This window comes from Gigantopelta aegis, chromosome 9 (assembly GCF_016097555.1).
Source record: "Gigantopelta aegis isolate Gae_Host chromosome 9, Gae_host_genome, whole genome shotgun sequence".
NCBI lineage: Eukaryota > Metazoa > Mollusca > Gastropoda > Neomphalida > Peltospiridae > Gigantopelta > Gigantopelta aegis.
Window position 1 is genome coordinate 37327226 of NC_054707.1, and position 144179 is coordinate 37471404.

Here is a 144179-nt window from a genome sequence, read left to right on the forward strand (position 1 = left end):
TCTGGATTAAAAATACCATGCCTCGACTGGGATCCGAACCCAGTACCTACCAGCCTGTAGACCGATGGCCTAACCACGACACCACCGAGGCCGGTCACAATTTATCAGCACTCGGATTTCATACTTTTATCAACTCGTGCTGATAAATTATGATATCACAAGACACTCGGGGACTATCCTCTATAAATACAACATGTATATGATTGAATATAATAAAAAATAAAATAAAATAGCAAACACAAACAACCACACACGAAACAAACTTATAAAATTAGTTAAACTTTACTACCACCTTATAAGTCTGAAGTATATTGACTGCTAATAATAATTTTCAAGAGGATATTTAAAGATTAATGCATCATCGTTCAAGTCAAGAAATATATTATCTTTAATATATTTATTAGTAAAACAGAAAGTTTATTATGACGATATTGGTTCAAAAGTAATCCAAAGAACTGGCGCATGTAGTGCTTAAAAATTCTGACCAGATTGATATTTGACCCTCTTGATTCAGCTATTACACGTCTTTTAAAACTTGATATTCTATAAATTGACAATATAATATCTAGCGTTTTATCCACTCGGCCAGTGGCTTCTACATAAATAGAAGCACCTACACCGGTAGCTAGGTATTTGTACTGTCAAACACTCGGCTCAAAACTAATGTAGCCATTTGGGATTTATATCCACCAGTTGTTAAATACAAATGTACAAACATTAGGGGTGGGTTGGGGTAGGATTTGCCCGAATTATAAGCCACTGTAGTAAAGGCTGATGCCTACCACCAACACATCTGTTTTCTGTGATGTTTTGAAGGAAGAACATGATCAAAGTGAAGTGGCTGTAAAGTCAGTTGAAGATCTTTAAACTCTGACGATAACTATGTCTATTTAAAATAGCTCATGTTCAAATAATATGTAAAGTATGTATAGAGAATAATGCATGAGTGACCGTTAGATACCATTTATCTCACGAATTGTTTTAAAATGTATTTAATGAGCGAAAGCGAGTTTGATACGTTTTTAAACGAGTTTTGAGATAAATGGTATCTAACGGACACGAATGTATTATTCTGTTTCTTACATATCCTCAAAAACCAGGTTTTAAGCAAATTTTAACATCTTTTTCGACTAAAAGTTATATACAGCGGTTGCACTTGTAGGTAACTTACGCGCAGGATTGTCAGGTAAACTATATATTTTATAATATATATATATACGTCACAGTGTAATCTAATTCCACTGTGTTGTTTTTCATTGGATGCATAACACTGGTGACCTGGTAATCACCTAGGATCAGCCAGTCGTATGTCTTGAAATTGTTAACACGTACGTATGTAAACAACCTATGTGTTATCAAAATATTGCATAATTTTCGCACCAACGGGTGTGTAAGAAATGTCAAGTGAAAAGGTGTCATAATATCCACTAAATACAAATTAATTATATTCATTCTTTAAACGATGGATTTTGGAGGTATTTTAAGATGGGGGTTGTACACTCCTAAGACGCTTCCCCAGGAACAGTGGTTCATTATTACTAGTATATGTATTATGTGTATAATGTCTAATAAGATGGTTTTAATCAATCTAGCAAACGTTTCTAAAATGATATAAACGTGTACTTTAAAATTATAATGACAATATAGTGAAAACATTTATAGAGGTTATGCTAATAAAGTTATTTTAACAAAAAATAAGGCTTAAAGTTATCAAATGTTTATTGTGCCTATTGTTTTTAGGTCTTCTGTCAACGGTTATTTTATCTTAATAGAAAAGTTTCAATTTCGGTAATTATATGCCACTTTGTATGTTTCTGTCGTAACTAGGTTAATGTTGGGATGAAATGTTTTCATCTATTAGTAGATATTATTCAAAAAGTTCAAAATTTCTATACTGACAGCTGAAAGATACTCTTTAATTTTGAGCCAGTTTGCTTGGAACTACTTCCACGAGTGCGTGTGTGTGTTGAGAGAGAGAGAGAGAGAGAGAGAGAGAGAGAGAGAAGAGAGAGAGAGAGAGAGAGAGAGAGAGAGAGAGAGAGAGAGAGAGAGAGAGAGAGTGTGTGTGTCGGCGTGTGTGTGTCTGGCTCTGTCTCTCTCTCTCTGTCTCTGTCTCTCTCTCTCTCTCTCTCTCTCTCTGTGTGTGTGTGTGTGTGTGTGTGTGGAAATATGCTGAGAAGGTGTGGAAAGGAGCTACTTTAGTTTTATGTTGCGCACACAGGATGATATGTCCCAAAAGGAATCTATCGGGAAGGGTGAAAGAGGGGCGTGTGTTGAGGGGACAAGTTGTTCAACAGCGGGCGGCGGGTCTTTCTGCGACGTCGAACCCCTAGAAGCCAGCAAAACTAGCCATCCTGGTATTATCACGTCCTCCTACTTCGTTTTTAAAAATGGCCGCCACCGCCAACAGAGGTCGTATTGAGAATGCCTCCAATCTTAAAATTAATAGTGTAGTATGTGTGTGCCAAGTGTCAAGCTTTTATTAAATGCAGGATTCATTCACATATCATCTGGACTATAATAACAATGGATATACGTTTGAAAAAATAGTGTAAACATGTATTAACGCCAAACTCCTTTTTACATTACAACCAAAGTATATGCATGTATTTAATAGTATTTCTTTGATCATGGGTGCATAGGGGTCCGGAGTCGTAGCGTATGCTAATGGTAATTAAATGCGGAATAAAAGTTAATACAGGGTCAATCTGAAATTGTCTTATAGAACACGTAAACTCATAAAAAAGTATCACCTTCAGCCGTAGTTTTCCTGTTATTAGGTGCAGTTAAAAAACACCAACCCCATATATACTCTTCAAAACAAAAAGTAGAGGAACTCTAATAAGAATTTACAATTGGCAAAACTGTAAGGTATATTAGCTGTGGGGAATGGTTATATGATAATGGTGAATTAATTGGGCAAACAATACAACCGGTAGTTCAGTGTTACAGTAGGTTTTATGACCACCAAAGATCTTGAAGGACGATTTGGGTCAGAAGTGAAATTTGAAAGTTGACTTTTTTTTTTATCAGTAAATCGCACATTCAAGCAAAAAAAAAGACTAAAAACAAAACAATAACAACTGTATGATCAACAGAATGAAAAAGATTGACAGAAATAATGTTCCACAGTGATTAATGGACCTTCCTTGAAATGTTCAAACTCGAGAATGACACCCCACGGACGTGTACGGGGCAACTGCGTGATGCATGTGCAGACTATAGAATGTGTTTCGGTGTGTTGATAAACAGACCTGAACGTTCTTTACTAGGATTTCTGTGGTCATCACGTATGTTCGGTCTAATAGTTGATATTAACATTAATATTTCAGGTTCCCCTACTTTTTTTGAAGAGTATATTTTTAATTGATAGTCAAATATTTAAATTCTAAAACCCTTTTCTAGTTATGGTATCTACTTATGAATGTGGCACTAGTAAAATAATTATCAGTATAATTGCAAAACACTGCAGGTAAAATATGTTTTCAGCATCAACAATTTTTTTTTCTGACACCGAACATTGTTCAACAATGACGGATACCAATGAGACTTCCCCTGCGTGTTTATGTACTCTCCAGGGTAGAGTCAAAAGATCTTGTTGGTACATGCTGTGGTCACGGGAATCTGTCTTATATGACCATTTTCTTGGGTATGTTTACAGAACTAGCTAACTCTGCCAATAACGAATGCATCAGTTTTGAAACTCTCCATCTTCACTACACATTGGTGTGCTAGTGCTCATTCTTAATGATTTTTTTATTTTATGAAACAAATAAAATACCACCAGCATGCTGACATCGATTATGCTAAATAAACATACTAAGTCTGGTAAATGAATTACGTATTCCAGCCAATTCAGCAGTGATAATACCACACTTCCCATAAGTGTCTCGTTTGGTTAAACCTAATTGCTGTCTGATAAGGAAGGAAGGAAATGGTTTATTTAACAACGCACTCAACACATTTTATTTACGGTTATATGGCGTCGAACATATGGTTAAGGACCACACAGATATTGAGAGGAAACCCGCTGTCGCCACTTCATGGGCTACTCTTTTCGATTAACAGCAAGGGATCTTTTATATGCACCATCCCACAGACAGGGTAGTACATACCACGGCATTTGATATACCAGTCGTAGTGCACTGGCTGGAACGAGATATAGCCTGGGGTCGATCCCACACCGACCGCGCATCGAGCGAGCGCTTTACCACTGCCCCCTTGATGGAAACACTTAAGTATAAAAATAAATTATTATTTAGAGAGATGTCCTTTATGTGAAAATATCATGGTGTCTAACTGTTTATGAAATTCATTAGATTTCTTTCAGTTGCAGTGGTATTGTCAGTGCAGTTTGCATGAACCAAGAATATATGTTAACGTGCTACATCAAATTAGGGTTCAAGCACGTCCATCATTGAGTCCACGGCAAAAGTGTGGATGTAACTTTGAATGGGTAGAATATGGAATAAGTTTTGTAAGTTCTTAATTGTCAGGCACGGCGGTAGCAAGTAGGGGGGGGGGCGGGGGGTGGGGGGGGGGGAGGGGGGGGGGGGGGGGGGGGGGGGGGGGGGGGGGGGGGGGGGGGGGGGGGGGGGGGGGGGGGGGGGGGGGGGGGGGGGGGGGGGGGCTGACAGATCGAGGGCGCAGTGCAAAATTTCTACAAGTAAAATTCATCTCTGCCTTACGATTTACTATCAATAATCGTTTTGTTTCAGAATTAGTGTCGGGGGGGGGGGGGGGGGGGGGGGCTAAAGCCTCCCCAGCCCCCATGCTCCGCAGTGCCTGATAGTACATAACAGGATGCAAAAATTATGGCCAAACAAAAACTTATACTGCTTTGCCAAAAGGTTTTCAATTATATATTTTTCTTTGTCCCCATATCATTGTGACTGTGACTTACAGGTTGCATAGTACCAAAGAAGAGAGTTCCGTGTCAAAGTTCAATGTACACCGTCTAATATTTACAGAGTAAAAGCAGCTGTTGGTGTGATTGGTAGTAATATGTGACATTGATTATTTGTGCAAATACTATTATCCATTTACAATAAATAAATAAATAAATAAATACACTTTTATTTGTTATACAGTTGTTATGCAGTATACACCAGAGGATGAAACTAAAAATGGAACTGCAATTTTCAGCAAAAATTACGGTTGCTATTAAAAACATTAATTAAATCTCTTAAATGATACGTGACCCCCCATTTTCTTGCAGGTAGATAAGATGTGAGGTGCCACACTTTTTATTGCTGTACTTCCTGGGTGTGTTGATACGCTGCTTATATCAGTTTTATTAGTAAACGTTAACATCGGCAATAGAACCTACAACATATGAAATCAAGATTTCCTGTTAAGGGGAAATAACTCTGTTCAGCACAAATTGACAGAAGACCTTAAAAATTGGCACATTGAACATAAATTTGTTAACTATAAGCCTTATTTGGAGATAAAATACCTTTAATAGCATTAATCCTATAAATTTGTCCACTAATTTTTTATTATAATAAACCCCTATTTTTAAGACGAAAAAGAACCATTTACTTGCATTAAGTATACAAAAGTTTGCTAGATTAATTAAATCAATCTTATTTAACATTATATGCATAATACATATAATAATCAACTGCGGTTCCAGGGCCGTAGCTAGGATTTTTTGTTTCGAAGGAAGAGGGGGCGGGGCAACTGAGTAGTTAATACTCTAAAACTCCTTAAACGGTTAAGAAGATAATTTTCTTTAAATTTCTATGTTTTTCGGATTTGTTTTCTGGGGGGACAAATTCCCCCCCCCCCCCCCCCCCTCCCCGCTAGCTACGGTCTTGGGTTCCACAGCATGTTAGGGGTGCGTAACCCCATTTTCAAAACCCCCCAAAATCCGTCGTTTAACGGATGAAAACAACTAATTGGTTTTTAATGAGGGTATGAGTCCTATAGCTGTCAGCTGGATGTTTTTAGAGACGTTTATAATTATGTTAAAAGAAGAAAGAAGTACGTTTGTTTTGTTTAACGACACCTCTAGAGCACATTGATTTATTAATCATTGGATGTGAACATTTGGTAATTTTGGCATATAATATTAGAAAGGAAACCCGTATATTTCATTATTAGCAAGGGGTCTTTTATATACTGTGACGGTACATGCTCTTCATTTCTTTTTGCCTGTGGCGATATTAATTGTTTTAGCAGGCCGTGTGCAGTTCCAAATGCACTTAGCCCAGGTGGGCAACTTGTTACGTGATACCTCTGCGCGACGGCCGTGTGCAGTTTCTAATACACACCCAGTCAGGGGCGGAGGCCATGTGGCCAGTAGTTACGTAATACCTCCGCGCGACCGTGGAATCTCTAGCGAACTGGCGACATTAAGTCTGACGATCTGAGACTAATATGACATTCCGTTGGTCACGGTGGAAATAGCACTTGTAGGGATTCGGTGCCGCGATGTACCCCCAGGCGATATTCGCTGTCTCTGAGAGTTTTGAATAAATAGCTAGGATTTAGAGATATCGAGGAGAAAACGATAGGAAGGCTCCAGGGGATCGCTGTCCGTCCACTGAACGATCTATATTAGTTCAGACGGGACTTTGGTAAATATATATTTTCTGCTCTGTGTATAACCTTGATGTGATTGATGTGACTTTAAATATTTTAATACTGTATTATACCAATATTATTTAGACGGTGCTGCCGGTCATCTGACGCAGTATTCTGTAGGCTCACCGTTCTGATATATATATATATATATATATATATATATATATATATATATATATATATATATATATATATATAAAGCTTAGCCAGTCATCCTAGAGGACCTAGGTAAACTGTAGGTTATTGTCTTTATTGTGATAGGTACCAGTATTAATTCTGTATTACAAGGTTATTGAATGAGTAGTTAGGGTTAATTAAACATTAACCAGTTAGGAATAGTGTTGTAATTCCTTTATTAATTAAGTTCCTCTGGAAGCGTTTCTCCATTATCACACGTGTGTGTGTTAGCGTTTCTCAATTATCACACGTGTGGGTGTTGTGTCACGGTGAAGTGATTAGCATATTGTGTAAACTAAACACCTAGAGATTAACTAATTAAGTGATCAGTTCTGGGTTGTTATTATTGTTGTTATTAATTAACTACTGCGGCAGTATATTTGTCAGCGTAGGTTAATACAGATTCCAAAGTGTATTGTGTTTTTGTTGTGTTTTCTAATGAACTAAACGTGCTATAATAATATATACTTATATAAGATCGTATCTCTGATCATGCCTAGACGAGCCACATTAGGGTCTAACCGCCCGTTACAGAGAGATCTAATAGATATACAGTCAGGAGAGATATTTGGACAATCGTGTTTATTCAGTTACGGGTATTATAGAATCCCCGTGACATATACACATACCACATCCTTTGATATGCCAGTCGTGGTGCACTGGATGGAGCGAGAAATAGCCCAATGGGTCCATCGACTGGGATCGATCCCAGACTGAATGTGCATCAAGCTACTGGGCTACGTCTTGCCTCCTGTAATTATGTAATACATGCTAATGCAATTTTCACTACGGTAGTTTCCATATTTCTACCTTGCATCTACTATACGAGTACTAGGTCTATAGCTGCCAGTGGTTGAAATACTACTGTAACAACCGATTTTTGCCGGTCAACATCACCACGGGTCGAGAGATATTTCTATCTTTCTCCCGTCGGACTACGGGAATCTATCACCGTTGTGAGATATAGATAAGGCAATTCCAACCCGAGGGACAAAATGTTTTTGTCCCGAGGGTTGGAATTGCCTTATCTATACCCCACAACGGTGATTGATTCTTTTTTTTGCCCATTTAATTACAGTAACAAAACATTAATGTTGTAAGCTACGCTTTGTTTATTGTAGAACGATTCATAAATATTTCACCTACAAACTCCTTTTATCATATGCGGAGAAATATAGTCCACATTATTAGAATTCTGAAAAGCATGAGTTATGACATCAATCGTCGTAAAACATGAGTTATGACGTCACGCGTATGTAGAAATCGTGTAGCCCTCGGGTCGGACAGATTTATCTAGCCCTAGGGTTAGACAGATTTTTCTATCACCGTGCAAAAGCTGGATAACCCTGTCCAGTGGGCAAGAAAGGCAATTATTTTGCTTTTAAATATTTTATGTTCATGTTTGGTCCGGCAGGTTAAATTCGGTCCAGCAGAATTTGAGGCTTGCCGGACCTAAGATCTGGAAATAATTTCAGCCATTTTCGACCCCTGACTATAGCTGCCCCTTTTAAACCTTACGGCCCTCCCCCAAAATACCATACAAAACTGACATTTAATTGAAAACCGTTTAATTAACATACATGATTTCCATCTTATTTGAACACGAGCTATTTGGTATATTGTTTGATTAGTGTTAGGAAGTATAATATTATTTAAAAATATGTGGCATATCTGCCATGTGCACTGAAAATGATGGTTGTGACCAAGGGTAAAAACCGGTGAAATGTCCTAATACCGACCCATATGTGCCTTCCACATCCCAGGGACAGTCATGTTACCATAATCAGATCCAACGGAATGTCATATTAGCCTACAGTTTCACCACAAATAACCTAGCTCCAGCTGCTGTGGTCACAGCGTCGTGTACACTGAAGAAAACATGATCTTTAGGCAGGATGTCATAAACCTGAGCACTGTCCAACACAACCAACATCGAACGGCAACAGTTTGCTAAACATACTTCTGTCCCAGCTCTCCTGTATTGAGTAATGACCATCTTAAGGACATTTACACCAGCCGTGTCAATGTAGGTCATTGCTGAGCAGTCTATAATGATATGATGTATCCAGTTTTTGTCTTCGTTTACACTGTTTGACATTGTTTTGCCATTTGAACCATCAACAATAATACACTTACCCATCTCAAAATGTAATGGATTAAACGTTTTCTGAAAAAGCTGAGATTTAAATCTTTCCACGCTGGCAAAAAACAGCGTTGTGTTGAAATAAAATATTTTTATTCCTTTCAGTTCTTTGATATTTTTGTGACCCTTGAGGTCGAGGTAAATGTCTTCTTGTTCTGAGACTCCAACCAGTCGCCCAGACGAAAACTGACTCTGGACGATGACTGTAAATACGGATGTTCCCACTCCTACGATAATACCAATATCAAGATCAACTAGAATACAAACTATTACTGTTACCAGCCAAATCACAAAATCTGATTTGCAGACCTTCCAAAGATTAGGGAGTTGTCTCACTTGAAGCAGTACATTCTTCACTGCTACGATAATCATTGCTGCCAAAACAGTTACTGGAAGAGAGACGAAGAGTGGACCCGCCACCAGCAACACTACCAGCATAAATATGGCAGTTGGAATCGCATTCAGCGTTGTTTTGGCTCCAAGCGAACTAAGAAGCATGGTTCTTGGTGGTGCCACACACATTGGAAAACACTGAAAAAATGATCCGAGCAGGTTGGTTGCTCCATAGGCTACTAACTCTTGGTTGCTGTCTATTTCGTAGCTATGCAGAGTAGCACAAAGCTTTGCCATGGATATTGACATAGCAAAAGCCAGTATAGCGATTATGAAGCTGTCTTGGCCGATTCTACCTAATGCACTTACATCTGGTAGACGTGGTACAGGCATTCCAGATGGAATATGTGCTACTACAGAAATTCCGAAGCGTCTTTCAAACTCTGCAAAATGTGAAATTATTGTTGCAGTAATAACAATTATGAGATCTATAGGCACAGGCATTTTCATTTTCTTCCCATAACGTTCGTTGATTCCAACCTTCACACCTAACAAAATGGCCATGCTTATCAAGCCAACAATGAGATCCCCAACATTTGTGTTTGCAATGTTCTTAATTATGTCCACATACACGAGAACGATTTTTCCGGGTCCAGTGTGTCCTCCGACCTTTATGCCCAATATTTTGCTGACTTGACTGGTCGCGATGTGAAATGCTGCTGCCGTTGTAAATCCACCAACGAATGAGACGGAAAGATAGCTGGTGATAAAACCGAATCTCAGTAAACCCATCACAAGTAAAATTAGTCCAGACATGAAAGCGGCAGCCATTGCGACACCCACTTTGTACTGCAGTATTTCATTTTCTAAAGCTGGGTCAACCGCACTTAGGTTTGAAGGAATCCCACCACCACCACCACCATATTTTAAATCGGCCTCCCTTTCAACTATAGTGGCAGTTAGAAGAGACAATACAGCATTCGTTCCAAATGACATATGTCGAGATGTGCCAAAGATTGCATAAAAGACAATTCCAAAGAACGTGCTGTACAACCCATAAATAGGTTTAAGTGATGAAAGAATACCCATGGCGAGACCTATTGGTAGCTGCATGAAGGCAACAGAAAGACCAGCCAGTGTATCACTGACCAGGTTCTGTCTCCACTTATACCACCTAATGCAATGGAAAATGGGTAACATTGACAGGATGCCTTTACAAACTGTGTTCTTGGTGCACCGACATGAATTTCCGATGTGTTGTTTCAAGATTTTCGGTGTTGGCGTTTCATTGTAGACCTTGTCCAAGTCCTGTTGAGTGTAGACTCGACGCTTGATGGTAATCGTCTCAAAAACATCGGGAGTTACCGTATCTAAGGATAAGTCCATATTTGACAAAGAGGTCTGAAGAAAAAAAAAGAGAAAAAATAATGGGTTTTCAGGGTTATTGAGAAATGAAAATAATGGTATTAAGCAGAAGTCTGCCTTCACTTAAACATTTTCCTGCACATCTGACATGGTATAAATTTTATATATCTTGTTGGTTGAAAGCTCTAATGTCTCCAGACGTTGTGTCCAGACTATATGATGCTTATTTCTACTAATGGTAAATTTAGCGATAAATCAAAGAAGCTTCTATGAGCGGGTTTATCATTAATAGTAGTAGTAGTAGTAGTAGTAGTACTAATAGCAGTAGTAGTAATAGTAGTAGTAATAATAGCAGTAGTAGTAATAGTAGTAATAGCAATAGTAGTAGTACTAATAGCAGTAGTAGTAATAGTAGTAGTAGTAGTACTAATAGCAGTAGTAGTAGTAGTAGTAGTACTAATAGCAGTAGTAGTAATAGTAGCAGTACTAATAGCAGTAGTAGTACTAATAGCAGTAGTAGTAGTAGTAGTAGTACTAATAGCAGTAGTAGTAGTAGTACTAATAGCAGTAGTAGTAGTAGTAGTAGTAGTTTATGGACTTCATGCCAGGCCCGTAGTGACAGGAATAATGTGAATCAGGATGTGAACATGGGGGCTGTGCCCTTCCAAACACTCACTTGAGGAACAAACCATTTACCTGCTGTCCTACTATATAATTATGTTTCGACAAATAAAATCTGTTTAACGATTAAAATTACATACTAAATACAGTTTCTTGTACTAATAGCAGTAGTAGTAGTAGTACTAATAGCAGTAGTAGTAATAGTAGTACTAATAGCAGTAGTAGTAGTAGTAGTAGTACTAATAGCAGTAGTAGTAATAGTAGCAGTACTAATAGCAGTAGTAGTACTAATAGCAGTAGTAGTAGTAGTAGTAGTAGTAGTACTAATAGCAGTAGTAGTAGTAGTACTAATAGCAGTAGTAGTAGTAGTAGTAGTAGTAGTTTATGGACTTCATGCCAGGCCCGTAGTGACAGGAATAATGTGAATCAGGATGTGAACATGGGGGCTGTGCCCTTCCAAACACTCACTTGAGGAACAAACCATTTACCTGCTGTCCTACTATATAATTATGTTTTGACAAATAAAATCTGTTTAACGATTAAAATTACATACTAAATACAGTTTCTTGTACTAATAGCAGTAGTAGTAGTAGTACTAATAGCAGTAGTAGTAATAGTAGTACTAATAGCAGTAGTAGTAGTAGTAGTAGTACTAATAGCAGTAGTAGTAATAGTAGCAGTACTAATAGCAGTAGTAGTACTAATAGCAGTAGTAGTAGTAGTAGTACTAATAGCAGTAGTAGTAGTAGTACTAATAGCAGTAGTAGTAGTAGTAGTAGTAGCAGTAGTAGTAGTAGTAGTAGTAGTAGTAGTAGTAGTAATAGTAATAGTAGTAGTAGTAGTAGTAGTAGCGGTATTAACAGTAGTTGTAGCAGTAGTATTTTAGATGTTGTGTACAGACTCTATGATGCTTATTTCTGTTGATGGTAAATTAAGCGATAAGTCAAAGAAGCTTCTATCAGAGGGTTTATTATTAATAGTAGCAATAGTACTACTACTAGTAGAAGTAATGATACTACTACTACTACTACTAGTAGTAGTAGTAGTAGTAGTAGTAGTAGTAGTAGTAGTATGTTTCGACAAATAAAATCTGTTTAACGATTAAAATTACATACTAAATACAGTTTCTTGTTTAAAATATCGGTGTTTTTATATTCAATGTGTTTCTGGGCCCATTCTTATAAAACGTTTAGAGTCCAGACTCAATCTCTAATGATGTCACATATATGCAATTTGTATGCCGTTGCCATGACGTTAAACCCTCTGACTCTATTAGAAGGAAATAATTTATTTAACGACGCACTCAACACAGTTTATTTATGGTTATATGGCATCGGACATAATAGTTAAGGACCACACAGTTATTGAGGGAGGAAACCCGCTGTCGCCACTTCATCGGCTACTCTTTTTTATTAGCAGCAAGGGATCTTTTATATGCACCATCCCATAGACAGGATAGCACATACCACGGTCTTTGGTGTACCAGTCGTGGTGCACTGGCTGGAGCGAGAAATAGTCCAATGGACCCACTGACGGGGATCGATCCCAAACCGATCGCACATCAAGTGAGCGCTTTACCACTGGGCTACGTCCCGCCCATAGGTTTTATAAGCACGTAGCCTGGTCGTTCTAATTAAGAAATAAAATGAAGTTTGACCTAGTACAAACAATTAGGACAATCAGAAACATACTCAATATATAACTACTGAGATTTTGCTGAAGAATTTGTTTTTTTTATTAAATGTAATATTTTAATCATTAAAACATCTCCGTTATTCGGCAACATCTTTAAAATGGCAACAATCTCTGGTAGGTAGTAAACCAGTGTATTGTTCAAATCGGTAACATACAAACATCACAATTAACAGGGGCGGGACGAAGCCCAGTGGTAAAGCGCTCGCTTGGTGCGTGGTTGGTTTGGGATCCACCCCTGTCAGTTGGCCCATTGGACTATTTCTCGCTCCAGCCAGTGCACCACGAGTCACTGGTACACCAAAGGCCGTGGTATGTGCTATCCTGTCTGGGATGGTGCATATACAAGTTCCCTTGCTACTAATGGAAAAATTTAGCGGGTTTCCTCTCTAAGACTATATCAAAATTACCAAATCTTTAACATCCAATAGATTAATAAATCAATGTGCTCTAGTGTTGTCGTTAAACAAAACAAACTTCTTCACAATGAACAATTGCATGGAATCATTACACTGAACTGGAATAATTAAAGTTAAAACTTAAAGTTTGTTTTGTTTAACGACACTACAAGAGCACATTGATATATTAATAATCGGCTATTGGAAATCAAATATTTGGTAATTATGATATTTAGTCTTAGAGAGGAAACCCGATACATTTTTCATTAGTAGCAAGGGATCTTTTATAAAGTTTGTTTTGTTTAATGATACCATTAAAACACATTGATATATTAATCATCGGCTACTGGATGTCAAAATTTTATAATTTTGACATATAGTCTTAGAGAGGAAACCCGCTACATTTTTCATTAGTAGCAAGGGATCTTTTATATGCACCATCCCACAGACAGGATAGCACATACCGCGGCCTTTGATATACCAGTCGTGGTGCACTAGCTTTGAACGAGAAATCGACCAATGGGCTCACCGACGGGGATCGATCCCAGACCGACCGCGCATCAAGGGAGCGCTTTACAGCTAAAATTACCAGCCGTCAACTTACGTATCGGTTTATGCCCCTTTAAAGTCGATTTCGGATAATTGACGATCCATTCAAACGATGGAATTATAACTGCAGTACACGTCAAATCCTTACTGCACTAGCGTCACACCATAATTGTACGTTTCTTGGCGTTTCTGGGCACCTCACAACTCAGCTGCTTATCCTTCATGCATTGGTGAACGAGAGAAATCCGAGACGACCTAGCAAAACTAAGCCAAATAAGACGCACAACAGTTACTGTCTTCTGTCCGCAACCGCTTGTTTGTTTGTTGTTGTTTTTGAATAAAGACAACGTTTATCGCTACCCTACTAAGTGTTCAACACATGGTCATACATCACTACAAAAAAGTATTTGACGATATTCACAACAAATGTATGATTGTGCAGACTGCTTCTGTTGTAACATTTGTAGGAAGTCGGTCAATGGGATACATTCCCGGAGTTATGCCCCCTTGGACGGATGGCTATGCTAGAATACATTCTTTGTGTACTTGATAAAAAGAAATATTAGACTTTGACAAGTCTAAAATAAAATAAACGCACAGTTTTAATAAAAGCTTCATAGATATACAGGCTCCCAGTATTGTAGGTGGGCAGGCTTTTTTTTCCGGAATTCATATTAGCATTACTTACGAAACAGCTATATAGGGTTGCAAACGAATTACTACGCATTTTTACATGAGTTACAGTTAATTTTGAGGGTAGAAATACTTGGTAAAAAGGTCTTAGGTTAGCACTTTTGCCCGAATATCTCTATAATTCCCCCCCCCCCCCCGAATTTGAGGTTTTGCGCCAGTACTAGTGGAAAGCAGTTACCCCCCCCCCCCCCCCCTCCCGTCCTTGTATTGTACGCATATAATGGGCGTCGGAAGCAGGTGTCACTGCCCCCAATTCTGAAACAAGGGAAGGGACAAGGGTATGAGTCTCCCCCAACATTTGAAAGTAGATCTAAATATAGATTTCAATGTTTACAAAACTGTAGATCATAACACACAAACACACACACACACACACACAAACACACACACACAGAGAGAGAGAGAGAGAGAGAGAGAGAGAGAGAGAGAGAGAGAGAGAGAGAGAGAGAGAGAGAGAGAGAGAGAGAGAGAGATTAGCTTAATGTATTGAGGTGTTAAACATTCCATTCATTTATTTAGGACAATAATAAGACATATAAGTGTAGTATTATGTTTCGCAGATTGTAGCTACTGTACTCATTATGAGTTCACACACACACACACACACACACACACACACACACACACACACACACACACACACACACCTGTCGCAAAATTTATAGGGGTGGGCTTAGATCCGCCACTGTGATCAGCTGCAATGGGTCTTTGCACCACGTGTTTGTAGACAGAAAAGAACATTATTAATTACCGCTTTTCAAACACCTGTCGTAAAACTCGCACTAGAAATAGCCAAATGTTCCATCGGGGTAATCGAACCTACGACCCATCGCACCTCACGCACTCGAGATAAGTGGCGAAAGTTAGTAATTGTCAAGTTTCCCGGACATGTACAATTAGACAAATAATTCACCTCCGTTAGGTTTGATTGTATTTGTTTTTGTTTCACATGCAACTATTCATCTAGGTATCTTTGTAATGACAGTATGGCACACATTTAACAATATATATTGGCTCGAGGTAAGGGTACAATGTGTAGGATATAGTAATCATAATTGTTTCTTTTTTATCTTCTTGCAAAATCAAAGGCGAATGCAGAAAAGTTTGTGACATGTATTACCTCGAACACTGCTACTCTATCTTTCTCTTTGAAGTTATTTTCGTGAACGCTTCCCAGGGCACACACCTCAGCTATCTGGGATGCCTGTCAAGGAGAGTGAGTTAATTGATAGTGGTCGTATATCAACAGGGGGGAGTGAAGGACGTTTCCACAAAGTCCTGACTGCACCTATTACATACTACCAGGTGCCGCCAACATCGTAAGAGGGTGAAGGACGTTTGCAAAGGTCTTGCACACATACTACCAGGTACCAATATCGTATATCAACACGTCTTTCTCTTTGTCGTGAACGCTTCCCAGGGCACACACCTCGCTCTGGGTGGGGAGAGTGAGTTAATTGATAGTGGTCAGGTGCAAAGGTCTTACCCTACCATTGGGCTCGCTGAACCCAACCCAAAATAGCGTATCCAAAATCGTATATCAACACGAGGGGGTGAAGGCCGTTTGCACAAGGTCCTAACTACACCCATTACATACTACAAAGTGCCACCAAAATCGTATATCAACACGAGACAGAGTGAAGGACGTTTCCACAAGGTCCTGACTGCACCCATTACATACTACCAGGTGCCGCCAAAATCGTATATCAACACGGGGGAGTGAAGGACGTTTGCACAAGGTCCTGACTGCACCCATTACATACTACCAGGTGCCACCAAAATCGTATATCAACAGGGGGGAGTGAAGGACGTTTGCACAAGGTCCTGACTGCACCTATTACATACTACCAGGTGCCACCAAAATCGTATATCAACACGAGACAGAGTGAAGGACGTTTACACAAGGTCCTGACTGCACCCATTACATACTACCAGGTGCCGCCAACATCGTATATCAAACACGAGGGAGTGAAGGACGTTTGCACAAGGTCCTGACTGCACCATTACATACTACCAGGTGCCACCAATATCGTATATCAACACGGGGGAGTGAACGACGTTTGCACACGGTCATGACTGCACCATTACATACTACCAGGTGCCACCAAAATCGTATATCAACACGGGGGAGTGAGGGGCGTTTCCACAAGGTCCTAACTGCACCCATTACATACTACCAGGTGCCACCAAAATCGTATATCAACACGAGACAGAGTGAAGGACGTTTGCACAAGGTCATGACTGCACCCATTACATACTACCAGGTGCCGCCAAAATCGTATATCAACACGAGGGAGTGAAGGACGTTTGCACAAGGTCCTGATTGCACCACTACATACTACCAGGTGCCACCAAAATCGTATATCAACACGAGACAGAGTGAAGGACGCTTGCACAAGGTCCTGACTGCACCCATTACATACTACCAGGTGCCACCAAAATCGTATATCAACACGGGGGAGTGAAGGACGTTTGCACAAGGTCCTGACTGCACCCATTACATACTACCAGGTGCCACCAAAATCGTATATCAACACGGGGGAGTGAAGGACGTTTGCACAAGGTCCTGACTGCACCCATTACATACTACCAGGTGCCACCAAAATCGTATATCAACACGGGGGAGTGAAGGACGTTTGCACACGGTCATGACTGCACCCATTACATATTACAAAATACCACCAAAATCGTATATCAACACGAGACAGAGTGAAGGACGTTTGCACAAGGTCCTGACTGCACCCATTACATACTACCAGGTGCCACCAAAATCGTATATCTACGCGGGGGAGTGAGGGGCGTTTCCACAAGGTCCTAACTGCACCCATTACATACTACCAGGTGCCACCAAAATCGTATATCAACACGAGACAGAGTGAAGGACGTTTGCACAAGGTCATGACTGCACCCATTACATACTACCAGGTGCCGCCAAAATCGTATATCAATACGAGGGAGTGAAGGGCGTTTGCACAAGGTCCTGATTGCACCCACTACATACTACCAGGTGCCACCAAATTGTATATCAACACGAGACAGAGTGAAGGACGCTTGCACAAGGTCCTGCCTGCACCCATTACATACTACCAGGTGCCACCAAAATCGTATATCAACACGGGGGAGTGAGGGACGTTTACACAAGGTCCTAACTGCACCCATTACATACTACCAGGTGCCACCAAAATCGTATATCAACACGAGGGAGTGAAGGACGTTTGCACAAGGTCATGACTGCACCCATAACATACTACCAGGTGCCACCAAAATCGTATATCAACACGAGACAGAGTGAAGGACGTTCGCAGAAGGTCCTGACAGCACCCATTACTTACTACCAGGTGCCACCAAAATCGTATATCAACACGAGACAGAGTTAAGGACGTTTGCACAAGGTCTTGACTGCAGCCATTACATACTACCAGGTGCCACCAAAATCGTATATCAACACGGGGGAGTGAGGGACGTTTGGACAAGGTCCTGACTGCACCCATTACATACTACCAGGTGCCGCCAAAATCGTATATCAACACGAGGGAGTGAAGGACGTTTGCACAAGATCCTGATTGCATCCATTATATACTACCAGGTGCCACCAAAATCGTATATCAACACGGGTGAGTGAAGGACGTTTGGACAAGGTCATGACTGCACCCGTTACACATTACCAGATGCCACCAAAATCGTATATCAACACGAGAGAGAGTGAAGGACGTTTGCACAAGGTCCTGACTGCACCCATTATATACTACTAGGTGCCACAAAAATCGTATATCAACACGGGGGAGTGAAGGACGTTTGCACAAGGTCCTGATTGCACCCATTACATACTACCAGGTGCCACCAAAATCGTATATCAACACGGGGGGAGTGAAGGACGTTTGCACAAGGTCCTGACTGCACCCATTACATACTACCAGGTGCCACCAAAATCGTATATCAACACTGGGGAGTGAAGGACGTTTGCACAAGGTCCTGACTGCACCCATTAGATACTATCAGGTGCCACCAAAATCGTATATCAACACGAGACAGAGTGAAGGACGTTTACACAAGGTCCTGACTGCACCCATTACATACTACCAGGTGCCACCAAAATCGTATATCAACACGAGACAGAGTGAAGGACGTTTGCACAAGGTCCTGACTACACCCATTACATACTTCCAGGTGCCACCAAAATCGTATATCAACACGGGGGAGTGAAGGACGTTTGCACAAGGTCCTGACTGCACCCATTACATACTACCAGGTGCCACCAAAATCGTATATCAACACGGGGGAGTGAAGGACGTTTGCACAAGGTCCTGACTGCACCCATTACATACTTCCAGGTGCCACCAAAATGGTATATCAATACGGGGGAGTGAAGGACGTTTGCACAAGGTCCTGACTGCACCCATTACATACTACCAGACCTGTGCTACGAAAATGCGATTCAGGTGGCTTAATATTTAGAAGAACTTGTTTTTAAAAGGTTATTGTTGCTTTACTGTTATACCTTATAATTAATTAAATACATTCTATTAATTCATTTTGTTATATTTTCATTTGATTTCAACTTATTTTCGTGCTTATATCCAATGAAGTTCACGCACACTGTCCTGGACACACACACACACACACACACACACACACACACACACGTGCGCGCACACACACCTACCTCAGCTATCTGGGCTGTCTGTCCAGGGCAGTGGGTTAGTTGTTAGTGAAGGAGAAGAGGGTGTAGTGGTCTTACCCTTACCTATTGAGTCGTTAAAACTTGCTCTGGGTAGAAGCCGGTACCGAGATTCGAGCCCAGTACCTACCAGTCTTAATATGTCCGATGGCTTAACCACAACACCACCGAGGCCAGTCTTGTTATATTACTTAGTTTCGATTTGGTTGCCTTAATATTTAGATGAACCTTTTTTTAAAAGCTTATTGTTGCCTTATTGTCATACTCTATAATGAATTCAATCCATTCTATTCATCCATTTTGTTATATTACTTAGTCCCATTTTTGTGTTTGAGAGTCTAATTATATTGACAGGTGCTACCAAAATTTAGAAGAACCTGTTTTAAAAACTTATTGATTGATTTATTGTTATTCTATATATCCATCTTACAATATTACTTAGTTGCATTTTTTTCCAATTGAAAATATATGTCAGGGTGTAATGACCCACTCCACACAAACCCTCCAAACTCACGGACTATAATGTTACCATAATCGAGCCTAATAAAACTCCAGTTTAAAATTTCACCACAAATGATCTAGTTCCAGTTATTTTGGTCACAGCGTCGTGTACATTAAAGAAAACATGATCTTTTGGCAGGATGTCATACACCTGAGCACTGTCCAACATATGCAACATATAGCGGCAACAGTTTGCTAAAAATACTTCTGTCCCAGCTCCCTTGAATTGCTTAATGACCATCTTAAGGACATTCACGCCAGCCATGTCAATGTAAGTCATTGCTGAACAGTCTATAATGATGTGATGTATCCGCATTTCGTTTCCGTTTATACCATTTGACAGTTTGTTGTTCTCTGAATGAATTTTAATACTCTGACTCGCCGCTATGGTTAATGGATTAAACGTTTTCTCGAAGAACTGAGATTTAAATCTGTCTGCAGTGGCAAAAAACAGCGTCGTGTTAAAGTATAATATTTTTACTCCTTTCAGTTCTTTGATATTTTTGTGACCCTTGAGGTCAAGGTGAATGTCTTCCTGCTCTGAGATTCCAACCAGTTGCCCAGACGAAAACTGACTCTGGACGATAATGGTGAAGATGGATATTCCCACTCCTACGATAAGGCCGATATCAAGATCAACTAGGATCGAAACCAATACTGTTGCAAGCAAAATCACAAAATCTGCTTTGCTGACCCTCCAAAGATTAGGGAGTTGTCTGACTTGAAGTAGTAAATTCTTCATGGCCACTATAATCATTGCTGCCAGGACTGGTATCGGAAGAGAGACAAAGAGTTGACCCGCCACGAGCAAAACTACCAGAATGAAGATGGCAGATGGAATCGCGTTAAGAGTGAACTTAGGATCATTGTTCTTGGTGGCGCAACACACATTGGAAAACACTGAAAAAATTACCCGAGCAGGTTGGTTGCTCCGTACGCCACCGACTCTTGGTTGCTGTCTATTTCATACCGGCCTCGGTGGCGTCGTGGTTAGGCCATCGGTCTACAGGCTGGTAGGTACTGGGTTCGGATCCCAGTCGAGGCATGGGATTTTTAATCCAGATACCGACTCCAAACCCTGAGTGAGTGCTCCGCAAGGGTCAATGGGTAGGTGTAAACCACTTGCACCGATCAGTGATCCATAACTGGTTCAACAAAGGCCATGGTTTGTGCTATCCTGCCTGTGGGAAGTGCAAATAAAAGATCCCTTGCTGCTAATCGGAAAGAGTAGCCCATGAAGTGGCGACAGCGAGTTTCCTCTCAAAAATCTGTGTGGTCCTTAACCATATGTCTGACGCCATATAACCGTAAATAAAATGTGTTGAGTGCGTCGTTAAATAAAACATTTCTTTCTTTCTTTTTTCTGTCTATTTCATAGTCATGCAAAACGGCACGAAGCTTTGCCATGGATATTGTCATAGCAAAAGCCAGTATATCTATTACGAAGGTACAGGCATTTTCATTTTTTTTTGCGTAACGTTCATTGATTCCAACCTTCACCGCTAATAAGATCGCAATGCTTATCAAGCCAACAATGAGACCCCAACATTTGTGCCTCCAAGGTTATTAATTATGTCCCATTACACGAGAACGATTTTGCCAGCTCCAGAGTGACTTCCGACTTTGAAAGCAAATAATTTGCTGAGTTGACTGGTTGCGATGTGAAATGCTGCTGCCGTTGTAAATACACCGACAAACGAGACTGCTAGGTAGCTGGTGATAAACCCGAATCTCAGTACACCCATCACCAGCAAAATTATCCCAGACACGAAAGCGGCAGCCATTGCAATACCGACTTTGTACTCCAGTATTTCAGTTTCCATAGTTGGATCAACCGCACTTAGGTTTGAAGGAATTCCACCACCACCACCACCACCATATTTTAAATCAACCTCCCTTTCCACTATAGTGGCAGTCAGAAGAGCTAATACAGCGTTCGTTCCAAAATAATCATGTCGAGACGTGCCAAAGATTGCGTAAAAGACAATTCCAAAGAACGTGCTGTACAACCCATAGACGGGTGTATTAAAGGGAAGCGAGGCTGCCGAATGCGATACCTTGCAGTAGGTGCATGAAGGCAACAGAGTGGCCTGCCATTATATCACCCACCAGGTCTCTACTTGTACCACCTGACAAACATAATAACGGGTAACATGGACAGTTTACCGTTACAGACGGTCTGCTTCGAACAACGACATGTATTTCTGATGCGTTCTTTCAAGGTTTTCGGTGTTGGCGTTTTATTGTAGACATTGTCCAAGTCCTGTTGGGTGTAGACTCGTCGTTTGATGGTAATCGTTTCGAATCCATCGTTCGAAGTTTTCACGTCTAAAGGAATTCCCATGTTTGTAGAAGTTGCCAAGTCTGAAAAAAAGGAATGGTTTTTCAGTTATGCTGAAACACACACACACACACACACACACACACACACACACACACACATATATATATATATATATATATATGTATGTGTATGTATGTATGTATGTATGTATGTATGTATTAAGTTTAATTTTGTTTTGAAGATAAATACAAATGCACCTGAACAACTGAACAAGCGGCAAACCATATTAAAATAACCCCTCCCCCAAACCCCCCCCAAAAAACCCAAAACCAACCACCACCCCCCCCCCCCCCCCCCCCACAAAGAAACAAAAACACACAAAAAACAACAACGAAACATAAAGAAAAAAAACATGTAAAAACCAAACAGACCACCTCTCCCCCCAAAAAAAACAACAACCCCCGAAAGAAAACCAAACACAACAAAACAAAACAAAAATCGTTAGTATATTGTTAAATCGTTCACTGATAATACACATTAATATGTTTGTAGAATTAAATCAAACGAAATAACCAGAGAGAGAGAGAGAGAGAGAGAGAGAGAGAGAGAGAGAGAGAGAGAGAGAGAGAGAGAGAGAGAGAGAGAGAGAGAGAGAGAGAGAGAGAGAGAGATGTAATGTAGGTTACAGACATGGGACCTAATTCACTAAACTCTCGCAACACTGCGATCTCGCAGTGCAATGCTAAAAGACTTACAAAGAGGATGCTTTGTTGTCTAGCAGAGCATAAGAGAGCTTTGTGAATTAGACCCATGGTCAGGACATTACACTTTCATCAACCTTTTACTCTCGGATTGTTTGGCCGCCGGTTGAAAGTGAATGAATGAATGAATGAATGATTGTTTAACGACACCCCAGCACAAAAATACATATCGGTTATTGGGTGTCACAAATAGTAAGTATATGGAAGTATTAGCCGGTTGAAAGTGAATGAATGAATAAATGAATGATTGTTTAACGACACCCCAGCACAAAAATACATATCGGCTATTGGGTGTCACAAATAGTAAGTATATGGAAGTATTAGCCGGTTTGAAGTGAATGAATGAATGAATGAATGATTGTTTAACGACACCCCAGCACAAAAATACATATCGGCTATTGGGTGTCACAAATAGTAAGTATATGGAAGTATTAGCCGGTTTGAAGTGAATGAATGGATGAATGAATGATTGTTTAACGACACCCCAGCACAAAAATACATATCGGCTATTGGGTGTCACAAATAGTAAGTATATGGAAGTATTAGCCGGTTGAAAGTGAATGAATGAATGAATGAATGATTGTTTAACGACACCCCTGCACAAAAATACATATCGGCTATTGGGTGTCACAAATAGTAAGTATATGGAAGTATTATCCGGTTGAAAATGAATGAATGAATGAATGAATGAATGATTGTTTAACGACACCCCAGTACAAAAATACATATCGGCTATTGGGTGTCACAAATAGTAAGTATATGGAAGTATTAGCCGGTTGAAAGTGAATGAATGAATGAATGAATGATTGTTTAACGACACCCCAGCACAAAAATACATATCGGCTATTGGGTGTCACAAATAGTAAGTATATGGAAGTATTAGCCGGTTGAAAGTGAATGAATGAATGAATGAATGAATGATTGTTTAACGACACCCCAGCACAAAAATACATATCGGCTATTGGGTATCACAAATAGTAAGTATATGGAAGTATTAGCCAGATGAAAGTGTGTCGCCCGTCTCCGCTCGCAGTGTTCTTGTGGTCCTTAACTTGTTGTGACTAGTATGCGAGTAAGGAACAATGTTTGGAGTGTGCGACTCTCTGCCATAGCGGAGGAGGCGATCTTTGTTTGTTAGTTTGTTTTGTTTAACGACACCACTAGAACACATTGATTTATTAATCATGGGCTATTGGATGTCAACCGTGTAATTTTGACATATAGTCTTAGAGAGGAAACGCGCTACATTTTCCCTATTAGTAGCAAGGGATCTTTTATATGCACCGTCCCATAGACAAGACGGCACATACCACGGCCTTTGATATACCAGTTGTGGTGTTCTGGCTGGAACGAGAGATGGCGTACCCATGACACAAAGTAGCGAGATGTATGCAAGCGAGACGTTCCCAAACACATTATCAGTTTATTTTGTTTTGTTTTTGTTTAACGATATCACTAGAGAATATTGATGTATTAATCATCGGCTATTAGATGTGGCAATTTAGAGAGGAAACCCGATACATTTTTCCATTAGTAGCAAGGGATCTTTTATATGCACCATTCCTCAGACAGGATAGCACATACCACAGCCTTTGATATACCAGTCGTGGTGCACTGGCTGGGACGAGAACTTTGTCAGTTGAATACACAATTAGACAGGCATTTTGTCTCACTACCCTCTAAAATATTTCATGGATACATTGGCAGACAAAAAACAACAACAACAACAAAAAACAACAACAAAAACCAAAACAACAAAAAACAAAACAAATCAGTTTCCAAAATAATTAACAAAATATTAGGACGAAAATTGAGATATCAGAAAAGAAATGTTTCATTTAACGACGCACTCAACACATTTTATTTACGGTTATATGGCGTCAGACATATGGTTAAGGACCATACAGATTTTTAGAGGAAACTCGCTGTCGCCACTTCATGGGCTACTCTTTCCGATTAGCAGCAAGGGATCTTTTATTTGCACTTCCCACAGGCAGGATAGCACAAACCATGGCCTTTGTTGAACCAGTTATGGATCACTGGTCGGTGAAAGTTGTTTACACCTACCCATTGAGCCTTGCGGAGCACTCACTCAGGGTTTGGAGTCGGTATCTGGATTAAAAATCCCATGCCTCGACTGGGATTCGAACCCAGTACCTACCAGCCTGGTGACCGATGGCCTAACCACGACGCCACCGAGGCCGGTAATTTAAAGCAAGGAATGCAGTGTATAATGTCGGCTACTTCTATAGTATATCAGTTAACTATAAAGTTTAAAATTTGTTTTGTTTCACTAGAGCACATTGATTTATTAATCATCGGCTATTAGATGTCAAACATATGACCATTTTGACAGTCATAGAGAGGAAACCCACTACATGTTTCCATTAGTAGCAAGGGATCTTTTATATGCACCATCCCACAAACAGGATAACACATACCACAGCCTTTGATATACCAGTCGTGGTGCACTGGCTGGAACAAAAAATAGCCCAATGGGCCCACCGACGGGGATCGATACCAGACCAACGGCGTATCAAGATAACGCTTACCTCTGGATTCGCGCTCGTCTCTGTCGTGAAACGCGCACTAGAAATAGCCAAATCGACCCTACGACCCATCTATTGACACAGCCAGGATTTTATATTGGGGAGGGGGGAGGGGAAGGGGCAACGCATGTTGGGGGGGGGGGGAAGCCACATCATGCACATATGTATGTATGATTTTATAAAACTGAACAGTAAAACAAAACAAAAAAGGTTTCATTGGGGGAGGGGGATGGATCCCGTTCTTCCCTGCCTTCGCTACGCCACTGGAACCATCGTACCCCACGCACTGAACGATAAGTTAATAAATAATTCACCTCACTCACTGTATGATGAGATCTGTTTGAAATAAAGTGGCGAAAGTTAGTCATTGTAAAGTTTCCTGGACACATATAACTTAGTAAACAAATAATTCAAAAGTAATACTGAAAACAAAGGCTGTTATTTTTTTTATTATTATTATTATAAAAATATTTGTGAATATGATTCATATACATTGTGCATAAGAATATAATGTTTTGGTTTCATATGTAACTATGCATCTATATAAGGTATACTTGTCACAAGAAGTTAAGGGCCACATGAACGCTGCATCTGGAGCGGGACAGCTCATTCGTTCCGCCAGTGCTACAGAAACACTCTTGCAGCTGTTGGATGATGGAATGGCAAAGATGTCTCAGGGATACGTCATCATTCAGCCATGTCACGACTTAGCCACATTCCGGAATGCCCAGTTTACATCTTGATGGCATGGTTATCCCCAAAAAAACCAGATTGCAAAGACATTTATACTCTCCCAACCCTATCAGACGAAGAGTGTTAACATAAAAAAAAGTTTTACGTGCATTATGTTTGTTTTTTTTTTTTTTTTCAGGCAGGTTCCCTCTTGGGGAAAAAGAAAATAATAAAATAAATTAAAAGTAAAAAATTTAAAAAGCCAAACAATTTTGGATTTTTAAAAATGCATTTGCTATTCGCTTTTCTACTGGCAACCAAGCACGCTGGAAATAAATGGCTAGTATATATGAACGCTTGCAACCTACTTTTTATTACCTGTCACCGCCCTTGAATTTTGTTTTTATTTTTGGAAAAGATAAAATGTGATACAGACCCTTAACTTGTTGTGACTAATAAATGTCAATATGGCACGTACATAACAATACATTGGCTTGAGTTATGAGTAGAATATAGAAATGTTGTACATAAAATGGACCTTTCGACCCTAAAAAAATCAGGCGAATACAAAAACGTTTATGACGTTTCAACTGAAACACCGATACTAAATATAGTCAGTTAAAAAAAAGGAGAAAGTTTAACGACACCACTAATGCACATTGATTTATTAATCATCGGCTATTGGATAAGAAACATTTGGAAATTTTGAGCAAGTCGAAGAGAGGAAACCCGCTACATTTTTTTCCAGTAGTAACTTCGATTTTTTATATGCACCATCACACGGACATGATAGCTGTGGTATGTGTTATCCTGTCTGTGGGATGGTGCAGATAAAAGATCCCTTGCTGCTAATCGAAAAGAGTAGCCCATGAAGTGGCGACAGCGGGTTTCCTCTCTTAATATCTGTGTGGTCCTTAACAATATGTCCGACGCCATATAACCGTAAATGAAATGTGTTGAGTGCGTCGTTAAATAAAACATTTCCTTCCTTCCTTCCATACATCGAACAAAATGAAGTTCTAATATTTAGCCCAAGACCATTTCCGAGGTAGTGGTCATGTTTAATTTTGTATTCGCTATGTCGAATAATTTATTAAATCCTATGATTTTACAAGAGGCCCATGGACCTAAACGGTCACCTGCATAAATTATTTATCCCACGTCTACCACACTCATAGTGTGTATAACACATATTTTCCTGTGCAGTCAGAATGACCAAATTCATGTTTGTGTTTCTCAGTGGGTCAAGAGGCTTCCCACCACATTTAGTTAGAAATCAGGGGTTGAATTTTTTTTTTTTTACCACTATCCCAAAGGAATAGTGAATTTCAAAAAACACTATTCCGTCTAAAAATGTACTATCCCTTCAATTATTAATGTACCACTAGTTTTCCTGACTGTGCTACGTCGCCCTGTACAACATTGCGTAACGAACAGTTGTTTATATACCAGTCTATGCATTAACTGCGTACGAGCTGGAATTACAAACGAACTCACTCCAAACATTAGTCTCGATCAAAAAGAGGTTTATTTTTGTACCGATAAGTGCATGAGAAAGGTCTTAGTAGCGCGAGAATTTGTTCTGCAGAAAAATGTAGCTGAAGAAAAAGCGTAAGCGGAATAGTCGCAGGCGATTTTTGGTATTCCTTGCTTTATTTTCACTTTCATGACGGAATATTGGAAGAATTGTTTTACTATTCCGTTTCGAAATTTACTATTTGCGGAATAGCGTAAAATTCGACCCCTGGAAATGGACTTAGACTAGTAGTTGTGAAGGAATTACAGTTTAAATGCAATTTCTCTATAAAACTATAATAAATAGAGGCTATTTCATGGGTTTTTTGGAATACGTTTTTTATGTCAACGAGTGATGTGTGAAAACCATATTTTCACGAATTGCGAAGCAATGAGTGAAAATATGATTTTCACACATCACGAGTTGACATAAAAAATCGTATTCGGAAAAACACCATGAAATGGTCTATTTATTATATACAGATTTCCTAATTTTTGACAATATTTTTCGCTTTTTGGTAATATCTTTCGCTTATCCTATCGAAAACACGTAACGTCATGATATATTTCTTCCTATGGAACTTTGCCAGAATATTTATTTGACCATAGACTTTTAAAAAGAAATTTGAATACAAATTATCTTTATTAACATTTATTTAACAATACTGCGGTGCAAACATACCTGACAATTCGATCCTCTACAAACTCCCACAAAAACAAAACGAGTCGAACGCCGTTAAATTCTTACACTTACACTCGATGACACTACATTGTGTCATCATTATGGTATCAGGTCGTTTCGTAACCATACCGTTTCGTTCCATACCGGTTCGTACCCAAAAGCATATCAGTTCGTACCCAAAGGCATACCAGTTCGTAACCAGAGGAACATCGGCATACCAGTTCGTACCCACATTTGTACATGTTATTTAATGAAAAACAAAACAAGAAAAAAAAAAAAGCCAACTGCATATTAATAATTAGCGATTAGAAATTATCACGAAGAATCATGTCAAGCGAAGTCAGCTTATTTGTTGATATATTTCAAACACATAACATTTTTCTTTTGACATGACAAAAAACATTTTATGTATAAACATAATAATATTTACAAACATAGTAATATTAACATAATTATATAATTATATATAGAGATATTGAAACCCAGTACATTCATAAAATTGTATTTATGGTAAAGGTAAATGTGAAATTAATAAAAACTTATATGTTGCAGGGTTCCAGCTGGAAAATTTTCATTAATAGCCAAAGTTGTAGCCAAATGTTTACTTTTATAGCCACGATATAAATTTTATAGCCAAAAGAGCGGATTGAAAATTTTAATATTTATATTTGTGTAATTTATTCTCAAATTCATGTGGTGTATTTGTCCTAGTGAGCAATACATTTATTTGTACCTGAGATTTCAAATCGCGATCCCGTTTGTACTTGGTTGGTCGCGGCATTGTGTTTTAATCACTGGCGGTCCCGCAACACTTAGCGTCACCACGTGATAACTGTGATTAAAGATCGCATTTGAACGAGCGTTTGATTTAATAGAACAATGTTTTAAAATTAACCTAAACAATGATACAAAATGCAAATTATCTTGGTAGATAAAACATAAGAATATAATTCGGTGTGAAACTTAAATAAAAAATTGTGGACCCGCATATCTGACGTTTTAATAGGTTATACCGAGCTTACGCAAACTGAAATAAATATATTCATACGAATGAAGTACTCGATCGAACAGAGCCCTGTATGTAGATTTTATTCGTGAGGAATCGTTAACGATTTGATTGGTTCACGATTCACTGCATCCACATTTTATTTTATTAAGGAAAAGGGTTTCGCGCGTATATTTTCTTTGGAATGGTGGCGACATTAAATATATATATATATATATTAGGAAAATAAGATAATCCGAATTTCGGGAAACATTGGTTGAAAAAAAAAAATCGCCATTTTGTATCGCCTGATTGACCAGATTATAACAAAATTTGTGATAATTCGCCAATTGGCGACAATGGCGAACAGCAGCTGGAACCCTGTGTTGGTATATTTCTCAAAACTTTCAAAATGTGACTTATTCCCCATTTAGCACCGAGTCCTTCAATTATTGACAGGTGAAAGTAGCATTATGAACTTTTAAATTTGCATATGACATGAAATTTTTTAAGGATCCCTTTTTGGTCAATTGGGAAAAAATAACGTTTCAAATACAAATACAAAATCCCATAATTCCTCCTTGCCTGAGTGCACATTGCGTAATTCTCGAATGGCCCCGTTATTCAGTAAATGTTAATGTTTGACCGGATCAACTTTATTAAGTTTCAATATCTATAATACGCAATCTAATAATCTAATAATCTATACCAAAAATGATTATAAAAAAACATAATAATAATAAAATATTTGACAAAAAAAAGTACGAAACATGTAGGCCTACACACCTTTTTACAAAATAAGATCGTCTGCTTAAAATAGCACGACAAATGGTAGTGCAGGGTGCACATTACTTCCTACGTCCGTTGGGACTAAGCAACAAGTAGATTGGAGGTGTTGCGACAGATACTAAATATGTGTTAAAGCAAATGGATAAATTAAAACAAAAAGTTGTATTCTTCTATCAAAAATGTATTATATCGGACAATGTAGGCATTATTAGACCTAAAAAAGTCCACATTCCAAAAACATGGGATATCAGATCTTATTATATTTTTGTTATATATGCGTGCGTGTGCGTGTATGAATGTTTTTGTTTTGAGCATATATACGTACGAAGAGAGGATCGGTCTTGCGAAATATTCCGATCGATATCTCGGAACGGTTATGCATAACAATAAACATCATTATGCAGCTTCGTATTCAATTCGTTTTATATATTTTGTCGTAATTGCACTTCGTATCCCTATTTTATAGGTACAGTTTAAATTACATTTTTTATTTTTTACATTCGGTCAGATGCATTGGCAATCATCAAATTTAAATACGAAGAAACGAGACAAAGGGAGATAATTTAATCATGCACTTTTACAAAAAAGTAAATACGATTTCTATATTTTCACTGTAACTAAAATACAGTGAAAATATGACTTTTCACCGGATATGACTTTTATGGTTTCCGTAGATCTATATATTTCATTGCTATGTATATAATAAACGTCACCCCTCCATAGGCACAAACGCGAGGCTAACAATAATGAAAGTCAAAACTTTGGTAAATGACTTTTACACATATCAAGACTATTCGGTTATAGCATTTCTTAAAATCGACAATTTTGTAAACTGGTTAAATTTTCCTTTTATGCTCCCCAATATACCTTCTGCTCCAGCTTTTAGTGTCTACATATCACAACGTCTCTGCTGTCTTAGGGCATGCGCATTGTATATAGATTTCAAACAACGCCATATTATTGCGGCATAGAATTGGTTCCATCAGGGTTATGGTTTTCAGGGACTCATGGGGACATCCAAAACGTTTTATGGTATCCATTTGGAGGCTATATCTACTAACTACGATGCATCACTGACCAAAATGATGGCGGATGCTATTCCATATTTTGATTTTGTGCATAGTTTGCACGACTTTGTTTCGTTATATCGTTTTAGCTGGAAGTGGCGGACTTGACAGGTCCTGTTTGTGGCGGTGCGGGAAGAATGTATTGTCTAGTAAAATTATCTTCTTTGGAGTGGCTGACTTCTTATAGATGAGAAACTGAATAGAACAGAATAATAGAATAGATGTTTAACGACACCCCAGTAAAGTTTGTTTGTTTAACGACACTACTAGAGCACATTGATTTTCTAATCATGATCTATTGGATGTTAAACATTATGTAATTTTGACAAATAGTCTTAGAGAGGAAACCCGCTACATTTAAAACAATTAAAAAAAAATGATTAGCAAGGAGTCTTTTATATGCAACGGCCTTTGATACACCACTGACTGGTGGTGCACTGGCTGGAACGGGGATCGACACCAGACCTATCGTGCATCAAGCGAGCTCTTTACAACTGGGCTACGTCCCGCCCACCCCACCCCACCCCACCCCTAGAGAATAATGGAATCAACCACTATTTGCCAAATTCCCATTCAACTCTGCATTGTGCAGAGATATAATCGCGGATAACGGTTTCGTCGTCCAGAAAAGTGTCATTTTAAAACATGGCTTAACAATTTAACATTCTGTCCAAATTACCTTTATTACTATATTGTAAACAAAAATGCCCAAGTCCGACGCAATCATTCTATGTGCATTTGCAGTGCCGGATCCAGAAAAATCCATTTAGGGGGGCCTAAATGACATGAGGCGGAATACCAAGGGAACTTTGGGGGAGGTTTAATACATAATAAAATTATAACTGTCGCAAAATTTAGGTCCGCCAGATCCGCCTCTGGTTTAAGTTTGCAGCTAAAAGTTAAATTTTTTAAAATGATAATAATATTAATAGGTTCAAATTCAACTAAATTATTGTATTGTTCGACCATGCAAAAAGGCATGTATGACTGAGCCCATAATCATCTCCCAAGTAAGGTCACAAATTTCAACATAATGTCCTGCATATTATATTACCATAGCTTGTAACCATTTAATTTCAAACCTAATTGAAAATAGGTTAAAGCAATAGATTTTTGTATTTTTCTACAGTGGACAAAGGCATGTACGAATGAGTCCACACCATATCTAAAGTAATGTTCTTCATACTATAACCATAGCTACTATTTAATAATTAATTTCAAGCCTAATTAATAAGAAAGTTATAAAAAATACTCACTAAAGTCACTAAATTACAAAATAATTGCAAAATATCTTTATAAAAAAATAATAATTTGATACAACTGGCTTTCAAAACAACCTAATTCTGTTTCCATGACATCTCGACTTTCACCCAATAGCCGATGTGTATTTTTGTGCTGGGGTGTCGTTAAACATTCATTCATTCATTTATTTATTCACCTTTTGGACACTACCTCTCAGGCTCATGGGCGTGTGTGTGTGGGGGAAGGGGGGGGGGGGGGGGAGGGAGAGAAGTCAGAATGACCAAATTCGCAAACTTGTTTCTACATGTGGCAAGAAAGCTTCCAGCAAAATTTGGTCAAGTAGTTTTGGAGAAGACTTCAAAGAAAAAAAGAAAAGAAATGTTTTATTTAACGACGCACTCAACACATTGTATTTACGGTTATATAGCGTCAGACATATGGATAAGGACCACACAGATATTGAGAGAGGAAACCCGCTGTCGCCGCTTCATGGGCTACTCTTTTCAATTAGCAGCAAGGGATCTTTTATATGCACCATCCCACAGACAGGGTAGTACATACCACGGCGTTTGATATACCAGTCGTGGCGCACTGGCTAGAACGAGAAATAGCCCAATGGCCCCACCGACGGGGATCGATCCCACACCGACCACGCATCGAGCGAGCGCTGTGCCACTGGGCTACGTCTCTCCCCCAGACTTCAAAGAAGTAACGCTATAACTGTGGTACACTTTACCCCTTCCTCAGGGACAAAATGGGGGCCCAAAATTAAAGGGACATTCCTGAGTTCGCTGCAATGTTTTAAGATGTTATCGACTAATAAAATATTTCTACGATAAAACTTACATATTAAATATATTTTCTTGTTTAGAATATTAGTGGCTGTATATAAACGTGTTTCTGATCGTTCTAATATTTGTACTAGGTTAATTTTCATTTTATTTCCTAAAAAATACTTTTTCGTACGTACGAAGTTATCTGAAGACAAAATCCAGTTTGGGCTTCTTACAAATATTAAGAGGACCAGAAACACATTTAATATACAGACACTGATATTCTAAACAAGAAAATATATTTAATATGTAAGTTTAATCGTAGAAATATTTTATTAGTCGGAAACTTCTTACAATGCAGCAAACTCAGGAATGTCCCTTTAATGGTATTAACAAACTAAATAAACCATATATTGACCTTTATATATATGAAGACTATTCGGTTATAGCATTTCTGAAAGTAGAGTAGAATCATGTTCCACTTCTGGGCCCTGCCACCAAGCCCTTAAGGAGTCCGAATGACCAAATTCACACATTTGTTTTTTTGTGTGTACCAAGGAACCTTCCCACCTTTGGCTGCAATTGGTCATGGAGTTTTGGAGAAGGAGAAAAAAATGTGATAAGTTTACGCACGACGAACGTCGACGGAAGAAAACGGATCGCAATAGGTCACTTGAATGTTTGGCTCAGGTGACCTATAATGCTACCAAGAAAAAGGAAGAAAAAAAAAGTAAAGTTTGTTTTATTTAACGACACCACTAGAGCACATTGATTTTTTTTTATCTTATCATCGGCTATTGGACGTCAAACATATGGTCATTCTGACACTGTTTTGTTTAGAGGAAACCCGCTGTCGCCACATAGGCTACTCTTTTACGACAGGCAGCAAGGGTTCTTTTATTTGCACTTCCCACAGGCAGGATAGCACAAACCATGGCCTTTGTTGAACCAGTTATGGATCACTGGTCGGTGCAAGTGGTTTACACCTACCCAATGAGCCTTGCGGAGCACTCACTCAAGGTTTGGAGTCGGTATCTGGATTTACAATTCCATGCCTTGACTGGGATCCGAACCCAGTACCTACCAGCCTGTTGACCGATGGCCTAACCACGACGGAACCGAGGCCGGTAAAAAGGAAGAAATGTTTTATTTAACGACGTACTCAAATTTGTATTTACGGTTATACGACGTCGAACATATGGCTATTTCTCGTTTCAACCAGTGAATCACGACTGGTATATCAAAGGCCGTGGTATGTGTTATCCTGCCTGTAGCGGGTTTCCCCTCTATGACTGTCAAAATGACCGTATGTTTGACAATCAATTGCCGATGATTAACAAATCAATGTGCTCTAGAGGTGTCGTTAAACAAAACAAACGTTTTTCCCGAACATATGGTTAAAATTAATGAATGAAAACAGAAAAATGCGTCGGCTATTTGGTTGTCAAACTAAGGTAAAGGGGTAAATGAAACGACTACATATGGATAAAGACCACAAAGGTATTGAGAGAGGAAACTCGTCGCTACCACATCATGTCCTAAACTTTTATATATTAGCAGCAAGGGATATTTTACATGCATAATCCTCATGACTGGATAGTACATACCATGACAGTTGTGGAGCACTGGTTGGAACGCGAAACATTGCTCCACGGGTCAGCTAACGGGTATCGATCCTAGATCCTTAAATAAATCGCGCATCAAGCAAGCATTTTACCAAGCTAACCGACTTGACTTTTACAAGCATTATAATTTTAAGAATAAGAGTTTGGTATATTCGGTAGAACATTTTAAAGCATTTGTGGTAGAATATAATGTGTGCCTTGTTCTAAAGCGTTGCACCTTCCCGCATAATTGATAACCAAATCAATAAAATAAAATAAAACGATGTAATAAAAATCATATTTCAGCAGAAGGCAGAGTAAAGGTGGTTTTGACAAGGTTGTAACTTAAGCCATTATAATAAATTATTATAGGGACGAGACAGCCCAGAGGTACAGCGCTAGCCTCATTCTCGGTCAGTCTAGGATCTATCTTCGTCGGTAAGCCCAATGGGCTATTTCTCATTCCAGCCAGTGCTACACAACTGGTTTAGCAAATGCTGTGGTGTATATTATTCCGTCTATGGGATGGTACATATATATATAAATGATCCACTGGTGCTACAACGTTTTTTCTCTCTTATCTCAGTGGTCCATATATCCGTAATTACCATGCGTTAAATAAAACATTACTTCCTTCCTTTCCATTACTATTATTGTACTGTCAGATTCTCACAGAATCTGATTTGGTTGGCTTCATGTTCAGAAGGACATGTTTTTAAAGCTGCCTTAATACTAATACTAATAGTGTATGATGAATGAATTTAATATATTATATTCATCCATTTTATTTTATTTTGTTCCATGTTTGTACTCGATAGTCTGTTTGAAGATCAACTCCATACTAACCCTCGAAACTCGTGGACCACAATGCTACAACGATGGAACCCAATCAAACCCCATGTTATAGTTTCGCCACAAATGATCCACCTCCTGCAGCTTTGATCACAGCATCCTGTACACTGAAGAAAACATGATCTTTTGGCAGGATGTCATATACCTGAGCTCTCTCCATCACAACCAGCATATAGCGGCCACAGTTTGCTAAAAATAGTTCTGTTCCAGCTCCCTTGAATTGCTTAATGACCATCTTGAGGACATTTACGCCAGCCATGTCAATGTAGGTCATTGCTGAACAGTCTATAATGATGTGATGTATCAGCATTTCGCTTGACAGTTTGTTGTCCTCCGGCTCATCAACGTTAATACTCTGACTCGCCGCTATAGTTAATGGGTTAAACGTTTTCTCGAAAAGCTGAGATTTAAATTTTTCTGCACTGGCAAAAAAGAGCATCGTGTTAAAGTAGAATATTTTTATTCCTTTCAGTTCTTTGATATTCTTATGACACTTAAGGTCAAGGTAAATATCTTCTTGGTCTGAGATTCCAACCAGCTGCCCAGTCGAAAACTGACTCTGGACGATAATGGTAAAGATGGACGTTCCAACTCCCACAATAAGGCCGATATCAAGATCAACTAGGATCGACACCAATGCTGTTGCCAGCCAAATTACAAAATCTGCTTTGCTGACCCTCCAAAGATTAGGGAGTTGTCTGACTTGAAGTAGTAAATTCTTCATGGCCACTATAATCATTGCTGCTAGGACTGGTATCGGAAGAGAGACAAAGAGTTGACCCGCCACGAGCAAAACTATCAGAATAAAGATGGCAGATGGAATCGCATTAAGTGTAGATCTGGCACCAAGTGAACTTAGGATCATGGTTCTTGGTGGCGCAACACACATTGGAAAACTCTGAAAAAATGACCCGAGCAGGTTGGTTGCTCCGTAGGCCACCAACTCTTGGTTGCTGTCTATTTCATAGTCATGCAAAGCGGCACAAAGCTTTGCCATGGATATTGTCATAGCAAAGGCCAGTATAGCTATTATGAAGCTGTCCTGACCTATTCTACCCAAGACGCTTAAATTTGGAACACGTGGCACTGGCATCCCAGACGGAATATCCCCGACTACGTGAATTCCGAAGCGTCTTTCGAACTCTGCAAAATGAGAAATTATTGTTGCTATGATAACAAGTATCAGATCTATAGGTACAGGCATTTTCAGTTTTTTCCCATAACGTTCATTGATTCCAACCTTCACCGCTAATAAGATCGCAATGCTTATCAGGCCAACAACGAGATCCCCAACATTTGTGTTTCCAAGATTCTTAATTATGTCCACATACACCAGAATTAGTTTGCCAGCTCCAGAGTGACTTCCGACTTTGAGGCCAAATATTTTGCCGACTTGACTGGTTGCAATGTGAAATGCTGCTGCCGTTGTAAACCCACCGACAAAAGAGACGGCTAGATAGCTGGTAATAAACCCTAATCGCAGTAAACCCATTACAAGCAGAATGATCCCAGACATAAAAGCAGCAGCCATTGCAATACCAACTTTGTACTCCAGTCTTTCATTATCTATAGTTGGGTCAACCGTACTTAGGTTTGAAGAAATGTCTACACCACCATATTTTAAATCCGCCTCCCTTTCCACTATAGTGGCAGTGAGAAGCGCTAATACAGCGTTAGTTCCAAAAGAAACATGTCGAGACGTGCCAAAGATTGCGTAAAAGACTATTCCAAAGAACGTACTGTACAACCCATAAACGGGTGTAAGGGATGCGAGGATGCCGAATGCGATACCTTGCGGTAGGTGCATGAAGGCAACTGAGAGGCCTGCCATTATGTCACCGACCAGGTTCTGTCTCCACTTGTACCATCTGACAAACATAACAATGGGTAACATGGACAGGATACCGTTACAGACTGTCTGCTTCGAACACCGACAGGTATTTCTGATGCGTTCTTTCAAGGTTTTCGGTGTTGGTGTGTCATTGTAGACATTGTCCAAGTCCTGTTGGGTGTAGACTCGCCGTTTAATGATAATCGTTTCAAACACGTCGTCCGACGGCTTCGTTTGTAAAGGAATCTCCATGTTTGTGGAAGATTGCAGAGTCTGAAAAAACAACAAGAAGAAACAGTCAATTAATTAGTGAGACATATGTATTAAGTTTAATTATATCTGGTTTAACAAAAAATACAATCGAACATGCTCAAGCGACCAACGTTATTAAATAAATACCAGCATAAATAATTCAATAATGGTACAAACTGATTAAACTTTTTGTTAAGTCTGAGCAAGCAATATCTTGTATATTGCTTGAAATGATTAGCATATACATGTACTAGTGTATATAGGGTAACAATGAGGTAACAATATTGTCCATGTTGAAAAGCGCGCGCTTATTGCCCCGCCCACATTTGTGGAAGGGGAAGCGGGTCTCTGTTATCTAGAAAACACTTTCAGTCTTAGTTCTCCCAAATAGTCTCATAAATCATCAATAACTGACTCTTCTGTTAGTAAGATCGTTAATATTTTCAGCTCTGAAATAATCATCGTTGATGTGAATACCACATTACATTTGAACAAAAACATAGCTTTTTTGAGAGCGTCACTTTAATTAGATGAAACTGTGCGTGCGTATTTAATTTTATTTCAATAATGCATTTTCGAGTTAACGAACTTTGAAAAGTTTCGCAAAATCATCCAGTATTTACGTACCGTATCCAGAATTGTTTAAATTCACCATCATTTTTTTTTTTAAAGTAACCATTTCTTATTACATTCTATATTGTTGGAATTAAATACCTTATCAGGAATTTTGGATTTGAACGCAAAAATAACGACCTTTTTTTCAAATTCAACATAATTTTTCATTCTATATTGTTGAAATTAAATATTTTTATTTCTCATTTTTTAACGTGAACATGGTATTGTCTACAGAGTTATGTGCCATTACCAAGGCGTGTGTCTATTGGCTGTATTTGTCAATCGACCAATGGACATTTTTCTGACACTCATGTAACTGAAGCCATACATAACATTTTCTTTGTTAAAATAATTGTATACATGTTATTAGTATTATAATCCCTATTTCGTATGATAATCGCAGGCAACGAACGAATTTTCTACTGTGAATACAAGACACCATATATTATATACCAAATTCCCAAATCATCCAAGAGTACAAATTGGCCTACATAGGGTTGGGTGGTCCGTCCTTGAGAGTATGTCATGTAATCAACGGACGAGTCTTTAATGAAACCAGGTTAACACGATCTCTTTCATCAACAAATAAATAGAAAAAGACGCATGGATACTTTTTCATTAAATTCGATAAAAAAAACCCCTCTATCAAATGTTTAAATAATGATAATCTACTCTGACAGTGATACAACCACAACAGGATGTTGTGGAGCTGTTCAAAACCATCCTATTTAGTCTTAAAGAGATTTCTTTTGAACTGTCTGTGCTATATGAATAAATAAGAGGAATACTGACCGATATTTTTTTAAAAAGAAAACTCAGCATCCGCTACGGTGTATGGACACCAATAGATGTGTTCTTTTGAAACTAGCCTTGAAACTGTTGAAAGGTGCTTTCAAACTTATAGAAGAAATTGAAAAATATTTTCTCAAAAGAAAACCGCATCCATCGTAACACACGCGAGCCTGTGCTTATATTTTCTAAACCTTTCTTTGAGTCTATAATGATGTGCTCCGGAGAAGCGGAGAGACATACCTATTGAGTGGATAATGACATGCGTAGCAATTCTGTCTCATTTAGTGTGTATCAATAATGACAATAAATGGTAGGGAAAAGAAAGAATATTTTGAAGTTTTATGTTGCGGAAACATAAAAGAAAATCCAGTAAAACTCCCGCTGGGATATAGCAGGCTTTTTGCGGTTTGTGATGTGAATGAATTAATATCAATATATCACGTTGTCTGAAGGCTAACTTGGCATCCACGCTCGGTGACATTTGTAGGCTTTACTGCACCAATATCAATGCGTTGTCGAGTTGGCTAATCTCAGAAGTAATGGGCCGTTGCGTTTTGGATTAACCCATTTGACCTTTTCTCGTTCCAGTCACGGCTCAACAAATTATACATCAGAACCTGGGGTTTATGTTATCTTTTGACATGTCTGAAATAGATTTAATGTATGTCATGCTTTGATTAGAAAAAAAATAAAATAAAAATGAGTGTGTGTTAAAAGATTAAATTATAATCCTTAAAGGGACATTCCTGAGTTTCCTGCAAGTTTTAAGATGCTATATAGAGTAACAGAGACTTTGTAACGATTGTAATTACATTTTAATTAGGTTTTTTGCGCCTAACGTTAGTTGCATGTGATATGATAGATGACGATGGTACCAGTCAAAGTGTTCGCGAGCGTTCAGCATCCTGAACACGTCACAGGTGTATATTTATGTTTTCAACTTCTGTTCCTATTTTCTTCTTCTTCTAAACTGCGGCTGGCTAACGTATAATAGTTATGTTAAAGGGACATTCCTGAGTTCGCTGCAATTTTAAAGATGTTATCGACTAACAGAGACTTTTTGACGACTGTAATTACATATCAAATATATTTTTCTGCATAAAATATTAGTGGCTGTATATTAAATGTGTTTCTGATCGTTCTACTATTTGTACCAGGTTAAATTTCATTTTATTTCTTAATATATATTTTTTTCGTACGTACGAAATTATTTAAAGACAAAATCCAGTTTGGGCTTTTTACAAATATTAAGACGACCAGAAACACATTGAATATACAGACACTGATATTCTAAACAAGAAAATATATTTAATATGTAAGTTTAATCGTAGAAATATTTTATTAGTCGGAAACATTTAACAATGCAGCAAACTCAGAATAAGACCCTTTCGGGTGTAGGTGGGGTAGGATTTTCCAAAGGGACGATCCTTGATATGTGCTAAACAAGAAAAGATGTTTTCAGTCAATAGTAAACGACACTACTAGAACACACTGATTATTAATCATCGGCTATTGGATGTCAAACATTTGGTAATTTAGTCTAAAGCTATATTCTAACCGGCCGCGAGCGATTATTTTATCTCTCTAATCTCATCTCGCTCTTCCTTCTCTCTCTCGCTCTTCTCTCTCTCTCTCTCTCTCTCTCTCTCTCTGTGTGTGTCAGTCAGTGTGCATCTCTCTACTAGAACACTCGCTGATTATTAATCTCTCGGCTATTGTCTGTCTCTCATTCTCTCTCTCTCTCTCTCTCTCTCTCTCCTAACCGGCTCTCGAGCGATTCTCTGTCTCTCTCTAATCTCATCTCTCTCCTCTCTCTCTCTCTCTCTCTCTCTCTCTCTCTCTCTCTCTCTCTCTCTCTCTCTCTCTCTCTCTCTCTCGGCCTCCAAGAAATAAAAATCGATAGTCTATATAATCTCTAAAGAAACTGGCAAGTGCCAATCACTTATTTATATGTCCCACATATCTTAATACTCGTCGCATCTCTTAATCTTAATTTATAAGATAGTAAGCAGATTAATGAAATTTACCGCATTTTAGTCGATAAACCTAGGGAAATAAACATAAATTCAAATCAACAATACATGTAGCTATATCACTTGCAATCGGGCACATAATATACTTATGGAAATAAGGGATGACAACAACAGTAACAGGAACGAGCGTTTACAACCAAAACCATGGTCCATAATGCCAGGACGTCAAGCGTGTCACCAATATTCAATTTCACATTACTGACATTCAGTCTCACATTACTGACATTCAGTCTCACATTACTGACCATGTTACCGATATTCAATCTCACATTACTGACATACAGTCTCTCATTACTGACATTAAGTCTTACATTACTGACAGTCTCACATTACTGATATTCAGTCTCACATTAATGACATTCATTCTCACATTACTGACATTATTACCGATATTCAATCTCACATTACTGACATTCAGTCTCACATTACTAACATTCAGTCTTACATTACTGACATTGTTACCTATATTCAGTCTTACATTACTGACATTCAGTATCACATTACTGACATTCAATATCACATTACTGACATTCAGTCTCACATTACTGACATTCAGTCCCACATTACATCTTTATACTTCATACGGACATAATATTATGATGCTAATAGTAACTGAAATGTGGTCAATAATCACAAGTGTTCTCACATAAAAATCCATCTTGTCATTGGCGTTGGACCGGCCTCGGTGGCGTCGTGGTTAAGCCAAACGGACATAAGGCTGGTAAGTACAGGGTTCGTAGCCCGGTGCAGGCTCCCACCAAGACCGAGTTTTAACGACTCAATGGGTAGGTGTAAGGCCACTACACCCTCTTCTCTCTCACTAACCACTAACAATTAACAAGTAACCCACTGTCCTGGACATATACAGCCCAGATAGCTGAGGTGTGTGCCCAAGACAACGTGATTGAACCTTAATTGGACATAAGCACGAAAATAAATAAAATTAATGAATTGGCGTTGGACAATGGAAATGCTGAACAGCTGCAAGCGTACAGTTTGTACGATCGTAAAAAGGTTGATTATTGTGGACGACCCCTAAAACGCATTTTTCTTTTCTTCTCCACATAAAACTGGTTTGAAATATCGGTTGTGGTCACGCCACTATATATCAACTGGATCTAGTAGTAGTGACAGCGATAGAATACAATTTGTTTCTTGATTACTGTTTACGATTAGACGGCCACGTGAAAAAAAGGTATAAGTATGTATCGAATTTCAGTCAACCTATTTCTGCCTGACCTCATTAAATTGGTCTGACCTATCTTAGAGGACGGTAACCCTACCTGTTGGGCAGCGTGAAATATGTCACTTACTACTAATTTATTTTTATTTTATCTATTTTGGGCAAATTCAACGTGTTTCTGGTCTCCCTAGTGTTTATAGTATCTCAAAAGGCGTATATTACCGCATTAAACAGGAATTGTAGGTTGCGTACCTGTAGAACTCGGGTAAACTGTCATTAACATAACTATTAGACTTTAGCCAGCCGCAGTGGTCTGGAGACCAAACAATTGGTTTAAAAGAAGAAGAAAATAGGAACAGAAGTTGAAAAAATAAATATACACCTGTGACGTGTTCGGGATGCTGAACGCTCGCGGACACTTTGACTGGTACCATCGTCATCTATCATATCACATGCAACCAACGTTAGGCGCAAAAAACCCAGTCATAACGAACGACCGCTCGTCCTCCTGAACAGGACAGACGGGGGTGGCGGGGGTGTGAAGTGCCCCCCTGCCATGAGGCTTAAAAACGAGCATTATCCCCCAAATCTGTAAAACACAGAAATCAAATGCATGAGCTATTCCTTGAAAGAATAATTCTTTGTCTTGTCAATAAAAATAATGACACGTGTATGATATTTTAGGAAGTAGGCTAATATTTATGTTGGACATTTGAATTTTCTGTGTATTTTTCTTCTTCTTTTTTTCACAAAATTGGTAGGTGATTAAACAATGGAGCTGGAGCGTGCTCTAGGGCCTAGATAGTCGGTAGTTTGAGCTAAAAATGGTGAATGTCAAAAATAACTATATCACTACGAAGCTAGTGAAAATCTACTGTACCAACTGAAAATTATGGCTTAAAGGTACAATATTATTATTATTTTTTTTTTAAATTAATGAAGTACAGCGTTTCGCAAGCTTTGTCTAATTACTCTATATATAAATAAAGATAAACACTATGGCTTAAAGGTACAATATTATTAAAACAATTTTTAAATTAATGAAGTACAGCGTTTCGCAAGCTTTGTCTAATTACTCTCTATATAAATAAAGATAAAAATATGGCTTAAAGGTACAATATTATTTTTTATTTTTTTTAAATTAATGAAGTACAGCGTTTTGCAAGCTTTGTCTAATTACTCTATATATAAATAAAGATTAAAATATGGCTTAACGGTACAATATTATTATTATTATTTTTTAATTAATGAAGTACAGCGTTTCGCAAGCTTTGTCTAATTACTCTATATATAAATAAAGATAAAAATATGGCTTAAAGGTACAATATTATTATTATTTTTTAAATTAATGAAGTACAGCGTTTCGCAAGCTTTGTCTAATTACTCTATATATAAATAAAGATAAAAATATGGCTTAAAGGTACAATATTATTATTATTTTTTTTTAAATTAATGAAGTACAGCGTTTTGCAAGCTTTGTCTAATTACTCTATATATAAATAAATATTAAAATATGGCTTAAAGGTACAATATTATTATTATTATTTTTTAATTAATGAAGTACAGCGTTTCGCAAGCTTTGTCTAATTACTCTATATATGAATAAAGATAAAAATATGGCTTAAAGGTACAATATTATTATTATTATTATTTTTAAATTAATGAAGTACAGCGTTTCGCAAGCTTTGTCTAATTACTCTATATATAAATAAAGATAAAAATATGGCTTGTACCCCCCCCCCCCCCCTCCCCACACACACAAACTAAGGTCGACGATAGTCACTTTTCGGACCCTTGTTTTGGCAGGATATGACTTTTTGACGTCACTAATGTGACGTCACACGCATAGCTACATTACAAAATCGCTCATTTGACATCCAGGTCATCGTACAATGTGGCTGCAATAACAGAAGTATAAATAGCTTTTCCATTTAATATTTATGGTCTGCAGGATAAAGAAAATAACTAGTTAATGACGTCGGATATCTGCTTTATCCTATTTAGGCCGAATGAGAAATTCCGCTGGATTCCGAGCGGAATTTCCCATTCTTACCTTCACTGGATAGGCCTAAAGCAGATAATATTACCCGACGTCATTAACTAGTTATTCTCTATATATCCAACGGTAATTTTTTTATATGATATATTTGACAAAAAGGTACTTTTTAGTTCTTTCATCTTTTAAAACTTAAAATTAATGGTATTTGCAGAATTATGAAACATAAAAAAATACCAACTTGTAAACAGCATTAACTGTTTGTTATAGACAATTAGCAAAGACCAAAGTTGTTGTTTTTGGATATATAAAGGTCGTAGACACCCAGTTTTTAATCTATTCGATAACATACTAGAAGTAACTGATTGTTATCAGTACCTAGGATTGTGTTTTTCAAAGAACTATACATACTCACTAACAAAGAAATGTATTAAAGAACAAGCCACTAAAGCTATGTTTTTACTTAAATGTCAAATAAGTAACCTCAACTTACCAACTGACTGTCAGCTTAAACTTTTCGATCAGACTATTTTACCTATTTTACTTTATAGCTATGAGATATGGGGTTTTGAAAATTGATGCATTATTGAAAGTGTACATATACGATTTTTGCGAAGTATTCTTGGTGTAAAACGTAACACACCACTTTATATGCTTTATGGTGAGCTTGGAAAGTTCCCACTTGTTGTTTGTGTGAAAAGTAGAATGATTAACTATTGGTGTAGGATGTTAAATAGTGATAACAAAAATAAGCTATCCTTTTATCTGATTATGTTTATGGAATACATGTATATAAATGGTTTAATTTTGTAGAAAATATTTTTAATGAAACTGGATTTACTTATGTATGGCTATTTAAATTTTTTTAAATTATGGAAACGTTAGCGATATTATTCTTGAGAGACTTAAAGACCATGACCCATATTCACAAAAAGGTGTAAATTTACGTCTACGACTAGCACTTACGTCTGCCGTAGATTTACGTTTACGTGCAAGAAGCACCTTATTCTCAAAGACGGTCGTAAATATAAACGTAACTTAGTTGGACGTAAATCTACGATTTAACACTCTCACCCGACAAATTAAAAAACAACAACACACATTTGAAACGATGGCTACCGGGTAAATAAAGAATGCGCAAAACGCAATTTCGTTTGTCGTCTGCTAACAATAACATCGCGAACGGCGAACCATGACATTTTAGTATTGATGAGGATCCGCGTTTTGGCACGAACTTGAGAACATTTCTTAAAAAGGAAAAGATAACTCAGGAGAAATTGGTCGAGTCGAAAACATCCGTTCAATCACCAACAAAAATATGTTCAATCCGTGGGCGTTCGCCATCGCAAACTGCTTCAATTATTGAAAATGCTGCCAGTTTCCGTAAATAATAGTAAATAACGGCGATAGTGATTGATTTATAATATATACATGACTTACGTGCAGCGTTAGTTGTAACCGGAGGCACTCTTATATTTACGTCCAACTTTACACGTAACTTACGTGTACGCGGTTTCGTGAACAGCTCTTCAGTTGTAGATTTACGTTTACGTGTGAAACTAGGCTTACGAATTTTTGTGAATATGGGTCCAGTACTTGCAGTTATGGAGAGACAACATTTACCATTCAAGCAAACGTACTGACTATAGGATATTTAAAGAAATCATAAATTGGAACCATATTTATTACTTTTAAATACAAAACATAGGTCTAATTTCACTAATTATCGCACTGCTAATCACAGGCTCCCACAAGAAGTTGCCTTAGTTGGTAGATGGGAAAATATTCCCAGGTGTGAACGGAAATGTTTATGTCACGATGATGTTGTTGCTGATGAATATCACTCTCTATTTGAATACTATTTTTTTCCGAAATGAAAGATGCAAGTACATACCAAAATATTACTATATCAGACCAAATGCTATTAAATATCATGATCTATTCTGTAGCACGAATATTACTTTGTTAAATAATACTTGTAAATTTTTAGATAACATTGTGAGAACATTTATGCCCTCACGTTAATCTTGTATTATTATATTATATATGTAGAACTGCTGTATCATTATATTGCACATACTGTAACTATGTGCTCATGTATCACTTGTTATGTGATCTGAGTGTAAATAAAGATGTGTTCTGTTCTGTTCTGTTCTGTTCTGCTTGTTATAGAAATTTAACAGGGGTCAAGGTTAGTAGGCCAGTTTTTATTTTAATGTGACGAAGCATTGTAATAATTTTACATAATTTTGAATGACGTCAGTATTCCAATGATGTCACTTTGCATCTGCTTACAATAACCATACACTGGGTACAAGACGTTTTCGTTTTAAGAATGCTGGAACAATTCCAATGCAAACATTTTGTTTGAACATTTCTAATGTGTTTGAAGAAAATCTTGTAATTAAAAAGTGTACCTTTTACGAAATATGGATTTCAGTGAAAATACGGTAAGATATGCTATACTAATTGTGTATAATGCCAACACAAGGGTGCGAAAAGGGACTGTCGTCGACCTTATAAAGCCTCTCGCTGCTATTGAGAGAAAAAACCCCACCCCCAAAACATTCCAAATTGTGTCAGAATAATGAAATATTTCACATACAGTAGCCGATTATTTATGAATCAATGAACTCTACAGATGTCATTGAACTTTTAAATACTGAACTTCATGCACGTGGTTCTCATTTCTTATTTATTGCACTCTTATTGTGCGTATAAAGACAGAACTCGACATCTACGCTGTCTCGACAACTTCCGAGTACAATAAATTCAATTGGGCCGAACACAAAAACGTATAAAACAATTTTTTTTCGATTGCGTTTCTAAAACTTTTATTCGCGTTTTCTCAGCAATATATGCAAATAATCGACTCGTTTTGGGTGTTTGAACCAATGAAACTGCAACGAATCGATTATTTGCATATATTGCTCAGAAAACGCTAATAAAAGTTTTAGAAACGCAATCGGAAATTTGTTTTTTTTATACTTTTTTGTTTTCGGCCCAATTGAATTTATAGTTTTTTTCAGCTCTTGGATGAAATTTGTTTTCAAACTCTTCTACTGACTTTTTTGTTGTTGAGTTAATATACTTTTATTTTTTAAAAAGCAAATTTTATCCATGAGCTGAAAAAAAAAGTGAAAAGGAAAGGAAAGTTTGTTTTGTTTACCGACACCTCAGCATATTTTAACCCACGGCTATTTGGTGTCTAATGCTAGGCTCAGACTACCAACTACCAGCACAAAGTTGGCCAACTTTCTGCTGTCACGACTTCTACGACTGTCCAGTGGCTAGTCTGAGTACTCTTACAACTCGACTTTCGTCGTATACAACTCATTCGACCGATTAGTTGTTAATCTGAGCGCACCCAGTGCTACATGGCAGTTGGGGAAAGAAAGAAAGAAATGTTTTATTTAACGACGCACTCAACACATTTTATTTACGGTTATATGGCGTCAGACATATGGTTAAGGACCACACAGATTTCGAGAGGAAACCCGCTGTTGCCACTTCATGGGCTACTCTTTCCGATTAGTAGCAAGGGATCTTTTATTTGCGCTCCCCACAGGCAGGATAGCACAAACCATGGCCTTTGTTGAACCAGTTATGGATCACTGGTCGGTGCAAATGGTTTACTCCTACCCATTGAGCCTTGCGGAGCACTCACTCAGGGTTTGGAGTCGGTATCTGGATTAAAAATCCCATGCCTCGACTGGGATCCAACCCAGTACCTACCAGCCTGTTGACCGATGGCCTAACCACGATGCCACCGAGGCCGGTTGGCAGTTGGGGAAATTACAACGCAATCTAATTAAAATTAGCTCCACTGGTTAATTACTATAACCTGTGGATCTAACAGCACCCCGTTGGAGCTCATGTCCAGTTGACCTTTCATTCGACCAATCAAAACCTTAATTGCAAAATCATGCCAATGATTTAAAATCAATTTGAAAACATTCGGAAATATGCCGAGGGTATTCGAAGTGATTCAGGTGAATTACGAAGTATGCCGGAAACTAATTTCAATATAAAAATTTAATGTTGAACTTTCTTTTCAAGACAAAAAACCAAACAAAAACAACAACCGTGATGGTATCCATCAAATCTATTTATACTAGTATACATTCCAGAGTTTATTACTGCACTCCACCCCTCGTTTATTAATGTTGAAATAGATCAACAAGTTCGCCTATTGCATAAATAGTCTCGCCCGATATTTTTAGAATTTGTAAGCTCCCAAATAACGCTATAAAAGGCGAAGTGTGATTGGTCGATATTTAAATTATTATTTATAGATGAAATGTCACGTGGACATGGGAGTCTACACAATGCTGTTAGATCTACTAACGTCGTGTCGAGATTATCGTATCAAAATAGATGCTGGATAACTAAATGACGTACGTCAAATTTAAGATTCCCAATCGAAACTGGCAGATGGTTTAACGTTCTTAGAGAATATAGAATATGCAAACTTTGATATTGGAGATGAAAACCATTATTTATTCAATTGTCAAAATGATAATATTGAAAACATTAGAAGAAAATATATAAAACAATATTATAGAATTAATCCTAGCGTTTATAAAATGAAAGGCATGCTGTCACTATGCAATGCACTATTATTAAAACCAAAACTAGCTATATTTATTAAAAGATTAATATTATCTAGTCTTGTGAACTGACCTTTCTCCGCACAGTTTAGCTATTTTGTTTGCATAACTTGTGCTCTATGTTAACTATAGATACTTCTATGCTGACGCCAGTTCTTGTCATTTAGGTTAAGCATGTATTTGAATTGTCCTCTTGTTACACATTGTAATTTGTACACATTTGTAAAAAACCCAAACAAAATCCAAACAAAACCCCCCCCAAAACCCCAAACAAACAACAACAACAAAGAAACAAAAAAACAAACAAAAAGGAATTTGATGTTCGCAATAATGTACGTTCAGCATGCCGTCTGTCGCTAACGCTTGGTAGACTAGTTTTCAAGCTACGCATTATACCGAATAACCTCTTAGGGAATCCCAACTGTATTCTGCCGTCGTGGATGAGCTTTACCGAAGGCAATACTTATTATTCAGTGGCATTAAACTATCCCCGACCTACGGCAATTTATGTCGTATCTGGAAAAATTACTATCGATGCTCTCTCGTTAAGTTTAAGCCATCGTCGATATATTCTCTTTTGTCACCTAACTAGGTTTTATTCATCAATTGTACTTAAAATTTATAGCCTGTAAGTTGTACTCAATATTTTATGCAATAAGCAACAATGCAGTCACGGTTCATTGGAAATAAGTCATGTTACGGCACAGAACCTTCAACATTGAATTTAAATTGCTGAACATTTGATTTTCATGGCGGAACACTGAATTGAAATGGCGGAACATTAATTTTAATGGCTGAACATTTAATTTAAATGGCGAAACATTAATTTAAATGACTGAACATTAATATTAATGACTGAATGAATAATTTAAATGGCGGAACATAATTTAAATGGCGGAACATTAATTTAAATGATGGAACATTAATATTAATGACTGGACATTTAATTTAAATGGCGGAACATTCGATTTATATTAAGGGAACTGTTAAAAGTACACGATTCTCTGTAAAATTCGTACTCTATGCACATATAAATGTGTTGACATCCAACAGCAGATGATTAATAAATCAATGTGTTCTAGTGGTGTCATTAAAAAAACCAAACTAAAATATAGATGTGCGCCTTCAAATTTCCCTTTGTTTACGGCAGGGGTTCTAGAATATTTTTAAAATTCACTTGCCATAGGGCCAGTGGATTTGAAAATTCACTGGCCATGGTGAAAAATTCACTTGCCCAATTTTAACTGTTGATAAAACAAAAAAAACTGTAAATTAAAATAATTAACGTTTTAATGTCCATTTTTCATACTGAGATCGTGTTTAATCAATTTGTCAATTTACACAACAGATAGGCTCATTGGGCATGCTTTATGGTTTGTTTAGAAAAATATGCAAATAATTTTCATCAGTTTAGAATAAAGTTACCGTACCTAATAAAATTTTAAAATAATTGTTTCCACTAAAACCACCTAAGTTATAAAAAATAATCCATGTTACTGACATATTACAACAATTAACAGCATTATTCCTTTACTTATGAATGGGAACTTACCCACCCCCTCAAAAAACAAAAAGAGAAAAGAAACAATTAAGAACCTTTATTAGCATAAAGTGTACATGTATTGCAGTTTAAGCCCCCACCCCCACCCCTAACACACACACCATATTAGTAATTTTGCAATTTGGGTACTTTGTTAAATTTATCTATTTCATGATACTGTGTTCTTAAGCTTTTTTTTTTTTTTTTTAAACACCTTTTTTGCAATTTATGTTATATTTTATAAATTAAATTAATAATTTACACATTTTAAGTATTTGTAAATAGTGACGTGCAACCTTTAAAACTAATAAAAGACTGGTTACCGTTTTGCATGTTATTAGTATTAGAGTAACAAATCTTTGGATTTCAGTGTAAAAAAAAACAAAATGGCGGCAAAACAATGAACTTTTGTTTTTCCAATGTTTACACTTTATAACTTTAATAAAGTTATATCAGTAGGTATATTGATGTCATGGATGGGTCAGAGATTACTGGCGGCCAACCATTTGTTAGTGAAATATTGCATGTGATAGTAAATCGAAAGAAGTGACTTGTAGATGTTTCTTTTGTTTCAACTTTTTGTATGATCGTAGGACGTAACGTAGATTTTTTTTTTTTTTTTTTTTTTTTTTTTTTTTTTTTTTTTTTTTTTTTTTTTTTTTTTTTTTTTTTTTTTTTTTTTTTTTTTTTTTTTTTTTTAACCACTTGCCATCGGGATTGCACAAAGTAACTTTTACTGGCCCGAATCCAAAAAACACAGGCCTCGGGCATCGGGCCACCGTATACTTTCGCCAAAAACTTTTCGACAGGTTCCGTAAACTTTACGGAACCTGTCGAAAAGTTTTTGGCGAAAGTACTGGCACTATGTATAGTCCTCCTACAGAAGGAGGTGGAACCACATATCATGGTCAGGTCAGGTCATAGGGTTTTACGTGCACATTCAGAACAAGCTGTTGTAGCGCACGCCTATCATGGTCAGGATCAGCTCTCTTTTGTAGGCAAAACACGCGGCAGTGGGTCATGGTTGCATACCCTCGCGACTCTCTATCATACCTTCTTTTGGCATCAGTCTTGTACAGATATATGGTATTGATTATGCTAATGGTAGGATTTGTAATCGTGTTATATAATACAGCTTGTATTACATTTACTTTTAATTTTGTATATTGTTTTGATGTATTACCGGTGAGTAGATTCACACAGATTATCGTCAAGTTTTCTCGAAAAAAAAAAAAAAATCTCCACAACTACCACCTTTCTGTTAATAGCGAAGTACCTTTAATTTTTCTGGGAATAAGGTTAATTCGTGTCACATATTTGTCAATTTAAGTGCTGAACGAAAAGGACAGCTTGTCTGTGTTCAGCGACGTAAAACGACGCTAACGTTCGCGATCTATTTGACTGCTCTCCGATGTGGTCATTTTGTTTAACGTGAAGCGCATAAACAAAGACGTGTTTGTTTCGCTTGTGCACACTGCACGTGCTTTCGTGTGCTCGACTTGGGGGTCCTTCATTTCGTTGTTTTTGTCAGCGAAATGAAGTTTTCTACTGGGATGTATGCGGCCATTGGAACTGATTGAACGCTGGAACGCTTCTCGTTTCGACAGCCTGCACCACCAGTTTGGATTCTTTTTTAGCGAGATTCCTTGCCTCCACGTCATTTCTCCGTCCGACTGTCGACTTGTTTTTTTCGTGACTCGTATGACGGCCATTCTGCAGAACGCCACGGTTGTTCGCGTTTAGTCTCAACATGTCCGAGCCTGTCCTAGCAGCATTGGAAGATTGACCGCCCCAATCTAAGAAGAAATAGGAAGCGAGGTCGGCCCCTACTACTCTTTTTCTAGACTTTACCTTGCTTTATAGTGATACCATCTCGTATCCTCCGGAGTCGGGCCCGTCCGCACCACTATACCAACCCATGACGACTGGACTATACCCTAGTCTGATACTCTCTCGTTCAGACGGATCCGGCTTCTCAAGATCTGTATTTCAGCACAGCACTACACCTTCAACGTCTATCGACTGTCAATCTAGGGGTTTTCTTGACGGGATGCAACCCATCTCGTCCCTTTAAGCTGCGCACCCAAACGGCCTTAACGAGGCCACTCGCGTGGACATATTGATCGGACTTTAAACTTTTAGATCTGCGTTCAAATTTTATGTCGAAATTACTTTTTTTTTTAATATTATTAAATAGTCCGATCCTCTCTTCTTTCTCTTATTTAATTTTGGACTGTCCTTCTAAAATGCTCCAAATTATATAAATATTCGGCCGAGCAGTCAATTCTTTTTTATTTTTGGCTTGTAAACTTTTTTATTATTTTATTTTATTCTATTAACTTTTTTAGTAATTGCTATTTTCAAAATTCTGCCCATTTTCAACCCCTCCCCCCCCACCCCACCCTCCATCCCGAGTCAGGCCACCGATCTTATCGGAGGTCGGACTCGGGATAGGCGTGTTCGAAACCCTAGTGGTATATGGGCACGTTAAACTAGTTATCATCATCATCATCATCATCATAAACCAGCTGAGTATAGCAAAAGCTTTTCTACTCGGTCTGGCTAAACCCTGTCCAGACTAGTAGGGCAGATATGTGAAAAAGATGTTCACTTCTGGAAGAAAGTATGAAACATTGGAAATAAGAGTTTAAAATAAACACACACACCAAAAAAAAACCCTCCCAAAACGCCCCCCCCTCAAAAAGAAAAAACCCCAAACAAACAAAAAAAACCCCAACAAAAAACAAAACAAAACCGAAGAGTGAAAAATGAATTCATCCCTTTCTAAGTTGCATAATTTCAAAATGGCCGCCATTAAGCGATATTTCTTCATGTAGGTTTCATGCTTTCTGCCAGCTATTTGTATTTTGTTACATATCTGCCCCACTAGACGTTGCGCTACAGGATATTTAACAAAACAAAATCTTCTCTCACCTCAGTCTTATAATTATTAAAAAAACAACAACCCCTCCCCCCACTATTTTAAAATGTTACCTGATAAATCTAAGTAATTAAACGCTTTCTGTTATCAATAAATACATAAATAATTATGTAATTACTGATTAAAAAACTATACAATTGTTTATATCTATACCCAACTACCCACCAACACCATACCCAGTTGACACTTCTCTCAGATATAGTATTATCATATAATATTACAAAGTACGTCAGCTATAATATAATATTATAAAGTAAGATAACTGTTGTATAATATAATATTATAAAGTACGTTAGCTATAATATAATATTATAAAGTAAGATAACTGCAGTATAATATAATATTGTAAAGTACATTAGCTATATTATTAAAATATAATATTATAAAGTACGTTTTCGGGATTTTATATTGGATGGGGGGTGGGGGGTGGGGGATAACCACATTGGCGAGGGGTGCACATACACCGTCTATCACTCGTGTTATAAATATAAAATATAGTGGGGAGGGGGGGGGGGGGGGCAATAGCCTCCACCCCCACCCCAGCTAAGACAGTGCTATTATGCAGACATAATCATTAATGATGAAGAAAACGTAACCTAAAAAAACACAGCTAGATCACACGTACGCATTAGCATGAATATATGCGTTTTATCAATTAACTAACATTGAATTTATTAGTCGGTGTTACAAATCAGAAAAGAAATTATCTTAAATATTTTCTATTGAAGACCTGAAAACAGACGCAATGTTTTACCATAAAATTATCTTAAATATTTACTATTGAGGACTTGAAAACAGACGCAAAGTTTTAACTTAAAATTATCTTAAATATTTGCTATTGAGGACTTGAAAACAGACGCAAAGTTTTAACTTAAAATTATCTTAAATATTTGCTATTGAGGACTTGAAAACAGACGCAAAGTTTTACATTAAAATTATCTTATATATTTACTATTGAGGACTTGAAAACAGACGCAAAGATTTACCTTAAAATTATCTTAAATATTTACTATCGAGGACTTGAAAACAGACGCAAAGTTTTACCTTAAAATTATTTCCAAACACAGCGATGCGCACAGCCTCTGGAAAATACTGGATTACAAAAAGCCTGACTATCTTGATTCCCAATTCAAGTGAACTGAGGTGCTGCTGCGGCGGCTATGATTGTAGAGGTATTGCGCAGCGCCCACTAAACTGGGTCGTATATAATTGTCTGTTATCCATTTAGTTTAAAATACGACCAACTGACATATTGTCAGTGTTTCTATGTTCTTGTTAAACTGACAATCTCTATATGAATTGTGGATCTGAGAGTACGTGAGAGAGAGAGAGAGAGAGAGAGAGAGAGAGAGAGAGAGAGAGAGAGAGAGAGAGAGAGAGAGAGAGAGAGAGAGAGAGAGAGAGAGAGACATGCAGAGAGAGAATGGAATGTGTGTGAGAGAGGGAGGGAGGGAGAGAGAGAAAGAGAGAAAAAAACGAAGAGAGACAGGCAGATAGAGAGATAGAGAGAAAGAGAGACAGGCAGAGAGAGAATGAGAGAGAAAAAATATTGGAAGAAGCCGGATCGTACTACTCGAAACTACATATGTCACAGGAAGAATATTTAATAGATATTGATTTAGATGAGGTTTTTAGAAATACAAATATTCCCAAAGTTGAAAATGTTAGCGAATATGTAGGTCAAATAACAGCAAGTGAGGCACTGTATGTATTAAACAAATATGAAAAATAACAAAACGCCGGGGCCAGATGGGTTCACAGTCGAATTTTTAAAAATTCTTTTGGCAGGACGTTGGAAAATATTTACTTCGAAGCATTAACTATTCGTTTGAAATTGGCGAGCTGTCAATAACTCAAAAACAAGGCATTATTACTCTGTTGCCAAAAGGAAACAAACCCCGTGATGTTCTAAAAAACTGGAGACCAATATCTTTACTAAATACCACTTATAAAATCATTTCTGGCTGTATAGCCAATAGAATAAAACAGTCTATAGATAAATTAATTCATGACAATCAAAAGGGTTTCCTAGTAGGCAGGTGTATAGCCGAAAATACCAGATTATTATATGACCTGATGCATTACACTAGTGAAAACCGGCCTCGGTGGCGTCGTGGCAGGCCATCGGTCTACAGGCTGGTAGGTACTGGGTTCGGATCCCAGTCGAGGCATGGGCTTTTTAATCCAGATACCGACTCCAAACCCTGAGTGAGTGCTCCGCAAGGCTCAATGGGTAGGTGTAAACCACTTGCACCGACCAGTGATCCATAACTGGTTCAACAAAGGCCATGGTTTGTGCTATCCTGCCTGTGGGAAGCGCAAATAAAAGATCCCTTGCTGCTAATCGGAAGAGTAGCCCATGTAATGGCGACAGCGGGTTTCCTCTCAAAATCTGTGTGGTCCTTAACCATATGTCTGACGCCATATAACCGTAAATAAAAAATGTGTTGAGTGCGTCGTTAAATAAAACATTTCTTTCTTTTACACTAGTGAAAATAATATTATTACCCTCCTGGTGAAGATATAGCGGTGTCGTACAAATTTCGTACGCACCACCAGGTGCGTATTACAAACTGTGTTTTGATTTGTCAACAGGGAACAGAGTTAATTTCGATTGGTTGGACAGCGACCTTATTAGCATAACGGGACTATTTTTTTCATTCATAATTAATGTCAAGGTCAGTAACATCCACAACTTTTACTACAAATGTCATTCATTAAAAGTTGATGTAAACTGGACCGCGCGAGAAATATTTTTAAATAAAAAATAAAAATAAAAGAATGAATAGAACAATAATTAAACATATTCATTTTATTTATTATGTGGATTTTTGGTCTACAAATTGTTATTGTCAGTTGTGATTTGTGAATTCATCATTATTAAGGTCTACGACAGTCATTTTTTGGACCCTTATTTTGACTTCGTACACAATAAATGAAACATATCCAACGTTAATTTTTTTCATATGATATATTTGACAAAAGGTAGTTTTTTATTTTTTAAAACTTAATTTAATATTTTTTGTAGAATTATGAAAAAGTAAAATATACCGACCTGTAAACAGCGTTGTTTGCTTGTTGTAGAAATTTAACAGGGGTCAAGGTTAGTAGACCAGTTTTTATTTTAATGTGGCGATGCATTGTAATAATATAGCTAATTTTGAATTTGAATGACGTCAGAATTCCAATGACAAATATGTTCTGGAAACAGGTATTCAATATACTAGCATTATTCAAAAAGAAAGTGGAACTTAACGAAAATGATGTAAGTTCTGAACCACTGTGGTTCAACTCCCTAATTGGTAACAAAACTGTTTATTACCAGAATTGGAATATAATAGGTATAACAAACGTACATGATATGTATGACCCAGATGGCAACTTATTTAAATATGATGAATTTTATGGCTTTCATCCACCATTTACTACATTTGAAGGGCTAAAGACTGCAATATTACATACATGGCCATTTTTATCCACCAAACCACTTTCAGCTGACTTTCTATTTTGGCCAAAGTATATAAATACCATAATACAAAACAAACAGGGGTCAAAACATATATATAACACCTATATAAAGTCGTCTTTTTCTCCACCAAAAAATATATCTAAATGGGAAAGAGAATTAAATTTTGAACAAGAATACAATTGGTGGAAAAGTATCAACAGCAATTTGTTCAGTATATCTAAGGATACCAAATTAAGATGGTTCAAATATAGAATAATCCAAAGAATTCTCCCTACAAACAAGTTTCTCTATAATATTAGAGTGATAAGCAGCCCAAATTGTAGCTTCTGTAATGCGTCTATTGAAACATATACGCATTTATTTTTTGATTGTGTTCACGTCCAAAATTTAATTAAACAAGTCGAGCAATGGATAAAAGAATCGGCAGACATTATAGTTAGCTTCTCTCGTACCAGTTTTCTTCTTGGCCACTCAAAGAACAATATCATAATTGACATTATTGCTCTTTTGACAAAGCAATTTATATATAGTTCAAAATTTCTGAAGAAATCACTAGATATTAAAATATTAAAAATTCATATACATTCTTATTATATATTAGAAAAAAAATGTATTCCAATAAAATCAAATATAATGAATTTATTAAAAGATGGAGTGTATACCACAAGTTATTTGAATAAATATCTCTAGGTCATCCACCACTGCCAGTATCTTAAGTATTTATTACCATATATACTTGTATAATTTTTTTTTGAGTGTTTAGTACTGAGTGAGGTTCAATGACGTGTTGGCAAGAGGTTTGTTGTTTTATTTCATAGTATATTAACTTTGATCTGTGTATGTATGTATAAAACAAATTATATACTGTGTGAAAATGTGACCAAAACTGAAAATAAAATATTCAAAAAACAACAAAAAACACAACAACATTGGACAGTTTTATCATCCTATCTTTAGAATGACACCCTCAATAACCTCGTACTCAAACACTTAACAAGCCTTGAAGGGGAAATTAATAATTAATTTATAATAATGTATATGCCCCAAAAATTGCATCTAATTAATTTTATGAAATGTACATCGACGGACATTTATTTGTTTCAGATGCATTATGGGTAGATTTATTAATGCCAAGCTCACTGGACTAATCCAGTCAGCTTTAAAAAAGTCAGCTTTATCTTTCCTCAAACTGTCTGACAAATAAAACATCAGACAAGTGGATTTTACCCACATAAACTGACTAACGTCTGGGATTTTCCATTCGTTCCAAAATTATATGCCTACATCCTTTTCATTTAAAAGTAGATGGACGCCGCTACAGCGGGAGTTTTAAATACAAGTGGGTCTTTGAGCATTGTAAATTCATCCCGAGATATTTAAAGATACACTTAAGGTTTTGTTTCTCTTTCTCCGATGATAATCAGGAAATTAATTCAGTGTCCGAAAAGGAAAACACGTAACAAGACTTTTGGGTGAACATAGCATTTATTTTTTAAAAGATTTTTGTATACGCGCGGTCGGTCTAGGATCGATACCCGTCGGTGGACCCATTAGGCTATTTCTCGTTCCAGCTAGTACACCACGACTGATATATCAAAAGCCGTGGTATGTACTATCCTGTCTGTGGCATAGCGCATATAAAATGTCCTTTGCTACTAATGAAAAACAATTGTAGAGGTTTTTCCCCATAACTATATATTACCAAATGTTTGTAGTCCAATAACCGATGATTAATCAATCAATATGCTCTAGCGGTGTCAAACAAAATGAAGTACTGCTGGGGATATTATAATGGAACTCTAAGTGAGTTGATCCTCGAGATACTGAATTTTATTATAAATTTTAATTGTACTTATCTGTGATATTTGTATTTTTTTCTCAGTACTTTACACTGTGTTGTAATTGATCTGTTGACTTTGTATACTTATGTAGTTCATCACTTCATGTTTGTATTTATCTTAGTTTGACACCCATTGGCGATGTGTTTTTGTGCTGGGGTGTCGTTAAACATTCATTCATTCATTCATTCATTCAAGTGAGTTGAAGATTCGTTGGGTACAACCGTTATACACTTGATTACAATTACCAGTTTAGATTCTTGTATATGACATATTAATTAAATTAATCCAAATTTAATTTAAAATAGGGTATTTGTTTTTACTCTACTACTCTACATGTGAACACGAACGGTGAAAATAGGTGTCCTACACACTACCCAACTTAAAAGTGAATATGTCCGAGTGACAATCGAATTTTGAAAATGTCATATGAGCGTTTCTGCCAGAATTTTTTTTTGGGGTGTGGCATTATGAAATTGAATATTTACATTGTTGACAGGGGATATGGGGGGGGGGGGGGGGGGGGGGCAATTTTGCAACATATTTCTTTTAATAAAAATGCTATTTATAACAGGGGAAGTCTAATGTCTCCCCCAAGAAAGAAAATGGGTTAGGTTTAGGGTTAGGGTTAAGAAAACCATACAGTAATGATAAGAGTAATTAATTTTGTCAAAAGGTATTTAGGTATGGCGCCATACCGATTTTACCCTATGGCAGAAACCCTGCATATTTTGCAACATATTTCTGTTAATAAAATGCTTATTTATAACAGCATATGCAAAATAAAGTCTAATGAATACCATCTATTGTACAGTAATCGTCTAAAGCATCAAATATAATAGGCGGACATTACAGGAAGAATGAAAAAAGAAGACAAGAAGAAAGAAGAAACATTATTTTATAAACGTGTCAATGTCACATGCTAAATATAAATCATGGAATATAAATATATGCACTCAACACATTTTATTTACGGTTATATGGGGTCAAACATATGGTTAAGGACCACACAGATATTGAGAGAGGAAACCCGCTGTCGCCACTTCATGGGCTACTCTTTTCGATTAGCAGCAAGGGGTATTTTATATGCACCATCCCACAGACAGGATAGTACATACCACAGTACCCGAATATCATACACGTATTTTCAACATTTCCAAACTTCCCGAAAGTACCCAAATTTCAGGTATTAAATTATCATACGTTTCCAGTATTCTCAGTGAAATATTTCTCATTCTGAATATTCCCGAGGATTTTACAACCCTATGTGCTTGTGCTCCCCTTTCCACCCTCCATGGGCCTTGTTTGTGAAATATGTCGGAGCAGTGGCACTACTCCCCCACCTCCAACCCCACTGAACAGTGTATTCACAGAATTTGAGGCAGTAGCGCGATACATTGCACCCGCTGCTTATGCCCGGCGCAGACGAGCGTTTTTTAACGCATGCATCTGCGTTAAAAAAAACAGACTCAACGCAGACGGATGCGTCTCGTGTGCGCCTACCTGCGATGCGTTCCTGCGATCCACTGACGATTTCTTTTATTAATTAATTTATTTATACTTTACTCTAGGAAAAATAACAAAGATTAAATGTAATTTATCAATACATTTTAAAACATAATAAACTTTATTTAAAACATTATGTACAATATACTATTACGATATAAATATTTCTTATTTCACAATTGTTTGTTTTAATTATTATTATTAGGTATAGTACAATGAATGCAATAATTTATATTTTTTAATTTCATCTATTTAGAAATGTCATTAATTACACATGCCTAGTCTTTGTTTCAAAGATGAGCAGTTGGAAATTATTTGTGTTGAAACATTTACATGTTAGTCATTTTTAATGGTCGGGTCTGTTTTCACAGTTCTATTCATCGCTGAAACCAAAAATTGTTAATTTCGTTATATACAGATATACAAACAGATGATTGGTCAATATAAAAATGTGAACGCAACGCAGACGCAAGTAGGCGCACACGTGTGTTTTTAGACGGATGCGTTTGTGCGTCTAAAATCAAACATGTTTGATATTTGAAAAATCGACGCAGCGCTAAAACACGCAACGCAGAGGGGGTCGCACACGATGCATTTTTACTGCGTTCGTACGGATGCGTTTTTTAACGCAAGACGCATGCGGTAAAAAACGCTCGTCTGCGCCGGGCATTAATCATTGCGCCTCGATCGAGGCCAATTTAAAATTAATAGACATCGGAATCGAGAAGATCGGCCTTGGTGGTGTAGTGGTTAACTCATCAGACTTAGGCTGGGATCGAGAAGATCGACCTTGGTGGTGTAGTGGTTAACTCATCGGACTTAGGCTGGGATCGAGAAGATCGGCCTTGGTGGTGTAGTGGTTAACTCATCGGACTTAGGCTGGGATCGAGAAGAAGCCTTGGTGGTGTAGTGGTTAACTCATCGGACTTAGGCTGGGATCGAGAAGATCGGCCTTGGTGGTGTAGTGGTTAACTCATCGGACTTAGGCTGGGATCGAGAAGAAGCCTTGGTGGTGTAGTGGTTAACTCATCGGACTTAGGCTGGGATCGAGAAGATCGGCCTTGGTGGTGTAGTGGTTAACTCATCGGACTTAGGCTGGGATCGAGAAGATCGGCCTTGGTGGTGTAGTGGTTAACTCATCGGACTTAGGCTGGGATCGAGAAGAAGCCTTGGTGGTGTAGTGGTTAACTCATCGGACTTAGGCTGGGATCGAGAAGATCGGCCTTGGTGGTGTAGTGGTTAACTCATCGGACTTAGGCTGGGATCGAGAAGAAGTCTTGGTGGTGTACTGGTTAACTCATCGGACTTAGGCTGGGATCGAGAAGATCGGCCTTGGTGGTGTAGTGGTTAACTAATCGGACTTAGGCTGGGATCGAGAAGATCGGCCTTGGTGGTGTAGTGGTTAACTCATCGGACTTAGGCTGGGATCGAGAAGAAGCCTTGGTGGTGTAGTGGTTAACTCATCGGACTTAGGCTGGGATCGAGAAGATCGGCCTTGGTGGTGTAGTGGTTAACTCATCGGACTTAGGCTGGGATTGAGAAGATCGGCCTTGGTGGTGTAGTGGTTAACTCATCGGACTTAGGCTGGGATCGAGAAGATCGGCCTTGGTGGTGTAGTGGTTAACTCATCGGACTTAGGCTGGGATCGAGAAGAAGCCTTGGTGGTGTAGTGGTTAACTCATCGGACTTAGGCTGGGATCGAGAAGAAGCCTTGGTGGTGTAGTGGTTAACTCATCGGACTTAGGCTGGGATCGAGAAGATCAGCCTTGGTGGTGTAGTGGTTAACTCATCGGACTTAGGCTGGGATCGAGAAGATCAGCCTTGGTGGTGTAGTGGTTAACTCATCGGACTTAGGCTGGGATCGAGAAGAAGCCTTGGTGGTGTAGTGGTTAACTCATCGGACTTAGGCTGGGATCGAGAAGATCAGCCTTGGTGGTGTAGTGGTTAACTCATCGGACTTAGGCTGGGATCGAGAAGATCAGCCTTGGTGGTGTAGTGGTTAACTCATCGGACTTAGGCTGGGATCGAGAAGAAGCCTTGGTGGTGTAGTGGTTAACTCATCGGACTTAGGCTGGGATCGAGAAGATCAGCCTTGGTGGTGTAGTGGTTAACTCATCGGACTTAGGCTGGGATCGAGAAGATCGGCCTTGGTGGTGTAGTGGTTAACTCATCGGACTTAGGCTGGGATCGAGAAGAAGCCTTGGTGGTGTAGTGGTTAACTCATCGGACTTAGGCTGCGATCGAGAAGATCGGCCTTAGTGGTGTAGTGGTTAACTCATCGGACTTAGGCTGGGATCGAGAAGAAGCCTTGGTGGTGTAGTGGTTAACTCATCGGACTTAGGCTGGGATCGAGAAGATCGGCCTTGGTGGTGTAGTGGTTAACTCATCGGACTTAGGCTGGGATCGAGAAGATCGGCCTTGGTGGTGTAGTGGTTAACTCATCGGACTTAGGCTGGGATCGAGAAGATCGGCCTTGGTGGTGTAGTGGTTAACTCATCGGACTTAGGCTGGGAGGTACTGGGATCGCCTCCCGGTACCGGATACCATACAAAACGAGTCAGTGGGGAGGTGCTAGTCTCTCTCAGTTGTAGTTCAGAACTAACTAACCACTAACCCAAACCTGGACAAACAGCTAAACAGTTTAAAAGTTTGTTTTGTTTAACGACACCACTAGAGCACATTGATTTATTAATCATCACCTATTGGATGTCAAACATTTGGTAATTTTGAAATACAGTCATAGATAGGAACCCCGCTACATTTTTCCATTAGTAGCAAGGGATTGTTTTTATATGCACCATCCCACAGACAGGATAGCACATACCACGGCCTATGATATTACCAGTCATAGTGCACTGGCTGGAATGAGAAATAGTCCAATGGGGTCACCGACAGGGATCGATCCTAGACCGGATGCGTTTTACCACTGGTCTACGACTACCCCCCCCCCCCCCCCCCCCTTATCGGGTCGATAGGCACTGCGTTCGCATCTCGGTACCGGATACCACACATAATGACTCAATGGCTAGGTGTAAGAACACTATACCGACTTCTCTCCCACTAACTACTAACAACTAACCACTAACCCACTGTTGTAGACAAACAGCTGAAGTGTCTGTCCAGGACAGCGTGCTTTAACCATAACTGAACGTAAGCACGGAAATAGGTTTAAAAAAAAAAAAAAATCAAGATGGCATTTCTCGTTGGGTGCAGCTCAGCTTCAGCAACTACACTGCCCAGTGAATCCGCAGTGATAGATATCGTTGTGTAAATATGTTTGTTGTTTGTTTTTTTCTCTCCCGCGCAAACACTGCCAATTTATGACGAACAATACCGAAGACAGAATTTTGATTAATTTAGGTTAATATTCCATATGTGACAAACGCCCAGAACAGACGGAAAATGTATCGATACTTACAAGCAACGCGTCCTGTTCGCCCGTCATGTTAAACGTTGGGAAGCAGACGATAGAAAATGCTGATGAACCAAACGACAATTCAGCAGCGCGCGCTCTGGGTGACAAATATGCAGTGTTGAAATAATGGCCGATACCAACAGGCCTGGTCTTGGTTTCTCCACACGTGTTGGTAATATTGGCTATGGCGTTTGTGTCAAGCTAGCTGTATTATCTCTGTCGACGCGACTCGACCCGACTCTGGTCAATACGGGGGAATTTAAACGAGACCTTGTTTCCTAACACGTGGCACACTAGAAACTAAAATGATTGCTGTCTATGTTGACAGATTTCATTTCAATAATATCAGGTATTGTTATAAAGTCTCTCTCTCTGTCTGTTTCTGTCTCTGTCTGTCTCTGTCTCTGTCTGTCTGTCTGTCTGTCTGTCAGGTATTGTTATAAAGTATCTCTCTCTGTCTATCTCTCTCTGTCTGTCTCTGTCTCTGTCTGTCTGTCTGTCTGTCTGTCTGTCTGTCTCTGTCTGTCTGTCTGTCTGTCTGTCTGTCTGTCTGTCTGTCTCTCTCTCTGTCTGTCTGTCTGTCTGTCTGTCTGTCTGTCTGTCTGTCTGTCTGTCTGTCTGTCTGTCTGTCTGTCTGTCTCTCTCTCTCTCTCTCTCTCTCTCTCTCTCTCTCTCTCTCTCTCTCTCTCTCTCTCTCTCTCTCTCTCTCTCTCTCTCTCTCTCTCTCTCTCTCTCTTAGGAACAGTTCTAAAATTTCGGAAACCGTATTTATTAATTTATCCATTCCAGGTTTAGGGGCGGGAAGTAACCCAGTGGTAAAGCGCTCGCCTAATGCACGTTAGGTTTGGGATCGATCCCCGTCGGTGGGGCCCACTGGGCTCTTTCTCAACTTGAATGGAATACAAAACATTACTTGTGAACTGATTATCAGAAATAATATTGTGTATTTTGCTCAGTTTCAGTTCATACAAATGTTCACATAAAATATTCCTTTAAATATAATTTAATTACTGATACATATGACAGTACTATATGCACATATAATAATAATAATAATAATAACTGAAAATAAAACAATAAATAATTAATAAATAATAACGTTAAGATCATCATTAGGCCAGTCGTTTTTGATTAATAGGTTTACGGATCCGCCGAAGTTCATTAAAAAGTCCCGCTGGAAAAATAAAAATGCAAACGTACATTTTTTTATTTATTTTTACCGCCGTTTTGACCAAAAAAAGAAAAAAAAGAAAAGTAATTCAAGGGTATTTTTTCAAACATTATACTTGTCAAATCATATTCTGTCTTTGTTAAATTATTTATTCAGAAGTACGTTGCGTTTTGACTTTGCCTTGTACTGTGCGGGTGCACAGGTGCATGGCCACCATCTTGTTGTTGTTGTTATTGATACTTGCGGAAAGCGGCTATATGTCGAAATCAGAATTTCAAATAGCAGAATTGAACAGTTTATTAACTAATTAACATAATAAATACATATCAAAAGTATAAATCAATAAGCATCTATGTATAATACAGTATTTATATGCCTGAATGCCAAAGCAGTAAAATTACGACATGTGCAGACCAATTTCTGTTGAATCCGGGTCGTTTCGCCCTAAAACCATTTCGTACCCTGTGTTGTTTCGCCCTTAGACCCGTTCACCCAGGGTTGGTTCGTTCTAAAATCTTATTCGTACGGAGTCGTTTCGCCCCAAAAGTGAGTCGATCCGCCCCGATTATATATTTATTAGTGTAATTGTTTTGAAATAACATGAATATATCCACATTAGTTATTTAAACGAGTATATAAATACTGTAAACCAATGAAGCAGAATGGTAGTGAATGAGAAAGTAGGTCGGCAACCACAAAATCCATTTAAAACATATAGGAAAAAAAAAGTGAGTTCATGATGAATAATCGGATTTGAACCTTTTTCTTTTTTTTTCCTCCGACAGAAAAAAATTGGTCAGATTTTTTTTTTTTTTAAATGGATCCAAAACTTTTATTTTTATTTCGACCACTTACATATATTTTGTGGAAAAAAATCCGTAAACCATTTAATAAAAAATAGGTGGCCTTATGATTATCATTATTTTATTATTATTATTATGTATAAACACTGAATACATTACTTTTCAGTCAGAGCTGTAGTTGATATTAGCCTATTACTGCATTGTTAAAAGTTCCTGTCCAGGCGCGGATCCAAAGGGATGCTGGGGAGTACACCCCCTCGTATTTTGAAGTGCCTCCCCTAAAACCCAGGGTTCAGCAAATGAATACCTATGGATTTATTTGTGTCTGGTGGAGACATGTAATATCTTCGTCGGCTTAATGGTTCGGGGAAGGGGGGGGGGGGGGGGTATATCCAATAGCTGATGATAATATATGTTATAATACAGTATACTTTTGAATATTATTATATAGATGCCGTTTCTATACTCTGCACCGCCTCAATGAATACTGTAGATCGTCTTTTAAACGTCACACCCTCTCCCTAAAACAATTCTTCATAACGCCTTGGAGTCCATACATCTATCACACGGAAGCAACTGATTTGGTGCGCTGTAACCTGATATGCCGATACGTCCATTGGAGGTCAAATCGCACTGATAACAGTGATAATGGTACATGCATTTTGATTCCTCTTTAAGTTATTAACATTGCCATTGCCATTGCCAATATTACGCCTTGGACTATCGACAGTGTATCAACACTTACCAACAACGAGTCCTGTTCGCCCGCCATTTTGATGGAGAAACTAATAGGATCAACAGATAAAATCTTTGGTGAAGGACACTGATTTGCCAGTGAATGTAGTTTCCAGGGTTCACATTACCAAATCCAATTCCACGGACGACAATGGGAACATATGGCTAAGACTGCTGCATGTACACAAAGAGAGAGAGAGAGAGAGAGAGAGAGAGAGAGAGAGAGAGAGAGAGAGAGAGAGAGAGAGAGAGAGAGAGAGAGAGAGAGAGAGAGAGAGAGAGAGAGAGAGAGAAGTTATACTGTATTGGGTTTGTTTAACGACACCACTAGAGCGCGTTGTTTTATGAATCATTGGCTATTGGGTGTGAAACATTTGGTATGTGACATATAGTCTCAGAGAGGAAACCCGCTACATTGTTTTCCATTAGTAGTAAGGAATCCTTTATATGCACCATCCCAAAGAAAGTTTGTTTTGTTTAACGACGCCACTAGAGCATATTGAGAAATAGCCCAATGGGCCCACCGTCGGGCATCGATCCCAGACAGACCGTGCATCAAGCGAACATTTTACCACTGGGCTACGTCCCGCCCACTGCATACACATACAACATTGATATCAATTGGCACACGCATCAGGGGAAGCAGCAGAGTATTTTTAGGGTTGTGCATCGTCAAAAAAAAAAAAAAAAAAAAAAAAGAAAAAGAAAAAAAAGGCATGTACAATACTCCAAAGTAAATTAATATGATATATTATATAAAGGCAAACTAATTCCCAAAACAACCAGTTAACCAAGGTGTTACATTTTTTCCCATTAAAAAGAAACAAACCAAATTACGTTAAACACAGTAAAATAAAATTTCAGGGATGGGACACTATGAAGTTCGTTATTTCATTTCATTAATACTTCTTTACATGCTTATATTCAATTAGGGTTCAAGCACGCTCAGCTGTCTGGACTATTTGTCTAGGACAGTAGGTTAGTAGATAGTGGTTAGTGAGACAAGTTGATTTAGTGGCCGTACACCTACTCACTAACTCGTTAATCTCGCTCTGGATGGGAGCAGATAACTGGAGGCGAACCCAGTACCTACCGAAGCAGGTCAGTTCAAGGTACATGTAGGTGGTGCTCACCTCCAACACGGTCCCTTCTTCCACCAGTAAATCCGGCTGTGAGCTACAGAGGCGTGTTCAGTAGGGCGGCGCTTGTGAACAATTTCATTATTTGAATGGTACCATTGTGTTCCATTTTATCACATTAAATTAACGTTAGACACAGTGTCCCACCCTCCCCGAAAACCCCCGAAAAACAAACAAAGAAACAAACACTCCCCAAACATAAAACAACCAGCAACAAACAATACCCCATCCTCCCGAACCCCCCCCAACCCCCCCCCCAAAAAAAACCCCACATACAAATACATTAATAGCAAATAATCTTTTATATGCACTTTCCCACAGACAGGACGGCACATACCACGGCCTTTGATCTACCAGTCACGAGGAACTGGTTGGGATGAACAATTAGTGTGCAAATTGGTCACCAAAGGGGTTCGATCTAGTGACCCAAGCATCTCCGATGAGTACTCTACCGACTGAGCTAGATTTCGCCCTTGGAATGGACAAAAAGACAGAATGCTTGCATCAATCGTTAGAAGCTAAGAAATATATGTTACAGAATTTTTAATATCTAATAAATCTGTGTATAACTAATACATTATTATATATCTGCCATAATGAAATCACAAATCACTTTATTTTGCCACAGTTGATAATCAACCATTGGCCATTGATACTTGCTATGTAACCATGATATTAAGATGAGCATGCGTGTTTATTCAGTGGATAATATAAATTATGCTGGCTAGTGGTTGTTTGCAGACTTTGTTAATCTTTAATTTATGTTTATTGGTTGGGATTTAAATAGAACAAGGTGAATGCAGGGATGGATCCAATGAAGATCTACATTTCAAATCTTCTCTAAAACGCCAAACCCCCATTGTTTATATTGGTGTGGTGTAGTGTGGTGTGGTGTGTGTGCGTGCGTGCGTGCGTGCGTGCGTGCGTGCGTGCGTGTATTTGTGTGTGTATGGGAGGGTTAGTGTCCAGTGCCCCTGCCACCCACCCCCGCGTCAGACGCCTATTCCTCCCTTGATATAACCTGCATTCAGTCGCCCCTCCCCGTCGGTGGGCCCATTGGGTTATTTCTCGTTCCAGCCAGTGCACCACGACTGGTATATATCAAAGTCCGTGGTATGTGCTATCCTGTCTGTGAGATGGCGCATATAAAAGATCCCTTGCTGCTAATCGAAAAGAGTAGCCCATGAAATGGCGACAGCGGATTTCCTCTCTCAATATCTGTGTGGTCCTTAATCATATGTCTAGCGACATATAACCGTAAATAAAATGTGTTGAGTGCATCGTTAAATGAAACATTTCCTTCCTTCCGTAGCCCGCTGAATATTTGGTGCACGAGTAATTATACAGATTAAAAAGGTGGCTGGTATAGTTTGACCCGAAATGAAGGACGGCGTGTGTAATAACCACCTGTTTATAACAACCACCTGTTTGTAACAACCACTTGTTTTTACAACCGACTCTTTATAACAGCCAACTGTTTATAACAACCATCTGTTTACAACAACCACTTGTTTTTACAACCGACTGTTTATAACAACCACCTGTTTATAACAACCGCCTGTTTGTAACAACCACTTGTTTTTAAAACTGACTCTTTATAACAGCCAACTGTTTGTAACAACCACCTGTTTATACCAACCACCTGTTTATAACAACCCTTGAAGGTCTATATGATATACTCCACACAAAAAAATAAGCAACTTAAGTTGTTAAAGTGACATATTTTACTTTTTCCTGTCCGGATGGAGGAAGGGAGGAAATGTTTTATTTAACGACGCACTCAACACATTTTATTTACGGTTATATGTTGCTAGAATATATGTTTAAGAACCACACAGATATTGAGGTAGGAAACCCGCTGTCGCCACTTTGTGGGCTACTCTTTTCGATTAGCAGCACGGTATCTTTTATATGCACCATCCCACAGACAGGATAACACATACCACGGCCTTTGATATACCAGTCGTGATGCACTGGCTGGAGCGAGAAATAGCCCAATGGGCCCAACGACGGGGATCGATCCTAGACCGACCGCATATCAAGCGAACGCTTTACCACTGGGCTACGTCCCGCCCCTGGACGGAGAAGACGGCGAAAGTCGACACCTGCGCTCATGACAGGCTTGTGCTTGTTATGAATGTGCACGTTAAAACCTATGACCTGACCTGTCAGTTAATTTATTTGTTTGTTTAACTACACCACTAGAGCACATTGATTTATTAATCATCGGCTATTGGATGACAAACATTTGGTAATTCTGACAGGTAGTCATCAGAGGAAACCCGTTACATTTTATCTGCACTTTCACACGGACTGAAAAGCACATACCACGGCCTTTGACCAGTTGTAGTGCACTGGGTAAAACGAGGAAAAGGCCCAATCTGTTGAATGGATCCACCGAGGTGGTTCGATCCTGTGACGCAAGCACCTCAAGCGAGCACTCAACCGACTTATCTATATCCCGCTCTATAAATTTAACAAGAACAGACACCTGTCGAATTGCTTGCAGTTGTAATTAAAAATCTATATAATGTCGATAATATATTGCTTTTTTTTTTTTTGCTTCTTTTTTTTTCTTGAAGGAGAGTATATAAAAAAGAGACCTGCGGTTCAAATTCGACATTTTGTAGTCGCGTGGGAACCTTAAATTTTATCAGGGAGGCATAATTGTACTTTAGTTTCTTTATCATGAAATCATTACAAATTGCAAAATGTATTCACCCACTTGATAAAGGGGTGATTATTTATGCGTACACAGAAATATCATTACCTTAGAACGGCTGTCAGACCCGTTTTGCAAGTAAGCTTGTGAAACCAACTCCAGTATACCAGCCTCGGTGGCGATGTGGCAGGCCATCAGTCTACAGGTTGGTAGGTACTGGGTTCGGATCCCAGTCGAGGCATGGGATTTTTAATCCACATACCGACTCCAAACCGTGAGTGAGTTCTCCGCAAGGCTCAATGGGTAGGTGTAAACCACTTGCACCGACCAGTGATCCATAACTGGTTCAACAAAGGCCATGGTTTGTGCTATCCTGCCTGTGGGAAGCGCAAATAAAAGATCCCTTGCTGCCAATCGGAAGAGTAGCCCATGTAGTGGCGACAGCGGGTTTTCTCTCAAAATCTGTGTGGTCCTTAACCATATGCCTGACGCCATATAACCGTAAATAAAATGTGTTGAGTGTGCGTCGTTAAATAAAACACTTCTTTCCAAATCCAGTATAAACTTAGCTGGGTGCAACTATAATCCATGCAGCAGGTAAACTCCCCTACAACCCCCCCCCCCCCCCCCCCCCCCCCCCCCGTCGGAAAAAAATATGTGTGTGTGTTGTGGTGTTTTTTGTTTGCTCTGTCTTTATGTTTGTGGTTCGATCCCCTCAGTCGGCGCCCGCATTATGGGATGGTGGGGCGACTAGGGAATGGCTATATTTTGGAATTATGTTTCTTGTGGAGTTTTGTTTTGTTTAACGACGCCACTAGAGCACATTGATTGACTAATGATCGGCTATTGGGTGTCAAACATTTGGTAATTTTGACGTATAATCTTAAAGAGGAAACCCACTACATTTTTCCAAAAGTAGCAAGGGATCTTTTATATGCATTCTTCCACAGACAGGATAGCACATTCCACGACCTTTGATATACCATTCGTTGTTCACTGGCTGCAATGAGAAATAGCACAATAGGCCTACTAACGGGGATTGATGAAGACTGTTTTTAAAGCAAATCCTTCTGATACGCATTTTTCGGGAGTGGGAGGTGCTTGAGGTTTGATAAGATGGGCGAATTTGGGTTTTTACACATAGAGGCCTACCCGGTATGTATTTGTGTATATTGTACTGTGTACACCTATATTCGAAGATGGACCAGCTTTAGTTAATATATTTATCAGTTATAAAGTTTACCAATTGTTTTTAAAAAAGGAAGGAAGGTTTATCTGACACATTTTATTTACGGTTATATGGCGTCGGACATATGATTGACCACAAACATATTGAGGGAGCAAACCCGTTGTCGCCACTTAATGGGCTACTCTTTTCGATTAGCAGCAAGGGATCTTTTATATGCACCATCCCATTGACAGGATAGCACATGCCACGACCTTTGATGTACCAGTCGTGGTGCATTGGCTGGAGCGAGAATTTTTTATTTTTTTAAAATTCGTCTATATATATTGGAGCATACATTTTATTAAAAATCCAATCTCCAATATTAGCAGTAATCTTTAAAATTCTGCCTTCAAGATCACAGCTATCAAAAGTTACTGTAGACTAATTTTTATTTTCCTAACATGCCCGTAGGGGGAGTTGGGGATGGGGATGGGAGGGTGGGGTGGGGTGGAGTAGAAGGCACGTGCCGCATCTCCCCTCCACGACGAAAATCTACGGGTTTCTTTTCCAACTCTATATAAATAAAGATAAAAAGAGGTCTTGTGTGACACCTCAACACCAACTAGGTCCACTTAACGAGCTACTGTCGGCATACTAAATTCCAAAACTATATGTAGCTCGCTTTTACCTTTGACGGACCGTTAAAAATTGCGCCTAACTTCCTTCATAAAAAATGCGCACCATTTATCTTTGGCTATAATCCTACGGGACTTCAGCTGTTGAGTATATATTATTGCTATTCTTTGAGGTGTTATCTAATTATTTCTTTTATGTGAGGGTTTTCCCCATTGTTTTGCTGTTGATAGTTTTTTTCTATTATAATTAAATGAAATCTAATTTAAAAACGAACAAATCTGTAAATGATGTCTTAAATTTTTACATTTTCAAAAAGAGGTTCTGACGAGGCTCGAACTCGCGGCCTTCTGCGTGTTAAGCAGACGTGATAACCACTACACTACAGAACCCTTGATAAGATATGCTGTGATACACAGATAAAAAAAATTGTATGATTTACTAGAATCATATATTATGTTACAAGTCAGCTTTGATGTGAAACGGTGTTTAACGACACCACTAGACATAAGAGTACGAGACCGGGGGGGGGGGGGGGGGGGGTAACTGCCCCCTAGTGTTGGAGCAAAACCTCAAATTCGGGCAAATATTATTAAGATATTCTGGCAAAATGTGCTAACCTGAGATCTTTTTACCATGTATTTCCATCAACCTACCGTCAAAATTAGTTATAATCCATGTAAAAATGCATAGTGACTCGTTTGTAACCCTATATAGCTGTTTAGCAGTAATACTAATATGAATACGTTTGTTTGTTTTATTTAACGACGCCACTAGAGCACATTGATTTTTTTATCTTATCATCGGCTATTGGACGTCAAACATATGGTCATTCTGACACTGTTTTTAGAGGAAACCCGCTGTCGCCACATAGGCTACTCTTTTTTACGACAGGCAGCAAGGGATCTTTTATTTGCGCTTCCCACAGGCAGGATAGCACAAACCATGGCCTTTGTTGAACCAGTTATGGATTACTGGTCGGTGCAAGTGGTTTACACCTACCCACTGAGCCTTGCGGAGCACTCACTCAGGGTTTGGAGTCGGTATCTGGATTAAAAATCCCATGCCTCGACTGGGATCCGAACCCAGTACCTACCAGCCTGTAGACCGATGGCCTGTCACGACGCCACCGAGGCCGGTAATATGAATAAAGGTTGTTATCCAGATTCGGGCATTTTCGTTTAATTCGGGCAAAAGCCAGCCTGCCTCCCTAGGAAACTGGAAGCACGTACGCCTATGCCACTAGAGCATATTGATTTATTAATCATCGGCTATTGGATGTCAAACATATGGTAATTTTGACATATAGTCTTAGAGAGGAAACCCGTTACATTTTTCCATTAGACAGACAGGATAGCACACAACAACGAACAACTAACTCACTCTCCTGGACAGGCAGCCCAGATAGCTGGCCCATTGGGCTATTTCTCGTTCCAGCCAGTGCACCAAGACTGGTATATCAAAGGCCGTGGTATGTACTAACCTGGCTGTGGGATGGTGCGTATAAAAGATCCCTTGCTGCTAATCGAAAAGAGTACCCCATGAAGTGGCGACAGCGGGTTTCCTCTCTTAATATCTGTGTGGTTTTAAACCATATGTCTGACGCCATATAACCGTAAATAAAATGTGTTGAGTGCGTACTTATTTAAAATCATCATAACTATGCAATAAACATTGTATTTCCACTAATCATAAGCAAAAGCTCATTACTGACATCGTGTGAAATATACTGGAATTTTACCAATTTCCGTGAGTAAATTTATGTCAAACACAAGATTGATTAATAGACCTCTTTTACATTCCTACTGCGCATGTGCGCGACGAGTAACGTCCATTGCCGAAGTGGACGGTATCGAGGCTATATACAAATTGGGGGGGGGGGGGGGGGGGGGGGGGGCATGATCGACAGTTGTCACGAGCATCGTGAGTAGCTTCGTAGGATTTAAATTTAAAATTTAATAAAATATGCCTCCCCTTCCCCCTAATCCCGCCCACAAAACCCCTAACTCACATAGACCTTTATCACAGCTCTATTTTCCCCTTATCGTTTCATTAAAAAAGACAGTCGTACAACTACTAATAAGTGTTACATGTCTATCCACAAATTATTTATTTATTTTTATTTTATTTTATTTTCACTATCATTTATATCAGATACATACAGGTTCACATGAAATAATATCTAATATTGAAGAAGTTTTAAAACATATATGCATTTTGTGTGTGCGTGCGTGCGTGCGTGCGTGCGTGCGTGTGTGTGTGTGTGTGCGTGCGCGCGCGTGTGTGTGTGTAGCGCCGTGACCTTATTTATTATTTTATTTATCTTATTTTATTTATTTTATTATATTTCCTTCTTTCCTTCTTTTATTTACTTTTCACTATCACTTATATCAGTCACATACAACTTCATTTGAAATATCTGGTATTTATGAAAGTTAAATTATAAAAAAAAATTATTTACAGGTATTTATTTATTTATTTATTTATTATTCAATTTATTTTCTTTGTTTGATTCTTTCTTTATTTTCACTTCACCATCATTTATATTAGTCATATACATCTTCATATGAAATATCTGGTATTTATGAAGTTTTAAAACTCTTGGCCTGTTTACTTTTGTTGAAAGTCCGTCGTCCGAGACATGGCACTTAATATGTTTGCTTCAAACATTCAAACGAAGTACCTTATGACTGCGCATAATAAACCCTCATGAGTTTATAATAAAGAGACCATCTTGAGTTTGTATCCATATTATCAAGCTGTCGGCTAGTCTAATCTGTTATAAATAAAACTTACATGTTAGTTAGGTTAAATAATCTTGCTTCGAATTTAAATAGCTGTATATGCAATACAGTTACATTTCTGATCATTCTCAGGTCGGTAGCAACCGAGAAGTCGGAGGGTGGGGTGGGGGGGGGACTATAGCCCCACTTTTACAAACCCGGTTTAAGATATGGCTTTCCCCCACACACCACCAACTAAACTGTGTCCCTCCACTACAGATTGTGCCCCCTCCCCCCATTCCAGGTATCGTTCCTACGGGCCTGATTCTAATGTTTTATAGTACCATAACTCAAATTTCATATGTATCATTTAATTTTATTCCAAATACCGGACAAAATTTTAAATAAATTGGTGAAAAGAAATCCCGAAAAGAATCCTGAATGTATTTATGTGTATAATGCTTTATAAATATTTAAATCATGTTAAATACAATAAATATCTGCATACATACACGCGCGCACACATTAATATTATTTCAGCCTATATCCGATATTTATTGCGTACGAATCCGAACCGATGGTTTGTCGGGCGTTAACAACCAAATGTTTTTTATTTCGTGATAAGTGATAATTCACAAATGTCTCCAGTAAGTCTTGCTGAATGTCGACAGAATAATTAATCATAGAGATATTCACATTCCCACCCCCACCCCCCAAACTTGTCCACAGGTCTATTTTTGCGATATCTCGCGTGAGTTCGCGGTTTGCGTCCTCGAGTTACCCTGCAACGGGCACATGCGCAGTGGAATGTGAAAGAGGTCTATTGTACGAAAATAATGCCTTGAAGTGTGCTCTTGTTGCCAACATTTCACTGCAGAAATCTAGAAATCTGATACAGGTATTGTTTATATAGCTAATTGGTATTTTCGTTGTCTTGCTTTGACATGAGATATTGACATCGTGTGTATTGATGCATGCAATCGCTGTCGCCAACTCTAGTCTCTGGCACTTCCAGCCACAGAACTTTATATTACGTAATCTAGTGGAAAGACCACCACCACCTGAAACACACACACCAAAAATCATCAACACGTTCACACAAAACCCCCACTTTATTAGCAAATATTCTATTACACTTTAAGACTCCCACCTACAGAATCTGATTAGCAATAAAGTGACAAACAAACTTGGGACCAATGTTATTTTTATGTAGGTACATTGCCACATATGCACTATTTCATCATATGCATGGAGTGGGGTCGAACTAATTTGTGGCGAACTGGTTCGGGTCGAAACGTCTGCTACCCACATTAAGACTGGCTGCCGTTTTGCATTACGCTTACATTACTATTACAGTAACACTTTTGGGGAGCCAGTGTACAGAAAACAATCGAGTTATTATTTAACTTACTTGAATAAAATAATATCGGTATGTATATTAATGTCATGGATGCGTCATATAATAGAATAGTGTTAGCCAAATATTATTTAGTCAAATGTTGCATATGAAAGCCAATGGAAAGAAGACAATTGTTGGTTCGTTTTTATTATTATTATTATTATTTATTTTTTTTGTACGATCGTAGCGTTCTTCTACTGTATATTCATGCTTTCATCCACGATGGCAAAATTGCATACATAGCCATAAAACTGATGCCCGCCCCGTAGGAACATAAGTCTGTGATATTTAAAATATCTTTAAAATGAATACATAAACTATTCGGGTATAAAAAATAAGAAAGAATTTTTTTATATATGGCTTCAGTTTACTCGACATTTTCATTGGTCGGCTGTTGACAATAGACACACGCCCACGGCCTTGGTAATGATGATGATGATAACTTGTTTAACGTGCCCATATACCACTAGGGTTTCGAACACGCCCATCCCGAGTCCGACCTCCGATAAGATCGGTGACCTGACTCGGGATGGAGGGGGGGGGGGGGGGGGGGGGGGGGGGGGGGGAGTTGAAAATGGGCAGAATTTTGAAAATAGCAATTAGTAAAAAAGTTAATAGAATAAAAATAAAAAGAATTGACTGCTCGGCCGAATATTTATATAATTTGGAGCATTTTAGAAGGACAGTCCAAAATTAAATAAGAGAAAGAAGAGAGGATCGGACTATTTAATAATAAAAAAAGAGAGTAATTTCGACATAAACTTTTGAACGCAGATCTAAAAGTGTAAAGTCCGATCGATATGTCCACGTGAGTGGCCTCGTTAAGGCCGTTTGGGTGCACAGCTTATAGGGACGAGATGGGTTGCATCCCGTCAAGAAAACCCCTAGATTGACAGTCGATAGACGTTGAAGGTGTAGTGCTGTGCTGAAATACAGATCTTGAGAAGCCGGATCCGTCTGAACGAGAGAGAGTATCAGACTAGGGTATAGTCCAGTCGTCATGGGTTGGCATAATGGTGCGGACGGGCCCGACTCCGGAGGATACGAGATGGTATCACTATAAAACAAAGTAAAGTCTAGAAAAGAGTAGTAGGGGCGACCCCGCTTCCTATTTCTTCTTAGAGTGGGGCGGTCAATCTTCCAGTGCTGCTAGGACAGGCTCGGACATGTAGAGACTAAACGCGAACAACCGTGGCGTTCTGCAGAATGGCCGTCATACGAGTCACGAAAAAACAAGTCAACATAGTGCCTTGGTAATGGCACAAAACTAGACAAAACGGAGCTCAGGTTGAAATGAGTGATAAAGATATTTAATTCTAAGAAAGTAGAATGTAATAATAATTAGTTGCTTAAAAAAACCCAATTGTGAATTTGAAAAAAATTCCGGATATTTGGCATCAATTCCGGAATTCCGAGTACGTGACGAAAATTCCGGATTTTTCGGAAAATTCCGGAAAGTTGGTCGGCCTGATCCAGTCAGTCAACAGTCTACAGTGATTTGGCTGTTAATTGCGAATAACAGTTACTATAATGTTTACAGAGACAGATTTGTCTTAATATTATTGCTAACTTTCGAGGTATTATCTAAATCCTTTTTTGCCTTTGGTTTGTTGTTCATAGGGTTTTTCTATTATAAAAAAAAAACCCACAACGAAATTATGGTTTTTAAAATAACAAAAACTGTTTTTGAAAATATTACATTATTTTCTGAAAAGAGGTTCTGGCGAGGCTCGAACCCTTGATAGTATACATTAGCAAACATATTCTTTACGATTATCATGTTACCCGTTATCTAGGATGTAAAGCCGTGTACTGGAGTGAAAAGTAAACACATATTTACTTTGGTCGGGTTGGATCGTAAATCCTTTCAAGACCCCCTGCGAGTGCTGTAACCTCACCGTGGTGCAGGGGTGTAACATTCTCTTTGAGAATGGCCAATACAGCACAAATTGAAGTTTAGAGTAAAATTCGGTGTCCGTAAAATTCTGTGATATTTGTATTTGTATTTTTGCACAGTTCTTTACACTGTTTTTGTTTAAACCTTGAATTTTTATATTGATGTTGATCATCACTTTATTTATTTGCGTTACCATAGTTTGACACCCAATAGCCGATGTATTTTTCGTGCTGGGGTGTCGTTAAACATTCATTCATTCATTCATTCATTCATTCATTCCTTTCAAGACGTGATCAATCGTTTAATAAAACCTATATTAGCTCGGCCATTTACCTTTCGACCGACCGTTCAAAATTGTGCCAAATTCCCTCAATAAAAATTGCGCACCCTTTTCTCTTTGGCATTTAACTGCTCCATTCAAATTCCATAGCACCACCACCACCACCACCCGCCTACTACCGATTTGATCGGGCTGCTGGTGCTCCCTTGCACCTGCCAGTGCAGGTGGTCCCTCCTCTCCCCTCCCCCCACCTTTCCTGTCATGGACGGAGGAGCCGGCCAAGGGCGGCTCTTGTGCCCACGACAGGCGTGCGCTACAACAGCTTGTTCTGAATGTGCACGTAAAACCCTATGACATGACATGACGATGGCGTTTAGGGCCCCCCGCTCCTCATGTACACCTTTTGTACCTGTGCTCATTACCTCCCTCCCCCATGTACGGGCGTACATCGTTCTTTCGCACTAAAATATACTGAAGAGCTTGGCATATGACATGATATGTACTCTGCCAGCATCCCCTCCCCCCACCCCGTTCGTTCTTGGTAAGTGAAGAGTTCCACATTATGCAAGACATGTTGTTCAGTCGTAAACTTGTTACTTCCTCAAAACATAAACAACAGTGCGTAAATAATATATATAAAAAATATTATATCTATGTTCAGGGTCTTCCAAGTTGTCGTTAGGAATATCCTAAATAATCGTAAATCTAACAATAAAGTATGATCAATTTTGATTTACTCTCTCTCTCTCTCTCTCTCTCTCTCTCTCTCTCTCTCTCTCTCTCTCTCTCTCTCTCTCTCTCTCTCTCTTTGTGTGTGTGTATATATATATCTATATCTGTGTGTATGTGTGTGTGTGTATATATATATATATATATATATATATATATATATATATATATATATATGTGTGTGTGTGTGTGTGTGTGTGTGTGTGTGTGTGTGTTATGTGTGTGTGTGTGTGTATATATATATATATATATAAATTAAAGCGAGCTGGACAGAACTGTTTCTAGCAAACTGTTGTGTTGGACAGAGCTCAGGTTTATGACATACTGCCAAAAGATCATGTTTTCTTCAGTGTACACCGGCCTCGGTGGCGTCGTGGCAGGCCATCGGTCTACAGGCTGGTAGGTACTGGGTTCGGATCCCAGTCGAGGCATGGAATTTTTAATCCAGATACCGACTCCAAACCCTGAGTGAGTGCTCCGCAAGGCTCAATGGGTAGGTGTAAACCACTTGCACCGACAAGTGATCCATAACTGGTTCAACAAAGGCCATGGTTTGTGTTATCCTGCCTGTGGGAAGCGCAAATAAAAGATCCCTTGCTGCCTGTCGTAAAAAGAGTAGCCTATGTGGCGACAGCGGGTTTCCTCTAAAAAAATCTGTGTGGTCCTTAACCATATGTCTGACGCCATATAACCGTAAATAAAATGTGTTGAGTGCGTCGTTAAATAAAACACTTCTTTCTTTTTTTCTTTTCTTCAGTGTACACGACGCTGTGACCAAAGCAGCTGGAGCCAGATTATTTGTAGTGAAACTGTAGGCTAAAATGAGATTTTTAAAAACTTGATTATGGTGAACATGGACATCCGTTTGATGTGGAAGAAGTATATGGGTCGGTATTAGGGCATTTTTCTCTTTTTCCTTTCCCCTACGTCAACCACCAATGATTTCCCCCATGTTCAATATATATGATAAATATGCCACATCTTTTCAAATTATAGTATGATTTCTAACATCGATCATAGGATACACCAACAGTTCTGATTAATGTTATACTATGTAAGTGTCAACAGCAAGCGTCAGTTGTCGGGATTCGAACCTACTACACTGATTTGCGTGACATTTTGTCTGTCCTAGCTCGTTTTTAAAACATTTTTTTATTTATTTACAATATCAACATAATACATGAATAAATACATGTATATAATTATTAAAACAAATTAAAAAACCCACACAAATATACCACTCACTGACTCACACCAAACAAACGTACACAATTAGTTAAACTTTACTAACACCTTATAAAGTCTGAAGAATATTGACTGCCAATAGCAATTTTCAAGAGGATATTTAAAGATTAATATACCATCGTTCAAGTCAAGAAATATATTATCTTTAATATATTGATTAGTAAAAACAGTTTATTTTGAACACGATACTGATTTAGAAGTAATCCAAAGAACTGGTGCATGTAGTGCTTAAAACACCTAACCAGATTGATATTTGGCCCTCTTTATTCAGCTATTACATGTCTTGATATTCTATAAATTGGCAATACATTGTCTAGCGTTTTATCCACTCGGTCAAAGTGGCTTCTACATAAATAGAAGCACCTACACCGGTAGTTAGGAATTTGTACTGTCAAACACTCGGCTCGAAATTAATGTAGGAATTTAGTATTTATATCCACCAATTTTTAAGTAAAAGCAATCACATATACAAACATTAAGGGTGTAGGTGGGGTATGATCTGCCCGAATTATAATCCACTGTAGTAAAGGCTAATGTTGATGCCTACCACCAAAACATTTTTTTCTGTGATGCTTTAAAGAAAGAAAATGATGGCTGTAAAGTCAGCTGTAGATCTTTAAACACTGACGATAATAATGTCTGTTCAAAATATATCATGTTGAAATTGTATGTATGCCAATTAAAAAGGTGTCATTAAAATGTAATTTGGGGTGTCTAATAAAATTGTTTTAATCAATCTTCAAACGTTTTCAAAATGATATAAACGTGTACTTAATGCAAGTGAATGGTCCCTTTTTGTCTTGAAAACCCCCAACCCATTGGGGTTATTATAATGATAATTTAGTGGAAACGTTTATAGTGGTTATGTTAATACAGTTATTTGAACCAAAAATAAAGCTTAAAGTCATCAAATATTTATTGTGCCAATTGTTGTTAGGTCTTCTGTCAACAGTCATTTTCTCTTAATAGAAAAGTTTCAATTTTGGTAATTATATGCCAATTTGTATATTTCTGTTGTAACTAGGTTAATGTTAGGATGAAATGTTTTCATAAAAAAATTCAAAATCCCTATTCCGACAGCTGAAAGATACTCTTTAATTTTGAGCCAGTTTGCTTGGCGCTACCTCCACGAGTGTGTCTGTGTGTCGGCGTGTGTGTGTGTTGTCTTGTGTGTGTGTGTGTGTGTGTGTGTCTTTCTCTCTCTCTCTCTCTCTCTCTCTCTCTCTCTCTCTCTCTCTCTCTCTCTCTCTCTCTCTCTCTCTCTCTCTCTCTCTGTGTGTGTGTGTGTGTGTGTGGTGGGGAAATATGCTCAGAAGTTGTGGAAAGGAGCTACTTTAGTTTTATGTTGCGCACACAGGAACTAAGGCTACTGTGACACTACTTATTGTTCAGGACGGATGATATGTCCCAAAAGGAATCTATCGGGAAGGGTGAAACAGGTGTGTGTGTTGAGGGGACAAGTTGTTCAACAGCGGGCGGCGGATCTTTCTGCGACGTTGAACCCCTTGAAGCCAGCGGAACTAGCCATCCTGGTATTATCATCTCCTCCTACTTCGTTTTCAAAAATGACCGACATTGCCAACAGAGGTCGTATTGAGAATGCCTTCAATCTTAAAATTAATGTTGTAGTATGTGTGTGCCAAGTGTCATGCTTTTATTAAATGCACGATTCATTCACATATCATCTGGACTATAATAACAATGGATATAAGTTTGAAAAAAATAGTGTAAACATGTATTAACGCCAAAAGCCAAACCTTTTTGCATTACAACCAAAGTATATGCATGCATTTAATATTATTTCTTTGATCAATGGTACATAGGTGTCTGGATTCATATTTTATGCTAATGACCATTAAATGCAGAATAAAATTTAATACAGGTTTAATCTGAAATTGGCCTTATAGAACACGTAAAATCGTAAAAAGTATCGCCTCTAGCCGAAGTTTTCCTGTTTAGCTGGAGTTAAAATGCACTAACCCCTTATAACCCCTAATAGTCAAATATTCAAATATGTTTTCAACATCAACAATTTGTTTTGTAACACACCAAACAATGACAGATGCCAATGACACTTTCCCTACGTGTTTATGTATTCTCCAGGGTAGAGTCAAAAAATCTAGTTGGCACACGCTGTGGTCACGGAAAAGCTGTCTTATATGACCATTTTCTTGGGTATGTTTACAGAACTAGCTAACTCTGCCAATAACGAATGCATCAGTTTTGAAACTGTATTTCTATCTTCACTACATACTGGTGTGCTAGTGCTCATTCTTAATGGATTTTTTTCATGAAACAAATAAAATACTGAATAAATTTGCTGAGTTTTCAATAAGTCTTTTAAATGAATTACGTATTCCAGCCAATTCAGCAGTCAAAATACCACACTTCCCATAAGTGTCTCGTCTGGTTAAACATAATTGCTGTCTGATAAGGAAGGAAGGAAGGAAATGTTTTATTTAACGACGCACTCAACACATTTTATTTACGGTTATATGGCGTCGGACATATGGTTACGGACACACAGATATTGAGGGAGGAAACCTGCTGTCGCCACTTCATGGGCTACTCTTTTCGATTAGCAGCAAGGGATATTTTATATGCACCATTCCACAGACATGATAGCACATACCACGGCCTTTGATGTACCAGTCGCGGTGCACTGGCTGGAGCGAGATCTGTTTGATAAAGAAAAGAAAACAAGTCGGCCATGTCACTGAAATAGAGCACTACAAAGGAGGTGCATGTATCATGAGCACAACCTGTTTTTATAACAGTCATAGATCATATGTCTTTCTTCTCCGATGCATTTGATGAGTTGTAATGATTCAGTACTCATTGAGTATATTAAATAAGGCAGTAGTAGGACGCAATAATGGATACGTCCATGTGATTGTATGTGATCAGCTGTTATTGAAAATTGCAAAAGATACCCAGTGGCTGTGGGTAGATACTTTTGGAAAGGATAATTTATTATTATACTGGGTGGTACGTATGTCAAGATGTCGGTCTTGGAAGCAATTGAATCTCTTCTGGGCGGGAATGGCTTCTCTGCGGCGCTGGTCAAAGATGCACCTACCACACTAGGACATAAGGTTTCTTCTTGTGTACAGTGCAATTTCCATCACTAATTGGTCAGCTTTATTTAAAACGTGTAACTAAAAAGTGTTGTAAAAGCCAGAGCACAACAAAGACTATAATTCCACTTCTGGAAACACGTATAAAGCACAACAAAGACTATAATTCCACTTCTGGAAACACGTATAAAGCACAACAAAGACTATAATTCCACTTCTGGAAACACGTATAAAGCGATATGACAGCCATGAAGGAAACAATATGTATGTGAATATCTTAGCACACATGCAATAACTTTAAAAAAAAAAAAAAAAAAAAAAACCGGCCTCGTTGGCGCAGTGGTTAAGCTATCGGACTACAGGCTGGTAGGTACAGGGTTCGCACCCCGGTACCGGCTCCAACCCAGAGCGAGTTCTTAAGGGCTCAATGGGTAGGTGTATGGCCACTACACCCTCTTTTCTCTCACTAACCACTAACAAACTAACAACTAACCCACTGCTCTGGACAGGCAGCCCAGATAGCTGAGGTGTGTGCCCAGGACAGCGTGCTTGAACCTTAATTGGATATAAGCACGAAAATAAGTTGAAATCAATCAATAACTTTAAATAGATCACCATAACTATGCTGATGTTATGATGTGGCCATACACCAACGTAACATGGTGATGCTACAAGGCCACACAAGGAGACTGACATATGTACACTGATACATGTTGAAGACACTACTAAACAAGATTAGGACTACAGTAGATATGGATGGTATTAAAGTTTGTGAGTTGTCTTAGGCACAGAGAAAGTCATATACGTATCTCACTGTAACTGCTTCTGTACTAGAATTGGGTAGTGACAAACGCATTACAATACTGGGCTTTGATGCTCTGACTGGCTGTAACATGTTTTTCAAGGAAGAAGGAAAGAAGGGGAAGCTTGGAACACATTAATAATGTCACACCTGTATGCGCAATAACAAAATGTCCAGCAGCAGAGTCTAAACGATATAAAACTATCCACTGAGAAATACATTGTAGTTTCATTTGATTGACTGAATGATGAGTTTACTGTAAACACAGCCAGGTACGTTCTGCCAACAGAATGTGCTTGTCTAATACACACTCCACGTTTGAAATCAGGCAGGCCACATACCAAGCAAAAGACCCACATTTGGTATATTTGGCCCATATCCCAGCAAACCCTTGTGTAGGTATGAAAGAATGATGCTTTCGGGTGGTAAGTGTACATGGTGACATTTGGCACCTACTGAAGTGATCAGGTATTGGTGTTTAAAGGCATGCAGAGGTCACTACAAATGCACCCCCCGAAAAAACCCCCCAAAAAAACAAAAAAAACAAAACAACAAAAACGCCCCACCTTTTCTGTAAATGCGTAGCTGTTATCAAGAGCGGCGAGTCTTGCATCCATATATCCTAATACAAACAGTAACATGTAAATCTAGAATTCATATAGCCTGATAGGATCATGGCCACATTAATATACACGTGGATTTTGCATTCATTTAGCCTGATAGGATTTTGGCCACATTAATATACACGTGGATTTTGCATTCATTTAGCCTCATGGGCCCAGTGCTACAGCGTTCGCTCGATGCGCAGTCGGTGTGGGATCGATCCCCGTCGGTGGGCCCATTGGACTATTTCTCGTTCCAGCCAGTGCACCACGACTGGTATATCAAAGACCGTGGTATGTATTACCCTGTCTGTGGATGGTGCATATAAAAGGTCTCTTGCTGCTAATCGGAAAGAGTAGCCCATGAAGTGGCGACAGCGGGCTTCCTCTATCAATATCTGTGTGATGTTTAACCATATGTCTGACGCCATATAACCGTAAATAAAATGTGCTGAGTGCCTCGTTAAATAAAACACGTCTTTCTTTCTTTTTTCTTTCATTTAGCCTCATAGTAAAATTAGCATACGTTGTGATAAATAATACCGTATGTACCATAGGATTCATCAATAATAATTTAAATCATTTAGCCTCATAGTAAAATTAGCATACGTTGTGATAAATAATACTGTATGTACCATAGGATTCATCAATAATAATTTAAATCATTTAGCCTCATAGTAAAATTAGCATACGTTGTGATAAATAATACTGTATGTACCATAGGATTCATCAATAATAATGTAAATCATTTTGGTTTTACGGTTTTCTTAACGATAGAGTCATCTTGGGTAACTTTCTCAATTTTGTTTTTACTGTTTGAGTTTCATTGATGGAAACACTTAAGTATAAAAATAAATTATTATTTAGAGCGAAATGTCATGGTGGCTAACTGTTTATGAAATCCATTAGATGTCTTTCAGTTGCAGTGGTATTGTCAGTGCAGTTTGCATGAACCAAGCATATCTGTTAAGGTGCTACATCAAATTAGGGTTTAAGCACGTCCATCATGGAGTCCACAGCAACGGTGTGGGTGTAACTTTGAGTAGGTGGAATATGGAATAAGTTTTGTAAGTTCTTAATTGTCAGGCACGGCGGTAGCAAGTAAACATTGCGGAGGGGAGGGGGGGGGGGGGGGCTGACTGAAATCGAGGGCGCAATGCAAAGTTTCTACAAGTAAAATTCATCTCTGCCTTAAGATTTAAAAGTAAAAAGTTTGTTTTATTTAACGCCTCTAGAGCACATTGATTTTTATCTTATCATCGGCTATTGGACGTCAAACATATGGTCATTCTGACATATTTCTTTAGAGGAAACCCGCTGCCGCCACATAGGCTACTCTTTCCGATAAGCAGCAAGGGGTCTTTTATATGCACTTTCCCAGACAGGACAGTACATACCACGACCTTTGATGAACCACTAGGTTCCTTACGATTTACTACCAATAATAGTTTTGATTCAAAATTATTGTCGGGGGGGGGGGGGGGGGGGCAGAGCTAAAGCCTCCCCAGCCCCCATGCTCCGCAGTGCCTAATAGTACATGACAGGATGAAAAATTATGGCCAAACAAAAACTTATACTGCTTTGCCAAAAGGTTTTCAATTATATTATTTTTCATTGTCCCCATATTATTTTGACTGTGACTTACAGCATATGAAATGAAGATTTCCTGTTAAGGGGCAATAACTCTGCTCAGCAAAACTTGACAGAAGACCTTAAAAATTGGCACATTGAACATTTGTTAACTATAAGCCTTATTTGGAGATAAAATGCCTTTAATAGCATTAATCCTATAAATTTGTCCACTACATTTTCATTATAATAAACCCTTATTTTTTTAAGACAAAAAAATGACAATTTACTTGCATTAAGTATACATGTATACAGTATATCCTTTTCAAAATTTTGCTAGATTAATTAAATCAATCTTATTTAACATTATATACATAATACATATAATAATCACCTGCGATCCACAGAATGTTTGGGGTTCGCAACCCCATTTTTAAAAGCCTAAAAAATCCGTCGTTTAACAGATGAATCCAACTAATTTGTTTTTAGTAAGGGTATGTAATATACTGAGTCAAATTAAAAACTTCACTATCTAAAATTTGAAAAAGGTCGATGAGTTTTGAAAGCAGGTATTTTTCAGCAATAAATATTGTAATGGCAATGTCTACACTCCATTTGAAGCCCATCACAGCCCACGTGACCCGATCCATAGCACGTGCACAGCACCGTTGAGGTAAGTGGTTTTGCACATGGCACTGATCACGTGACTACAATAGCACACGTGCTTTCATCATTACTTGCTCACAGTAGTCTGACACAAAGAAAACACACATTAAAACGATAATTGTTACTTTTTCGATGTCACGCCTCACAAATGTGCAGCGTGAACGTGCCGTCGATATGTTGCACGCTGGAACGTCAGTAGCTGACGTTGCAAGGGCTTTGGGTTGCTGTCCACGTGTGACGTCATAGGCAGATGACCGTCATATTGTGTTACGTCACCTCCGCAACCGTTTCATGACGCTACAGCAACCAGTAATAACATTGGCTGCGAACCGCTCTCCTCAACGCACGGCGCCCATATCTTGGGTCCATTTTGACCTAATTTCATCGACGTCAACGTCAACTGTGGGCACAACGCCACTTGCGATGAACTCAGAGGGAATGGAATAGAGTCGTGTATAGCGATGAATCAAGATTCACACTGCGATTTGCCGATGGCAGACATAGGGTTTGGAGATGATGTGGTGAACGTCATGCTCAGGGTTGTGTCAGTGAAGTTGACAGATTCGGAGGCGGAAGTGTAATGGTTTGGGGTGCTTTCTGTGGACATGGACGTTCTCGACTTCTTGTCATCCGTGGCAGCCTCAACGCTGCTGCATACTGCTACCAGGTGCTGGTCCAGGAACTTATGCCCTTCATGGCAGCTCATGATCCAGGTCTGATCTTTCAGCATGACAACGCCAGACCCTACACGGCAATCTTGACAAGGGATTACCCGAGGAACGCGGGCATCAATGTCATGGATTGGCCTTCAAAGTCGCCCGACCTGAATCCCATAGTGCACGTCTGGTGTGTGCTTGGAAGACGCCTGCGCACTCTCAGGAACCCTCCACAGACTTTGCAGGAACTTGGTGCCTTATTAGTGGAACAATGGCGCCGTATCCCTAATGCAGTCTTTACACGCATCAGACAGTCCACGAGGAGGCGTTGCCTTGCAGTACACATGGAGGGCATACGCGCTACTGAACCTTGATCTCATCAGACGGCCCTGCTTGTGAATTACCATTTTGACCGTTTGTGTTTTTGACGAATGCTGTGGGCGCATGAACAGATTTTTTGCTCAACATTTGTTCCTATTCTTTCCTTGGACGTCATACAATAAAAAATACTTTATTTAACACGTTCTTCTGTCATATTTGCTAATTACCCAAGATGGATGTTTTTAGAGACGTTTACAATTATGTAAAAAAAAGTAGGTTTATTTTGTTTAACGACACCTTTAGAGCACATTGATTTATTAATCATTGGATGTTGAACATTTGGTAATTCTGGGCCAATGGGCCCACCGACGGGGGTCGATCCCAAGGGGTCTTTTCTAAGCACCATAGCACAGACAGGGCATCACATACCATGATCGTTGATATGCCAGTTGTGGTGCACTGGTTTGCACAGGGAATAGAGAATGGGTCCACTGACGTGGTTCGATCTCACCAGAGGTGGATTCGGGGGGTGGGGGGGGGGAGGAGATCAGAAGACTCGTCCCCAGTGAAAAAATTTAAGTGCCTCTTTTTCCTGGCTTAAAAAATACCCCATTGGGTTGCCCTTTTCACGAGTTGGTCCAAGTGCTCTTTTTTCCTTAGTCCGTCCCAAACCAACCCAACCCCCAGAAACAATCCTGGATTCGCCCCTGCCTAAGACGCAAGTAGCTCAGGCGAACACTCTATTGAAGTAGATCCCGCCCCACGAGTCGAATAATTACAATTACCGTGAATCGTTACCGCTAGTCCTTTACCATAGTTTGATACCCAAAGGCCGATGTATTTTTCGTGCAGGGGTGTCATTAAACATTCAATCATTCATTCATTCGTTACCGCTAGGAAATACAGAAAGAAAGAAATGTTTTATTTAAGGACGCACTCAACACATTTTATTTACGGTTATATAGCGTCAGACATATGGTTAAGTACCACACAGATATTGAGAGAGAAACCCGGTGTCGCCACTTCATGGTATACTCTTTTTGATTAGCAGCAAGGGTTCTTTTATATGCACCATCCCACAGACAGGATAGCACATACCACGGCCTTTGATATACCAGCCGTGGTGCACTGGCTGTGACGAGAAATATCCCAATGGGCCCACCGACGGGGATCGATCCCAGTCCGACCGCGCATCAAGCGAGCGCTTTACCACTGGGCTACACCCCGCCCCTTTACCGCTAATATTACCAGCCGTCAACTTACGTATTGGTTTATGCCCTTTTAAAATCGATTTCGGATGATTGACGATCCATTCAAACGATGGAATTATAACTGAAGTACACGTCAAATCCTTACTGCACAAGCGTCATCACACCATAATTGTAAGTTTCTTGGCGTTTCTGGGCACCTCACAACCCAGCTGCTTATGGTAGCACTAAACCAATTAATTTCCGGCTGGGTCGAAGTTCGAGGTGCACCGAACTTTTGATAGAGAAGTTAACACCACAAGTCCTGTGATTGGTTATAAATGTGAGTGTGTTGGTTGTAAAAAAAAAGAAGTTTCATCTGGGGTAAAAATGTATACAATTTTAATGCATCTAGTACCACTGTGTCAAGTAGCTTTGTGCTTGGAACATGTATGGGGTTAGCCCGAGTACTCTGATTGTAAGAGAGCCCGAGTACTCTGATTGTAAGAGAGCTAGACGGACATTTGGACATTTGGTTATCGGGAATTGCCAAAAAAAATACATAGCTTGGTCTCTGACTGCAATAAGAGCGCATTTATGTCCAAATGTCCGTCTAGCTCTCTTACAGTCAGAGTACTCGGGCTAGTATGGGGTACATGTAAAAAAAAAGTACTCAAATTTTGTGCGAAACTAGGGGTGTTATAAACACATCTGGTTATACCAAAAATTAGCCATGAAAGGTACCATTTTCTGCAGTTAATACTTTGAGGTAGGGGTTGTAGTACTGATATTTATGGGTCATAGTTTGGTTGATATATTGCATATAGTGTTTTTAAACACAAACGTTAGCATGGTCGCCTATGGGATTTTAATTGGTATAGTCCAACCGTATCCTTCATGCACTGGTGAACGAGCGAAATCCGAGACGACCTAGCATAACTAAGCCAAATAAGACGCACAACAGTTGCTGTCTTCTGTCCGCGACCGCTTGTTTGTTTGTTGTTGTTTTTGAATAAAGTCAACGTTTATCGCTACCCTACTAAGTGTTCAAACACATGGTCATATATCGCCACAGAAAAGTATTTGACGATGTTCACAACAAATGTATGATTGTGCAGACTGCTTCTGTTGTAACATTTGTAGGAAGTCGGACAATGGGATACATTCTCGGAGCTATAGCGACGCCAGCATATTCTTTGTTTATTTGATGAAAAGAAATAATAGACTTTGCCAAGTCGAAAAAACAAACGCACAGTTTAAATATATAGGCCTCATAGGCGTACGAGCTCTCATTATTATGGGGGATTGGGAGGCTGGTTTTTGCCCTAGTTCATCAAGATAAACCTCGCGTGCAAGCACAACGGCGGCGTTCTAAACACCGGACAAATACGCCTTTCGATTGTTACTTGTATTTCCCACACTTTTAAACACACTGATATGCTAATTATTAGTATTCACTATAACTTAAGTATTTCAGAGTTTAAAAGAGTACCTTTATATAAAAAAACACACAAAATCAAAATAACAACCAAGACTCATTTTTATGTCTTAAAGGTCTTCGTAAGGCGTATTTGTCTGATGTTTAGAACGTCGCCATGCGTGTCAGCTGATATTGTCTGCCAGCTTAATTGGCTGCTAGAAAGTGGCTGCTAGAATCCGCTCGGTAAAGTCGAACTTTTTTCCTTTAATTCAAAGTGAATATCGTTTCAAAGTAAGTATTTCTTGGTCTCAGTGAGCTCGAAATAGATCACAATATACGATTAGGGTGGGGAAATCTGATGGTAATCGTTATTTTGACCGCGATTTCGTTCCGAGCAAAATTCCTCGGAACCGTTGTCCAGAAACTGCGAATGGCGGAATGGATAGACAGGATAAACCTCGCCGTTGTGCTTGCACGCGAGGTTTATCTTGATGAACTAGTTTTTGCCCGAATTAGACGAAAATGCTCGAATCTGGATAACAACATATATTCATATTAAAGGAGCTCAATCACGGATTTAGTCGATCTTATTTCTCTAAATATGCATTATAAATGGAAATTACATTCATTTGGAATACCAAACCTAGTTATTGTATGATCCGAAACATTTTAATTGAACTACGATCGAGGGAACTCCATGACAATTAGGAACTCTTCTTGTAATGAGATATAAAAAATACGGAAAAACAGACTTGTAGTGATGAGGCTATATATACGACAACCGTATAATGTATTTTTGGATTTTATATATGTGTATGAGACTTGGCAAATGAGGGCCGGCTATATATATTTATGGCAAATAATAAAAAATATATTATTTTATGACGAAAATAACCGCGAATACGCTGAAATAAAATAATAAACAGTCGGAACATGAACTCACCATTTATTATTATTATTATTATTATTATTATTATTATCGGGCGCGTGTGTAAATTATTTTGACTGGTTCGCAAAGTGGTAATTCGGTTTTAATGTATAGCGTAAAAAACAACAACAGTGTGCTGTTGCATGTTTTGTCGTAATTATTACTTAACCCAGTTCAGTCTGCCGTTAATATTGCATTTTTAGAGCCAAAACTTAACCCAGTTCAGCCTGCCGTTAATATTGCATTTTTAGAGCCAAAACTCCTCCAGATAAAACACAGCCCCTCCACCCCAAAAAGGTAGTTGTAGGCTAATGATGATAATAATAATAATTGTGTATTATTATTATTATTATTATTATTATTATTAATATTACATATATTATAATGTTGGTAAAACACGTCGCGGTGGGTCGGTTTGTTACAGAAACTATAAATTTTGAGGGGCACCCGGGAGTGGTCTCAGCTTTACTAGTAGCCTATACCAAAAAATATTTCGAGTTTTATTGCCCCTTGCAATTTTGAGCATTTGAAATGTGACTAAATACAGCAAAATAATATTTTAGTCATATTTATTTGCGGTAAAATTAACTATTTATTTTTTTAATTTATTTTTACAAAATTTACGTAAGCAGCCTCAAAATTGCAATCAGTGAAAAATTATTAAGTGCAAGCCCTGTTGTTAGTTTGTGGACTGTCCGTAGTTAGTTTCTCTTTCAGTTAATCTACCTCAGCAGCTGATAATTTTAATTTTAATTTTAATTGTTATTTTTATTTATTTATTTATTTATTTATTTGTTTATTTATTCATTATTATTATTATTATTGTTATTGTTTATTTATTTATTATTAATTTTTTGTTAGTACTGTAGGGACAATATGACGCTATTCATATATCTATGGAAAACGTACACAAAAGGGTCCGCTAAATTCATATACTCCCCCACCCCCTCCCCTGTTCAGAAAATGCACTGTTCGTACAGTACTTAGTATGTATTCCTCCTGTTTCAGATGGTTCGGTAACACTGGATCAATCAAATACATGTACTTATTTACCGCCTTGTCACGGGGATTCTATAATTCCCGTAACCGAATAAAACACGATTATCAAAATCTCTCTCCTAACTGTATATCTATTAGATCTCTCTGTAACAGGCTGTTAAACCTAGTATGGCTCGTCTCTAGGTATGATCAGAGATACGATCTTATATAAAGTATATATAATATAGCACGTTAGTTCTCTAGAAAACACAACAAAAACACAATACACTTTGGAATCTGTATTAATCTACGCTGACAAATGTACAGCCGTAGTAGTAAATTAATAACAACAATAATAACAACCCAGAACTGATCACTTAATTAGTTAATCTCTGGGTGTCTAGTTACACAATATGCGAATCACTTCACCGTTACACCACACCCGCACGTGTGATAATTGAGAAACGCTTACAGGAGAAGTTAATTAATAAAGGAATTACAACACCATTCCTAACTGGTTAATTTATAATTAACCCTTACTACTCGTTCAGTAACGTGTGATAATTTAGGAACGCTTCTTGGGGAACTTAATTAATAAAGGAATTACAGCTCTATTCCTAACGGGTTAATTTTTAATTAACCCTAACTACTCTTCAGTAATCTTGTAACACAGAATTAATACTTATCACAATAAAGACAATAACCTACAGTGTACCTAGGGTCTTCTAGGATGACTGGCTAAGCTTTATATTACCAAATACTCATATAATGTTAGAACAATAAGTCTACGATTTACTTCGTCAGATGACCGAAGACACTGTCTAAAGAATATTGGTATAATACAGTATTAAAATATTTAAGTCACATCAATCACATCAAGGTTATACACAGAGCAGAAATGATATTTACCAAAGTCCAAACGGACTAACGTTCCTCCGGAGCCTTCCTAATCGTTCTCCTTGATATCTCTAAATCCTAGCTATTTATTCCAAAATCAGAATTGGCCTGGGGGAACAAGGCGGCACCTCACGTATCATCTCATATTCTACCTCGGTATATTTCTCTCTGATCGTCAGACTACTGACGCCATCGTCGCCAAAACGCGGTTGTAAAACCCGCACTCGCAGAGGTATTACGTAACTACTCGCCACATGGCCTCCACAGCGGGACTAAGTGCATATTGGAACGCAAGAATCGAGGATGGTCGCGCAGAAGTCTTACGTAACAAGTTGTCCACCTGGGCTACGGGCAATAAACTGCACACGGCCCTCTAACACAATTAAAATCGCCACAGGCGAAACAAATTAAGAGCATGTACCGTGACACACCCCCACCTCAAAAAGGATATTTCCTCTACTCTAGGAATAGGGAAATATACTACATTAACACAAAAAGGTGCGTTAACCGACGCATACGGGCATTTATAACACATGTAATAATAAGGTGACTCCAGTAATCACACTGAGTCTCTGAGTCCCTGGTATACAAAAATAAAATATATATAAACAAAACAGAAATAAAGAATGTCAACACATTATCATAACGTTCAACTTCGGGACAGGGCATCAGCGATTACATTGGATGTGCCCTTGATATGTTCAATGGTAATTGGGTATTCTTGCAGAAGAAGACTCCACCTCAAAACTCTCTGGTTGGTGGCTTTCATTCTGTGAATGAAAGTAAGCGGATTATGATCAGTAAAGACCACCACTTGGTGTACTGCCGATTTCACGTAGATCTGAAAATGCTTCAGAGCTTGTACCATGGCCAAAGCTTCCTTCTCTATAGTGGAATAGTTCACCTGGTGTTTGTCAAACTTTTTCGAGAAGAAACTTACAGGATGGTCCAGTCCATTTTCGTCTTCCTGGAACAGCACAGCTCCAGCTCCCACGTCACTTGCATCCACAGCTAGCTTGAACGGCATTCGGTAGTCTGGTGCTGCCATCACGGGAGACGAGGAGAGCATCTGCTTGAGACGGTTAAATGACGTCTCGCATTCCTCTGACCACTGGAACTTCGTTTCCTTTTTTAGCAGAGAGGTGATGGGGGCCGCTACCGTCGCAAATCTAGCGCAGAAACGACGATAATAACCGGCCATGCCAAGGAACCGGCGAACTTCACGACGGTTGGTCGGTGCAGGGTACTGGCTGATGCTTAGGGTCTTGGCCTGCAGTGGGGCGACGCAACCATGTCCGACAGTATGACCTAAGTAGGTCACTGAAGCTCTCACGAATTCGCATTTGCCCAGGTTCACCGTCAAGTTAGCTTTCTGTAGGCGACTGAATATTAGTTGTAACCCGATTAAATGTTCATCCCAAGTGTCGGTGGCTAACACCACATCGTCCAGATACACGCTGACGTTTTCTAAATCAGATAACACCTGGTTCATCATCCTTTGAAAGGCAGCAGGAGCAGTCTTCAAACCAAACGGCATCACTCGGAATTGGAAGAGGCCGTCAGGTGTGATGATCGCCAGAATGTCTTTAGCTTCCTCCGTTAACGGAATGGCATAAAAACCCTTCAGTAGGTCCAATTTGGTGATGTACTGCGCGTGTCCAACTCGGTCGATGCAATCGTCAAGGCGGGGTAGCGGGTAGGCATCTGCCTTGATGAGTTGATTCACGCGACGTAGGTCAGCGCACACCCGGAAACTGTTATCTCCCTTTTGAATCAGAATAACAGGTGATGCCCACTGACTGTTTGATGGTTCCAGAATGTCGTGTTCCAACATGTAATCTATCTCCTTTTTTAGTGCCGCGCGTTTTACAGGATTTATCCGATAGGCATGCTGTCGAATCGGTGTAGCGTTGGGTTCCAAGCGCACATCCTGGATTAAGGTATTGGTGACCGTTGGAAAGTCCTGACAAATGGAAACATTGTCTTGTATCAACGTAGTCAGCTTTGCTCGCTGGGGGCTGTCAAGGTGCTGTAGATAAGAACTAAAGTTTTTTAAAAGCTAATTGTTGTTCCACACTTAACTCATTTATCTCTATCTCTGGAACAATCTCACTGTCTTCCATAGCAGGCCTATCACCAAAAACTTCCTGGATAATAATTGTCTTTATATCACCTAAGGTTTTAGCTGATGTTAAATCAATTTCTCGCTCACCCGCGATTTCAACTAACTCGGCCTTACGTGCTCGCTTAATCTCCACTACACTGAGCGTAGGCCTATCCAGCAAATTCTTATCCATGTTTAGATATGACGCACTTAATATTAATTATTTTCTAGTGAACAACGTGCCTTCTGGTAAATTTGTAAAAATAATTTATAAAGCCCCCATTTACAAACAATACTTTTTTAAATATGCATGTCCCGTTTCAGATCCGGGACGAGCGCCCCAATTTTCTTCTCCTGTCACGGGGATTCTATAATTCCCGTAACCGAATAAAACACGATTATCAAAATCTCTCTCCTAACTGTATATCTATTAGATCTCTCTGTAACAGGCTGTTAAACCTAGTATGGCTCGTCTCTAGGTATGATCAGAGATACGATCTTATATAAAGTATATATAATATAGCACGTTAGTTCTCTAGAAAACACAACAAAAACACAATACACTTTGGAATCTGTATTAATCTACGCTGACAAATGTACAGCCGTAGTAGTAAATTAATAACAACAATAATAACAACCCAGAACTGATCACTTAATTAGTTAATCTCTGGGTGTCTAGTTACACAATATGCGAATCACTTCACCGTTACACCACACCCGCACGTGTGATAATTGAGAAACGCTTACAGGAGAAGTTAATTAATAAAGGAATTACAACACCATTCCTAACTGGTTAATTTATAATTAACCCTTACTACTCGTTCAGTAACGTGTGATAATTTAGGAACGCTTCTTGGGGAACTTAATTAATAAAGGAATTACAGCTCTATTCCTAACGGGTTAATTTTTAATTAACCCTAACTACTCTTCAGTAATCTTGTAACACAGAATTAATACTTATCACAATAAAGACAATAACCTACAGTGTACCTAGGGTCTTCTAGGATGACTGGCTAAGCTTTATATTACCAAATACTCATATAATGTTAGAACAATAAGTCTACGATTTACTTCGTCAGATGACCGAAGACACTGTCTAAAGAATATTGGTATAATACAGTATTAAAATATTTAAGTCACATCAATCACATCAAGGTTATACACAGAGCAGAAATGATATTTACCAAAGTCCAAACGGACTAACGTTCCTCCGGAGCCTTCCTAATCGTTCTCCTTGATATCTCTAAATCCTAGCTATTTATTCCAAAATCAGAATTGGCCTGGGGGAACAAGGCGGCACCTCACGTATCATCTCATATTCTACCTCGGTATATTTCTCTCTGATCGTCAGACTACTGACGCCATCGTCGCCAAAACGCGGTTGTAAAACCCGCACTCGCAGAGGTATTACGTAACTACTCGCCACATGGCCTCCACAGCGGGACTAAGTGCATATTGGAACGCAAGAATCGAGGATGGTCGCGCAGAAGTCTTACGTAACAAGTTGTCCACCTGGGCTACGGGCAATAAACTGCACACGGCCCTCTAACACAATTAAAATCGCCACAGGCGAAACAAATTAAGAGCATGTACCGTGACACACCCCCACCTCAAAAAGGATATTTCCTCTACTCTAGGAATAGGGAAATATACTACATTAACACAAAAAGGTGCGTTAACCGACGCATACGGGCATTTATAACACATGTAATAATAAGGTGACTCCAGTAATCACACTGAGTCTCTGAGTCCCTGGTATACAAAAATAAAATATATATAAACAAAACAGAAATAAAGAATGTCAACACATTATCATAACGTTCAACTTCGGGACAGGGCATCAGCGATTACATTGGATGTGCCCTTGATATGTTCAATGGTAATTGGGTATTCTTGCAGAAGAAGACTCCACCTCAAAACTCTCTGGTTGGTGGCTTTCATTCTGTGAATGAAAGTAAGCGGATTATGATCAGTAAAGACCACCACTTGGTGTACTGCCGATTTCACGTAGATCTGAAAATGCTTCAGAGCTTGTACCATGGCCAAAGCTTCCTTCTCTATAGTGGAATAGTTCACCTGGTGTTTGTCAAACTTTTTCGAGAAGAAACTTACAGGATGGTCCAGTCCATTTTCGTCTTCCTGGAACAGCACAGCTCCAGCTCCCACGTCACTTGCATCCACAGCTAGCTTGAACGGCATTCGGTAGTCTGGTGCTGCCATCACGGGAGACGAGGAGAGCATCTGCTTGAGACGGTTAAATGACGTCTCGCATTCCTCTGACCACTGGAACTTCGTTTCCTTTTTTAGCAGAGAGGTGATGGGGGCCGCTACCGTCGCAAATCTAGCGCAGAAACGACGATAATAACCGGCCATGCCAAGGAACCGGCGAACTTCACGACGGTTGGTCGGTGCAGGGTACTGGCTGATGCTTAGGGTCTTGGCCTGCAGTGGGGCGACGCAACCATGTCCGACAGTATGACCTAAGTAGGTCACTGAAGCTCTCACGAATTCGCATTTGCCCAGGTTCACCGTCAAGTTAGCTTTCTGTAGGCGACTGAATATTAGTTGTAACCCGATTAAATGTTCATCCCAAGTGTCGGTGGCTAACACCACATCGTCCAGATACACGCTGACGTTTTCTAAATCAGATAACACCTGGTTCATCATCCTTTGAAAGGCAGCAGGAGCAGTCTTCAAACCAAACGGCATCACTCGGAATTGGAAGAGGCCGTCAGGTGTGATGATCGCCAGAATGTCTTTAGCTTCCTCCGTTAACGGAATGGCATAAAAACCCTTCAGTAGGTCCAATTTGGTGATGTACTGCGCGTGTCCAACTCGGTCGATGCAATCGTCAAGGCGGGGTAGCGGGTAGGCATCTGCCTTGATGAGTTGATTCACGCGACGTAGGTCAGCGCACACCCGGAAACTGTTATCTCCCTTTTGAATCAGAATAACAGGTGATGCCCACTGACTGTTTGATGGTTCCAGAATGTCGTGTTCCAACATGTAATCTATCTCCTTTTTTAGTGCCGCGCGTTTTACAGGATTTATCCGATAGGCATGCTGTCGAATCGGTGTAGCGTTGGGTTCCAAGCGCACATCCTGGATTAAGGTATTGGTGACCGTTGGAAAGTCCTGACAAATGGAAACATTGTCTTGTATCAACGTAGTCAGCTTTGCTCGCTGGGGGCTGTCAAGGTGCTGTAGATAAGAACTAAAGTTTTTTAAAAGCTAATTGTTGTTCCACACTTAACTCATTTATCTCTATCTCTGGAACAATCTCACTGTCTTCCATAGCAGGCCTATCACCAAAAACTTCCTGGATAATAATTGTCTTTATATCACCTAAGGTTTTAGCTGATGTTAAATCAATTTCTCGCTCACCCGCGATTTCAACTAACTCGGCCTTACGTGCTCGCTTAATCTCCACTACACTGAGCGTAGGCCTATCCAGCAAATTCTTATCCATGTTTAGATATGACGCACTTAATATTAATTATTTTCTAGTGAACAACGTGCTACTTCTGGTAAATTTGTAAAAATAATTTATAAAGCCCCCATTTACAAACAATACTTTTTTAAATATGCATGTCCCGTTTCAGATCCGGGACGAGCGCCCCAATTTTCTTCTCCTGTCACGGGGATTCTATAATTCCCGTAACCGAATAAAACACGATTATCAAAATCTCTCTCCTAACTGTATATCTATTAGATCTCTCTGTAACAGGCTGTTAAACCTAGTATGGCTCGTCTCTAGGTATGATCAGAGATACGATCTTATATAAAGTATATATAATATAGCACGTTAGTTCTCTAGAAAACACAACAAAAACACAATACACTTTGGAATCTGTATTAATCTACGCTGACAAATGTACAGCCGTAGTAGTAAATTAATAACAACAATAATAACAACCCAGAACTGATCACTTAATTAGTTAATCTCTGGGTGTCTAGTTACACAATATGCGAATCACTTCACCGTTACACCACACCCGCACGTGTGATAATTGAGAAACGCTTACAGGAGAAGTTAATTAATAAAGGAATTACAACACCATTCCTAACTGGTTAATTTATAATTAACCCTTACTACTCGTTCAGTAACGTGTGATAATTTAGGAACGCTTCTTGGGGAACTTAATTAATAAAGGAATTACAGCTCTATTCCTAACGGGTTAATTTTTAATTAACCCTAACTACTCTTCAGTAATCTTGTAACACAGAATTAATACTTATCACAATAAAGACAATAACCTACAGTGTACCTAGGGTCTTCTAGGATGACTGGCTAAGCTTTATATTACCAAATACTCATATAATGTTAGAACAATAAGTCTACGATTTACTTCGTCAGATGACCGAAGACACTGTCTAAAGAATATTGGTATAATACAGTATTAAAATATTTAAGTCACATCAATCACATCAAGGTTATACACAGAGCAGAAATGATATTTACCAAAGTCCAAACGGACTAACGTTCCTCCGGAGCCTTCCTAATCGTTCTCCTTGATATCTCTAAATCCTAGCTATTTATTCCAAAATCAGAATTGGCCTGGGGGAACAAGGCGGCACCTCACGTATCATCTCATATTCTACCTCGGTATATTTCTCTCTGATCGTCAGACTACTGACGCCATCGTCGCCAAAACGCGGTTGTAAAACCCGCACTCGCAGAGGTATTACGTAACTACTCGCCACATGGCCTCCACAGCGGGACTAAGTGCATATTGGAACGCAAGAATCGAGGATGGTCGCGCAGAAGTCTTACGTAACAAGTTGTCCACCTGGGCTACGGGCAATAAACTGCACACGGCCCTCTAACACAATTAAAATCGCCACAGGCGAAACAAATTAAGAGCATGTACCGTGACACGCCTATATACATTTTTGCTGTGAATATAGCCAGCCCTCGTTAGTGGAGGCTATATACACGGCCTTCGTATATATAGTCACATCGTATATAAACGCCGTCTAGTTCAGAGTATTCTTTAAAAATGTAACAATTCCTATCCCAAGTCAGCTGTTATGGCATATTTGGCATAATAATGACTTTGACAAGGTGGAAAATGAATGTGTACATGATCCAGATGTTTATTTGTTTGCGTACGACCAACCTAGTCGGGATTGTCGACGTTTAACATGCTTCTGTTTCTAAAATAAATTAATGTATAAGCTTATTATCATTCAGTACATGTTTTTATTTTTTTTTAATAACTTATTTTCATTGTTGTTGTTTTTCTATTTACCCTACGTCGCAGAGAATGGTCAAGCGTTCTCGTTACACGAGCTTGGTAAATCGTTTTGACACTGCGGTTATTTGGGGAATGCCTGTCACGTGACTCAAAATAATACGTCACACCTCTGCTCTCCAAATAGCCGTTATTTTTCTCAGAATTATGGACCGTACCCATAATTCAATTATTTTTATAAAATATCAATAATAAGTTTGATATGGTGGTTAAGTAGATTGCTCAATAAAGTACTTTTAGGTACAAATCATATGTATATATTGTCATGTAATACCTGGTTGGGTTAATAATTAGGTCAACCATCTGTGAGAGAGCGCGTTTAACATTACTACCAAACATATAGCTCTATAGGGTTGCAAACGAATCACTGTGCATTTTTACATATATTACAACTAATTTTGAGGGTAGAATGATGGAAATACTTGGTGAAAAGGTATAAGGTTAGCACATTTTTCCCGAATATCTTCATCATTTTTGTCCGAATTTGAGGTTTTGCTCCAGCACTAGTGGAAAGCAGTTAGGGCCTACTCCCCCCCCCCCCCACTCCGCCCCTGTCTTGTACGCGTGTGATAGGCGTCGGAAGCAGGTGTCACTGCCCCCACTTCTGAAGCTACAAGGGAAGGGACAAGGGTATGAGTCCCCCCAACATTTGAAAGGAGATATAAATATAGATTTTAATATGTTTACTCCGACAGAGAGAGAGAGAGAGAGAGAGAGAGAGAGAGAGAGAGAGAGAGAGAGAGAGAGAGAGCGAGAGAGCGAGTGAGAGATTAGCGTAGTATATTGAGATGTTAAACATTCCATTCATTTATTTATGACAATAATAAGTCGTATAAATGTAGTATCATGTTTCGCAGATAGTAGCTACTGTACTCAATACGAGTTCACACACACACACCTGTCGCAAAATTTAAAGCGGGGGGGGGGGGGGGGGGCTTAGATCCGCCACTGTGATCAGCTGCAATGGGTCTTTGCAATGGGTGTTTGTAGACAGAAAAGTACATATTAATTATCGCTTTTCAAACACCTGTCGTGAAACTCACACTAGAAATAGCCAAATGTTCCATCGGGTAATCGAACCTACGACCCATCGCACCTCACGCACTGAACAATATCTCGCTTACTCGACATACTCGAGATAAGTGGCGAAAGTTAGTAATTGTCAAGTTTCCCGGACATGTATAAGTGGAGAAATAATTCACCTCGCCTACTGAATGATATCTCACTTACTTGATCTATTTAATGGTGAACGTTAGTGATTGTCAAGGGTTTTTTGTTTTTACATCGATAAGTGAATAGATCATTCAGAAGTAACACTGAGAACAAAGACAGACAAACCGTTAGTTTTTATTGTTATAAAATATTTCGGAATACGATTCACATACAATCCACATAAGAATATACATTGTATTTGTTTTTGTTTCACATGCAACTATTTATCTACCTTTCTTTGTAATGACAGTATGGCACATATTTAACAATATGTATTGGCTTGAGGTAAGGGTACAATGTGTTTGAATATAGTAAACATAATTGTTTCTTTTTTTATCTTCTTGCAAAATCAAAGGCGAATGCAGAACATTTTGTGACATGTTGTACCTACAACACTGCTACTATTTCTTTCTCTTTGAACGTATTTTCGTGAACGCTGCTCTGGTCACACAGCTCAGCTATCTGGGTTGCCTGTCCAGGAGAGTGGGTTAGTTTTTAGTAGTCAGTGAGAGAGAAGTGGGTGCAGTGGTCGTTAAAACTCGCTCTGGGTGGGAGCTGGTACTGGAGGTGATAGCCAGTACCGGGCTGCGAACCCTGTACCTACCAACCTTACGTCCGATGGCTTAACCACGACACCACCAAGGCCGGTAACTGGAAAAACAAGGAACAATATTGGTAGTGTGTGTATGGATTTAAAAGGCTGAGCTGGTGCCAGGTCACCCACCATTTAACATATACGTTCCTGGATATAGTAAAAACAATTTAATCCTATAAATGGTTACGTCTTCTCATGTAAATAAAATAAAGGTCTTCTCTTTTGACATTTTTTTTGCATCAAGAAACCAAACGAAAGGAACGCGACTTTCAAATTTTCCAAACTTTAACGTTTAGTTCCAGACCAATTCCGATGTAATGGTTTAATGTTAATATGGATCTGTTATGAGGGACAGTTTATTAAATATTACTGCCGGTATAGAAAGAAAGAAAGACGTGTTTTATTTAACGACGCACTCAACACATTTTATTTACGGTTATATGGCGTCAGACATATGGTTAAGGGCCACACAGATTTTTTTAGAGGAAACCCGCTGCCGCCACATAGGCTACTCTTTCACGACAGGCAGCAAGGGATCTTTTATTTGCGCTTCCCACAGGCAGGATAGCACAAACCATGGCCATTGAGCCTTGCGGGACACTCACTCAGGGTTTGGAGTCGGTATCTGGATTAAAATTTCCATGCCTCGACTGGGATCCGAACCCAGTACCTACCAGCCTGTAGACCGATGGTCTGCCACGACGCCACCGAGGCCGGTACTGCCGGTATATTGCTAAATGCGTGAGATTTAAATTATTTAATTTTATAACGCTATCAACCAAAACGATTTTGGAAGAATAAGAGTAAGATATATTCGGTGTAATATTTTAGATTATTACCCATATGGGCTCAAATATACGGGGTAATATTTTTCGATCATTGGACAGTGTGCAGATTGCGTCTACAGCGACATGGCCGGAACTTCACTTTCATTCATATAATGTTTCCATTGATGAGTCAGATTACACATACGTTAAACGATCTACAAAGATTTACAAAAACAAATGTTTCGTAAAGATGAAATGGTATATTTTCATTAGCAGCGGCTTTAGTAATATATAAAAATAATTATTTTCAAATGCAAATACAGTTGTATTATTTTGTATTGTAAACATTTGACTGTGAAAAGAACGCCGTTATGCTATGACGTCACTTACATTGCGTCATGTAATGCGCGTAAGATTATATTACGTAATGGCTGATGGCTTTGTTGTAGACTGCAGAGGAATTTGTACATTAAAAATCAGATAAAATTGACAATGGGTAATAAAGAGAATAACCAACTCGCTACGAGGAGTTACGAATTATCTGTCCCTCGTGAATACATGTTGTAAAACACTCGCCGAAGGCTCGGGTTTACAACATTCATTCACTCGGGACAGATAATTCTATTTCCTCGTAGCTCGTTAGTTATTCTCTAAGTATTTTCGTAGTTGTTTTTATAAATGTGTGCCTTGTTCAAAAGATTTACCATATTACATGGGCGCTCCAACTTCCGGTTAAATTGATATCGAAATCTGAACGACATAAGCAACATCGTATCCAAAATCGTATATCAGCACGAGACAGAGTGAAGGACGTTTGCACAAGGTCCTGACTGCACCCATTACATACTACCAGGTGTTACCAAAAATGCGATTTAGGTGGCTTAATATTTAGAAGAACCTGTTTTTAAAAGCTTATTGTTACTTTATTGTCATACTATATATTGAATTAAATACATTCTATTTATTAATTTTGTTAGATTTTCATTTCATTTCAACTTCTTTTCGTGCTCATATCCAATTAAAATTCACGCACGCTGTCCTAGACACACACACACACACACACACACACACACACACACACACACACACACACACACACACACACACCTCTCAGCTATCAGGGTTGTCTGTCCAGGGCAGTGGGTTAGTTGTTAGTGGAGGAGAAGAGGGTGTAGTGGTCTTACACCTTCCCACTGAGTCTCTAAAACTTGCTCTGGGTGGGAGCCGGTACCGGGCTGCGAACCCAGTACCTACCAGCCTTAATATGTCCGATGGCTTAACCACGACACTACCGAGGCCGGTCTTGTTATATTACTTAGTTCCGATTTGGTTGCCTTAATATTTAGAAGAACCTGTTTTTAAAAGCTTATTGTTGCCTTATTGTCATACTATGTAATGAATTAAATACATTCTATTCATTCATTTTGTTATATTACTTAGTCCCATTTTCGTGTTTGAGAGTCTAATTATATTGACAGGTGCTACCAAAATTCGATTTGGGTGGCTCAATATTTAGAAGAACCTGTTTTAAAAACTTATTGTTGATTTATTGTTATTCTATATACTGAATTAAATAATTCTATTCACCCATTTTACAATATTACTTAGTTGCATTTTTTTTTTCCAATTGAAAATATATTTCAGGGTGTAATGACCCACTCCACACAAAACCTCAAAACTCACCATAATCGAGCCTCAGAAAACTCCAGTTTAAAATTTCACCACAAATGATCTAGGTCCAATTATTTTGGTCACAGCGTCGTGTACACTGAAGAAAACATGATCTTTTGGCAGGATGTCATACACCTGAGCACTGTCCAACACATGCAACATATAGCGGCAACAGTTTGCTAAAAATACTTCTGTCCCAGCTCCCTTGAATTGCTTAATAACCATCTTCAACACATTCACGCCAGCCATGTCAATGTAGGTCATTGCTGAACAGTCTATAATGATGTGATGTATCCGCATTTCGTTTCCGTTTACACCATTTGACAGTCTGTTGTTCTCTGAATCAAGTTTAATACTCCGACTCGCCACTACAGTTAATGGGTTAAACGTTTTCCCATAAAGCTGAGATTTAAATTTTTCTGCACTGGCAAAAAAGAGCGTCGTGTTAAAATAGAATATTTTTATTCCTTTCAGTTCTTTAATATTCTTGTGACCCTTGAGGTCAATGTAAATGTCTTCCTGCTCTGATATTCCAACCAGCTGCCCAGTCGAAAACTGACTCTGGACGATAATGGTAAAGATGGACGTTCCCACTCCCGCGATAAGGCCGATATCAAGATCAACTAGGATCGACACCAATGCTGTTGTCAGCCAAATTACAAAATCTGCTTTGCTGACCCTCCAAAGATTAGGGAGTTGTCTGGCTTGAAGCAGTAAATTCTTCATGGCCACTATAATCATTGCTGCTAGGACTGGTATTCATGAGAGACAAAGAGGTGACCCGCCACGAGCAAAACTACCAGAATAAAGATGGCAGCTGGAATCGCATTAAGTGTAGATCTGGCACCAAGTGAACTTAGGATCATGGTTCTTGGTGGCGCAACACACATTGGAAAACACTGAAAAAATGACGCGAGCAGGTTGGTTGCTCCGTAGGCTACCAACTCTTGGTTGCTGTCTATTTCATAGTCATGCAAAGCGGCACAAAGCTTTGCCATGGATATTGTCATAGCAAAAGCCAGTATAGCTATTATAAAGCTGTCTTGACCTATTCTACCCAAGACGCTTAAATTTGGTACACGTGGCACTGGCATCCCAGACGGAATATCCCCGACTACGTGAATCCCGAAACGTCTTTCGAACTCTGCAAAATGTGAAATTATTGTTGCTATGATAACAAGTATCAGATCTATAGGTACAGGCATTTTAAATTTTTTCGCGTAACGTTCATTGATTCCAACCTTCACCGCTAATAAGATGGCAATGCTTATCAGGCCAACAACGAGACGCAACATTTGTCATTCCAAGATTCTTAATTATGTCCACATACACGAGAACGATTTTGCCAGCTCCAGAGTGACTTCCGACTTTGAGGCCAAATAATTTGCTGACTTGACTGGTTGCGATGTGAAAGGCTGCTGCCGTTGTAAATCCACCGACAAACGAGACTGCTAGGTAGCTGGTGATAAACCCGAATCTCAGTACACCCATCACTAGCAAAATGATCCCAGACATGAAAGCGGCAGCCATTGCAATACCGACTTTGTACTCCAGTATTTCAGTTTCCATAGTTGGGTCAACCGCACTTAGGTTTGAAGGAATCCCACCACCACTACCATATTTTAAATCAACCTCCCTTTCCACTATAGTGGCAGTCAGAAGAGCTAATACAGCGTTCGTTCCAAAAGAAACATGCCGAGACGTGCCAAAGATTGCGTAAAAGACAATTCCAAAGAACGTGCTGTACAACCCATAAACTGGTGTAAGGGATGCGAGGATGCCAAATGCGATACCTTGCGGTAGGTGCATGAAGGCAACAGAGAGGCCTGCCATTATATCACCCACCAGGTTCTGTCTCCAATTGTACCACCTGACAAACATGATAACAGGTAACATGGACAGGATGCCGTTGCAGACTGTCTGATTCGAACACCGACATGCATTTCTGATGCGTTCTTTCAGTGTTTTGTGTGTTGGCGTTTCATTGTAGACACTGTCCAAGTCCTATTGGGTGTAGACTCGTCGTTTCATGATCATCGTTTCGAACCCATCGTTCGAAGTTTTCACGTCTAAAGGAATTCCCATGTTTGTAGAAGATTGCCGGAGTCTGAAAAAAAAGAAGGTTTTTCAGTTATGTAGAAAGACATATATATATATATATATATATATATATATATATATATATATATATATACTCTTCAAAAAAAGAAACGCAAAAGGGTACAAATGGGTTATAACTCCGATTTTATGTTTCCTACCGGTTCATGCTTTGTGAATATAAGGTCATTGCATGTCCCAAACACATTCCCACGGTTACATTCGATAAAACGCAGCTACTGTAAAATAAAGTTTCAAAATGTGAATATTCGCAAAAACGCAGCCACGTGCAAACCATGTCACCACTGCACGTGCGTTGTCTGCACGTGCAACATGAACACCGACAGTATAAAAGTGCAGGGTGTTCGCTTGCCTGGCCTCTGTATCTGGCCGACAGTTGACAATCCAGGACATGCCACGTCTCAGTGAACCGCAGAGAAACAATGCCATCGGCCGACTAGACGCAGGCGAATCCAGAACGGCCGTTGCCAGGGCATTCCATGTGTCCCCAAGCACCATCTCCAGACTGTGGGACCGTTACCAGCAACATGGATCAACACGTGACCTCCCTAGATCCGGTCGACCACGGGTCACTACCCCCGGGCAGGACCGCTACATCCGGGTACGCCACCTTCGGGAACGATTGACTTACTGCCACCTCCACAGCCGCAGCAATACCAGGTTTGCGCAGGATATCCGACCAGACCGTACGGAACCGCCTACGTGAGGTAGGAATTCGTGCCAGACGTCCAGTTCGAGGTGTCATCTTAACACCACAACACCGTCGACTCCGACTGCAGTGGTGCCAGATTCATCGACAATGGCCTCAACTGCGATGGAGACAGGTGTGGTTCAGTGACGAGTCCCGATTTCTGCTCCGACGTCATGATGGAAGATGTCGCGTGTATAGGCGTCGTTGTGAACGTTATGCGGCAAACTGCGTGCAGGAAGTGGACAGATTCGGCGGGGGTAGTGTCATGGTGTGGGCAGCCATCTCACACACTGGCAGAACTGACCTGGTCCACGTGCAGGGCAACCTGAATGCACAGGGCTACATTGACCAGATCCTCCGGCCACACATCGTTCCAGTTATGGCCAACGCCAACGCAGTGTTCCAACATGACAACGCCAGGCCTCACACAGCACGTCTCACAACGGCTTTCCTACAGAACAACAACATTAATGTCCTTCCTTGGCCATCGATATCACCGGATTTGAACCCAATTGAGCATCTATGGGACGAGTTGGACCGACGCCTCCGACAGCGACAACCACAGCCCCAGACCCTGCACGAGCTGGCAGCAGCCTTGCAGGCCGAGTGGGCCACCATCCCCCGGGACGTCATCCGTACTCTGGTTGCTTCAATGGGCAGGCGGTGCCAGGCAGTTGTCAACACACGCGGAGGCCACACCCGGTATTGACTCCAGATGACCTTGACCTTGGTGGTGTGTCCTATCACTTACTCACAATGGACTAGAGTGAATTGTGAACAATCCTGCAACATTTGGTAATTATCGGACTCACCATTCAATAATTAAATCAATTCTCCAAATGTTACGACAATGTGGTTTTGCGTTTCTTCTTTTGAAGAGTATATATATATATATATGTGTGTGTGTGTGTGTGTGTGTGTGTGTGTGTGTGTATGTGTGTATTAAGTTTAATTTTGTTTTGAAGATAAATACAAATGCACCTGAACAACTGGATAAGCAACCCCCCCCCCCAACCCCCCCAAAAAAACAACAACAACAACAACAACAAAAAAAAAACCCCAAAAAAAAACCCGACCGACCACGCATCGAGCGAGCGCTTTACCACTAGGCTACATCCCGCCCTGTTTGAATGGGTAGAATGGGTATAAATTTCTCTGGAATCTGACTTTGGACAACAATGCCACTAAGAGCTAAACGGAGCATCCTGGGTCGTGATCGAGCGCTGGCATGGCTCAACGATGGCGTACCCATGACACAATGCAAGTAGCGAGATGTCTGCAAGCGAGACATTCCGTCATCCCACGGCTGCAAGAGCATTTCCGTGTCATTGCCAGACCGACAGAGTAATCCCCTCTCCGTTCGCAGGGTTCTTGTGGTTCCTAACTTGTTGTGACTAGTATGTGAGTAAGAAACAAACACAAACATTGAGAGAGGATCTTTTATATGCATTGTCATGTTTGAGGTGTGTAACTCTGCCATAGCGGAGGATGCGATCTTTGTTTGTTAGTTTGTTTGATTTGTTTAACGACACCACTAGAACACACTGATTTATTAATCATCGGCTATTGGATGTCAAACATTTGGTAATTCTGACTCGTAGTCAACAGAGGAAAGCCGCGACATTTTCTTAATGCAGCAAGAGATCTTTTATGTGCACTTTTCCACAGACAGGAATTACCAAATGTTTGACATCCAATAGCCGATGATTAATATATCAATGTGCTCTAGTGGTGTCGTTAAACAAAACAGAACAAACTTTACGTTCTTATATAAATTTGTTCGTACGTACAAAATTCTGTGGAGGTAAAATACATTTTCGGCTAGTACAAAGATTAGGATAACAAGAAACACGTTGTGTATATACAGACACTGACATTTTAAAAAAGAAAATGTATTTAAGGTTGGGTGTCCATATAGGTTTACTTTTCATGTGTCACGATTAACGTTTCACCTTCATGAAAGTTTCCACCAAGTTCACGTAGACAGAGTTCATTTGTCACTTTCGTTTTCCCTTAACATACCATACTTTCCATACCATACCATAATCAGTTAGCAGCCAAATATCAATCAAAGATATTTGTAAAATGTGCCCAAAATCCACGCAGGAAGAAACTACAGTATTTACATTTTCAACATAATGTAATATTTTTTGCATTATCATGTAGGTTCATTTCGCAACTACAAAGCTATGTTTGCCAAACAACAAGGATGAAATTGTTTTAAAAGGCATACTTACAAATCTAGTGTAACTGTACTTCGCTGTTCATGTTACAAAAAAACTACAAAAAAAACACCCAAAACCCTCCCCCCAGCATGTTTCTTTCTTTATTCACGCGTGGTACATGACATGAAGGTGTAAAATGACACGTGAATGCCTATGGGACCTGCACTTTGAAACTGACTTGTTCGTTCTTCTGTTCACGCGTGAATGGTGAAAAGTATACCATATCACGTGAAAACGTGAACTTCTCTGGAAACCCAGCCAATGTAATTATGTTGTTAAAAATGTCCTGTAAGTAATAGTCAAAACCATGTTACAATGGCTGCAAACCCAGGACACTCCCTTTAAAATTATTTACCATATAATGTAAAAATATGATTTCCTGAAACACTAATGTAAATAAAGAATATCTTTTAAAATTGATGTTATACACATTGAAGATGAATCTGACTGGGTTTTGACTGAATCTGCAGTCGAAGTCAAGCTTCTGTTTGTAACCAGTGAGGTCCACTTCAAGTTACGTGCGGAACCAGACAGTTTTAGCACAACTAGGGTTGGAATGTATTGTGCCACATGATTCGACTCGTCGGGGCACTATGAGTGCATATTAAAGAGACATTCCTGAGTTTGCTGCAATTTTAAAGATGCTATCGACTAACAGATACTTTTTAACGATTGTAAATATATTTTTCTGCATAAAATATTAGTGGCTGTATATTACACGTGATCGTTCTAATATTTGTACTAGGTTAAATTTCCTTTTATTTCCTAAAATATTGTGCGGTTTTTGTACGTACGAAATTATTTGAAGACAAAATCCAGTTTGGGCTTCTTGTAAATATTAAGACGACCAGAAACACATTGAATATACAGACACTGATATTCTAAAGAAGAAAATATATTTAATATGTAAGTTTAATCGTAGATATATTTTATTTGTCGGAAACATCTTACAATGGAGCAAACTCAGGAATGTCCCTTTAATATATGCGTTGTTATCGAAATACTCGTCAAAGAAAAGAAGAAAAACAAAAGACAATCGAAAAACCCCACTTCATGTAATATTTGTGTCCTTTAATTAGCTTTATTATGTTGAGATTTTTAATTTCGAAAATCACCGAATGTACGAATGTTTATAATTTTCAAGACCTTTATAATTATTAGATACACTACATTGAATAGACCACAATTAATACATTTATAGATTATTTCAGTAGATTTTATGTTATTTTAAAGCAGTGTTCACTTCACAAAGACCTCTTGCAATTTTGTCGCGACTCTTTGACACTCAGGCCTATGTACACAGGTGTTGATTGCAACGACACTTCCACCGTGACAGGACAATGATTGTAACCAATTGCAAACTCTGGGTCTTTTGTTTTAATTGGAGTGTAATGCCTTGATAGCTTTCTCACCAAGAATGGTGTCATTGTTAACGACTGTTTAATCTCGTGACCGTCTCCGCGGATCTGAACGAATGTCTAGCCTAGTGCAGTGGTGCATGCAAGTGACTATTTTTTTATATTATATTTGGGACCGGTTCAAGTCTTGAGAATCAAAATCCACATCAGTTTATTAATGTAGATAAATAAACACGTGCACATGCACCGCAAAAAAAAAAAAAAAAAATTCCCCTGCGTGTGCAATCACGGTATTGGCTGAGTGGGTATTCAAAGTTGAAGTAAAGCAGTAATGATTGACGTCGGTGTGACCGTCCGGTTTTCTGAGGCAAAATTTGCACTAAAGGAACACAATGGGACCGAATAATTTCGTCCGGTGCAGTTTAGAGGGGTTTCCGGTTTAGAGGGGTAAATTTTAGTGTTAAAAGATACGCAAATCACGGGACCGTGTAAAACGTCCGGTTTTGAGGGAATTCCGGTTTATGAGGGTCCGGTTTTGAGGGGTTTCACTGTATATACTAAATTTTACCGAGGACGTTGAGTAGGGTAGGGGAGGTGGGCTCTATCCATTTGATAAACCACTGCGTGCATATTTACTCTAAAAGTGAGGTTGGTGCGTGCCTGCTTTTATTTGACAATTTTTAATTCAATTTTTTACATTTTATCCATATTATAATCCTATTCATTAGTGCAGGGCGAACAATACTTTTCTTGATTGCAGGGAGAGCTGCTTAACTCTATTTAGCAAATTGAAAATGGTGGGAAAATGTTTTCTGTTGTCGTTGGAAGATTTAGTTTGTTAATAATGACACAAGTACTTCAATCGGGATTTAGTGAGTACAGTAGGTTATACATTTTTGGTTTGTGTGTCCATTTGTTGCACTATTTCGGTTGAGAAACGGTTGGAAGATGGTGCCACAAGTGTTGAATACCAGCTATATAGAAAATATGTAACAATATTCAGACGTAGAAAGAACTACACTTTCTACGTCCCTTCGGACTACCTATTCATATAGACAACAAAGGATCTTTTACATTAATTTTCCCATAGACAGTACAACACATATATCATGAAATGTCTAAGAATACAAATTGGGCTACATAGGGTTGGGTGGCCCGTCCTTGAGAGTATGTCATGTAATCAACAGACGAGTCTTTAGTGAAGCCCGGTTAACACGATCTCTTTCATCAACAAATAAATAGAAAAAGACACATGAATACCTATTCATCGAATTAGGTAAAAACCTCTATCAATGTTTGAATGAATGATGTTAATCTACTCTGACAGTGACACAACCACTATGAAATATTGTGGAGGTTTACGAAATCATCCTGTTTAGTCTTATAGAGATGTGTTTTGAACTGTGTTAGCTATATGACTAAATAAGAGGTATATTGAACGATATTTTCTGAAAAGAAAAACTGAAGCATGTACTGTGTTCTTTGAAACTGGTCCATTGACTTTTATAGAGGTACTTTCAAATCTATAGAAGAACTCTAAAATATGTTCTCAAAAGAACACCGCATCAATTGTGCCACTCGCCGACATATACTATAAAGATGTGCTCTAAATAACATGAATAAATAAAAAGAAGTACAGAGCGTTTTTAATTTTAAAAAAGGAGAAAAAAGAAGATTAAAATGTGATTTTATTTGTGGTGTGAAGAAATTAATTTCCGAAGGCTAACTCGTCATCCACGCTCGAAGAAATGTATATTACTTTATAGAAGATATTAAACTCGCTAGTATTATGTGTATCAGGATCAGGATCAGGATCAGGATCAATAATGTATTAACGTTCTGTTATCAACCAATGTTTTTAAGCACGCCCATCACGGACTTAGCCTCTGGCATAGCCAGTGATTAAGTCCGGAACAGGACGGGGAAGGTGAAGTTTGAGGTGGGCGGAATTTGGAATAAATTTAGAAGTTAGGTCAAAGACCTAAAGCCAAAAATGGAGAATACACATGTCTGGAAAGAAAATTGAGTCCAAAAATAAACTTTGAGTGCTTTGCCGAAATCGTTTAAGGTGATTTGAGCAATTTTGACGGGCTACCAAAATAAAGTGCGTCGGACTCTTTACCCCCTCCCCCCCCCCCCCCCCCAATTTTTTTATATTTTTTTTAAAAATAAATAACCCAATGGTCCCATCGATCCTAAACCGATCGCGCATCAAGCGAGCACTTTACCACCGGGCTACGTCCCGTCATAAACGATATATCAAAGACTGAGGTATAAGCAACATTTTGGAATGTTTGACATATTACAATTAATACGTTTTATACTTGTGCATATAAAAGATACCTTGCTGGTATAATAAATAAATAAATGTAGCGGGTTTCTTCTGATGACTACGTGTCAGAATTGCTAAATGTCTGACATCCAACAGAAGATGATTAATTAATCAATGTGCTCTAGTGGTGACGTTAAACAAAACAAACTTTAACCTTAACTAAGTATTTCAGTTCGATTTAATATATGTGCTCCAGCGGTGTCGTTAAACAAAACCAATTTTAACTTTTAACCATAACTAATTATTTTAGTTCGATGCAACATGTTTCGGTACTGTGGTTCATTGTAGTGTTTTTGGGTCACTCACTTGATCAGTACGCTGGTTTACTTAAATTACTATAAATCAGTTCCATCCAATGCACCACGACTGGTATATCAAAGGCCGTGGTATATGCTATCCTGTCTGTGGTGTGGTGCATACAAAATATCCCTTGCTACTAATGGAAAAAGATAGCGGGTTTCCTCACTATATGACTATATGTCACAATTACCAAATGTTTCACATCCGATAGCCGATGATTAATAAATCAATGTGTTCTAGTGATGTCGTTTAAACAAAACAAACTTTAACATCTTACTCCTTCTTTATATACTTATGTTCGTGCTTATATCCAATTAAGACTCAAGGGGCCGTTCAGATAAATTACGTAACGCTATTTTTGTCAAAATTAGACACCCACCCACCCCCTTATAACGCCCCGAAACGCTAGACCATAAAATCACACACAAATATTACGTAACGCTCGGAAATACCCCCCCCCCCCCCCCCCCCCAACAGACAAAGCAACGTGGCAGTGTTTATACTCATGTGTACTACGATGACGTCATTAAAGTGATGTATTACTGTACGATGGAGAAAAAACCCCGCGGGTTTTCACTTGCGCCATTTTGAAAAATCTGGTGTATTAAAGTGCTGTGCCAGATGTATGATGTATTGAGCTATATCAATCAAGATATTATTTAATATGATTAGAAAAAAAAGAAGAAAAAAAAGTAAAAAAATGCCCTATCGAGTCACGTAAACAAATTTATTCATCATTCACAAACACAAACATGAGGGCGAAACGACCCTGTATAGAGGGCGAAACGACCTGGTATGGGGGCGAAACGACACGAGGCGATCGGGAATAAGGGCGAAACGACCCGATACCGATTTGTTGTCATCAGCATGTCGTTCATTTATGAGGTTTTTCTTCACAGTTCAGGAACATTTTTATAAACAATAAAGTTGAGAAAAGTCAGTATCTAAATACAAAACGTTACAAACCCCTAAAACCATTAATTTTACTAAGTCATTTTTATTTATTCCTTAAAATTACCGATATCGGGTCCACATGACTCGTAGAAATTGACTTAAAATGGAGAAAGATGAATTAACTTTCGGTGCGTGTCACATGACCTCACACGTGCCAGATCAACAAGGTGAAAGAATTTAATTTTTACGATTTTTAAGACCCCTGTTGTTAGAATTTGTTTTCAATTATTATATTCGATCTGCAAAAGATATGCTACATTTTTGTGCCTCTGTTGTAGTGAATAGTATTCATAATCCATTCATAACAGTTGTAAATAATTTTGAGTATATAAATTGTGTTAATTTAGAATCAATTCATTAAAATATTTATATTTTACAAACTATTCGTAGGTATGAACGTAATGCATATCAGTATTGACATCAAGTGTGAGCGATGTGTGTTGATAAAACGCGAACCGGGCCAGAACGCTTGATAAATTGCATTTTTCCTTTAATTTTTTTTTATAAATTAAGTGTTCCGCAACTGTACATAATTAAAAAACATATATTTTTTCATGTAGTTGCCTTAAACATTGAAAATGACGAACCGTACATGCGCAGTACGATACTTTTTGCAAACGCATGCGCCTGAACGCAGTTAGAAACGTCGAACCCTTTCCTGTTTAACGGAGGGTGTTTCACTTTTATTTATTAGAATGGATTTGTTTTACGTCCACATTGTTGATTTTTTACGTTACTTGATTGCAATTTATTTTGTTTCACGTTATTGTAGTTGAAAAATGTAAAATAGTATTTCCGTAAATATCGTATTCGTGTTTTTGTCGTTAGGTGAACGCAGTTTGGGACGTCGATGGTAAATACATTAAATTAATTTTACTATACCTCCCACAGAGAAAACCTTTTCTCATACTATGGTATGTGCTATAAGTTATTTATTTTTGAGCAGACTGTTTTCACAACTGCACACACAAAAATAGTATTGTTTTGTTATTTCCAAAACACTTTTACTTTTTTTTTTACGTCAAACTAAACTGAAATTATTCACACAAAAAAACATCTTCATAGATGGATGGGACGGACTAAAAGTCGTTTTTGTTTATTTTTAAAAATTAAAACAAGTTATTTATTTCTGAGCAGACTGTTTTCACAACTGCACACAAAAAATAGTATTGTTTTGTTATTTCCAAAACACTTTTACTTTTTTTTTTAACGTCAAACTAAACTGAAATTATTCACACAAAAAAACATCTTCATAGAGGGATGGGACGGACTATTTACAGGCAAATGTTTTTACCGAGAATTTTACTTGGTCGTTTCCGGCAGTGTTCTACGGGAGTGATGTTTTAATACTTTTATGGGGCATTTTCGTAATTATTAATTTACATATCGGTGTAAAATATTATTGCAATGAATTAAGAAAGCATTTAATTGTGGAATTTGAAATTTTAGTGTATGGTCTGGCATAGCACTTTAAAGCATTTCAGCTTGATTTATAATTGTTTTGGGTTTACATCTACCTCTAAAAATCTACATTATATATTGTCATGGCATGGCACGTTTAAGAGAAAACAAAATTGTGTTACGTAACGCTGTTCAATACACCCCCACCCCTTGTAATGCCACACAACGCTTGGACTTACAAGCCCCACCCCACTAAGCGTTACGTAATATATGAATTGCCCCCAAGCACGCTGTCCTGGACCTGAGCTATCTGGGCTGTCTGTCCAGGATAGAGGGTTAGTTATTATTGGTTAGTGAGAGAGAAGATGATGTAGTGGTCTTACACCTACCCATTGAGTTGTTAAAACTTAAAGCTCTGGGCCCCGTTCTGGACACGAAGCGATCTTAGCCCTAAGATCAACTTAAGTGCATAGGGTAGCAAAACAGCGTAAGCCTAGTTTTGCACGTAAACGTAAATCTACGACTAAACCACAATTCTTATTACTATTATACTTCAAAAAATATAGTTTGAAGAACACATATTTCATTTTCTTTTGTTTTTAAAATACCCCAACTTCCGTAATAATGTAATTTTCTGCGTGAAATAAGACTCCAAACACGTGTTAACGCACGACCAGTATAACTGCTAATAGTAGCAGACGTAAACTCACGATGTTTAGTGAAATCGGCCTCTGGGTGGGAACCGGTACCAGGTTGCGAACCCAGTACGTACTGATGGCTTGACCACGACACCAGCGAGGCCGGTCACTGTTTTCTATGAATCACTCGGTCTAGGAAGAAGCCTGGGTACGGAAGCGACCGAGAGCAGACTATAGTAGGGCCTACATGTAGGCTATGGAGTCGATCATCCAAGACGTTGAGGGAAATGATTACAAAAGAAATAAGTTTGTGGCTTAGGACTTGCCACTATTATTTAGTTATATATTCCACCGTATATTTACATGTATTATAAACATTAATAAATGACAATAAACGAGTCGACTAATTATTAAAGTCACTTTTGTTTCACCAAGTTTAAATGGGGCGGGAAGAGTTATGCTCACAGGAAAAATACATTGAAACAAAGAAATTGCTTGACCCCCGAAACGCTCACCCTGTTATCTCGCCTGTTTCTTGCCATCATTATACAGTGAATCGCTTACCCACTAAGAATATCGGTTGTTAGTACTTACGTAGTGTTTTACGTCCTGTTAATCGATTTCGGATGATAGCCGATCCATTCAAACAATGCAATTATAACCTCTGTACACTCCAAAATCAACACTGCACAAGAGTAGCCATATCGAATTTATAAGTTTCTAGAAATTTCTGAAGCCAACCTGGTGGTTAACCTTCACGCACTAGTGAAACTAACGAAATATGAGACGGCGAAGTGTTTTCAGCCATAAGAAGGTAGTCCGAATCGGACGTAGAACATGGGTGGGTTTTAACTTAAAATAGCTTTCATTTCCCACCCCTTTACAATTTTGAGAATTAACACCCCCCCCCCCCCCCACACACACACACACACACCCGCCCACTTCCATATTATCTGGTTATTTTTAGGGTAATTAGCAAAAGCAATGTCTGTGATATAGTAATACCAAAATAGAACGTACATATTATACAAATGACGCATATAATAAAGATTAAAACGTTGCTTTTTATAGATGAAAAATTACAATGCCGTGAACATTTTGTTTTCAAAATGTTTATTAGCGACATATCTGATCAAATGAAAATTGATTAGCAACTACTGTTTAGTGTTTTAAAATTGTGTAGCGATCTCTGAAACTTGCGTACCAAATATTGACGTGATACTGAACACTTTGCCACTGGGCCTCTTTGTAGTTCAGTTGAGCCGTACTATTTGTGGGTCAATTAAGTTATGTTACCCTGTTCATCTAGGCCAAGAATCTGGCAGGGTATTTTCAACTTCGACATATTATATATATATATATTTATTATATACATAGCAATGAAATATATAGATCTACGGAAACCATAAAAGTCATATCCGGTGAAAAGTTATATTTTCACTGTATTTTAGCTTCAGTGAAAATATAGAAATCGTATTTTCTTTTTTGTAAAAGTGCATGATTAAATTATCTCCCTTTGTCTCGTTTCTTCGTATTTAAATTTGATGATTACCAATGCATCTGACCGAATTTAAAAAATAAAAAATGTAATTTAAACAACTGTACCTATACAAAAAGGGATACGAAGTGCAATTACGATAAAATATCTAAAACGAATTGAATACGAAGCTAAATAATGATGACACAATGTAGTGTCATCGAGTGTAAGTGTAAGAATTTAACGGCGTTCGGTTCGTTTTGTTTTTGTGGGCGTTTTTGGAGGATCGCTTTGTAAGGTATGTTTGCACCGCAGTATTGTTAAATAAATGTTAATAAAGATATATATTTTTCAAATTTCTTTTTAAAAGTCTTTGGTCAAGTAAATGTTCTGGCAAAGTTCCATAGGAAGAAATGTATCATGACGTTACGTGTTTTCGATAGGATAAGCGAAAGATATTACCAAAAAGCGAAAGATATTGTCAAAAATTTGGAAATATGTATATAATAAATAGACCATTTAATGGTGTTTTTCCGAATATGATTTTTATGTCAACTCGTGATGTCTGAAAACCATATTTTCACTCATTGCTTCGCAATTCGTGAATATATGGTTTTCACAAATCACTGGTTGACATAAAAATCGTATTCGAAAAAAACCCATGGAATAGCCTCTATTTATTATATACATAGCAATGAAATATATAGATCTACGGAAACCATAAAAGTCATATCCGGTGAAAAGTCGTATTTTCACTGTATTTTAGCTACAGTGAAAATATAGAAATCGTATTTACTTTTCTGTAAAAGTGCATGATTAAATTATCTCCCTTTGTCTCGTTTCTTCGTATTTAAATTTGATGATTACCAATGCATCTGATCGTATTTCAAAAATTTTAAAATGTAATTTAAAAAACTACCTATAAAAAAGGGATGCAAAGTGCAATTACGATAAAATATCTAAAATGAATTGAATACGAAGCTAAATAATGATGACACAATGTAGTGTCATTGAGTGTAAGTGTAAGAATTTAACGGCGTTCGGCTCGTTTTGTTTTTGTGGGCGTTTTGGGGGGATCACTTTGTCAGGTATGTTTGAACCGCAGTATTGTTAAATAAATGTTGATAACGATATCTTTTTTTCAAATTTCTTTTTAAAAGTCTATGGTCAAGTAAATTTTCTGGCAAAGTTCCATAGGAAGAAATATATCATGACGTTACGTGTTTTCGATAGGATAAGCGAAAGATATTAGCAAAAAGCGAAAGATATTGTCAAAAATTAGGAAATATGTATATAATAAATAGACCATTTCATGGTGTTTTTTCCGAATACGATTTTTATGTCAACTCGTGATGTGTGAAAACCATATTTTCACTCATTGCTTCGCAATTCGTGAAATATGGTTTTCACACATCACTCGTTGACATAAAAATCGTATTCGAAAAAAACCCATGAAATAGCTCCCCCCCCCTCTCTCTGTCTCTCTCTCTCTCTCTCTCTCTCTCTCTCTCTCTCTCTCTCTCTCTCTCTCTCTCTCTCTCTCTCTCTCTCTCTCTCTCTCTCTCCATATATATATATATATATATATATATGTAGTCATAATGTTCAGTATGCTAATTATTCAGTCTTATAAAACAATTTGACATAGACCAATTTACAATGTCTATAAAGTACCTACTGACAAATCGATCGACACCTTTCTACGCCTCCCGCCATGGAACCATGAGCTGGCGAGGTCAGAACATGGATCCATGGTGGGCGTGCCTGAACCTTTTTGGAGAGGGGCACGTTAATAGAATTCCCAGTCCCAGTCCCTTTCTACTTCTGTTTCATTTATTAGCCCACTACCCGTCCAAACAGTGGGGACTATAGATTTCGTCTGCGTCCTTCTGTCTGTCCGTTTATCTGTCTGTCTGTCTGTCCCACAAATAGTTTTTCAGACGTTTTTTTTTCGCAAGGACGCAAAATATGGAGGTGAAATTTTGTATATGGCTTTATCATGTATAATTACAGAACAAGTTTGATTTTTATGAAGATTTACCCACTTTAAATAGATAGTTGTGACCAGATCATTTCATTTTCATTTCAACTTATTTTCGTTCTTATATCCAATTAAGGTTCAATCACGCTGTCCTGGGCACACACCTCAGCTATCTGGGCTTTCTGTCCAGGACAGTGGGTTAGTTATTAGTTGGTTAGTGGTTCGTGAGAGAGATGGAGTAGTGGCCTTACACCTACCCATTGACCAGATTAAGTTTGACTTTCATGGGACTGTATTCAAGGTCCACAACTGTGGAAAATGGAATTTATCCATGTTTAACAGAGTTATGGCCCCATAACTTAGGAAGGAAGGATTTAGTTTGTTTTATTTAACGACGCCGTAGGAAGGAAGGAAGGAAACGTTTTATTTAATGACGCACTCAACACAATTTATTTACGGTTATATGGCGTCGGACATATGGTTAAGGACCACACAGATATTGAGAGAGGTAACCCGCTGTCGCCACTTCATGGGCTACTCTTTTCGATTAGCATGTCATGTCATGTCATAGGGTTTTACGTGCACATTCAGAGCAAGCTGTTGTAGCGCACGCCTGTCGTGGGCGCAAGAGCCGGCCTTGGCCGACTCTTCCGTCCATGACAGGAAAGGTGGGGGGAGGGGAAGGAGGGACCGCCTGCACTGGCAGGTGCAAGGGAGCACCAGCAGTCTGATTGAATCGGTAGCAGGCGGGTGGGGGTGGTGGTGGTGCTATGGAATTTGAATGGAGCCGTTAATGCCAAAGAGAAAGTGGTGCGCAATTTTGTTGAGGAAATTTTGGCGCAATTTTGAACGGTCGGTCGAAAGGTAAATGGCCGAGCTAATATAGGTTTTGATATTAGTGAATCGAGAGTAGCTCGTTAATTTTAGACCTTTACTTTCGATTAGCAGCAAGGGATCTTTTATATGCACCATCCCACAGACAGTATGGTACATACCACAGCCTTTGTTACACCAGTTGTGGAGCACTGGCTGGAAAGAGAAATAGCCCAATGGGTCCACCGACGGGGATCGATCCTAAACCGACCGCGCATCAAGCGAACGCTTTACCACTGGGCTACGTTCCGCCCCTCCCATAACTTAGGAGACACGAACATTTGTGGGGTTTTGTAGGGGACATATTGTATTGCTTTAGCAGTACTCAGAATGCTTGTTCGAAGTTGAATTTTGTGCTGGAGTACAGGATGTTAGAGAGGTTTTACATATTTAACAGGCAGTTATTATCTGCGAAACATGGTATGTAATTTAGTTTTGCTTTAAATCAAGGAATGCAGTGTTTGTTTAACGTCGGCTACTTCAATATTATATCAATTAACTATAAAGTTTAAAGTTTGTTTTGTTGAACGACACCACTAGAGCACATTGATTTATTAATCATCGGCCATTAGACGTCAAATCTATGGTCATTTTGACAGTCACAGAAAGGACACCCGCTACATGTTTCCATTAGTTGCAAGGGATCTTTTATATGCACCATCCCACAGACAGGATAGCACATACCACGGCCTTTGATATACCAGTTGTGGTGCTGGAACGAAAAATAGCCCAATGGGCCCACCGACGGGAATCGATCCCAGACAAACGGCGCATCAAACGAGCGCTTTACCACTGGGCTACATTCCGCCCCTTAATTAACTACAAAGGATCTTTACACTACCCTTTTGCAAATAGAACGGTACATATCATGACTTTTCTGTCACAGGGGCGGATCCTGGGAGCGGGGGGGGGGGGGTATCATTTTTCAGCAGACAAAAATAAAACCTCTGCAAACACCTCTTACTATGCCCAGCGCCCCCTCTCTCATAAAATCTCTGGATTTGCGCTTGTCTCTGTCGTGCAACTCGCACTAAAAATAGCCAAATCGTTCCATCGATGAAATCGACCATACAACCCATCCACTGGCGTAGCCAGGATTTTATATTGGGGGGGGGGGGGGGGGGGGGGGGGGGCAACCCACATTATGTACGTATACATGTATGTATGATTTTATAAAATTGAATACAGTAAAAACAAAACAATAAAAGGTTTGATTGAAGGGGGGGGGGGGGGCATGAACCCTTCTCCTCGCTACGCCACTGGACCCATCGCACCCCACGCACTGAACGATAAGTTAATAAATAATTCACCTCACTCACTGTATGATGAGTTCTGTTTGAAATAAAGTGGCGAAAGTTAGTCATTGTAAAGTTTCCTGGGCCCCGTTCCACGAAGCGATCTTGGCCCTAAGATTAACTTAAGCGCATAGCTACCCTATGCACTTAAGTTCATCTTAGGGCTAAGATCGCTTCGTGGAACGGGGCCCTGGACACATATAACTTATTAAGTAAACAAATAATTCAGAAGTAATACTGAAAACAAAGACACATTGGCGGTTACTTTTTTTATTATTATTAAAATATTTCCGAATAGGATTCAGATACATCGTGCGTAAGAATATAATTTTTTTGGTTTCATATGTAACTCTGTCTATATATAAGGTATACTTGTCACAAGAAGTTAAGGGCCACATGAACACTGCATCTCGAGCGGGACAGCTCACTCGTTCAGCCAGTGGTACAGAAACACTCTTACAGCTGTTGGATGACAGAATGGAAAAGTTATCTCAGGGATACGCCATCATTCAGCCATGCCGGAATGCCCAGTTTGCGTCTTGATGGCATGGTTATCCAAAAACCAGATTGCAAAGACATTTATACTCGCCCAACCCTAATCAGACATGAAGAATGTTAACATGAAAAAAAAGAGTTTAACGTGCATCATGTCTGGGTGGGTTTTTTTTGTGGTTTGTTTTTTTCAGGGAAAAAGAAGATAATAAAATAAATTAAAATTAAAAAAAATTAAAAAAGCAAAACAGTTTTGGATTTTTTAAAATGCATTTGCTACTCGCTGTTCAACCAAGCACGCTGGAAATAAATAGCTGGTATTACATGCAAACTGCAATGCTTTAACCACGTCTGTAACCTGCTTTTTATTACCTGTCACCGCCCTTGATTTTTGTTTTAATTTTTGAAAAAGATAAAATGTGATACAGACCCTTAACTTGTTGTGACTAATATATGTCAATATGACACGTACATAAAAATACATTGGCTTGAGTAGAATGAGTATATAGAAATGATATACATAAAATGGACCTTTCGACCCTTAAAAAAATCAGGAGAATACAAAAACGTTTATGACGTTTTAACTGAAAATAAATATAGTCCGTTTAAAAAAAATTTGTTTAACGACATCATTGATACACATTGATTTATTAATCATCGGTTATTGGATTACAAACATTTGGAAATTGTGACCAAATGGAAGAGAGGAAACCCGCTACATTTTTTTTCCAGTAGTAACATCGGATCTTTTAAATGCACCATCACACATACATGATAGCCCATTCCATGACCTTTGACATACCAGTCGTGGGTGATGCACTGGATGGAACGAGAAATAGCCCAATATGCCCACACTGGAATCGATCCCAGACCGACAGCGCATAAAGCGAGCGCTACGTCCCGCCCCCAAATATAGTAAGAAAAAACAGGACAATGTTGGAAGGCTGCGTATGGAAACAAGAGGTTGAATGCCAAGTCACCCACCATTTCCTATAACTGCCCCACAGTGTAAACAAATATAATCCTATAAATGTTCTCTTTTGACATTTGTTTTTGCATCCATACACCGAACGAAATGAAGGAAAGAAGGAAATATTTTATTTAACGACGCACTCAACACATTTTATTTACGGTTATATGGCATCAGACATGGTTAAGGACCACACAGATATTGAAGGAGGAAACCCGCTGTCGGCACTTCATGGGCTACTCTTTTCGATTGGCAGCAAGGGATCTTTTATATGCACCATCCCATAGACAGGATAGCACATACCACGGTCTTTGATGTACCAGTCGTGGTGCAATGGCTGGAGCGAGAAATGGCCCAATGGGCCCACCGACGGGGATCGATCCCAAACCGACCGCGCATCAAGCGAACGCTTTACCACAGGGCTACGTCTCTCGCCCCCCCCCCCCCCCCCCCCTCGAACGAAATGAAGTTCTAACATTTAGCCCAAGCCCATTTCCGAGGTAGTGTTCATGTTTAATTTTGTATTTGCTATGTCGAATAATTAATTAAATCCTATCATTTAACAAGAGGCCCATGGACCTAAACGGTCACCTGCATAAATTATTTATCCCACATGTCTACCACACGCATGGTGTGTACAACACATATTTCCCTGTGCAGTCAGAATGACCAAATTCATGTTTGTGTTTCTCACTGGGTCAAGATGCTTCCCACCGCACTGAGTTAGAAATGGACTTAAGACTAGTAGTTGTGAAGGAATTGCAGTTTTAAATGCATGTTCTCAATAAAAATCTAATAAACTTCACCCCTCCATAGGTACAAACGCGAGACTAAGATTAATGAAAGTCACAACTTTCACATATCAAGACTATTCTTAAAATAGACAATTTTTAAAACTGGTTTAATTTCACCCTTTTGGGCCACATAAGAAGGAAGGAAGGAATTTTTTTTATTTAAAGACACACTCCACACATTTTATTTACGGTTATATGGCGTCAGACATATAGTTAAGGACCACACATATATTGAAAGAGGAAACTCGCTGTCGCCACTTCATGGGCTACTCTTTTCGATTAGCAGCAAGGGATCTTTTATATGCACCATCCCACAGACAGGATAGTACATACCACGGCCTTTGGTATGCCAGTCGTGGTGCAGTGGCTGTGGGCCACATAAGAATGAGCACATTTGAAAATTTATTTCTGCATGTGCTAAGGCTTGAAGTTTATGGAGGAAGAGAAGATAATTTTTACACCACAAAATTTGGTTGGAATCGATCAAGTAGTTTTGCAGAAGAAGGAATTATAGTTTAAATGCATTTCTCTATATAACTTTAGTAAACTTCATTTCCTCCCTGGGAACCACTAGTCTCTCTAAGTATTGCCAAAACAATTTCGAGACAGTGTGGATTCTCAAGAATTCCAAAGATTTACTTGAAATGATTCACTCTCATTACAGATCAAAGTTCCCTACTTTTAAAACATTAATATTGATATGTCAACATTATACGGAACAACCTCCCCCCCCCCCCCCCAAGACACACGAAAATAAAACTTAAGGAAAAAAAAATCCTTTCTTTAATCAACGTAGCATTTGTTAACGAGAACGGTGATACGTAACTATCTTCAACGAATCTGGACAATTCGTAAATACCGAGAGTGAATCCTGAATGAATGTTTTAACGACACCCGAGTACAAAAATACACATCGGCTATTGGGTGTGAATGAATCCAGAGTAAAGTATACTGAGGCAGATAGATGTGATGTGCTGGATTTCCTCATTGACAACATATATATCAAATTTGGGGACAGGACATATAGTCAGACCCTCTGTCGTGGACAGACAGCCCAGATAGCTGAAGTGTGTGCACAGGACAGCGTGCTTGAACCTTAATTGGATTATAAGCACGAAAATAGTTTGAAATAAATAAATATAGTCAGGAAATAGGAATCCCCATAGGCACCCACTGAGCTCCACAACCCGCCGTTTTGTTTCTCTATGCACATGAATACGAATTTCTGACTAATCTGGTTAAATCAAAACAAAGGAATCTGGCTAACACGTTTAGCTTTACTTTTCGCTATATTGATGATCTTATATCATTCAATAATAGCACGATTATGTTACCTTCCATCGATTTACGTCCTGTAGTGTTTAATTTAGTAAACTAATCTGGAAGTGGCAGTCCTGTTTGTGGCGGTGCAGGAAGGATGTATTATCTCGGGAGTGGCTGTCCTCCTATAGATATCGATGAGACACTGGATAGAATAGAATAATGTTTAACGACACCCCAGAAAAGTTTGTTTTGTTTAACGACACTACTAGATCACATTGGATTTTCTAATGGTCAGCCATTGGATGTCTAACATTATGTAATTTTGACAAATAGTCTTAGAGAGGAAACCCGCTACATTAAAAATTTTTTTAGTAACATGGAGTCTTTTATATATTTTTTTGCAACGGCCTTTGATATACCATTCATTGGTGGTGCATTGGCTGGAACGGGGATCGACACCAGACCTATCGTTCATCAAGCGAGCTCTTTACAACGGCTAACTCCCGCCCCCCACCCCACCCCTAGATAATAATGGAATCAACCACTATTTGCCAAATTCACATTCAACTCTGCATTGTGCAGAGATATAATCGCGGATAACGGTTTTGTCGTTCAGAAAAGTGTCATTTTAAAACATGGCTTAACAATTTAACATTCTGTCCAAATTACTTTTATTACGGTACTATATTCTAAAAAAAAAAAGCCCAAGTCTAACGCAAAGTTGTTATTTTTGTATTTAATACCAACAATCATTCTATGTGCATTTGCAGTGCCGGATCCAGAAATCCATTCGGGGGGCCTTAATGACATGAGGCGGAATGCCAAGGGAACTTTGCGCGAGGTTTGAAGGGGGATGAAAAGTAGTACATAATAAAATTATAACTGTCGCAAAATTTAGGTCCGCCTTTGGTTTAAGTTTGCAGCTAAATGTTTTTTTTTTAAATGGGTTCAACTTCTTTAATAAATTTTTGTATGGCGAACGCCCAGAAACTATCTCCCCCTTAGAGGTCGCGTCGTTACTGTACACCCTATAGTATCGCTTTAAACAGCTGTTCGGTAGTGTGATTTGAAGCCACTGGTCGTACAAAATTACTTTGTCCACCACTGTACGAACAGGAAAAGTGGTCATATTTTTTTCAGACGATGAGGCATTGCACAAAGAATGTCTGGACTGCATAACGGATCAATTATATGACAAAATACAACAAAAAATAAACAGTGAATCGCTGAGAAACGAGGCGTTTGTATGAATTCATTGCCAAAAATCTATCCATTCTCGGTGTGTGGATTTTTTAACAAATTAAAATATTATTTGAATAAAATCTAGTTGAAATATTATATTTTCTTCCTTTATGTATGCTGTGTGGCAATTTGTTGTGTGTTTTGTTCACTGCTTTTTGGTGAGGTGAGGTGCGGGTGTTGGTGGGTTCGTCCTACCCCTCCCCCCATGGCATTGATCATGTATCTTGTTGTTGATTATTAATTAATTAATTAATTAATTTATTTTAATAAATAATTTTACAAAAGAAAGTGTTTTAGAAACAACACACTTTTAAATTATGTACAGGGCCAGCGGAGTGTATTTGAAAGTGGGGATGGGGTGGGGGTACTAGTAGTGTGCTGTGCTGTGCTGTGCTCTCTGTGAGAGAGAGAGAGCATGTATTTGAGGGCCCGAACCTGTTGGTGGGGGTTTGGAGGCATGCTCACCCGGAATAAGTTTAAATATAAGATGTTAACAGTAGGCCTATGGCATCTCCAGACTTTTGAGCACAATAACAGGATGAAAGAGGAGACCATGGACCTATCGGCCCTCACCTCTTCCGCAGTCCCTAAGCACAATTTGAAGAAGAAAAAAATTGTTCGAGACATGCAAATAGTATATATACAATATAGACATAGAATAGTGAATATGTGGCGTGTCCATTAATTCGTAAACAAAAAATATTTTTTAGTCATGTTCCAAGAATGTTTTGTAGGCACAAGGCAGACATTTTGCTTTATATTTTCTTTATAATAGTGTAAAAGTGTGTAAATATAAAAGTGTGTCCCTCCACCTTTTGGCACCTTCCTACGCCACTGAACCCCATGTTATAGTTTCGCCGGAAATGATCCACCTCCTGCAGCTTTGGTCACAGCATCATGTACACTGAAGAAAACATGATCTTTTGGCAGGATGTCATATACCTGAGCCCTGTCCAACACCTTCAACATATAGCGGCAACAGTTTGCTAGAAATAGTTCTGTCCCAGCTGCCTTGAATTGCTTAATGACCATCTTGAGGACATTTACGCCAGCCATGTCAATGTAGGTCATTGCTGAACAGTCTATAATGATGTGATGTAGTCCATTTTCATTTTCGTTGACATCGTTTGACAGTTCGTTGTCCTCCGGCTCCCCAACTTTAATACTCCGACTCGCCACTACAGTTAATGGGTTAAACGTTTTCCTGTAAAGCTGAGATTTAAATTTCTCTGCACTGGCAAAAAAGAGCGTCGTGTTAAAGTAGAATATTTTTATTCCTTTCAGTTTTTTGATATTCTTGTGACCCTTGAGGTCAAGGTAAATGTCTTCCTGCTCTGATATTCCAACCAGCTGCCCAGTCGAAAACTGACTCTGGACGATAATGGTAAAGATGGACGTTCCCACTCCCGCGATAAGGCCGATATCAAGATCAACTAGGATCGACACCAATGCTGTTGTCAGCCAAATTACAAAATCTGCTTTGCTGACCCTCCAAAGATTAGGGAGTTGTCTGGCTTGAAGTAGTAAATTCTTCATGGCCACTATAATCATTGCTGCTAGGACTGGTATCGGAAGAGAGACAAAGAGTTGACCCGCCACGAGCAACACTACCAGAATAAAGATGGCAGATGTAACAGCATTAAGAGTTGTTTTGGCCCCAAGTGAACTTAGGATCATGGTTCTTGGTGGCGCAACACACATTGGAAAACACTGAAAAAATGACGCGAGCAGGTTGGTTGTTCCGTAGGCCACCAATTCTTGGTTGCTGTCTATTTCATAGTCATGCAAAGCGGCACAAAGCTTTGCCATGGATATTGTCATAGCAAAAGCCAGTATAGCTATTACGAAGCTGTCCTGACCTATTCTACCCAAGACGCTTAAATTTGGTACACGTGGCATAGGCATCCCAGACGGAATATCCCCGACTACGTGAATATTGAAACGGCTTTGGAACTCTGCAAAATATGAAATTATTGTTGTTATGATAACAAGTATCAAATCAATAGGTATAGGCATTTTCAGTTTTTTGCCATAACGTTCGTTGATTCCAACCTTCACCGCTAATAAGATCGCAATGCTTATCAAGCCAACAATGAGATCCGCAACATTTGTGTCTCCAAGGTTTTGAATTATGTCCCAATACACGAGAACGATTTTGCCAGCTCCAGAGTGCTTTCCGACTTTGACGCCAAATAATTTGCTGACTTGACTGGTTGCGATATGAAATGCTGCTGCCGTTGTAAACCCACCAACAAAAGAGACGGCTAGATAGCTGGTAATAAACCCTAATCGCAGTAAACCCATTACAAGCAGAATGATCCCAGCCATAAAAGCGGCAGCCATTGCAATACCAACTTTGTACTCTAGTATTTCATTTTGCAAAGTTGGGTCAACCACACTTGTGTTTGAAGATATGTCTACATCACCATATTTTAAATCCTTCTCCCTTTCCACTATAGTGGCAGTGAGAAGAGCTAATACAGCGTTCGTTCCAAAAGAAACATGCCGAGACGTGCCAAAGATTGCGTAAAAGACAATTCCAAAGAACGTGCTGTACAACCCATAAACGGGTGTAAGAGATGCGAGGATGCCGAATGCGATACCTTGCGGTAGGTGCATGAAGGCAACTGAGAGACCTGCCATTATGTCACCGACCAGGTTCTGTCTCCACTTGTACCACCTGATAAACATGATAACAGGTATCATGGATAAGATGCCGTTAAAGACGGTCTGTTTCGAACATCGACATGTATTTCTGATGCGTTCTTTCAAGGTTTTCGGTGTTGATGTGTCATTGTAGACATTGTTCAAGTCCTGTTGGGTGTAAACTCGCCGTTTGATGATAATCGTTTCAAACACGTCGTCCGAAGGCGTCGTTTGTAAAGGAATCTCCATGTTTGTGGAAGACTGAGGAGTCTGAAACAACAACAACAAAAACCAATCAGTTATTTAGAGAGACAAATGTATTAAGTTTAATTCTTACACACCAGTTGGTGAGAATACCATGAGTTATTTTTAATAACACATAGTTTTTTTTACACACGTACCTTTGTTAACAATTTTAAGACATAAAACTGTCTGCTACTAGGTGAGAACCTGGCCCCGTGCTTATAAACCTTAAAGTCTAGACTTTAATAAAGTCCAGACTTTAACGTCATGGCAACGCCATTCAAATAGCATTACGCTAAAGTCTGGACTTTATTAAAGTCTAAACTTTAAGTTTTATAAGCACGTCCCAGGTCACCAATGCCATACGTGCAATAAACAGCACTGTGGAAATCGATTACACTATGGCGTATAGTTAACACGGCAATCATGTGTATGTGACGCGTAAGTCAGCTACAACTGCAACCGCTGTAAATAAATTTTAGTCGAAAGAGATGTTAAAATTTGCTTAAAACTTGGGGTTTTTAGGATATGCAAGAAATAGAATAATACGTTCGTGTCCGTTAGATATCATTTCTCTCGCAACTCGTTGTTTAAAAACGTATCAAACTCACTTTCGCTCGTTAGATACATTTTAAAACAACTCATTGTGAGATAACTGGTATCTAACAGCCACTCATGTATTATTCTCTGTTTATATATATTTTTAAAAGAAATACAACCAAACATGCTCAAGCGGCCAACTTTATTAAACAAATACCAGCCGACTTAGTAGATTCCTAAATAATTCAATAATGGTACAAACTGACTAAACCTTTTGTTAAGTCTGAGGCAGCAATATCTTGCATATTGCTTGAAATTATTAGCATACACATGTACTAGTGTATGTAGGGTAACAATGTTGTCCATGTTAAAAAGCGCGCGCTTACTGCCCCGCCCACATTTGTGGAAGGGCAAGCCCAGCTCATTTTGGTCCGTGGGTCTCTGTTATCTAGAAAACACTTTCAGTCTTAGTTCCCCGAAATATTGTCATACATCATCAATTACTGACTCTTCTATTAGTAAGGTCGTTAATATTTTCAGCTCTGAAATAATCATCGTTGATGTGAATACCACATTACATTTGAACCAAAACAGCTTTTATGAGAGCGTCTCTTTATTATATGAAACTCTGTGCGTGCGTACTTCCTTTAAAAATGAGGTTTGTGAGTCCGTACATTTATTTTGCAATATTTTATTTCATAATGTATTTTCGAATTGACCAACTTTCAGAAATTTCGAAAAACATCCAGCAATTACCTACCTTATCCAGAATTTTTCAAATTCACCATCATTTAAAAAAAAAGAGTAACAACTTCTTATTACATTCTATATTGTTGGAATTAAATACCTTATCCAGAATTCTGGATTTGATGCCAAAAATACGGACCTTTTTTCAAATGCACCATAATTTTTCATTCTATATTGTTGAAATTAAATATTTTGATCTCTCCTTTTTTAACGTGAACATGGTGTTGTCTACAGAGTTATGTGCCATTACCAAGGCGTGTGTCTATTGGCTGTATTCGTCATCAGCCGACCAATGGACATTTTTCTGACACTCATGTAACTGAAGCCATACATAACATTTTCTTTGTTAAAATAATTGTATACATTTTATTCGTATTATAATCCCTATTTCGTATGATAATGAACGAATTTTCTACTGTGAATACAAGACACCATATATTATTAAATTTCCAAATCATCCAAGAGTAAAAATTGGCCTATATAGGGTTGAGAGTATGTCATGTAATCAACAGACGAATCTTTAGTGAAGCCCGGTTAACACGATCTCTTTCATCAACAAATAAATAGAAAAAGACACATGAATACTTATTCATAAAATTCGATAAAAAAACCAACCTCTACCAAATGTTTGAATAATGATAATCTACTCTGACAGTGACACAACCACAATAGGATCCTATTTAGTCTTAAAAGAGATTTCTTTTGAACTGTCTGTGTTATATGATATAGAACACTCAGTATCCGCTACCACGCATGGACACCAGTAGATGTCTCCTTTTTGAAACTGGCCTTGAAACTGTTCTTTTGAAACTTTTGAAATGTTTATAAAGGTGCTTTCAAACTTATAGAAGAAATTAAAAAATATTTTCTCAAAAGAAAACCGCATCCATCTTAACACAAGCGGACCTGTACTTATGTTTTGTAAACCTTTCTTTTATTTGAGTCTATAATGATGTGCTCCGGAGAAACGGAGAGACATACATACCTATTGAGTGGATAATGACATGCGTAGCAATTCTGTCTCATTTAGTGTGTATAATGACCAACGACGATCGATCCTAGACGGACCGCGCATCAAGCGAGTGCTTTAAAATACCACTGTGCTACGTCCAACCAATTAGCCAACAGAGCCTTTTTAGCGACTTCAATTACATATAAAATGCATATTCTTATTTAAAATATCATAATGTCCACATATATCCAGTTGTTTCCAAATGTGTTTCAGGTCATACTAATATTTACTTTGAGTTTAATACGTTTTAAGTCCAATGGAAACACCCTCCCAGAGATAGTGAATAGTTCAGCATTAACAGGAGAATCGTATAGTACGCTGAGGTGGTTACCAATATTTATTACATACTATTCAGTCTTACTATAGTGATAAAGACATTTTGAAACTGTGTGATACATTTATTTTGTATCGCACATATGTGCGATCTGGACCAGAACTTTTAAATGGGGAATGCAGTTAGCGCCTTTTACTTACTGACGTCATATATGATTTACAAATTACGTCACATCGTATTTGAAACATTACACAAGGCTGCCGCAGAGCATGATTCCCAACATTAAGTAAATCCATGAAAGGAGTTTTGATCATAAATTTAACAAAGTGTTGTTATGATGTTAAATTAAAAACCGTTTTTGTAAAAAATAAAAGAAGGTATGTAATAAATACAGAACTTCACAAACGTTGTTTTCGCTTCCTATTTATTGCACTCGTTTATTTAAAAAAAAGAAAGAACATACAGGTGATGCGCCAGTTCCGGATCACTTCAAACAAAATTGTGAATTCTGTCAACATGCGCGCGTATGACTTTAAAAAGAAATTCTTGGTAATAAAGACAATCAACCATATAAATAAACAATGATTATAAAATGTAAATTTAGTTAAACATTTGACACCAAAAACAGTGCTGTTCGAGCTGGCGTACTTACGCAAGTTGCGGATCACTTTGTCCAGTTACAACTCTATAGTGCTAAGGTTCAATGGTCCGAAGGTTCAATAGTCCGATTGTTCAATAGTCCGAAGGTTCAGTAGTCCGAAGGTTTATAGACCTAACTATAATCACGAACAATGGCAAAAGAACAGTGCCAAATGCACTAAACAAATGCGAATTATTTACAGAGATCACTAAGCGTACCTCTGTGTAAAACGGTTAAGGCAACAGTGTAAGATAATTTTATGTTACGACACCACGATATGATGACATGTTGGATATCAATTTAAAGCAATCTGATTGGCTTCTTACATATGAATCCAAACCATCCACTGAGAGTAAGGCTACACACGTTGATTTCTAGTGTCACATGATATACAGGTCAACAGTGTATATTACGTAAACGTGAGCGCCTTATATAGCTTTGTTCAGAATACGTTTTAAATAGAATTCTACATTCGTGTCTCCAGCTCTTGTGTCAGTTAAATACCATGTATCTTGCATTTTGTTTACAACTGTATTCATCGCGTGTTCGCTCCCATTGGCGTAGCCAGGATTTTATAATGGTGGGGGATCCCGATGTCAAAGTATGGATACTAGTATTTGAAAACATAAGACATACCTGGAAAGGCCAGTAGTATAATACAGGCAACACCTGGATAGGCCAGTAATATAATACATGAGTTGATAAAAAAGAAATGTCAGTTTATAATTAAAATTACTTTATTGAAATCTAACAGTTAAAGCTCCTATATCCGGTTTCCATGTTATAATATCCAATACTAATGCACAATAAAAGCACAACTGCACCTTTATTACACTCGTCCGTCATCGCTATCAACGGACATCGTCAAAAACCTACTACTCAATTCGCAAGACGTAAAAGTGCAGTTATGTCTGCATTTTGATTTCGTAATCGATGTTATAACATAGTAACCGGATATAGCAGCTTTAACAAGGACTACAACACACAAAACGTCTGGCACAATCCACACTGTTCAACAGTGAATAATATTTTTTCGCCCAAAAAGACTTCACCACAAGCTTGAAACATATCCTCGAACAGCATAGGTAACTGCTGTCCAATAGTCTTCCAACGTACGCCGCCCATTATTGTAAGACTGTGCGCCATTTTTCCCTTCGAGTGTTTGGTAGATTTCCTCTGCGTGGTGCTGCCGTCGCTGAAACCTCCAAAAGTTGCTGCACAAAATACTATATCCAAATAATTCCATGTACTACAATTTCATAAATATCTTTATTGCAAAAACTAATAAGGGTGGCCCATGGGTTAGCACGTGTCCATTTTTGTTTTCAGTAATGTGTGTTGTAATAAATAAACGGACGTCTAAAAGAAACTATACCAAGACTTGAGAGACTACTGAAGAAAAATCAAAATATATTTCATGTTCAAAAGCTATATACTAGTATACATGCGTAGTGTTTTGGCATGATGTGAACAAAATGTCATTTCCATTATCCAAATTATGTAGTGTAAAATACATGTTAACATTTAACGCCCTTTTTGTACCATACACATATTAGATGTAGTAAAACATTAGCCTATGTTCACGGAGTACAGTGTTTCCGATCAGTGAACATTCGGACAACTGAACCTTCGGAATATTGAACCCCACACACACACGTAGAACTCTGGTAAACTGTCATTAACGTAACTAATAGTCCATTAGCCAGCCATAGTGGCATAGTGGTCTGAAGACCAAACAGTTGTTTTAGAAGAAGAAAATAGGAACAGAAGGTTGAAAACAGAAATATACACCTGTGACGTATTCATGAGGCTGAGCGCTCGTGGACACTTTGATTGGTACCATATCATCTATCATTTCACATGCAACTAACGTTAGGCGCAAAAAACCCACACAAAAAAACAAAACCCCAAACCCCCCCCCCCCCCCCCAGTCTTAACGAACGACCGCGAGCGCTCGTCCTCCTGAAGAGGGCACACTGTGAGTGTGTGAAGTGCCCCCTGCTATTTTGGCCATGAGGCTTAAAAACGAGCATTATCCCCAAAATCGGTAAAACAGAAATCAAAGCATGAGCTATTCCTTGAACTATTCCTTGAATGAATAATTATTTGTCTTGTCAATAAAAATAATGACACGTGTATGATATTTTAGGAAGTAGGCTAGTATTTATAATAGGTTTTTTTCAGAATTATGAAACAACAAAATACCGACCTGTAAACAGCGTTGACTGCTTGTTATAGAAATTTGACAGGGGTCAAGGTTAGTAGACCAGTTTTTATTTTAATGTGGCGAAGCATTGTAATAATATAGCTAATTTTGAATTTGAATGACATCAGTATTCCAATACGTCACTTTGCATCTTCTGTCAATAAACATAAACTGCAAATTTTTTGTTTGAACATTTCTAATGTGTTTGAAGAAAATCTTGTGATTAAAAATTGTACCTTTAACGAAATATGGATTTCAAGTGAAATTACGGTAAGATATGCTATATTAATTGTGTACGAAGCCAAAACAAGGGTGCGAAAAGTGACTGTCGTTGACCTTATACGGTCTCTTGCTGTTAATGGGAGAAAACCCCCCACCCCAAAAACATTGCAGGTTTCATCTCCAGATTGTGTCAGGATTATATAAATATATATAAAAATTGCGTTTCTAAAACTTTTATTAGCGTTTTCTCGGCAATATATGCAAATAATCGATTCGTGTTGGGTGTTTGAACCAATGAAATTCTTCTACTAACTTTTTGTTTTGTTGATTCTTTTTATTTTTTTTAAAAAGCAAATTTGACCCACAGCTATTTAGTGTCTAATGCTTGGCTCAAACTACCAACTACCAGCAAAAAGTTGGCCAACTTACTGCTCTCACGACTTCTACGACTGTGGCCAGTGGCTATAGTCTGAGCACTCTTACAACTCGATTCTCGTCGTATACAACTCCTACGACTGTGGCCAGTGGCTAGTCTGAGCACTCTTACAACTCGATTCTCGTCGTATACAACTCCTACGACTGTGGCCAGTGGCTAGTCTGAGCACTCTTACAACTCGATTCTCGTCGTATACAACTCCTACGACTGTGGCCAGTGGCTATAGTCTGAGCACTCTTACAACTCGATTCTCGTCGTATACAACTCCTACGACCGATTCGTTGTTAATCTGAGCGCACCCAATGCTAATTGGCAGCTGGGGAAATTACAACTCAACCGTCGAGTTTGCCAACTTCGTCGTAACAGTTGGCAGGCTGAGACTAGCATTACATAGGGTTACTACGACATTTGGTCGACGAAAAGAACTAGAGCAAAAAGAGATTTCTGTCCCGGATTGGGCCCCTGGCCTCCAGAGACCGAACCCGGGGTGGACATGCTCGAAGCCTTAGTGGTATAGGAGCATGGGAAAGTCTTCACACACACGCAAAAAGAGCCGCTGCCACATAGACTACTCCAAGAGATAAAATAGTAAGGGATATTTTATATGCACTTTCACCATTGACAGGTCCGTAGATACAACGGTCTAAAATGTACCAGTCGTAGGGCTTTGGTTGGGACCGGGGAAAACCGAGTCCAGTGTAGCAGACAATGTTGTTAAAATTTGTTAATCACAGAATTTGGTTAAGACCTTTTTATTTTTTTTTTAGAAAATATGAATAAAAATATTTTATCCCCAGCAGTACCTTTTTGTCTCGCTCTATGATGAGTGCTATGCTTGGAATGTGTCTTGCAATATGTCATTTACAGTTGTTGTTTGTTTGTTTGTTTGTTTGTTTTTTTGTTGTGTTTTTTTTTTTTTTTTTTTTTTTTTTTTTTTTTTTTTTTTTTTTTTTTTGGGGGGGGGGGGGTAGCTGACCATGTTTTTATGATGGAAAGCCACACAGGATAATCCAATATGGCGGAAATCCAAGATGGCGTCATAAAAATTTAATATGGAGGACACAAATAAGAATATATATTTTAAGCAACATATATGTAGTTTGCAATATATCTGGGTGGTTATTATTTTATTTATTTATTTGACCAGCCTCGGTGGCGTCGTGGTTAAGCCATCTGTCTACAGTCTGGTAGGTACTGGGTTCTGATCCCAGTCGAGGCATGGGATTTTTAATCCAGATACCGACTCCAAACCCTTACAAACATTTCTAGGGGTCAGTTTTATATACTCAGCGTCACTAATGAAGGGTCACTCATATTGTTAGTGCTACACATAGATGCCCGGCCAACACACTAATTATGAAAGAAGGAATGTATGGCCTTCGTGGATTAAGCCCAGAGTGAGGTTTCCTAAGTTGCATTTGGATTTCAATATTAGTAATGGTACTTCCGGTTAGAGGCCACAACAAAATGATAAAAGTTATGCAACTACTATCACATCGACAAATGGGTTGTCTCAACGCACCCATGTCTGAAATTCTGTATGTTGTGCCCGTGCAATGCGTTCTCACTATGGGTATAAAAATGTGCATGATTGCAATCCACATTTTCACGCACACTTCAGTTGCAAATGCGTTGTGTCGAGATTATCGTACCAAAATAGATACTGGATAACTAAACTACGTACGTCAAATTTAAGATTCCCAATCGAAACTGGCAGATGGTTTAACGTTCTTAGAGAATATAGAATATGCAAACCTTGTAACACTGATATTGGAGATGAATACCATTATTTATTAAATTGTCAAAATGATAATATTGAAAACATTAGAAGAAAATATATAAAATAATATTATATAATTAATCCTAGCTTTTTTAAACTGAAAGGCATGCTGTCACTATGCAGTGCACCATTATTAAAAAACCTATAGCTATATTAAAAGAGTATCTAGTCTTGTGAACTGACGTTTCTCCGCACAGTTTAGCTATTTTGATTGCATAACTTGTGCTCTATGTTAACTATAGATACTTCTATGCTGACGCCAGTTCTTGTCATTTATGTTAATATGTATTTGAATTGTCCTCTTGTTACACACTGCAATGTCTCTAAAAAAAAAAAAACAATGCCAGAAAACAATTTGATGTTCACAATAATGTAGGCCTACGTTCAACATGCCGTCTGCCGCTAACGCTTGGTAGACTAGTTTTCACGCTACGAATGACCATTTAGGGAATCGCACCTGTATTCAGCTTTACCGAAGGCAATACTTATTAGTCAGCAGCATTAAACTATCCCCGACCTATGGCAATTTATGTCGCATCTGGGGAAATTACTGTCGATGCTCTATCGTTAAGTTTAAGCCATCAACTTTTAATTTAAATGACGAAACATTATTTAAATGATGGAACATTAATTTTAATGATTGGACATTTAAATAGCGGAACACTGAATTTGTATTAAGGGAAATGTTAAAGGTACACAATTCTCTATAAAATTCATACAACTCCTTGCTTAGAATATTACTCTTTGCACATATAGATCTGTTGACATCCAATAGCAGATGATTAATAAATGTTCTAGTGGTGTCGTTAAACAAAACAAACAAAATATAGATGTGCGCCTTCATATTTCTCTTTCTTTACGGAACCCGTAGAAAGGATTTTGGCGACTGGTGCCATCTATAACGCTATGTATAGTCCTACAGAAGAAGGTGGTACCACATATGGTTAAGATCACCTCTCCTTTATAGGCAGCACTAAACCAATTAATCTCCGGCTGGGTCAAAGTTCGAGGTGCACCGAACTTTTGATAGAGAAGTTAACACCACAAGTCATGTGATTGGTTATAAATGTGTGTTGGTTGTAAACAAAATTAGTTTTGTCTGGGCTAAAAATGTATACAATTTTAATTCACCTAGTACCACTGTGTCAAGTAGCCTTGTGCTTGGAACATGTATGGGGTACATGTAAAATAAAAGTACTAAAATTTTGTGCGAAACTAGGGGTGTTGTGAAAACATCTGGTTATACCGAAAATGAACCATGAAAGGTACCATTTTCTGCAGTTAATACTTTGAGGTAGGGGTTGTAGTACTGATATTTATGGGCCATAGTTTGGTTGATATATTGTATGTAATGTTTTTAAACACAAACATTAACAGATAGATAGATAGATAACAATTTAACGTGTCCATATACCACTAGGGTTTCGAACACGCCCATCCAGAGTCCGACCTCCGATAAGATCGGTGGCCTGACTCGGGATGAGGGGAGGATAGAGTTGAAAATGGGCAGAATTTTGAAAATAGCTATTAGTAAAAAAGTTAATAGAATTAAAAAAATAAAAATAAATAAAGTTACAAGCCAAAAATAAAAAGAATTGACTGCTCGGCCGAATATTTATATAATTTGGAGCATTTTAGATGGACAGTCCAAAAATAAATAAGAGAAAGAAGAGAGGATCGGACTATTTAATAATATTTAAAAAAAGAGAATAATTTCGACATATAATTTTGAACGGAGGTCTAAAAGTTTAAAGTCCGATCTAAATGGTCCGGTCCGGGGGGGGGAGGGGGGGGGGGGGCGTGTGAGTTTAAGGTGGGCGGAATTTGGAATACGAATTTAGTAGTTAGGTCAAAGACCTAAAGCCAAAATGAGCTCATTCATACAACTCATGTCTGGACAAACATTTAAGTCCAACGAACAAAATTAGACTGCTCGACCGAAAGGGTTTTAAAGTGATTTGAGCAATTTAGACGGGCTGCCAAAATAAAGTGCGTCGGACTGTTTACCAAAAAAAAAAAAGAAAAAAAAAAAGAAAAAAAAGTCCAACTAAGCCCTTGGAACGGTTGGCGACTACGGGGACGAGATGAAGTGCTTGGCGTTGAACTGTGGCACCAGTTTCCTCCAACGGTGGGCTAGCAAGGTCTTAGCTAGCTCGACGTAATGGGCACCGGCGATGATCTTCAGTACTTTGTGGATGGTGTAGTTGTCCATGTCTTCGAAGAGTATTCCCTGTCTGTAGAGATCATCTCGGCGCGACGTCACCACAAGTCCAAACTTCCCGTCTCGTAGTTCCATGGCGTGGATGGCACACTCAACTCCGTCAGGAAACTTCTTAAAGTTGCCCTCAAGAATGCCTCCCGGCAGTGAGCTGGTGTCCGAGGTGTCCCCGACCAAGTATCGAGCGTACTGGCCCTTGATCTTGGAGATGGCTAGGCTCCAGGCGGCGTCCCTGCCCCGGGCGGTCGCGGAAGGCCGGGCCTTGGCTGGCTGGTCACTACTCGGTGGGGTGACGGCCTTCCGCTTCGCAGCAGCGCCATCCATAGGGGTCTTGGCGGAGCCCCCCGGGGGTGGGGGACTCGACGCCGACCGCCTCGAAGGGGTTGGAACGGGAGACGCACGCCGTGGAGTTTCGCAGATAGCTGTGTCCAACAGCGGCGTCGACTGGTCCGCTGGCTCAGTCTGTTCAGAGGAATCTGCGTCGGCTGGCACTGGTTGATCGGGTCCCGGGGGTGGGGGCGGCGACGCAGACAGGACCGCCGCTGGCGGTTGAGCCGCCAGTTTAGGTCCCCCCTGAGCCGTCCCTGGTGCAGGTTTCCTCTTCCTCCTTCCTCTTCCCTTCCTCTTCGTCGTGTTCGTTACCGCGTCGCCATACACCAAAGTCACGGTTGCCCGTGAGCCAATGTAAGCGACGCGGTACTCTAACAAAGAGCCGTAGCTTGCAATAAGTCCCCCCAGGTGGGGGGGGGGGGGGGGGCAACTCGAGAGAACAGAGCGACACGTCTTTCCTCATCGAAGGCATAGCTCGGAGTGAAAAACATTAACATGGTCGCCTATGGGATTTTAATTGGTATAGTCCAACCTATAGGCAAAGAACGCGGCAGTGGGTCATGGTTGCATACCCTCGCCACTCTATCATACCTTCTTTTGGAATCAGTCTTGTATGGAGATATGGTATTGAGTATGCTAATCGACTTGTATAATACGGCTTCTATTACATTTACTTTTAGTTTTGTATATTGTTTGATGTATTACCGGTGAATAGATTAAAGCAGATTATCGTCAGGTTTTATCTCAGGTATGGTATTATAATATAATATAATAATATTATTATAAAGTACGTTAGCTGTATTATAATATAATATTATAAAGTACCTTATTTTGTTTAACGACAATACTAGAGCATGTCAAACATTTGGTTATTCTGACATATAGTCAAAACCGATACATTTTTTCATTAGTACCAATGGATCTTTTATATGCACCATTCCACAGACAGGATAGTACATACCACGGACTTTGATATACCAGTCGTGGTGCACTGGCTGGAACGAGAAATAGCCCAATGGGCCCACCGACAGGGATCGATCCCAAACTGACCACGCATCAAGCGAGAGGTTTACCACTGGGCTGATCCCGCCTCTATAAAGTACGTAAGCTATAAATACAATATTATTAAGTAAGCTAGCTGTATTATAATATAATATTATAAAGCACATAAGCTATAAATACAATATTATTAAGTAAGCTAGCTGTATTATAATATAATATTATAAAGCACGTTAGCTATAAATACAATATTATTAAGTAAGCTAGCTGTATTATAATATAATATTATAAAGTACCTAAGCTATAAATACAATATTATTAAGTAAGCTATCTGTATTATAATATAATATTATAAAGCACGTTAGCTATAAATACAATATTATTAAGTAAGCTAGCTGTATTATAATATAATATTATAAAGTACATAAGCTATATTATTAAAATATAATATTAAAAAGTACGTTAGCTTTATTATAGTATAATATAAAGTACGTTAGCTATATTATAATATAATATAACAAAGTACGTAAGATATAATATAGCATAATGTACATTAGCTATATTATAATATATTATAAAGTACGTTAGCTATAAATACAATATTATTAAGTAAGCTAGCTGTATTATAATATAATATTATAAAGTACATAAGCTATATTATTAAAATATAATATTAAAAAGTACGTTAGCTTTATTATATTATAATATAAAGTACGTTAGCTATATTATAATATAATATAACAAAGTACGTAAGATATAATATAGCATAATGTACATTAGCTATATTATAATATATTATAAAGTACGTCAGCTATATTATAATACAATATAAAGTACGTCAGCTATAGTATAATATAATATAACAAAGTACGTTAGATATATTATAATATAATATAACAACGTACGTTAGATATATTATAATATAATATAACAAAGTACGTAAGATATATTATAATATAGCATAATGTACGTTAGCTATATTATAATATATTATAAAGTACGTCAGCTATATTATAATACAATATAAAGTACGTCAGCTATATTATAATATAATATAACAAAGTACGTTAGATATATTATAATATAATATAACAAAGTACGTTAGATATATTATAATATCATTGAACAATTTCCCAACCGGCCTCGGTGGCGTAGTGGTTAAGCCATCGGACTACAGGCTGGTAGGTACAGGGTTCGCAGCCCGGTACCGGCTCCAACCCAGAGCGAGTTCTTAAGGGCTCAGTGGGTAGGTGTAAGGCCACTACACCCTCTTCTCTCTCACTAACCACTAACCAACTAACAACTAACCCACTGTCCCGGACAGACAGCCCAGATAGCTGAGGTGTGTGCCCAGAACAGCGTGCTTGAACCTTAATTGGATATAAGCACGAAAATAAGTTGAAATGAAATGAACAATTTCTTCGTTGTTATATTAAAGTACTTACGTTTGTCTATGTTTCTAAATTACTTCAGATCTACACACACAGCACCCGAATTAAAAAAAGAATTTTAATGTTCAAAATATTCAACATCTGAATATTGTATTTTACAAAAATTTCAAAATTTCCCGAAAGTACCCCAAAATTTACGTAACTTTCCATACATTTTCAATATTTTCAGTAAAAAACTTTCCATTCCGAAAATTCACTACTGCTCCACCCCATCCCACCCGCACTGAACAGAAGCTTGTTGTGTTTAACAACACCACTAGAGCACATTGATTTATTAATCATCGGCTATTGGATGTCAAACATATGGTAATTTTAACACATAGAGAGGAAACCCGCTACATTTTTCCATTAGTAGCAAGGGATCTTTTATATGCACCATCCCACAGACAGGATACGGCTTTTGATATACCAGTCGTGGTGCACTGGCTATGACGAGAAATAGCACAATGGGCCCACCGACGGGGATCGATCCCAGACCGACCGCGCATCAAGCGAGCGCTTTGCCACTGGGCTACGCCCCCCCCCCCCCCCTCCCGCCACTGAATAGTGCATTCACAGAAGCTAAGACATGCACCGGCTGCTTGATCACTGCGGCTCGTTCAAGGCCGATTAAAATTAATAGACATCGGAATCGAGACAACCAGCCTCGGTGGTGTAGTGGTTTAGCCATCGGACTTAAGCTGGCAGACACTGGGTTCGCCACTTGATGCCGGCTATTAAGTTTAAACGTTTATTTTGTTTAACGACACCACTAGAGAACATTGATTTATTAGTCATCGGTTATTGGATGTCAAACATTTGGTAATTTTGACATATAGTTTTAGGAATCTCGCTACATATCTCCATTAGTAGCAAGGGATCTTTTATATGCATCATCCCACAGACAGGATAGCACATACCACGGCCTTTGATATACTAGTCGCGTTGCACTGGCTAGAAAGAGAAATAGCCCAATAGGGTCACCGACTGGGATCGATCCCAGACCAAAGCAGACGCTTTACCACTGGGCTATGACTCGCCCCCCCCCCCCACCCCACCCCCACTAACGGCGTACGGTTGATAGGCACTGGGTTTGCATCCCGGTACCGGATACCACACTGAACGACTTAATGGGTAGGTGTAAGAACACTACACCGACTTCTCTCCCACTAACTACTAACAACTAACCCACTGTCGTAGGCAAACAGCTGAAAGTGTCTGCCC

The 144179-nt window shown here is 38.7% G+C and overlaps 5 protein-coding genes, 1 non-coding gene and 1 pseudogene across 7 annotated transcripts in view; all 7 read right to left on the minus strand.

Moving 5' to 3' along the window:
- Positions 1-7905: 7905 nt before the first annotated feature.
- Positions 7906-14317, minus strand: LOC121381982 (solute carrier family 26 member 6-like). Its single transcript, XM_041511433.1, has 2 exons — positions 13925-14317; positions 7906-10645 (listed from the first exon to the last, which is right to left on the minus strand). The coding sequence occupies exon 2, from the start codon at positions 10628-10630 to the stop codon at positions 8579-8581; it is 2052 nt and encodes a 683-aa protein (XP_041367367.1). The 5' UTR covers positions 10631-10645; positions 13925-14317; the 3' UTR covers positions 7906-8578.
- Positions 14318-19698: 5381 nt separating this feature from the next.
- On the minus strand, positions 19699-22085 carry LOC121381556 (annotated as a pseudogene).
- Positions 22086-34496: 12411 nt separating this feature from the next.
- Positions 34497-66283, minus strand: LOC121381557 (sulfate transporter-like). The gene is made up of 2 exons (XM_041510889.1): positions 66257-66283; positions 34497-37620 (listed from the first exon to the last, which is right to left on the minus strand). Exons 1-2 carry the CDS (start codon positions 66281-66283, stop codon positions 35566-35568), a joined length of 2082 nt encoding a protein of 693 aa, XP_041366823.1. The 3' UTR covers positions 34497-35565.
- A 5884-nt stretch (positions 66284-72167) lies between these two features.
- Trnav-aac lies at positions 72168-72240 on the minus strand. Its single transcript has one exon. It is a non-coding gene; the product is annotated as a tRNA-Val (tRNA).
- A 30152-nt stretch (positions 72241-102392) lies between these two features.
- LOC121380466 (sulfate transporter-like) lies at positions 102393-105866 on the minus strand. Its single transcript, XM_041509286.1, has 2 exons — positions 104841-105866; positions 102393-102446 (listed from the first exon to the last, which is right to left on the minus strand). The coding sequence occupies exon 1, from the start codon at positions 105567-105569 to the stop codon at positions 104868-104870; it is 702 nt and encodes a 233-aa protein (XP_041365220.1). The 5' UTR covers positions 105570-105866; the 3' UTR covers positions 102393-102446; positions 104841-104867.
- LOC121381558 (sulfate anion transporter 1-like) lies at positions 105575-106033 on the minus strand. The gene has a single exon (XM_041510890.1). It carries the CDS (start codon positions 106031-106033, stop codon positions 105575-105577), a length of 459 nt encoding a protein of 152 aa, XP_041366824.1.
- Positions 106034-126706: 20673 nt separating this feature from the next.
- The window catches only part of LOC121380884 (sulfate transporter-like), an 18252-nt gene continuing 779 nt past the window's right edge, over positions 126707-144179 (minus strand). Inside the window, exons 1-2 of one of the 2 annotated variants that reach the window (XM_041509891.1) lie at positions 133347-133566; positions 126707-130148 (exon numbers count right to left, since the gene is read on the minus strand). In XM_041509891.1, coding sequence (XP_041365825.1) covers positions 128079-130127 — 2049 coding nt within the window. In that variant the 5' untranslated portion in view covers positions 130128-130148; positions 133347-133566 and the 3' untranslated portion in view covers positions 126707-128078. Of the gene's footprint in view, positions 130149-133346; positions 133567-144179 lie in introns of those variants that run through there. The other variant, XM_041509890.1, reaches the window with a different exon arrangement.

Coding starts and splice junctions, on each gene's coding strand:
- LOC121381558 (XM_041510890.1), bottom strand. CDS start 106,033: ATGCCTGTACCTATAGATCTGATACTTGTTATCATAGCAACAATAATT.
- LOC121380466 (XM_041509286.1), bottom strand. CDS start 105,569: ATGATTATAGTGGCCATGAAGAATTTACTGCTTCAAGCCAGACAACTC.
- LOC121381557 (XM_041510889.1), bottom strand. CDS start 66,283: ATGGCGGGCGAACAGGACTCGTTGTTG. Junction 37,621..66,256: donor GCGAACAGGACTCGTTGTTG/GTAAGTGTTGAT, acceptor TTGTTTTTTCAG/ACTCTGCAATCTTCCACAAA.
- LOC121381982 (XM_041511433.1), bottom strand. CDS start 10,630: ATGGACTTATCCTTAGATACGGTAACTCCCGATGTTTTTGAGACGATT.